Consider the following 144179-nt stretch of genomic DNA (forward strand, 5'->3'; position numbering starts at 1 on the left):
CCGGAAGTTTGGGACCACTGTTATAATTGACTTCTCACTACATTCATGCGAGGAAAATATGCGCTGTGTGTTTAATATTAAATTCGTTAGATAAACCCCTTCAGAAATGAAATTGAGTGTATTGGCCACTTACAAGTGACATAGTTAACTTATCATCTATATTCCGGTCGCATTTAGCTCCACCCCCCCCAACCCCGCCGGGCTGGCCGGTCCTCAATAATATTGTCAATATTAAACCGGTCCGCGGTGCAAGAAAGGTTGGGGACCCCTGGTTTAAACCAGCTGGCTAGCTGCCAAGGAGCTACTATTGATGTCCTACGTGGTGAGGCCAAACTCCCTGTAGACTTGCTTAAAGTTGTAATAGAATAAACATGATAATATAAGTAGCAATTTTAATGTCACATTTGCTGCATATACCCAATTTGGTTAACAGATTAGACAAAATCACTAAACAAAGTATTACATACACCCTTGGAGGGTGACGGGGTGGGAGGATATGGGGCTGCGGGGGGCGGAGGTGCTACATCCCTGAAATGAGTTTTTGCAGGGTGGGATGTCTGAGAATCTCTTTTGTCTATGTATGAGATTAAAGTCGGATCGCACATGAGATTAAATCCAGATAATCGCATATTAGGGAGATTCCTGAATGGCATTGATTTTCAGTGGCTCTTCATTCTGAATGATCAACAAATGCCGGGCCGAGTAGGAAGGGGTGCGATAATTTAGGCGCCAACTTCGACAGAGAGATGTTCCCAGTTACCAGCGCAGGAAAATGGGCCGATCAAAGTAATGATTAAAGCAAAAACTTTGCATATAGTTTTAAACGTCCCCTCCCCACCCCCCCCCTTCGCCAGCGCGTTTACCGTGAGAAAAATCACGGCAGCGGAAGTCAGCGCGCATGCGCACCCGGCCCGCCACCGGCCGCAAGATCGCGGCAACGCGCATGCGCATTCCGCCCGCCGCCGGTTTCTCCCGCTCGTTCCCGTGGTGCACCGGGGCTTTCAAACTGCGAGCGGTGGCTGCGCGCTCGAAAGCGACGGCGAGCGATCACCGGGAGAGTCTGCGGCTGAGGGTGGGGAAACGGGTCAGGTGGTCGGGGTCGGGGTCGGGGTCGGGGACGGGGAGCGGAATTATCGGGGGCAGGGGCGGTGCGGGACTTGAGGGGGGAGGGAGTCACCATTGCCAAAATCCTTGCGTGTAACTTCTCTAAGCTATTGTTGCTGTCTTCCCTCTCAGAATCTTGTCTGGCCGAGTCTGGAATCGCAAGTATGGATAAAGATAACCTTTTCAAATCTCCTTGCCAGCAGGAACGTAAGAAGTACAAGGCAGGTATGAATTAGCAGGTTATTGGATGGTTTTTTAATTAGACAAGGGGCAGTGTAATGTCAGTCCTGACGAAGGGTCTCGACCCGAAATGTCAACTGTACCTCTTCCTATATAGATGCTGCCTGGCCTGCTGCGTTCACCAGCATTCTTTGTGTGTGTTGCTTGGATTTCCAGCATCTGCAGATTTCCTCGTGTCAGTGTTTTCCTTCTGCGTTTAAGTGAATTATCTTTGAGCTCCAACTGAAGTCTTGATCACAAAATGCAGGAAGTTGTTCTTTGACACTACAGTGAATAAATCTGGTGAATAGAGAATTACTGCTTTTAATCCCAGTTTTCATCTGGAATTATCAGCTGGTAAATCATGGCTTTCAAGAACGCTGTCCTGACGTGCGAGTGGATTCCCTTTTATAGATGCTCATTAGTTCATGTTTGGGAAATTGCACAAGACTTGCTGGTTATGGTAACCATAACTCCACAGTTATCCTAACAAGCTGCATCAGTGGTACAGAAACAAACTGCAGTGTGGCAGACAGGAAAACTCTACGACCAGTAGTCATAACTGACTAACACGTCGCTGGCACCAGACTACCTACTGTCAAGGACATTAATACAGAAAGGTGCTGGAAAGGGCCAGTGACATGAAGGATCCCACCCACCCTGCTCGTGGACTGGTTGTCGCACTCCCATCGGGGAGGAGGTTACATTGCATCCACACCAGACTCAAAAGCAGTTACTTTCCCAAAACAGTAAGGCTGATTAATACCTCTACTCTACTCTTATTATTTCCTGTTGGTTACTTTATGTACAGCTTCGTGTCACTTTATGGACATGTGGTCGGTCTATGTAAGCTATTTGTATTGTGTTTTTGTTTAATTATTATTATTATTATTATTATTGTGTTTATCCTTTGTGGGTTTTTCTTTTGTGCTGTACCAGGTCCAGAGTAACAATTATTTCATTCTTACACTTGTGAACAAGAAATGACATTGAACAATCTCAATGTAAATTTATTATTGAAGTACATACATGTTACCATATTCAACTCTGAGATTCATTGTCTTGTGGGCATAGCCAATAACCATAATAGAATCAAAGAAAGACTGCACCAACAAACAGGGCAGACAACCAGTGTGTGAAGGACAGCGAAATGTACAAATAAAGGTGGGGGGGGGAGAAATAATAATAAATAAGCAATAAATATTAACATGAGCTGAAAAGTCCTTGAAAGTGAGTCCATAGATTGTGGGAATAGTTCAGTACTGAAGGAAGTGAAGTTGAGTGAAATTATCACTTCTGGTTTAAGAGCATCACAATTGAGGGGTAATAACTTTCTGAACCTGGTAGTGTGAGATCTAAGGTTCATATACCTTCCAGAAGAGAGCATGACCTAGGTGGAGTGGGTCTCTGATAATAGATGCTTCTTTGCTGTGACGGTGCTCCTTGTCGATGTGCTCAGTGGTGGAGAGAACTGTATCTGTGATGGACTTAGCATATTCACTACATTTTGTGGGATTTTCTCTTCAAGGGCATTGGCGTTTCCATACCAGGTTGTGATGCAGCCTGTCAATACACTCTCCACCATGTATCTATAGAAGCTTGTCAAAGTCTTGGATGTCATGCTGAATCTTCACAAGCTCTTAATGCTGTGCTTTCTTCATAATTGCACGTGCATGCTGGGCCCAGGACAACCCTCTGAAATAATAACACATTGTAATGATGAAAAACACACAAAATTGATTTTTTAAAAATCACTAAATGTGGAGAGAGAGGTGAAATTAGTTTCTATCATTCATAAAAGGAGGCATTTGTAACGTGGGTACAACTTGTACAGTTGCCTTTTCATCGTCATCATTAGTTGCTGTGTACTATGCCGTTGGCTATCATGGTCTTATCCTTGACCATGATTGAAACCGGCAAATTTTTCTACATAAGTGGTTTGCCATTGCTTTCTTCTGGATGGTGCCCTTACAGGACAGATGACCCCAGCCATTATCAATACTTGTCGGGGCTTATCTGCCTGGTGTCAGTGATCGCATAACCAGGACTTTTAAAATGCACCAGCTTTAGACTGTCCACCTCTAATTCGTAAATTGAAATCATACAACAATTAGTTATAAAATCAGTAATGTTGACAAAATAAGTAGCTTTTGCTAATCTCATTCAATTACTGAAATTTAATTGAGTCCTGGACCTCTGCTTGAACTATGAAATGCAGAAGCATTGGGACTTGCAGACTGAAGGCCAAATTCGTCAGTTTGCTCCACCATTGGACTCCCATTTAGTGCATCCATGCAAACTCCACATGACACACTAATAATTAATGCAGTATTGGTTTCAGCAGTTACGTATGAGAAGTTAAGCTGACAGTTGAGTATAATGTTATATTCCTGAAAAAAGTGTGCTATTTTGTTTAACTTTGGTCTATTTACAGATCCTAGTAATGAGAATCGCACTTCTCTGGTCATTCCTGCTTCTCCCTTCATGAAGAAGCTGGGCTACGGTACTGGAGTTAATGTGTATCTTATGAAAAGGTCAGTAAATGAAAAAGTTGAAAGATAGTTTGGGGAAGTACACAATGAAAACCCCCTAAAAGAAATAATACAGGATTCAAATCTAATTGTTCTTCTTGTGTTCAGTTTATTTTTGTAGAAATTAAGACCATAAGAGATAGGAGCAGAATCACCATTCCATCATTCTAGCTGACTCGTATCTAACAGAGTCAGCCAATCATGGGATAGTCTCCAACAGAATAAAGATGTGAAGGATTTTATGACATCTTTATCCTAGTTTTACATGAGACTTCCTTGTCTGTGCTCTCCAACTGCTCGTTATTTATTCAGGTCATTACTGTAAATAACTAACCTTTGTTACATGTTTCACTTTAATCATTGTCTTGAGGTAAATAAGATGAGCACCTTGAGTCTTTTCCTAACTGAATTGTATGTGTATGATTTTCAATAAATATTGATTATTAATGGAAATATATTATTACTTTGCTGGAATGTCTTTGAGGAAGATGACAGTTCTCGATGTTTCTCACTACCAGTCATTGTGGGTTACTGCCAGTACATAAATAAAATCATTCAGAAATCCAGACTATACAATAGAAAATAACAAACTGTATATAATCTATTGAGTATGATTCTGATACAGATTTGAGCAAACATAAATGTTGGTCAGTTTTTCTAATTAAAATAACTTGGGTGATGCTTAAAAAGAGGTTATGGTTTAGAAAGGGATAATAAATCACAGATTAGTAAACACTTGTGGAAATTTGGTTTTAATTTGTACTTTATTTGGAAACAGGTTAGTTGGCATTGCAGGAGACTGGGATGGAATGATCTAGCTGATCGGGTTGTACTTACTTTATTGTATAAGATTAAGTTATTTTTGGAAGTTTGCCTGATGCAGTTTGATGCTCACAAAGATCACTCCAGTACAGAGTAGTGGCAAATGGAATGCATGTACGCAGTGCTTATGATGGGAATGCACAGAAGGCCATTCCCAAACAGTAGACTATAACATGTAGGAGCAGAAGTAGGCCAGTAGAGGGAGCATACAACATCCCAAACAACTAATTTCAGTGAGATCCTTTCATTTTCACACCTAATTAAAGGGCCGCAACAGTTGGGAGTTGCTGCTTCATTGCTCCAGTGACTCGCGTTCAGTCCTATTCTTGAGTGGCATTTGGAATTTGCATGCTTTCCTTGTGACCACATTGGCTTTCCCGGGGTGCTCCAGTTCTCCCCTTTCCCGAAAATGCAGAGATTAATAAGTTTAATTAATCTTTGTAAATACGTAGGTGAATGGTAAAATAGAAACCATAGAAACTACAGCACAGAAACAGGCCTTTTGGCCCTTCTTGGCTGTGCCGAACCATTTTCTGCATAGTCCCACTGACTTGCACACGGACCATATCCCTCCATACACCTCCCATCCATGTATCTGTCCAATTTATTCTTAAATGTTAAAAAAGAACCCGCATTTACCACCTCATCTGGCAGCTCATTCCGTACTCCCATCACTCTCTGTGTGAAGAAGCCCCCCCTAATATTCCCTTTAAACTTTTCCCCTCTTACCCTTAACCCATGTCCTTGGGTTTTGTGGGGAGAGTTGATGGTAATCTGGAAAGAATAAAATAGGTTAGAGTAGGATTAATATAACTGAATATTTGATGGTTGGCATGGACTCAAGCCAATGAGACTAGGTAGAAAAACAGTTCAACATGTCGACTAAATGGGCCACAGGGTCTGTGCTGTAGTACTCTGACTATGACTGATTTCAGGGTTTAACTGATCAAATACTGTATAAGAAATCTTAAAAGCTTCTATTTAGTCATAGTCATACTTTATTGATCCCAGGGGAAATTGGTTAAGTGTGCTTCTGCATTGCACTTTATACTTACAAGTCCAATTCTCTAATACATCTTAATGTCTATTAAGTCTTCAAATTGTGCCAAGGGAATCCATGATGCACTGCTCAATGCATCTGCAATAGAGCATATCGATATGTTTGTTATTATTTCATCGAAAATGCTTCATAACAGGAGATTGTCTTTGAATAATGACTGAAAGAATAACTTTGTCACAAATAAAATAAATTGCTTGCACTTTTATCATAGTTGATTCTGTCCATGCAAATTTGCCCATTCAGGAATGTGTGCTATTGCCTAATTCTACAACTTTTTTTTGATGTATTGTGTTAGGACCCTGAAATATACGTTTGCATTTGTCAGTACTTTTGTAGTTGAATAGTACATATCAATGAGTATATCGGATTTAAAACTACTAAAACTATTTTAGTCTTGTAAATCTCCTAAAGAAATATTACAATACTATCCATGTACCATTGTTAATATTTCTGGTGAATAATCAGTAATAGTAATCCTGTTTCATTTTTTTCAACTTGATTACCAGTTTAGTTAAAATATGACCCATCAGTTGCCTAGGTGACAATGTTGTTCATTCGCCTTCTGTTGGTCACTATCCAAAAGCTGTGAATTTTATATTTGTCAATATTATTGATCATGGATCTCATTCCTCAAAGAATGTAATTTGTCCATTGCCATCCTACTTGTGGATCACGTGTTCTAAATTTAATATATAGGTTTTTATTAATTACTTTAATAACCGGTAATGAAATCCCAGCTCAGAATTTTTTGTAAGTGACAAATTGCCTGCAATCATTGTTCCTCTCATGCTGTGTTTGTGCTCAGCCTGCACTGGATCCTAACCATCAACCTGACCAGTGAAGGCAAAGTCTGGCAGTTTTGACAGCCCATATTTCTGGAGGTGTGGCTTAACTGGCTGCGAAAGCATTTATGGATGGGGCATTCCACTGGAAGGTTTTAAGCTCCACAGAGCATTTTCAATCAAGTAGAACTGTTAGAGAAAATCAGAAATGTTCAAAACTTATCTAAAGTTTTGTTCAAAAGTTATCTAAAAATAAAATCTAAGAAAACAACAATATTTAAGTTAATTCAGCTTGTTTCCAGTTATCTGAGACTTGTATCTTGCCTTTGCAATCACTTTTTCTAAAACTGAATGAAGTATGATTCTGCCTGATTGCAGGTTCTGAGACACATTTTACAACAAAATGATTGTATGGGAGTCCCAAGTTTCTTGATGTCCTTGAGTGATTTTCAGATCTATTCAGGCTCTTAATTCAGAAGGTTTACAGCACGTGACGTGTTGAATTTGTACAACTCTATTCCTGTGAAGGATCTTTGGTGCATTAACTGCTTCTCTTTGCACTGATGCTGCCTGACCAGCTGAGTATTTCCAATATTTTATTTTAATGTAAGAACAATTCAGTTCCCACTTTTTTTCCCTTTTATCTAAATACCTTCATATTGATTCTTGACTCCTCCACAAATGGGAATAATTTCTTTTTATCTTTACTGCTTACACCCTTTGTGATTTTTAATGTCTGTTAAGATGCTTTTTCAGTGTATAAACATAACTAAGCTTTTATTAATTTCATGACAATATTTGGCCACATTACATAAAATTCAGCCTGTAAATACTATCAATTTCATTAATTTCAATACTGCTTTAACAAAATTAATTAATTCTCCCCCAACATTTTTAATGTATGTAAGAACTCCCAAGGCTTGAGTTTAGTGATAACAGTAAGCTGCCCTTTAGAACTTTCATAAATTTGGTGTCTATGAAAATATATGGGATTCCTAACACTGAAAATTACATGAGTTTGGACATTTTCAATATTATTGGAGATGGAATATAAAGCTGTGGTGTTGAGATATTGTTTTCATCAAGTGTTTTGCACTTAGATCCCCCACAGGTACATCAAATTCTCCATGGGCTGTGAAAAAGATTAATACCCAGTGTAATGTGAAGCAGCAAGGTATTTACCTGAAGAGACTTCAGGATGAAGCGAAGCGTCTGAAACATCTTGAGCATCCTAATATTGTTGGTAGGTTTATATGTATATCCTGGAAGTATAGAATATACTTGACCAAACATTATTCAAAAAAAAATAGAAAAATGAAATGCCTCCGGTAGCAACACGTAACGGGTGGGTTCATTGGAAATTGTAAATTGTCCTGTGATTGGGTCAGGGTTAAATCAGGGTTTGCTGGGCGGTGTGACTTGAAGGGCCAGAATGGCCTAATCCACACTGTATCTCTAAATCTAAAAAAAAATTATCTTCCAGGAATACAAAATATAATGTGTTTTTTGGCCTTTTAGATGGAACATGAGCAGGTAAACTAGTCAGCTGAGTTAAGAGTATGTAAAAGGTTGAATTCCACAGACAGAACTAAATAATGCTTCAGTTTTCTTGCCAGAATTTTGCCAATACAAGTAGCTTAACTTGTTATCTGTCGGCAGGACATTGATAGTGCTGTGTTTGTGTAAGTTACAGGGACTACATCTGTAAGGTATCTTTAGGTGTCCTTTGATATTAGTTATTGTTTAATAAATGTGCTCACAATGTTCCCATTTACTTATGCTATTATTTATCAAGTTTAGGTAATTCTTCAGTTTCAGATTGACTTTTCTTAAAATTATAGGAATTGCTATGTATTCGGGTTTTATAGATTTATACTTTCACTCAAATTTTGTTTGCAGGTTATCGAGCTTTTACTGAAGCAAATGATGGAACACCATGTCTGGCTATGGAGTATGGAGGAGAGAAGTCTTTGAATGATCTGATAGAAGAAAGGAGTGAAAGTGGCAAAGGGCCTTTTCCTGCCTCGACCATCTTCAAAGTGGCCTTGCATGTGGCCTATGGATTGAAGGTACAGCGTTGTAGTAGCTATGGGACTGGGTTAATTAATTGAATCGAAATCTTACTGTGGTACTGAATCAAAGTGATGAGGTACAGGAAATCATTCAGCCCATCTCCACTCTCCATTTCTTTTCCAAGGAAAATATTTATCCAATTCCCTTTGGGAGTTTTTATGCAATCTGCAGCCATCATCATTATGAGGCATTAAGACCATAAGATGTAGGGGCAGAATTAGGCCATTTGGCTCATCGAGTCTGTTCCACCATTTCATCTTGGCTGATCCAATTTTCCTCTCACCCCCAATCTCCTGCCTTCTCCCCATATCCCGTCATGCCCTGACCAATCAAGAATCTGTCTTAAATATACATAAAGACTTGGCCTCCACAGCTGCCTGTGGCAAAGAATTCCATAGATTCACCACTCTCTGGCTAATGAAGTTCTTCCTCATCTCCATTTTAAAAGGATGCCCCTCTATTCTGAGGCTCTGTCCTCTGGTGTCAGACTCTCCCACCATGTTCATCTGTCGTCGTCGATGAAGACCTCGACACCATTGGTGTCGAGACTAGCGCTTGACTTGGATTTAAGTGAGGGAGAGTTGCGCAGCATCAGCCTCACTCTCTCTTCCCAATTCCCGTCTGGATCCAGTGGCAAGACAGAGTCGAGACGGCTGGAGATGGGACTAGGCGCAGTGGATGACCAGGACGTCTTCTATGTCTTGTCCTGCTCAACACCTTCTACGACGCTTGCAGAGACCGCCTTTTTGACCATTGGACCTTCCATTGGTCTCATATGCTCAATCCACCGGAGTCTATCTTCATGTGCTGGGATAGACATCTCCCTATCAACGGTTTGAGACCTGTTGGCTACCCTCACCTGGTGTAGCTGGCTTGTCGAAGCCGTTGCCCGGGGTGTGGCTGCTGTCGCATGCAAACAGTTATGGGGAGCCACAGGTGAGAGCTGAGTGCAAGGTGGGGACCAAAGGTGGACTAACCGCCCTGAAAAGGACGCAACATAGGAAACATCCTCTCCATATCCGTTCTATAAAGACCTTTCACCATTTGATAGGTTTCAATGAGGTCAACCCTCATTCTTCTGAATTCGAGTGAATACAGCCCAGAGCCATCAAACAGACACATGATAAGTGGCCCAAACCTGCTCACAATACTCCCAACAGTGCCCTATAAAATTTCAACATTACATCCTTGCTTTTATATTCTAGTCCAATGTGCTAACATTACATTTCCCTTCCTCACCACAGTCTCAACCTGCAATTTAACCTTTAGGGAATCCTGCAGAAAGACTCCCAAGTCCCTTTGCACCTCAGTTTTTTGTATTTTCTCTCCATTTAGGAAATAGTCAACACTTTCATTTTTTTGTCCATTCTCCTAATCTAAGTCCTTCTCTAACCACTCAAAGCTACCTGCCCCTCCATCTATTTTCATACCATCTACAAACTGCAACAAAGCCATCAATTCCATCATCCAAATCATTGACGCATAGCGTAAAAGGAATCAGTCCCAACACAGACCCCTGTGGATCCCACTAGTTATGGAAGCCAGTTAGAAAAGAATCCCTTTATTCCCTCTCTTTGCTTCCTGCCAATCAGCCACTGCTTTATGCTTGCTAGAACCTTTCCTGTAGTACCATGGGCTCGCAGCCTCATGTGTGGTACCTTGTTAAAGGCCTGAAAATCCAAGTACACGAGGTCAACAGATTCTCCTTTGTCTATCCTGCTTGCTCCTTCTTCAAAGAGTCCCCTTGAAACCATGGTGACTACGGCCTATTTTATCATGTGCCTCAAATATCTTGAGACCTCGTCCTTAATAATTAACTCCAACATCCTCCCAACCACTGAGGTCAGACTAACTGGGCTATAGTTTCTTTTCTTCTGCCTCTCTCCCTTCTTGAAGGGTGGAGTGACATTTGCAATTTTCCAATCTTCTGGAACCATTCCAGAACCTGGTGATTCTTGAAATATCATTACTAATGCCTCCACGATCACTTCAGCCTCCTCTTTCAGAACCCTGGGGTGTACACCAGATAGTATGCCACTTGGGACAGGAGACTTGACAAACAGGATCATTCATGTGAACTTGTGTGGCTGTTAGGCACTACGTCATGCTTAGAGCAAGCAGTTTTTAAATAGCATCACTTGTTTGTATTCAAGAAGCAGTGATTTCTGTCACTCATAGTTGGCGGGAAATAAGCAGCAAGACAATTTAGAATTGTTTTGCTTACTGCAGATTCAAGTATTCAGTCTTGGAGGTGCCAGAAATAGCGGGACTGAAAACAAAACAATTTCATTATTTCAAGTAGTTTGGAACTACGAAGAGTTTGAAGGTGCAGTATCAACAGTCATCTTGACTGTTACAATAAAAATGAAGATTTGGAAAATGCAATCGTCAAATGTATTGTATGAAGGCAGTCCATTTCTGCACAAGGTGTCTGAGCTCATTTTGTTCATTTACAGTCAATCGAAGGAACACAACAGTCTGTTGGTTGTCTGCTGTATCCAAGAAAGACAGTGAAACCTGTGTGGGAGAGTTTTTAAAGTGGAAAAGGTGTTGCACTGGGATAGTTCCACTCTCTCGACCTTGGAAGTCTGGGTTCAATGGTACAAGTAGTCGTCACAAACTGGGGTCTTTGGTTGAAGTGGGTAACCATCACTACTTCTTTTCCCTTATCATGCCTTTTGCACTGCAAAACTACCTTCTTGGCCATTTGATCTACTGTTGGTCTCATGCGCCCAGTCTGCCAGAGCTGACTTCACATGGTAGGACAGGCCTGTCCCAGTGTCACCGGGGTATGAGGCTGTCACTACCCTCACCTGGTTTAGCCCGCCATTTGATGTGGTGTACTGGGGTCTGGCTGCTATCACAAGCATGTGGCTACTTGGAGCCAGAGGTGAAAACTGAGTGCCCAGTGGGAACCAAAGGTGAGTGAACTCCCCCTGTGGACACCACAAGCCCCTTCACCGGAGGTGCTACCCTTCCCTGGATACCCTATATGACAGTGTACACTGGATGAATAATGATTAGGAACTAATACACAGTTTTATGGTATTGTAGTAGCATTGATTGGGCTGGCTGGTGCTGTAGTGGCATCACCACCTGACTTTGAGGCGGATGGTCTTGAGTTTGAATCCGGTCGGGTCCCAACCTGGGCAGCAGCGGTATCTGCATGGAAGAAAGGGCTGGCAATCTACTTCCGTGTCCTGCCACAAAAATTGATGGATAGATACGCTATCCATTAGGTCGCCATGACTCGACGGCATTCCACAACAGCAACAACATTAAGTAGCATTGAGACTGTTCTATATTTCATTTAAATGCATAATTTGTTACTCAGTTAAATGGTAGTTTGTCGTTTATATATCTTTCCAACTATCTTCATGAAGCTTTGGCTAATTGGGACAGCCACTTAATTGGGCCAAAATGTTCTGGTCTCAATGTGTCCCAATTAACTGGAATCCACTGTCTAATGTTATTTCTGATATTGATTATATGTCAACATTTTGATCTCCTAATTCATCTCTGCAATGTGAATCTACAAGAGGAAAATTTGATCCTCTTTCCTAGTTGTTGTCAGTGCAATATGAGATTGTTGTTGTATGGCATCAGTCCCAGCTGGTCAGCTTTGTTGTGCAGTCTGCCTCTACTCTCCCATTCTCCTTAACCATGACATCCCTTACCAGTAGTAGCACATTCTGTATCCCGAGGTAAAAATCCAGTTTCCTAAATTTCAGAAGTTCTGATGGCTTGATATCTGGTTCATCTATTAGGAGACTAGGTCCTGTTATCTGTGGACTTACATCTTTGCAAGACATGCCATGGTCAGGATTATGAGTCAGTCTGGAGCCAGATCTGGGGTGTGAAGTGTACTTGGGCTGAGTCTAAGGCCAGAACTGAAACTGAGCTTGTTTGATGAGCTGAAACTTGCAAACTGAATCTCATTGTGTGCTTTTAAAATCCGAGTTCACTCAATTATTATAATACCGTCTAACATAGTTTTTTAAAGATGAAATAGAACCGTATGAGAGTAATAGAAATAAAATCAGGTAGTCCAGAAAATTTGCAGATTCAACGCAACCAAAGTCCTGATGGTGCTGGATTATTAGAATATTGATTTGTGGTAATGTCATGGCTCCTGTTAATTTCAGATTGATTTAATGGATAGATTCTGTTTTGCAATCATAACAATTGGCCAATAGGTGTATTTTATTTTGCCATAATTTGCTTTTGTTCAATTACAAGCATCTGGCATTCCTCAAAATGTGATCATCTATCTTTGCTGCTTTGAACAACTTGATATGGTTCAGGTGGCAAATATGGACTTTTATCCTGACATCAAGATTAGGAAATTTTCATGCTTACTCATTTTTGACTTGAAACAAATTACAATAGCGTTTTTACTTCAAACATTTCACATTTAGAGCTGCCTACATGTGGGATGGAAATGAAACAGAATAAAATGTGCTTTTTTTAAAACTAGTTTTTAATTCACCCAAGAACATTATGTAGAAAGACTGGATTCAAAGATCAATATGTAAATTGTTTTTTATATAGAATTCTAACATTCAAACATTTAATAACTTGATTTTTAAAATTTTTAGTACCTACACAATGAGAAGAAATTATTGCATGGAGATATCAAATCTTCCAATATAGTCATTAAAGGAAACTTTGAGACGATTAAGATCTGCGATGTAGGTGTTTCACTTGATTTGGACGAGAACATGCAAGGTATGTGACAATGGTATACTTGTAGATTTGTTTCATTAGGAATGTCTTGACAGGGTTGGAATTTTTCAGTTTCTCTTTTTGATTTCACTTGGGGACATTTCTTTGGTTTTAGACTTCTCAAAATATTGTCATTTTGTTATTTTAAAAAAATTAGTCAAAACATGCAGTCTGTTTACTAGTCAATTAGTAATTACAATACCTGCAAATTCAAAGTCATGTTAACATTAAAATTTTGTAATTCATTCTTTGTGCCACAGTGTCATTTATTACAAAAAGTACTCCTGAGATATTTGTATAATTAGTGCATATTAATCTGCAGAGTAAACTGGAAAAGTAGATCGGAATCGGGTTTAATATCACCAGTATATGTCATGAAATTTGTTGAATTTACAGCAGCAATACATAATAACAATAAAAACATGAACTGCAGTAAGTTGTGTATATATACATTTATTAAATTGTTAAATTAAGTAAGTCGTACAAAAATAGAAATAAAAAGGTAGTGAGGTAGTGTTCATTCAGAAATCAGATGGAAGGGGGTTAGAAGCTGTTCCTGAATCGTTGAGTTTGTGCACCTTTAGGCTTCTGTACCTCCTTCCTGGTGGTAGCAATGAGAACAAGGCATGACCTGGGCGATGGGGTTTTACAACTCTCTGTAGCTTATTTCGATCCTTTGCAGTAGCTCCTCTCCTCCCCCACCTCCCACCCCCATACCAGGCAATGATGCAGGCAGTTAGAATGCTCTCTGTAGTTCATCTGTAGAAATATGCACGTGTTTCTGGTGACATACCAAATCTCCGCAAACTCCTAATGAAATATAGCTGCTGTCGTGCTGCCTTTGTAGCTGCATTGATCTTTTGGGTCCAGGATATATCCTCAGGGATATTAACACACAGGAACTTGAAATTCTGATCCCTCTGAGGACTGGTGTATGTTCCCTCGCCTTGCCCTTTCTGAAGTCCACTATCGGTTCTTCGATCCTACTGAAGTTGAGTGTAAAGTTCTTGCTGCGACGCCACTCAACCAGCTGATAAATCTCTCTCCTGTATGCCTTTTTGTGACCATCTGAATATCTGCCAACAATCGTTTCATCAGCAACTTTATAGGTGTCATTTGACATTTAAAATTGAGAAAATCGTAACACATATTTTAGTTTGCATATGCTGTGCTATTTTAGCAGCTGTGACTTCAGAATATGATACTGACACTGCAAAGAGTATCACCAAATATTGGCTGACTCTGGCCACTGCATATTGCATTCAGTACACTGGTGCTAGATTTGTAGGGACTGTTCTGAAGAGGGTAGAATCTGGTAAAGAAGATCCTTTTGAGCTAGATAAAATCAGATTTAATATTATCGGCGTATGTCATGAAATTTGTTAACTTTACGGCAGCAGTACGATGAACTATATGATAAATATTTATAGAAAAAGGTTACATTAAATATATATGTGTTAAATAGTTGAGTTAAAATAAGTAGTACAAAATACAAGAAATAAAAAAGTAGTGAGGTAGTGTTCATGGGTTCAATGTCCATTTAGAAATCAGGTGGCAGAGGGGAAGAAGCTGTTCCTGAATTGCTGTATGTAATCCTCCAGTCTTTTCAGACTTTTGTACCACCTTCCCAACAGTAACAATGTGAAGAGGGCATGGGTAGTACGGGATCCTTAATGATGGATGCTGCCTTCCTAAGGCACCACTCCTTGAAGATATTTTGGATACTACAGAGGCTGCTATCTATAATGGAGCTGACTAGTTTTATAAGTTTCTGCAACTTGTTTCGATCTTGTTCAGTAGCCCCACCCTCCCCCGCTCCCATATCAGATGGTGATGTAGTCAGTAAGAATGCTCTCCAGAGCACACTTGCAGAAGTTTGAGTGTTCTAGCTGACAAACCAAATCTTCTCCAACTCTTAATGAAACGTAGCCGCTCTCTTGCCTTCTTTGTAGCTGCATCAGTGTGTTGCGTACAGGTTAGGTCCTCAGAGAACTGCAGGTTAGATCCTCAGCTATTGCCAACTACAAGCCAACTGGTTGGACTGCCACTTGGCCCTCCAATGTAAAACAACTAGCGATCAGACTAACCTTTGAAAGTTTGACATTTGTCCCAAAAACTTAATCATTACCTAAGATGTGATACATGGTCAAAATTATTGCCTGCGCATAGTTTTGGCTAAAGAGAGAGATATGAAAAAACAATTTTCCAATTTTTGGTTATTAAAATCAAATAGTTCAAGCTTTAGGTATTGTTCTAAATTAACAAACACATTTTAAGATTTGAAATGCTTCATTTTACATAAGTGATTGTACTTGCATATATTTTATTCTCAATATAATGATACCTTATGAAACCACTATATGTTCCTCTATTCCCCATTCTGACCTTTCAACATTCCTCGCTTCGTATTACTTACCCTGGGTCTTCTCCCCTTTCTCCTCTCCTATCAGATTCTTTCTTGTCCAGCCCTTTACCTTTCCCACCTACCTGGCTTCACCTATCTCCTTTTAGCTAGCCACTTTCCCCTTTACCACCTTTTTATTCAGGCATCTCCTCCCTGGAGAAGGGTGTCAGCCTAAAACATCGACTGCTTATTAATTTCCATAGAACCTGCTGAGTTCGTACAGCATTTTGTGTGCATTGCTCTGGATTTCCAGCATCAGCAAACTTTCTTGTGCTTATGTTTTCAGTAAAACCAATTTGAATGTATCATAGTTGCAAGGATTAGTGCAAAGATGCATCAGTTAGATTTTTAAATTGCTGTCACTGAACTGTGAAGCTGTTAGTATTTCCTTAGTGGACAGTAATAAAGACCAAGGTATGAACTAAATGGCAAAATAAAAGATTGTAATTTTCCTAAGGAACAGTCCTGAGGGTTTCATGGTTAGCACTGTCAATTTTTTTTGGTGGGGGACAGCAGAAATATAGTATATGACCTTATTAAAAAAATTCTTATTCTTTAAAAAGTAAAACACTAGGGGCAACACCATTTGTAAGTGTTAGTCGTCAGTGGTGTTCATAATTCTGATTTGTTTCAAAAGAAATGTGTTCTTGTGTTACCACTGATTCCAAAGTATATTGCCATCAAAATGAAAGGAATGTTCAGACATCTGCTATTGCTTTATTTCTGTGGGGTGTTTATTTTAATAACAGGCTCAAAGACAAATTCAAAGTTTACTGTTCATCTAAAGTGGCTATGTACTAAAATGTTGAAGTTACTCCTGGTTTAGCATAAGAATGTACAAATAAATCAGATCTCATTCATCTTGTGAAAAATCTCCATCTGGAAAAGAGATGCTAAACTTTTCTTTTGATCAACATTGTGAGCAATTCCAAGGGCCACTTATAAGGAACTTTATTTAGCTATGATGATCAGAATTAATATCCTTAGCCGCAAGTAGTTTACTCTCAGCAATCTGATATCCATTGGAATTCAGTTTTGGTCACCTGTACCATACAATGAAAAGCTTTCGTTTGTGCGAAATCTGGACAGATCATGCTACAGTATATGGAAGTAAATGAGAGTATGAAACGGCACAAACCTTTAAAATAGCCAAACTATATATTATTGCATTGCTCATTCAAACAATGTTTTACACTGCAATGTTGTATTTTGAGGCTAAATAGTGCTAATGTAAAAAACAACAAAAAAAAATCAATAACTACTAGCCCTCACACTAAGTCCTGGATCTTCAAATAAGATGCAGCTAATCACTGTGCAACTACACTACCCTTATGTATCAACATAAATAAACTTGGAAAGATCTTTTCACCTCATTTTGCGTAAACCAAAATAAAATTCAAATTTGTTTTTGAAAGAATTTAATAATTTATTAGATTTCTTTTCTGATTGAATGAGAATGCTGAATTCATAAATAATAGATAAATGGAAGTTTACAGTAGGTGAAGATAAAAATGCCAGTGTGCTAATAGCTAGTTCCTATTCAGATTCCTTCAAAACAACAGTAATTTAACAATAATTTCTTAACTTGGTGTTGAAATCATCAGTCTTTGAAAGTCTATAATTTGCATCTTTATCATTTATTAATTTTATTCTATTTGCTGCTTTACAAATTTTAATTAGTGAATCAAAAATTTACTAATGGATGATTTCTGAGGATCATATTAGTAATATAATATAACAGGCTTTCTTTTTGACAGTGGCCAATTAACTATCAGCTTGTACATTTTTTTGTACATACGGAGGAACCTGGAATTCACAGTCGGTCATGGAGAGTTTGTGCAGTCTGTATAAAATTGAACTGGGGTTGGTAGAGCTGAAAAGCATTAGTTCTTCTGGCTGTTTCCCTGTGCTGCACCATTTTTTCAGCAGAGGGGGCACAAAATGGGTTTTCAAATGATTGTAATTCCCAAAAGAAAAGGAGTAAATTCCATGATTCCTGTAGTTTTAAAATCAAGATGGCTGTACAGAGAAAACTTCCTTTGCAATACTTAGTGCAAAATGTGGAGGTAATGAAAGTTTAAAAATTGTAAGTTGAATACTCTTGGGTCAACTGAAAACAGTGAATAACTTCAGTTATTCCCCAAGGTCCTTGATGATTTGAGCAGAGGTTCCCAAACTAATACTGGGACAATCCACAATTTTGTGACTCCTTAGAAGGTGTCTGCTTACATATAGGAAAATTAATGAGGTGATATCAGCCCATTTGTGTGTAGAAGTCTTGAGCTACATAGAAAGATGTTGCTTGCCTTGTGAGACAGACTAGGTAGCGAGGTATCCTATATGTTGGTTATTTAAGTTCATTCATTTGACTTCATTGCAATGTACATATTTAGCTTTGTAAATGAAAGCAGCCTTGTATATTAATCTTAAATCTTATTTCAAATCCCAAATTTTATCCAAAGATGTCCACAACCATTCAATGCCCCCAATTGCACTAACTGTTTTGACAGCCTGTGTTTGGTGTAATTTATTTGTTATCTAGTCTGTACTGTGAGTACCCAACCCCTATGCTACACTGGGCCATTGAGTTACAAGGGGTCAGGCTCCCTGCATCAAAACAAACAGCATGGCATGGGTATTGGAAAATCTGCAGTAACATTCTTTCCTGAGGCTGGCTGATCTATATCTTTGTAAGCATGACAGTAAGCTTTAAAAAAAATAATAATTTGGTACTTTAGATTACCAGCTTTGTCCTTGTATTTTGAATGCTCACTCTGTCAAGTTTGATCATTGCATTGTCAATTTATTTTTTAGTGAGTGATCCAACTGCGACATACATTGGCACTGAGCCATGGAAGCCAAGAGAGGCTCTGGAAGAAAGTGATCCAATTACAGACAAATCGGACATCTTTGCCTATGGCCTTACCGTGTGGGAAATGATGACTCTTTCTATGCCTCATATAAATTTTTCTGAAGGTAAGCTTTCAATTCTGCATTCTTTTAACTAGGCGGGATAATTCGGCCTTTTCAATGAATTGATTGTCAATTAGTGACAAGGTCTTGTTTCCTTTTTTTTAGGGGGAATTAAATGGAGGGAAATTTTCTATATCAATAGTTTAATGTAGTCATTTTGGCTCATTTGCTAATGCCTCTGAATTAGGAAATTATAAATTCATATTCTACTCCAAACAAAGCAAGCACAGGCCCTGTTCTAATACTGAAGAAATGAAGCATACAGAACACTTTTTACCTGACTGGAAATAGTAGATATTAATCACAGCATTGAAGTAACAGCGTCTTCCAGATGAGGATTCCACCTTCAATTAATATCAGCATCTTAATGATCTTTATTGCTTTTTTTAATCTTGTGTTACATGTTTCAATAAAGCCAAAGGCAATTCCTTCAATTAGAGCCGAGAGACAGGAACAAGTATAGGCCATACGTTCATTTTGAGCCTGCTACACTATTTATGAAGATCATGACCCAAATCTTTTTCCTCAAATCTTTTTTTCTAATATTAATTCAATAATGCCGAACAATCTGTCAATCAGCTTTGAAAGAACACCATGAACAAGCCTCCATGGCTTTGCAAGGCAGATTTCCAAGGATTTATCACCCATAAAGTGAAAATTTCTCGCCTCTATCTTAAATGACTAACTTCCATTCTCAAACCTTGCCCTTAGTCGTGGACTCTTCAGTCAGGGGCAATGTCCTCCTAGCATCTACTTTGTCAAATCCATTAATTTTGCAAGTTTCAATGAAATCAGTCCCTAAATGTTCAAGAAAATAGTTTGTCTGCATTTCTCTTCATTTGGCCAATCCAACATTCCTGGAACCAGTCAAAAGAATCTTCACAGCACTCTTTCAATGACAGATGTATCTATTCTTTGATAACACAATCAGAATCATACACAGTATTGCAGGTGCAGACTCTAAAGTGCACTGTACAATTGCAGAAGCTTACATTACTCCTGTAATCAAACCCTCAATAAAGGCTAACGTGTCATGTTTCTTCACAATTACTTTTTGGCCTTTAGTTACTTGTGTCCCTTTAAACAATCAAATGTGCTTAATTTCATCATTAAACAAGTGCTGCTTTTCTGTTATGCATGTCAAAATAGACTCTCATTTTCCCACGTTATTTTCCATCTGCAATGTTCTCATCTACTGACGTAGTTTATTCCTGTTCCATCTAAGCCTTTTATCCTTTGTTATTGCAATAGTATTGTTGGAGAACTTGTAGCTATTTTCGATGTAATTTTTGCTATAGATTTTGAATAGCTGGAGACTAAACAGCTAATCTGGGTTATCCTACCATCATAGCCAGCTAATCTGAAATCTGTGTATTCATTTCCAATCTTTGGTTTGTCTATTAATTGATTTCAATGCATTACCACCAATTCCCTGTGCTCTTGCCTTGCTACTGTGCAGGACCTTATCAAAAGCCTTCTAGAAATACAAATACACCCCATCCACATGTTTCTTCTTGTCCTCCAATAGTTACATCCTCAAGCAACTCTAAAAGATTTGGCAAGCGTGATTTTCTCTTTATAAATCCACGCCACCCTGCTCAGCCCTCTTATTGTGTACAAGATCTGCATTTTTAGATACGAAAGACAACGGGGTGACCTGCTGGGGCACCCTTTGAGAGAAGGGTAATGCAGTCTGATGTGACCAGAATGAACATTAAATTTTCCTGAATGCTATTGGTATCACTTTGCTTTGGAAACTGAAGTAGAAAACCTCAGTTTAATAAAGAAGAACGACACGTAGCAAAGCAAATATAGCTCCTCCTCATTTAACGAAGTACACTTTTGATGGCATCATTTCTGGTTTATCTGCCACCCTCATGCCTCTTGTTGTCTTTCCGGAGACGTGCAGTCCTTTCATCGCCTGTCTCTTCATCTCTTCTGCTGTTTGTTCTTTGTCTCTGATCCTGGAGATGTGAATTTCTCAGCTCCTTTGTCTCTTCCTCTCTCCTCCTCCTGTGCCTGCTTTTGTCATTCTGAGACGTGCAGCCCTTTCATCCACCGTCTGTTCAGCTCTTCTGCTGTTTGTTGTTTGTCTCTCCTCTATAGTGTCTTCTTCTCTCATCTGTTTTTGTCCTGACTCTTTGATCTTGGAGTCATGCAGCCCTAGCCTCATCTGATTCTTGTTGTCTCCCTCTCCTTGCCGTTTTCCAACAACGTTTGGCTTCATCTCTTGACCATAATGTCCCCCTTCCCTTTCCATGCAGCATAATTAGGCTGACCATTTTTTTTTTTACCCTAATGCTGGATAGAAGATACGAAGCACTAATACCAAAGGGTGCTGATTATTCTTGATGTGGTTGGCGCTCTCCTAAATGGACATGATATAGTTACTGCTGCCCTTTGACTGCAGCAAAGGATTTTATGGGTGTTTCGAAGTACGTCATTATAATAAGATTTAATTATCTCTTATTGATGGGTGGCAGTTTGATCTGTCCCAATCCTGCACATGCTGATGGTGATTAGCAGAATGTGACCCATCAAAATAGAGCTGCCCTGCCCTTTTGCTCCGGTAGGTGTCGCTGCTGAGGCTGGCTGTGCACGTGCGTTGGGTTGTCGCGTCCCGATTTCCATGATGGCCAATCAGGTCCCAGGTGAAAGCGAACCTGTTGATTTTTGGCGAATGAGCAGTTTTATAGGAATCTATAACCCTGAACTTTCCCTTTATTCTGTAAGTTAGCGCATTTTAATTCGATTTAGCCAAAAAAAGTGCCACTGTAATGCACCGTTTGCGCTAATTGGAGGTCACAAACAGAGCATGAGAGTTTCAGTAGTATATAGATTGCAGATACATAATCTTACTATGTCATCTGTTAAGAAAAATACTTCAGTAAAGTATTTTAACTGTTGGGAATTAATTCATTACTGAAAATAGTTTGCTCGTTAAAAGTTAATTTCAGATTTTTGTAAACTTAAAAGGCCATTTGCCATTTTGAATCATGTATAATGGTGTGTTTCTCATTTTAATGATGAATAATGGAGATTTTATTGGTGTTCATTTGGTTTATTTGAATTTGCTGTCTTGAAGTTCTTTTTATTAAAAAAAACTTCCTGTGCTCTGTGTAGCAACGGTTTTAACTAATTCTCAAGTCTGCAGCAATGGCAATCAAAATTAAATATTAGAATAACTATTGCATTTAAACAATGCAAATATCAAAATGGAAATTGTACTGTGCAATTAAATAGCTTTGGAAAGTAATGTATCTAATGTACAAAGCAAAACACTAATTATAACTGCCATTACGGGGGAGAGGGTTCTTGGGAAACTGAAAGGTCTGAAGGTACATAAGTCACCTGGACCAGATGGTGTATACCCCAGAGTTCTGAAAGAGGTGCCTGAAGAGATTCTTGAAAAATCATTACTAATGCCTCCAGAATCAATTGATTCTGGCATGGTTGGGAAGATGTTGAATGAGGTCTCGGGGTACTTGGAGGCACATGATAAAATAGGCCCTAATAAGCATGATTTCTTCAAGGGAAAATGTGGCCTGACAAATCTGTTGAAATAACAAGCAGGATAGACAAAGGAGAATCAGTTGATGTTATGTACTTGGATTTTCAGAAGGCCTTCAACAAGGTGCCACACCACATGAGGATGCTTAACAAGTTGAGTCCATGGTATTACAGGAAAAATAATAGCATGGATGGAGCAGTGACTGATTGGTAGGAGGCAAAGAGTGTGAATAAAACAAGCCTTTTCTGGTTGGCTGCCCGTGACTAGTGTTCCACAAGTTTCTGTGTTGGGACTGCTTTTTGCATTGTATGTCAATGATTTGGATGACAGAATTGATGGCTTTGTGGCCAAATTTGCGGACAATACAAAGGCAGGTAGTTTAGAGGAAGCAGGAAGGCTACAGCAGAACTTAGACAAATAGTAGAATGGGCAAAGAAGTGGCAGATTGAATACAGTGTTGGGAAGTGAATGGTCATGCAGTTTGGTAGAAGTAGTAAAAGCATAGACTATAGTCTAAGTGGAGAGAATATTCAAAAATCTGAGGTGCAAAGGGGCTTTGGAGTCCTTGTGCAGGATTCTCTAAAGGTTAATTTGCAGGTCGAGTCAGTGGTGAGGAAGGCAAATGCAATGTTAGCATTCATTTCAAGGGGAATAGAATATAAAAGCAAGGATGTAATATTGAAGCTTTATATAAAGCACTTGTGAGGCCAACTTGGAGAATTGAATAGTTTAGGGCCCCTTATCCAAGAAAGGATGTGCTGACATTGCAGAGGGTTCAAAGGAGGTTCACAAAAATGATTCAGGGATTGAAAGGTTTATCATATAGAAACATAGAAAACCTGCAGCACAATACAGGCCCTTCGGCCCACAATGTTGTGCTGAACATGTACTTGCTCTAGAAATTACCTAGATGTTTTTGATTCAATTTTAGTTTGCCTTCATTTTTACATGGAACTGACATAGAGATGACATAGTTTATATGAAAGAGGATGTGCTGGACCTTTTGGAAAGCATCCAGTTGGATAAGTCACTGGGACCCTCCAATCCTCTGGAACCTCTCCTGTCCTTATTGATGGTGTGATGGTGCAAAGATCATCGCCAGAGGCTCAGCAATCTCCTTCCTTGTCTCCCACAGTAGCCTGGGGTACATCTCATCCAGTCCTGGTGACTTATTCAACTGGATGCTTTCCAAAAGGTCCAGCACATCCTCTTTCATAATACCTACATGCTCAAGCTTCTCAGTCTGCTGTAAACCATCCCTACAATCGCCAAGATCCATTTCTGTAGTGAATACTGAAGCAAAGTATTAATTAAGTATCTCTGCTATCCCCTCCAGTTCCATACACACTTTTCTACTGTCACACTTGTTTGGTCCTATTCTCTCACGTCTTATCCTCTTGCTCTTCGCATACTTGTAGAATGCCTTAATCCTGCCTGCCAAAGCCTTCTCGTGGCCCCTTCTGGCTCTCCTAATTTCATTCTTCAGCTCCTTCCTGCTAGCCTTATAATCTTCTAGATCTCTATCATTACCTAGATTTTTTGAACCTTTTCTTCTTGACTGGATTTTTAACAGCCTTTGTACACTAGTTCCTGTACCCTACCATCCTTTCCCTGTCTCATTGGAACATACCTATGCAGAAGTCCACACAAATAGCCCCTGAACATTTGCCACATTTCTGCTGTACATTTCTGAGAATATCTGATTTCAATTTATGCTTCCACGTTCCTGCCTGATTGCCTCATATTTCCCCTTACCCCAATTAAACACTTTCCTAACTTGTATGTTCCTATCCCTCTCCAATGCTATAGTAAAGGAGATAGAATTGTGATCACTATCTCCAAAATGCTCTCCCACTGAGAGATCTGACACCTGACCAGGTTCATTTCCCAATACCAAATCAAGTACAGCCTCTCCTCTTAAAGGCTTATCTACATATTGTGTCAGGAAACCTTCCAGAACACACCTGACAAACTCCACCCCATCTAATCCCCTCACTCACGGGAGATGCCAATCAATATTTGGGAAATTAATATCTCCCATCATGACAGCCCTGTTATTATTACACCTTTCCAGAACCTGTCTCCCTATCTGCTCCTTGATGTCCCTGTTACTATTGGGTAGTCTATAAAAAAAACACCTTTCTGTTCCTAACTTCCATCCACAAATCCCTCCATGACTTCCTCCTTCTGCAGCCGTGACACTATCTCTGATCAGCAGTGCCACGCCCCACCTTTTTTGCCTTCCTTTTGGAAACATCTGTAGCCTGGCACTCTTAAGTAACCATTCCTGCCCCCTGAGGCATCCAAGTCTCTGTAATGGCCACAACATCATAACTCCAAGTACTGATATTGATATGAGGAGCGTTTGATTGCTCTGGGTCTCTACACACTAGCATTCAGAATGAGGGGTGATCTCATTGAAACCTATCGATTGAAATGCCTTGATACAGTGTATGTGAAGAGGATGTTTCCTATGGTGGGAGAGTCATAAGACTAGAGAACACAACCTCAGAGTAGAAGGATGTCCTTTCAGAATGGAGATGAGGGGGACTTTCTTTAGCCAGAGGGTGGTGAATCTGGGATTTGGTGGATTCATTGGGTATATTTAAAGCAGAGGCTGATAGATTCTTGATTAGTCAGAACATGAAGGAATACGGAGGGGAAGGCAGGAGATTGGGGCTGAGAGGGAAAATGGATGTCATGATGAAATACTGGAGCAGACACGAATAGGCCAAATAGTGTAATTCTGCTTCTGTATCTTATAGTTGTATTTAATATCGTGTACTGATCTAAACTCTACATTCTTATTATGAGTTCTGCTGTTGATTGAAATCTTTCACATCATCTTTGGGAACGCTGCTTGAAATGTCTGCTTTGTTGCAACCATACCTTCACACTTGCACTCCTGAAATTTAGTCTCAAATTTTAGATACTTCCACCTGCACTTCAAACACCATTCAATTGCTGAGAATTTGTACTTAGTTTTTCTATTCATTCCTTTTCCCCAAAATTATCTGCTTCATCTCATGTTTTTACTTTATGAAAAATTAAGGAAGAAACCATAGATGCTGTCTATCTGGGAAAAGTTCATCTGTTTATGCTTAAGGTTCTATACTTTCCACTTCTTGGTGTTGATCTTGTTGCCCTGATCGTGTAATATTGACAGTTCAGGAGCACTTTGTTGAATCTGCACCTCTGTAAGTGTTTTATTTCCTCTTCTGTGAAGTGATCTGTATTGTGACTTGATCTGCAAATTTTCTACATTTTCCTGAATAGTAAATAAACATCGCAGCCTGTTTATTTTTCCTCCTTCATGGGTGGTTCATGTAATGTAGTGAAGGAAAAAAAATCAAGTTTCTTCCTAGTGACCCCTGAAGTAATAAATACCAATTTCTCTAAGTATTTAATACCTTTACCTTAGTAGATAATGTTAATAACCTTGGTGCTCATGCAAGAGTATAATAGCTGTATTTGAGAGATAATTATGCCTATGGCTACCTGGTTTATTTCACTTTCATCGTGGGGTTGTCCTGGACAGTTGTTCAATAATAAAGATGCAAAGTATTCTCGGGTAGTATCTGTGTGACAGAGAGCGCTCAGTAAATGCACTCCACACATGCATGCACACACTTCCATTTTAGTAATGGGGACATGTATGTTTGTATACTGTATTTAAGGTAGATACTTGTTTATTTTGTAATATGATTGTAATTACATTGTGGTGAATCTGATTCACGTGTAGTCTTAAGTTAACTTTGTGGATAATTAAAGAAGGTAGCTGTCAGAAATTCACACTAGACAAAAATAGTATGAAGCTATTGTGATTTCTGATAAATATCTAGTAAATATCGGCAGTTTTCTTCATTAATTTTTGTAAGGTTGCTTTTTGACGCACCTAATAAACACCCTTGTACAAAAGTGCTAAACGACTCTAGCCATTTTTCCTTTGATCAAAACTCCCATATCTAACAATTTGAAGAAATATTTATTATTTTATCATTTTTTTTCATCAGGTGCTATTAAGGTGGAGTTCCCTACTGATTATAAAGTATTTATTGGCTCATGTTCATAGTGTGCTCATAGTTTTTGAGATGACAATTTGGTTTTCCTCCACTGTAGATTCTTTCAGCGAGGATAGCTTCGATGAAGATGCTTATTATGCAGCTTTGGGAACACGACCTGCACTCAACATGGAGGAACTAGATAATTCATACAAGGAAGTTATTGAACTGTTCCTGGTCTGCACGAATGAAGATCCTCAAAAACGTCCCTCTGCTGCACAGATAGTAGCAGAATTAGAGGCAATAAAAAAGGAATGATTTATTTTTGAGGTTTTCTCATTCTCCAGCCTTGAAATCTAACCTTATTCTCATTTGCACTCTTTAATACTGTTTTGTTTGGTATAATAGACTTGTGTACATTGTTTTTAAACACTAACTTGTTTAATAACCGTAATAATAAATCTTAATTATACATTTATACGTGCAGAATTTACTATAATTTTCTTTAGATTTAAATCTGGCCCACTGAAGAAGAAAATGCTACAGAGCAGCTACTCTCCCAGTCTACAGCAGAACGTCAGTGATGCAAAACTCATTACATTGTTTAAATGTTTGCAGATGTATTTTCTCAAGGTAGAAAATGGAGTTCTGATGTTGCAAAAACCTTGCTAAAGCGTGTATTATGATTGCTTATTAAACTCTCCATCTGCTATTGCTTGGTTGTACTTGCTCAGTTGATCAAGATTTGTTGTAATCTTAGATAACTTCCTAAATTGCTCACTATACCTTGATATTTGTGTCATCCATAAATTACTAACATTCTCTTCCAACTTGTTAACTGCTTCCAATCACTCACCTGTTCCCAATAATGCATATACAAACATCAATTTCAGTTCAGTAAACTTCAAAAGGCATTGTGTTGCAAGTTTATAAAATATTTGACTTGCAAAAAAAATGCATGGTGCACGTTCTGGAATGGAACAAAACTTATCTTAATTTACTGCCGTTTTCCATAAGGCTAATTTTTCTTTAGAAAGTCTTGAAATAAAAAGAGGACTTAAGGTATAATAGGACATAAGTTAATTTAGAGCTTGCGTGTTTCTTAGCAAAACTGGATTAAATAGCTGAAGATCAAGATGTAGTCAATCACAAATGTTTAAATACTTTTAATGAAATGTATTTGAACTATAATTCTATGTAGATCAAATTCAGACATTTGACAAACTTGTTCATACTTTTATTTATCAATTAAAATTTTTAAAATCAATATGGATATCATCTCATGACTGTTAACTGCAATGGACAAAATTACAAGACAGACATTTCTAGTATTGAACACAAATTGATTTACACGTTGTGATTTTAATAGTTATTCTGTTGCAAAATCTTTGCTAATACTTCAAATGATTACCAAAATAAACAATTATTCATGCTAATAAGTTATAAACAAGAAAGTTTGGAGTTTGACTATACTTGGTTGCAAAGAGCTTGCCAGATGGTGTTGGGTCTGAGAAGGCAATTTCATTCTTACTCAGGTATGTGCCATATATGAAAGTGTTTCTGAAAAAGATTCAAGTAGGTTAAGTGCTAGTTAAAATTATAAATATTGCAAATGATTAGAAAAAATGTATTCTCTGGGGACGTTTCAGAGAGGGGGAACAGGAAGGACCAATTTTCTTCACCAGAGATTAATAATAAAAGGGACACTTGAGATAGTAAAACTACTTACCTGCTCTCTAATATTTGAGGGCAGTGTGGAACCAACTGCCTCTGTCATGCAGGAAGCATCCCTTACTGCACAAGACAGTACTGGGGTGATCAGCTGAACTGAGGTAATGGTTGAGAGGTGGGATGTGTGATTAATGTAAAGAAAAAATGATGTAACTATCATGCATTGCCTCAAGATGGTGCTATTACAGTCTGTAAATGTCTTCCTAGATTTCTTTACAGGGTGATTGCAAGTTAGCAATCTGAGGATTGACTAGATACAGGTAAGTTACCAAAGGGCAACATGCATCCAGTATTTTGTTACAAGTGAATAATGGATAACCAGCACACAAAGTTTGTGGAAAAAGTTGGAAAGTGCTTTCAAAGTTTTATTAATAAACCATCTTCCAGAATTATGTAGCAACTCATACAAGGGAGGAAAAGCAAAAAGATTAATTAAAAAATGCACACACATTACACTTTACTGTATCTACTCTTATGTTTCCCTGGTGAGAGGATTAAAAGGTAGTTGATTGAGATTTACGGTTAAGTCTGTCAAATCCTTGGTATGAAGGAGGCTGTTCTCACAGTTTCATTCCACTAAATGTTGGAAATATCTTAATGACTCAACAATAACTTGCAACTATATAGCTCTCATAGCATTCCAAAGTTCTGCACCATGACCATTTTTTGGTAAGGCTTGATGCTAAGACATGAAGAAGTTTTTATATTACTGACAGCTTTTCTAAAGGAGTTTGGGGGACATTGAAGGAAAAAAAAAAATTTACTGATAGACATGCCTTATTGACACGTCAAAGTAACATTACTACTTACCGGACAGCATCTAACATTCTGCTGGCAATTTTCTTTCTTCTCATCATGCAAAACACCCAGATTCTGCTCACACCACAAACAGCTTCTTCAGGCTTTGTAGCACATTGCCAGGCACGACGATATTCAAATACCACTTGGTTCTCAGTTATCTTCTGATTTGCAGGCTCAGAAAGCACCCTGAAAGCCTGTGAATGTACCACATACAAATTGGAGAGTGAAGACTCACAGGTAACTCAATGAACTTAATCAAATAGTATAAGTCTACAGAAGGATGGGAGATAAACAAGTTATTTGTGTAATCTTTATCTAGTACGATGGAAATTTTAAGTCAGGTTGCAACCAGCTAATTAACGTACTCTGATCAATGAGTATGGGTGGATGGAAGGATAAGTTATCTCTAATCTTGATTAAATTTAAACAGTGACACCACGTGTATTATCTCAGTACAGGGTAGGAAGTAGATTATTTGGTACTTGTGTCCAGTTTCCACCTCAGCATTGCTTCACTCCTCCTTTAAACACCATGATCACATTCAGATAGTGGATTCTGGTTAATTGGGGCACATCGGGACCCAGTTAGTCAAAGTTTCATGGAAATAGTTAAAAAGTTATTTTAAAAATGAACTAGTGTTTAACTGAGTAACCAATTATGTATTTAAATGAATTACAGAATAAATTAGGACACTGTCAATACTACTACAGTACTATAAAAGTAGTATTTGCTAATAGTCATCAATGGCAGAAATCATTGATTGATTGGAAATAAATAAAATCAGCGCTGACACGTTGATTTCAGTAGCGAGTGTCACATTAATTGAATCTGACTACTTAATTGGTTAACTGTTCTCTGTTGGAATTTTCTGTTACAAGAAGTCCTGTATACAATAAAACCGCACCACCTTTAACGGCTTTTCTCTTTCTCTGGTCTTGTTCTTTTGTCTCTTGCTATGCTTCTTCCTTTCTATCCTTTGCTCTTGTGACACTTAATAAAATTATTGTAAACAACATGTTTTATGCCTCATTCTTAACTTTCAAAATACCTCTGGATCATGAAAGAGTCACAATCCAACTTGGGTTAGAGATTCACATGGATGTAATGGGTGGTGCGGGCTTGTTTGGCTGGAAGAACCTGTTACTCTGCTGTCATCGTCATTGTGCCGTGTTGTATGACATAGGTGATCATGGTCTCATAACCATGATTGTTTTTGGCAAATTTTTCTATCAAAGTGGTTTGCCATAGCCTTCTGGGTAGCGTCTTTAAAAGACGGGTGACCCCAGCCATTCAGAGATGGTCTGCCTGGCGTTAGTGTTCGCATAACCAGGATTTGTGATATGTACCAGCTGCTCCCATGGCTTCACGTGACCCTGACCAGGGGACTAAGCAGGTGCTACACCTTGCCCAAGGGTGACCTGCAGGTTAGCAGAGGGAAGGAGTGCCTTACACCTCCTTTGGTATTTCCACCCTGCCACCCAACTTAATATACACTACAGAATAATTGAGTTAAAAATGTTAACATGCTAAGGATGAAATCTTTTTGGAGAGCAGCTAAAGTACAGTAGTAGAAACCTCACCTGCTTTATATGTTCTGCAATAAGGCAGCCAACAATCTTCTTTTCATTAGAGACAAACATGTAGGTTTTGCTTTGACCTGGGGAGCTTAACGTGGTCTGTTGAAACCCCAATTCATAATCTACCAACTCTCTCACTTCTTCCACCTGTACAAAAACACATACGTGCTGTTATGTGACAATACATGTACATAATAGATTTATTTTCTATTATTAATGTCCATTCCTTCCGACCATTAATCCTAACTGACTCGAAAGCATTTGTTCCTTCAGTGGAATTAAGAAATAGAAGTAAGTGGCTTTGAGAAATCACTGAAAATTAGCACACAGGTAGAGCATGGCAAGATAATTTGAGCAGAAGAGAAAGAAATTACCCTAGGTAATTTCTAAAGTACGTACATTTTCGGCACAGCATTATGGGCCGAAGGGCCTGTATTGTGCTGTAGGGTTTCTATGTTCTAGTTAATAATTTTAACTCAGTTTCAATATATTAAAGTACTTAAAATAAATCCTCAGCTGATTTGAAATAAATTACAGATTAAAGGGAATAAATTACACAACCTAAATTTGTTCAGGTATAACCAGGACACACCAGCCAGTAATGGCCAATTTACTTAAAGTTCTGAAAAATAATTAATTGTTACTGTGCCTTTTTTTTTTTTTTACCTTTTTGAGAGAATATTTAGGATCATCTGGGAGAATCATTATAATCTTTCCATCTAGATACTCTGCCACAACACGCTCATTTTTCCATCCCTGCAATGTTAAAGAGAAATATTTTTTAACATTGCATTTTCTTCAGGTTTCAAAAATTCGAGATAAACAAAAAAATCAGCTGTGGTTAAGTGATGAAGTGGGTTCCTCATTTAAATTTTTCATCTTATTCTGATATGTTTCAACAAAACTTGATGCAAATTTGAGATACAGTATGTGATCTTCAGATGAGGCACGTAAGAACCGTTTAGACCATAACACATAGGAGCAGAATTAGACCATTCTGCCTAATGAGTCTACTCCGCCATTTCATCATGGCGGGCTTATAGTGCCTCTCAACACCATTCTCCTGCCTTCACCCCGTAACCTCTGTGCAACTAGTTTAGGCATTCCAGTCCTATACTTCACACATATAAGATTTATTCCCCTTTCCTTTCATAAAGACTATGCATTGTCTTGACCCAATATGCAACATCCTAGTAAATCAATAGTTTAAAGGTCAAGGGTGAAAGGTGAAATATTTAAGTACCACCCAAGCAAGAACTTCTTCACTCAGGCAAGTGTGGATCGAGCTGCCAGCAGAAGTGATGCTTATAGGCTTGATTACAACATTTAAGAGAAATCTGGATAAGTACGTGGCTGAGAGGATATGGAGTGCAGGTATGGGTTGATGGTAGAAGGCAGAATAACAGTTTGACATGGACTAGATGGCTGAAGGGCCTGTTTCTGTGCTGTATACTCTATGACTATAGTATAGACACACTCTCAAGTAATCTGTAGCTGAGATTAAATATAACCATTCATACCACAAAGCGAAGCCTTTCCAGGAACCTTTGATGATATTGTAAATGCTGCAATTCATCCTCAGGGTTAGCGGCTGTATAAACCATCCCACAGTACTTGCACATGATAGGTCCAAAGTGTTTCTGACCCGCATCCTGCAAAATGACCGTATTCAAGAAAATATTTAGTCAGGCTCTTAAATTTTGAAGGTACCGTCCCAAGGCAGAGATATCCATGAACGCTTACCTGTTATTGCGAGAGCAAGTAGACACCTATGATGCTATTATACTCCAGTTTATTGGCCAGTTTCTAACTTACAAAGACTATCTGATTACATTTTCTACAATTTAAATCCGTGTTTAAATTTTCTGAGTTTCCAATAGTGGAAAGGAAATTGTCCATACTAATTGAGTTACAATATGCCTTGACCCATCTCTAGGACCATTTATACCCACCTTTGCAAATCTCTTCTCCTACCTTAATTCATCCAACGCTGAAACACTCTTTCCTCTGGAATTGACTGTCCTACTGTACAGCTGTCTGAAATTTCATTTTTGATCCTCCACATATTAGAAGGCCATTCAAATCCACTTCCCGTTTTGTGCCCTACTTACCCATTTGTGCTATTGATCTGCATCAGCTTCTAATTAAGCAAACACATGACTTTTGAATTGTCCAGCTTAGTTTTAATTTTGCACCCAATTTCTAGTTCCAGGCATACTATCCTGAGATCTCAGCATTCTGGCAGTTCTAACATCCTGAACAAAAAATAATATTTCAACCACAGGCTTGCCTTGAGCCACAAACCCTTAACCTCATAAGAACATAAGAAATAGGAGCAAGAGTAGGCCATCTGGCCCGTCGAGCATACTCCGCCATTCAATAAGATCATGGCTGATCTGGCCATGGACTCATCTCCACCTTCCTGCCTTTTCCCCATAGCTCTTAATTCCCCTACTATGCAAAAATCTATCCAACATTGTCTTAAATATATTTACTGGGGTAACCTCCACTGCTTCATTGTGCAGAGGATTCCACAGATTCACCACCCTCTGGGAAAAGCAGTTCCTCATCTCCATCCTAAATCTACGCCCCCGAATCTTGAGGCTCTGTCCCCTAGTTCTAGTCTCACCTATTAGTGGAAACAACTTTTGTCTCTATCTTATCTGTCCCCTTCATAATTTTATATGTTTTTAGACCATAAGACAAAGGAGCAGAAGTCGGCCATTGGGCCCATCGAGTCTGCTCCACCACTTTATCATGAGCTGAAATTTTTATAAGATCTCCTCTCTTTTTTCTGAATTCCAACACATATAGTCCCAGGCAATTCAATCTCTCATCATAGTTTAACCCCCTCATCTCTGGAATCAGCCTGGTGAACCTCCTCTGCACTGCCTCCAAAGCCAGTATATCCTTCCTCAGGTAAGGAGACCAGAACTGCACACAGTACTCCAGGTGCAGCCTCACCAGTACCCTGTATAGTTACTGCATAACACCTGTTCTTAAATTCAATCCCTCTAGCAATGAAGGCCAACATTCCATTTCCCTTCTTGATAGCCTGAATCTCTGGCAATTCATCAGTAAAATTACACCTCCCTTTCTCCCTCTCAGTAAGGTTGCTCCTCAACGTCATCTTTTCCATTAATCATTTGTTCAGTTCCCCCTATATTTTCTTACTGGACTCAGAGTCAACATCTGTTTGATGATATTCTCCTCTACCTCACTCCAAATGGGCCCTCTAATCATTCTGTCTGAACAATGGTTCAGATCAGCTCAGTAAATAAAATGTTTTACTGTACCCTCATGTTACCCACCGATAACTATCTGAAACTTCACTTTACCCTAGGTTTTGCCAAGTGGTCTTGAATGAAATAATTTAAAGGAAAGTCCTACATTTCTTTATTGGACCTCAAATGCTTATAGTAAAATAGTACCGGATATCCAGAAATTATGTCATCACTTCACAATTCGAAGACAAAAAAGTACCTAACTTCCTAACACAAGTCAAAGAAGTTTCTTTGGTTCTACTTTTTTTGATAGGTACTTCTCCAAATCTTCATTACTAACACAGTCCTGTTTTCGGTTAGACAAAAACACTATTCTGAAAATCTAAATGAGGTTGTCTTGAGAGGAAGAAATTGGTAAATCAGCCACAAACTCTCCTCCATGTGCTCACAGCTCCCTGTGTATTGTCTTGAATACATGCTTAATGTATTTTATAGATTTTATCTTTAATATCTTAACACATTTAAAAAGAGGATCCAGTGCTTTCTCGGCATATATGACGAATGAACTCTTCTCGGGCTTCCAGCAAGGTACAGGTATAGATTATAACTGCATTTTTGATGACAAGCTCTGTTATCTGCATCACTAAAGAAGATGGCAGAGTTTGTTATTGAAGTGTCAGTTATAATTGATACCTGTACTCAGCTGGAAGAACGAGAAGAGTTTATTCATCTTAACATGCTATTCGACAGTTGTCAAAAAGTTATTTTAGTGAACAGGGTTCAAAAACTTACAAGGGGCAACTGATAAGTTTGTGCCCTAAGGTAGGAGGAGTCAATTTTAGAAAACCTAGCACATTTATTTTTCCTACATTCACACACTTAGTCCAGCGGTCGAGGAGCATACGGATCCCTTCTTTGTAGAAGTGGTCCACAGCAGGGGTGATTGATAAGTCCGTGGCCTAAGGTAGAAGGAGATGAGTCATTAACCTCAAACTTTCTGCATTTTCACTCAAAGAGTTGAGCTGCACGTGCACGTAAAGAGGGCTGTATAACTCATGTCCTTCTACCTTAGGCCACAAACTTATCAATCACCCCTACTGTGGACCACCTGGATGTTGAGAGAAAGACAAAGGTTCTGAAAAGCATGGGTAGCTGAAGCTGATCCAATGAGTTTGACCCAAGATTACAAAGATCAACATAATCTTCAGGACAAATGATAATTGGGATAGATATTAAACCCAAACTCAAACTACTAATTGTCTATTCATTAACATCACCCACATCTCAGATCATGAGCACTGAAAAATAAAAGACAAAGATAAACTGTATGTGGCCTATCTGGTCCTATCCAATTATACTTTCATTCCTATATTCTTTTGGATTTGGAGACAAGGAATTCTGCAAATGCTGTATATCTTGAGCAACACACAACACAACATTTTAGCAAGACATTTGACAAGGTCCCACATGGGAGTCTGGTCAAGAAGGTTCAGTCGCTCGGCATTCAAGATAGGTAGTAAATTGGATTAGACATTGGCTTTGTGGGAGAAGCCAGAGAGTGGTAGGAGAGGGCTACCTCGCTGACTGGAGGCCTGTAACTAGTGGTGTGCCTCAGGGGATCAGTACTGGGTCGTTTGCTTGTCATCTATAACAATGATCGAGATGATAATGTGGTTCACTGGATCAGCAAATTTGTGGATGACACCAAGGCTGGGGGTTTAGTAGACAGTGAGGAAGGCTGTTATGGCTTGCAGAGGTATCTGCATCAGCTGGAAAAATGGGCCAAAGGAAAAAAAAAAGGCAGACGGAATTTAATGCAGACAAGTGCGAGGTTTTGCACTTTGGGAGGACCAACCAGGGTAGGTCTTACACAGTAAACAATAGCTCACTGAGGTATGTGGTAGAACAAAGGGATGTGGGAACAAGTTGGAAGAGGTGCCACATTTAGATAGAGTTGTAAAGAAAAATTTTGGCACATTGGCCTTCATAAATAAATGTATTGAATACAGAAAATGGGATGGTATGTTGAAGTAGTTGGGGCCTAATTTGAAGTATTGTGTGCCGTTTTGGGTACCTACCTACAGGAAAGATGTAAACAAGCTTGGAAGAGTACAGAGAAAATTCACAAGGATGTTACCGGGTCTGGAGGACCTGAGTTATAAGCAAAGATTGAATAGGTTAGGACTATATTCTTTAGAACATAGAAGATTGAGAGGAGATATAATAAATGTATACAAATTTATAGGAGTATGGATAGGGTAAATGCAAGCAGACTTTTTCCATTGAGGTTGGGTGGGAATATAACCAAAAGTCATGGGTTAGGGGTGGAAGGTGAGGTTTAGAACATACATAGAACATAGAATAGTACAGCACAGTACAGGCCCTTCAGCCCACAATGTTGTGCCGACCCTCAAACCGTGCCTCACATATAAGCTCCCACCTTAGATTCCTCCATATACCTGTCTAGTAGTCTCTTAAACTTCACTAGTGTATCTGCCTTCACCACTGACTCAGGCAGTGCATTCCACGCACCAACCACCCTCTGAGTAAAAAACCTTCCTCTAATATCCCCCTTGAACTTCCCACCCCTTACCTTAAAGCCATGTCCTCTTGTATTGAGCAGTGGTGCCCTGGGGAAGAGGCACTGGCTATCCACTCTATCTATTCCTCTTATTATCTTGTACACCTCTATCATGTCTCCTCTCATCCTCCTCCTCTCCAAAGAGTAAAGCCCTAGCTCCCTTAATTTCTGATCATAATGCATACTTTCTAAACCAGGCAGCAACCTGGTAAATCTCCTCTGTACCCTTTCCAATGCTTCCACATCCTTCCTATAGTGAGGTGACCAGAACTGGACACAGTACTCCAAGTGTGGCCTAACCAGAGTTTTATAGAGCTGCATCATTACATCGCGACTCTTAAACTCTATCCCTCGACTTATGAAAGCTAACACCCCATAAGCTTTCTTAACTACCCTATCCACCTGTGAGGCAACTTTCAGGGATCTGTGGACATGTACCCCCAGATCCCTCTGCTCCTCCACACTACCAAGTATCCTGCCATTTACTTTGTACTCTGCCTTGGAGTTTGTCCTTTCAAAGTGTACCACCTCACACTTCTCCGGGTTGAACTCCATCTGCCACTTCTCAGCCCACTTCTGCATCCTATCAATGTCTCTCTGCAATCTTTGACAATCCTCTACACTATCTACAACACCACCAACCTTTGTGTCGTCTGCAAACTTGCCAACCCACCCTTCTACCCCCACATCCAGGTCATTAATAAAAATCACGAAAAGTAGAGGTCCCAGAACAGATGCTTGTGGGACACCACTAGTCACAATCCTCCAATCTGAATGTACTCCCTCCACCACCACCCTCTGCCTTCTGCAGGCAAGCCAATTCTGAATCCACCTGGCCAAACTTCCCTGGATCCCATGCCTTCTAACTTTCTGAATAAGCCTACCATGTGGAACCTTGTCAAATGCCTTACTAAAATCCATATAGGTCACATCCACTGCACTACCCTCATCTATATGCCTGGTCACCTCCTCAAAGAACTCTATCAGGCTTGTTAGACACGATCTGCCCTTCACAAAACCATGCTGACTGTCCCTGATCAGACCATGATTCTCTAAATGCCTATAGATCCCATCTCTAAGAATCTTTCCCAACAGCTTTCCCACACAGACGTAAGGCTCACTGGTCTATAATTACCTGGACTATTCCTACTACCTTTTTTGAACAAGGGAACAACATTCGCCTCCCTCCAATCCTCTGGTACCATTCCTGTGGACAATGAGGACATAAAGATCCTAGCCAGAGACTCAGCAATCTCTTTTCTCGCCTCGTGGAGCAGCCTGGGGAATATTCCGTCAGGCCCCGGGGACTTATCTGTCCTAATGTATTTTAACAACTCCAACACCTCCTCTCCCTTAATATCAACATGCTCCAGAACATCAACCTCACTCATATTGTCCTCACCATCATCAAGTTCCCTCTCATTGGTGAATACTGAAGAGAAGTATTCATTGAGGACCTCACTCACTTCCACAGCCTCCAGGCACATCTTCCCACCTTTATCTCTAATTGGTCCTACCTTCACTCCTGTCATCCTTTTTTTCTTCACATAATTGAAGAATGCCTTGGGGTTTTCCTTTACCCTACTCGCCAAGGCCTTCTCATGCCCCCTTCTTGCTCTTCTCAGCCCCTTCTTAAGCTCCTTTCTTGCTTCCCTATATTCCTCAATAGACCCATCTGATCCTTGCTTCCTAAACCTCATGTATGCTGCCTTCTTCCACCTGACTAGATTTTCCACCTCACTTGTCACCCATGGTTCCTTCACCCTACCATTCTTTATCTACCTCACCGGGACAAATTTATCTCTTACATCCCGCAAGAGATCTCTAAACATCGATCACATGTCCATAGTACATTTCCCTGCAAAAACATCATCCCAGTTCACACCCGCAACTTCTAGCCTTATAGCCTCATAATTTAAAGGGAACATGAGGAAAAATTTCTTCACTCAGAGGGTCATGACAATGCGGAATGAGGTACAAGCACAAGTGGCTCACGGGAGCTCGATTTGAAGAGAAGTTTGGGTAGGTACATGGATAGTAGGGATATGAAGGGCAATGGTCCCAGTGCAGATCAATGGAAGTAGACATCTTAAATAGTTTCAGCATGAACTACATGGGCCAAAGGGCCTGTTTCTGTATTGTACTCTAACTATGAAATGCTGGAGGAATTTAGCAGATCAGGCAGTCTCTCTACAAAGGAAAATAATGAATTGACATTTCACAATGGGACAGTCTGCTTCATTATGATTTTATAATTGATTTCCCACTCCAATTTGTACTTTGTCTTGGAACCTGAGTTTGCACTCTTAATATTAACCAGCAGGAAAAAAATGGTATTAGAAGGATATCGTTTGACAAACTTCTCCCAGTTTCTCAGGAAAAAAAAACAATCTCAAATAAATTGGAGACACAAGAGACTGCAGAGGCTGGAAAGTAGAGCAAAAAACTAATTGCTGCAAGAACTCAGTAGGGTAAGCAGTATAATAGTTCTCAAACTCAGCAAAGCTTTGAATGTTTCTAGGAAACTTAACTTGTGTCATAGTTCTGTTCATTGGCAGAATAATTTTACTTGATCTCTGTAATAGCTGTATTGCAAAAACGTACACCCAGCAGGCTAAAAGGAAATAAACATGAAGAATAAAAAGCAGCTTCTAGTTTTTGTTTTAAGCAAGATGTGACAAAACTGGGTATTAAATCTCAGGCCGCTCACCTAGGTCAGATGTGTAGGGCAAATATTGCAAAGTCTTAAGGATGAACCGTGAAATGTCCTGGCAGCCTTTGGCAGAAGACAAAGCTGGGGAAAGACCTTTATTCTCTCTCAGATATTCTGAGATATTTATGAGCTACTGAAAGTTATGTAATTAAGGATGATTAAAGCATTAAGATGTTGCAAAAATAGTATTAATCTCAACTGACATAAGTAGCTTTAACAACTTATTCTATGATAGCATAGCAGTTAACACAACGTTTTATAGAGCCAGTGATTCAGGTTCAATTCCCACTGCTGTCTGTAGGATTATACATTCTTCCCATTACTGTGTTGGCTTCCTCCCACATAGTTAGGGTTAGTGAGTAGTGCATGTTACGTCGGTGCCAGAAACATAGCAACACCTATATTTGCCACCCACACATCCTCAAACTGTGTTGATAATTGACACAATCAAACATATTTCACTGTATATTTCAACATACATGTGACAAATAAAGGTAATCTGTTTCACCCATCCATTTAGGCCAAGAATCAAACGAACAACATGCCTGAACCTTTCTAGGTTTAACCTCGTAGAAAATCAGGACAGTTCCTTGGTATAATACTGGGCAATCCCAACAAGATTGGGATCTGCCTTTGGCCTCAATGTGAAGTTCAGGAATAGAGTAGAGCTACTGATATAGCAGTCTGTCACTCAGCAAGCCCTGAAGCTGCAATATATCTAGGCATGTACAGGAGTAACTTACATGGAAAGAAGCAAGCACAAACAGTTCACTAAATTGTTGGCTGACCTATTTTCCCCAAAAGGATTTTTTTTTTTAAAGTTCAAAGTAAATTTCAATTTCAATCCTATCTGGAGAGAGATTAATTTTCAGAGAACCTCCTTTTGCAGGAAGCTTTTTTTCCAATTTATGCTTTTTTTTTTAGGTAAAAATCATTCATTAGCCCTTTGTTCTAGAAAATCAAGCAAATTCGAACTTACTATTATTAGCTGATCACTATGTACTTTATCATAATCTTTCCTCTTGTTTTTCAGTATAGGTGCATGGTAAGGCATCTTGGGAAGAGGAACAAAATTACCGGACCCAGCAATTACATTTTCTTCTTTTTGCAGTTCACACCTACATAGAAAGAAATTACATTGAGGGTCTTAGAAATTAAATACTGAATTAAATTCAAAAATCACTGACATCATCTTCATTCACATTCCAGACTGGAAGACTCCTATGTAGGCCAGCTGAACTAGAATAAATGGAATGACTCGTGTGCTTCTGAAACACTACAGAAAATTCAATCTGAATACAAATATACAAGACACATGCACACATGGGATCTTGAGACAGGAACAACAATAAATTAGTTCTATGGCTATAGAAAAATTCTGCAAATGCTTTCGTTAGTGATGCTAATCATATGAATAATTTAGGGTCTGAATTTCAGCTACTCAGCAGATTCTTCACCTCCCTTTACAAAGGTGACACCCAAATGTGAAGATGGTTATTATTTATATAATACATGTGAAACCAAAATTCAGTAATCTGAACTAACAATTCACAGCTTTACATACAAAAAGCTCACACAATTCAATGGTACAAACTTGCTTCTACTGCAGCAGTGTGCCTACATGCAGCGAGTGAGAGGAATTAATAATGGAAAAGGAAAGGGAGAATTAAGCAGATAATTTTGCTTGTTTACGATATGGACGATACAAAACAAATCCTCGATGTAGATACACATTAGAAAGATGAAGAAACAGGAAAAGCACAATCATCGGGGCAGTGGCACTGAGCACATTGTTAGCAATGGGTTAACAAAGTCTCTGGGTCCTGACAGCTTTTGGTGCACCATAAAACAGTCCAGCACAGGAACAATTACACATTGTAAAAGAAGTGGCTTATGTAACCATAGATGCATTGGTTTTATTTTCTTAAATTCTATATTTTTTGGGGACAAGGAAAAGGGAAGAGGTGAGGAAAAGAGAATAATGCGAGAAACTAGAAGGTGATAGGTGGGGAAGGCAGACCTGAAGGAGGAGGGATCTGATTCGAGGACAGTAGATAATGGAATAAAGGGAAGGAGGCGAAGAACCAGAGGACAGAAGGTGAAGGTGATGGGAAGCCGTGAAACATAGGGGGGGGGGGGGGGGGAGAGGAACAGGACAGTGGTTGCTGGAAGTTAGAGAAATCGATGCTCATGCCATCAGTTGGAGACTACCAGGACAAAATGAGGTGTTGCTCCTCCATTCTGCATCTGGCTCCAACGTGGCAGAAGAGGAGGCAGATTCTGCCTGACTACGAGTTCCTCCAGAATTTTCTGTGTGTTAATCCAAATTTCCAGCATCTGCAGTCTCCAGTGTGCCCACCTAACCTACTCCATTTCCCCACATTTGTTCCATATCCCTCATTTTGCTATTGGGTGTTTTTGACTAGTGGTGTATCACAAAGATCAGTGCTGGAACCCTTGTTCTTTGCAATATACATAAATGATTTGGAAGAGGATGGCATGATCAGCAAGTTCACAGGTGGCATCAGGACTGATAAGAGTTGTTGATAGTGTGAAAGGTAGTCTTAGGCTGGAATAGGCAGATTGAGTTTAATCTGTATTACTCTCCAGTTATCAATGCATTTTGAGAGCACTAACGAGACTAGGACTTACACCATGAACAGTAAAGGCTTAGGGAGAATTGAGAAACAGACAAACTTTGGAATACAAATCCATAGATTCTAGATGGTCAATAACATGGCTTATTGGATATTGGCTTTCACTAGTTGGGGCACATAATACAGAAATTGGAGGTTATGTTGCAATGGTGAGGCCAGATGAACACTGAGTTTTCCATTTTCAGGAAAATATTCTCCATTTCTATATCCCTCAATTTTGTATACCACATCTTGCCCTATCTTTTTCTCATCTGCTCTAGGGAGAATATACCTAGCTTTTCTAAACTCTCCTTATAAATTAATTGCTTCATCCCAGGCAATATTGCATGCGCAGATCTCCGGTGAAAAATGATGTCGTATCTGTTAAATAGGGGCCGTGGACAATTCTGATTTGATGGAGACAGATGTGAAATCACAGAGGAACATCTGGAGAAATTTCTGAAACGCCCGTCCGCTGCTGTCGGTACTGTGTGGTCGGGAATCTTTCGGAGGATAGGCCTCAAAATCTCCGGCCTTGCCTGCTTTTGGCGACTGAGAAAGAGGTTGAATCGCTCGGACAGAGATGGCGCTCAGTACACGGTGTCGGAGAGCTGATCAGAGCTCGAAGTTTTCGGGTGACTCAGATTTGGATTGTGGTCGGCATGGCAGGGAGAGTTCTTCCTTCTTCCGTCCGCGTGAGATGTGGGACATTTGAGGAACTTTGAACTTTACTGTGCTCACGGACTTTCTTCATCAAGTTATGGTATTGTGCACTCTTGTAACTATATGTATAATTATATGGTTCTGTCAGTTTTTTCAGTCTTGGTTTGTCCTGTGTTTTGTGATATCACACCGGAGGAAATAATGTATCATTTCTTAATGCATGCATTACTAAATGACAATAAAAAGGGATTATGTGTCTTCATAATCTAATATTGTTACTATAGCATGGTGACCATCGTTTACTTGAGCGATGGACAGAGTCTATAGAAGTGAGGCAAAACAGCAGCGAGGTCATGGAGTCTACATTAAATACAGAGGAGGAGGTTCTTGCTGTCTTGCGGCAAATTAGGGTGGACAAATTCCCAAGGCCTGACAAGGTGTTCCCTCGGACCCTGTGGGAGGCAAGTACAGAATTTGCAGGAGCCCTAGCAGAGATATTTAAATCATCCTTAGTGACAGGAGAGATACCAAAGGATTAGCGGACAGCCTATGTTGTTACACTGTTTAAGAAAGGCTTTAAGAATAAACCTGGAAAATACAGGCTGATGAACCTGACATCAGTAGTGGGAAAGTTATTGGATGTATTCTAGGGGACTTGACACGAGTATTTAGATAGACAGAGACTGCTTAGGGATAGCCAGCGTAGCTTTGTGTGTGGCAAGTCATGTCTAACCAATATGGAAGAAACACTAACCGTAACCCTAATGCAAGCTTCTGGATCCAAGTCATTTTATCTCTCCATCGTACCACCATTTACTTCATCTTCTCATCCCTTCCACCTGGCTGGTGCAATCTGGCCTTCATTCCCTCCCTATCTGGCTCCCACATCACCCACCAGTCTCTGTCCTATCCCCACCCCCTCGTTCTGCATTATATCGGCAATCTTTCCTGGTCCCTCTCAGTACCAATGCAGGGACTTAATCCAAAATGTCAATTTGCAATGTTTGTCTCCATAGGTGCTGTCTGACTTGCTGAATTCTTCCAAGCGTTGTTTTTTTCATTGTTTTCAAAGGTTCAAAGGTTAATTTTATTATCAAGGTATGTATGCAGAATACAACTAGAATTGTCTTCTCCAGATAGCCACAATACAGAAAACCATAGTAGTTGAAAGAAAGACATCAACATCCCCCACTGCACAAAAAGAAAAAGAAGCAAAACTTGCAAACCCCAACCATAACTCATCATGTCCTGAGTAATCAAGAATCTATCAACCTCTGCCTTAAATATACCCAAAAACATGGCCTCTACAGCCACCTGTGGCAATGAATTCTAGATTCTAGCTAAAGAAATTCCTCCATTCTAAATGAACGTTCCTCTATTCTGAGGCTGTGCCATCTGGTCTTAGACTCCCCTATCATGGGAAACATCCTCTCCACATTCACTCTATTGAGGCCTTTCAACAGTTGATAGTCAATGCATTTTGGAAAAGCATACAAGGGTAGGGCAGACACATAAAGAGAGGACCCCAGAGAGTGCCGATGAACATAGGGACCTTGGGTTACATGTCCACAAATTCCTCAAAAGTGCCAGTCTAGGAGGATAAACTGATGAAGAAGGCATATGTAATGGTTGTCCTCATTAGACATTGCATACAGAAGTTGGGACATCATATTACAGCTTTATTAAACATTAAGACAGGAGTGTTGTGTGTAGATCTGGTCACCATCCGTGAGGGAAAGAAAATGTGCTGAAAAGCATGTAGAGGAGATTTGTCAGTATGCTGCCTGGATTTGAGCATTAAGATTATAAGGAGATATTACATTAGGGTGATAGAATTATGAGGGGGATAGATAGTATTTTTAAAACCCTTGAGTGGGTGGACTAAAAGAGTACATAGGTTTACAAGGCAGAGAATTTAGAGGAGTTTAGGGAGGAAATCCCCCTATAGGTGGAATGTACTGCCTGAGGAGATGTGGAAGGCAACATTTTAAGAGGCTTCCAGATAAGTACTTGAATTTTCTAGATGGTATCAAACACTACAAAACTTAACGCAAGAAAATGAGATTAGCATAGATTGGTGCAAGAGGCGACATAGACACGAGGACCAAATGGCCAGTTTTGGTGCTTTATAACTTCAAGACTTTATGACTATAAAGCAAAAAAAATGTACTATTATCGATTTTGCCAGGAAAATTGAAATAAAAAATCTCACCAGTGAGAGACTGCAGAGCTTCTAAATTGAAAAGCTTCGAGTACTCCAGTGCACGATTTGCATAAGACCAGAATGCAGATTGATAATATGTCAGGTAATTAGGAAAGCTAACAGAATATTATGGTTTATTGCTCAGGATAGTACAAAACACATAGGGATTATATAGACAACATCTGAAGTATGATGCACAGTAAAGGTGCTAATATCTCAAAGGCGTTGTAGCAGAAGAAGCTTGCTGCCAAGAGTACATACTTAGGCCTGTTGTTAACCATACCTTTTACTGCCAGGACGAGTACTGAAAATGGGGTAGACAGCTGCACTTGACAATAAACCTAAAAGTCAAAAATATGCATTTACAAAGGTGCTTAACTAAGGAATAGCGTAATAACAAAACCTAACACTGCGACTTCAGTAATGACAATTGCAAGAAATGTATCCTCATATAAGAGGATTTTCAATTAAATATAAAAACTCAGCTTGAGTTTCAATAGAACTAGAATTTTTCCAACCCACAAAATAGATTTTATTTAAATTATAATTGATCTAGTATGAATCCATTCTGATTGAATATTGGGACCCTAGATACCTTGTTCATTTAATATTGCTTCATTGCTATCATCTGACATCATTCAACAGTTCTGCACTTAACAGTCCCCAGCCTTCAGCTACTTGGTTATCTTAGTTTCAATTCTGAAATAACAATGTCATTTCTCTTTGTGTCCGACTTCCTCAGGCTTCATGCAACTGTTTACTTGCAGCCATCCCTACAGCTTGACAAAAAATTAGAAATTATATCTTACAATTGTGAAATCTACACTTAGTTGGGATTACTCTATACATTGAGTCCATACTACCTCTAATAGGTTCTCATCCATGATATTCATAAGAACATAAGAAATAGGAGCAGGAGTAGGCCACCTGGCCTGTTGAGCCTGTTCCGCCATTCAGTAAGATCATGGCTGATCTGGCCATGGGCTCATCTCCATCTACCTGCCTTTTCCCCATAATCCTTAATTCCCCTACTATGCAAAAATCCATCCAACCTTGTCTTAAATATCTTTACTGAGCAAGCCTCCACTGCTTCATTGGACAGAGAATTCCAAACGCATAAGCAGTTCCTCCTCAGCACCATACTAAATCTACTCCCCAAATTTGTGCCCTAGTTCTAGTCTCGCCCACCAGTGGAATCAACTTTCCTGCCTCTATCTATCCCTTTCATAATTTTATATGTTTCTATAAGATCTCCTCTCATTCTTCTGAATTCCAGCGAGTACAGTCCCAGGCGACTCAATCTCTCCTCATAGTCTAACCCCCTCATCTCTGGAATCAATCTGGTGAACCTTCTCTGCACCACCTCCAAAGCCAGTATATCCTTCTTCAAGTAAGGAGACCAGAACTGCACACAGTACTCCAGGTGCAGCCTCACCAATACCCTGTACAGTTATAGCATAACCTCCTTGCCCTTAAATACAATCCCTCTAGCAATGAAGGCCAACATCCCATTTGCCTTCTTGATAGACTGCTGCACCTGCAAACCAACCTTTTGTGATTCATGCACAAGTACTCCCAAGTCCCTCAGAATAGCAGCATGCTGCAATTTTTTTTTTTACCGTTTAAGTAATAATCTGCTTTTTCATTTTTCCTCCCAAAGTGGATAACCCCGTATTTACTAACATTGTATTCCATCTGCTAGACCCTTGCCCACTCACTTAACCCATCTATATCTCTGCAGGCTCTCTGCATCACTTAATGCATCCCTTTCTCGAGTGAAAAATGAAAAATCATATTTCACCCGAGACCAAGGCAAGAATTATTGCAGAGCAACTTTTTGTCCCATTTTATAATTATTGCTGAAAGCTAACACAACAAGGCGCATAGCAGCTAGTGCAACACTATTACAGCTCAGGATATTGGAGTTCAAATCTGGCACCATCTCTAAGAAGTTTGTTCATTCTCCCCATGACAGTTTCCTCTGACAGTCCATAGACATACCGGTTAGTAGGTTAATTGGTCATTGTAAATTGTCCTGTGATTATGCTACAGTTAAGTAAGTGGGTTGCTGGGCAGTGCGCCTCGCTGAGCCAGAAGGAACTGTTCCTCACTGTATCACTAAATAGACAAAACATTTAACTCCACACTGAGCTCATGAACAAAAAAAATTACCTTCATGTTTTTCAATATTTCTATTCAGGGCTGTTGGCTCTTCTTTCTGCTCCAAAACACCAGTATTTTCACTCTTTTAACATACGAGATAAAATAGATGTAAACAAAGCAATTTTCATTTATAAAAAATATGTACTTGAGCACTCTCGGGTGTAGAATTTATGATTCGATCAGGATATAAGGTGGCCAAAGATGCATTGCAAGAATAAATTCAAATTCTAATACATTCCCATCGCTATCTGTAAGGAGTTTGTACGTTCTCCCTGTGATGGCGTGGGTTTCCTCCCACATTTCAAAGACATACCAGCTGGTAAGTTAATTGGTCATTGTAAATTGTCCTGTGATTAGGCTAGGATTAAATCGGGGCATTGCTGGGCAGTGTGGCTCGAAGGTGTGGACAGGTCTATTCCGCACTGTATGTCAATAAATAATCGCTTTGACAGAACAGAACCAAATGGAAAGCTATGGTAATTAGCATCTGTCCAAATGCAAGCATAAATTCTGGCCCACGAACATGGAGCTGTCAGCTTTCATTTCACTTTTCTGTACTTATGACTCAATACAAGTAGAAAAGCATCACCTTTTCCAGCGCCACAGTAGAGCAGTGGTTAGCACGATGCTATTGCAGCCTGGGGCGCTCCAGAGTTCAATTCCGGCTCCGCTCTGTAATGAGTCTCTGTATGTCCTCCCAGTGGAATGAATGCGAGAGATTTCTCTGGGTGCCCCAGTTTTACTTCCACAGTCCGAAGGTGTACTGTGTAGATTAACTGGTCTTTGTAAATTGCCCCGTGATCACGGTTACTTGGGTTTGTCAGGGGTTGCTGGTGCAGTGGGGCTAAAAGAGCCAGAAGGGCCTACTCCGTGCTTTATTGCTAAACAAATACAAAACACTGCCCATTCAGCAAGTTGCTGTAATTACACAAGAAAATCCCCAACGTGTCATACATCCCTCGTGAGCCACATAAGAACTGTAGGTAAAGACTTACTAAATACAGTACAAGTTTATAAAAGCCAAAATGTTACAGAAAATGTTAGCCTTACTTCTGTTGTCGAACCTTTCTGTTGCAGTGCTTTTTCCATGGTTACCAAAACTGGACAACTGGATTGTTTCAATTCTACTTTCTGAACTACCACCCTCAACTCTGTGGTAGGCAAAGCTCCGAGTAAACCGGCAGGTAGTTGTGCAGATGTTTCGACTCTTTTTTGCTCATTTGGTTCAGTTTTCATTTTAAAAGTGTTGCCATTAACCTCATCATTCAATTTATTGCTGTACTCGCCCAGAGGAAGTCCTTTCTGGTCAGACACTTCAGCATTGCTCTTACTTTGTTGGATTCTGCAATCAGATGAAATTGCTTTGTTGTCTGGAAGACTCTTTTTGAACAAAGGCTGACTTTTCCTGCCGGTAGAAAAGAAAGCTGCTCCTTTCTGTATTTTAGGTCTTTGCTGTACCTTCAAACCATTTATTTTTGAATTAAAAGTCAGTATTTTGGTCTTAGATCCATAAAACACACTTTCCTTCAGATGGGTCTGTTTTGAAGTGGCATCAGATTCAACTTCGTTTTTATTCATCTGTGATTTCTTTGAATCAAATGGAATTTTAGAAATTGGAACCTTAGACAGGTTTTCTTTTATTTTCAAGTGTTTCTTTGCTTGAGATTTTTTACTTTCTATTTCAGATTGTTGAGTTGCAGTGACAGACTTGGAAAGGCTATTCCGACTGATCAGTTTTCTTTCAAGGGGGATGAGATACAGCTGCTTTTCCTTCTTGTAAAAAGTCTTTGGAGATACACCAGAATTATGTGCAGTGTCCTTTCCATTGGAGATCAGTCGAGAGATTTCCTGGGAATTATCTTGTTGTTCATCACTAGACATATGTAGCAAGGCACAGTTTTCAAAATGATTTTCTTTACCATGACAATCATTTTTAGAATATAGTAACTTTGATGAGGTTCTTAACTTAGGTGATGATATTTTTAATGAACAATCAACATCATCAAAATTAAGTATTCTTTTTCTTGCTGGCATTCCCGTTACTGCAGAGTTGATGGGAGTATAATCGTGACTGTAAATACAGATAAACATAAATTAGCATTTTACTGCAAATCTTTACAACATTAAATTCAATCAGTGATTTCATTTTACAATAAAGCAATTTAGACCACAAGATATAGGTGTAGAATTAAGCCATTTGGCCCATCAAGTCTGCTCCACCATCATGGCTGATCCATTTTCCCTCTCAGCCCCAATCTCCTGCCTTCTCCCCGTATCCTTTGATGCCCTGACTAATCAAGAATCTACCTCTGCCTTAAATATACCCAATGACTTGAACTCTACAGCCGCCAGTGGCAACAAATTCCACAGATTCACCATTCTCTGGCTAAAGAAATTCCTACTCGTCTTTGTTCTAGATGGACATCCTCTATTTTGAGGCTGTGGCCTCTTGTCAGAGACTCCCCCACCATAGGGTACATCCCTTCCTGCATTTCCATCATTTACTTCCAGCAGCAACTTACCTTAGTAACAGCTGAACTGTAAGCAGTAATAGCAGAGCAGTGCTGTACTGTTTTATGACCCGTGAATAGTAGGGTCATAGAAAAGCACAGCATAGAAACAGGCCCTTCTAGTCTATGCCAAACTATTTAAATGGTGCAAGATGAACTGTATATGGATATCTCATCAGGAGAAACAACCAAATCTACTTAAAATGTAAAATGAATTTACACTTCTACATGTACGTCTCTACATCACTGTGATGTAGCACTAATATATAATCTCCATTCTTTTGGCAAAAGTCTTTCAGCCATCCAACTCATCTAACCTAGACACTAACTTAAATAAATCTTTCCAAGCCAAACTTTAAAAAAATAGCTGAATACAAGGACCTAAAAAGCATCGCATAAACAATCCAAGTTATTTCTCTTCAACCAGTCAGTGCAACCTTGATACTACAGTTTTGCAACACCAGATTGATCACTTTGCACCAAAACTATCTTTTTTTGTTCTAATTATGTTCTTGTAAAAAGAAAAGTTTAATTATTTTAGTGAATCCTGCCATTATGGTGCTGTGCCTGTGCAGTTTTTCATTGTACCTGTGCATACATGTACTTGTGCATTGAATTGACTTCATTACTTACATCCTTCATATACACGAGGAGTAAAAATCTTTACGTTACATCTCCATCTAAATGTGCAATTATAGTAATTTATAATAAATAGCACATACAACAGTACAGTCAATATAACATAGAAATACTGTTGTATCAGCATGAATTAATCAGTCCGATGGCCTGGTGGAAGAAGTTGTCCCGGAGCCTGTCGGTCCGGAGCCTGTCGGTCCTGGCATGTGACAATAAACTCAACCGTGACTATGATGTGCCTCTTTGAGGCAGAGCCTCCTGTAGGTACGTGGGCTGTGCCTCTAACGTACTTGGTGGAATCTACTACTACCTGCAGCTTCTTGCATTCAAATCGCTCACCATACCACGATCCAACCAGTCAGGATAATTTCAACAGTACGACTGTAGAAGTTTATTAGTGTTCTGTTAACCTCCTCAGAAAGCAAAGGTGCTGGCACAGCTTCTTTGAATAGAATAGATAAAACCACCCTTTTCTAATACATTTGAGCACATCGTTCAATCTTTTCTCATCAATTGGGTAGCAGAGTTCATTGGAAATAATTCACACAAAGTTAATAATAACAGATCAAATACTTAATTTTATATTAGATTAAAGACTAAAAGATTTTACATTTTTGGCAATGAGCGAGATCAATAAAGATGCAGCAAATTCCATTTAGCCTAGAACAGATATACGGTATAGTGCAAATGTCTTCAGAGACTTTAACACCTTTGCACAGTACTGTTGTAATTTTATGCATTGCACTGTACTGCTGCAAAAAAAAAGTGATGACATATGTGAGTGATAATAAAGCCTGTTAGAAACAATATAGCTTCCCTACATCCAATTTCAGGTACTTCAAATGTTAACTCCACCGAAGAATTTCTCTTGTTGTGATGTGTTACTTTTGAAGGGGGCTCATAATCACAAATTCTGATTATTCAGCTTTCTCTTCATCAAGCAATCAGGTAAAGGCGTGACCATATTAGCATGAACTGCTCCACTGCAGTGATTAAAAAAAAGAGCCAAGGAAGCACTGGGAAAATGACAGAGATATACTCAGTGGCCACTTTATTAGGTACACCTGTACACATGCTCGTTAATGCAAATATCTAATCAGCCAATCAAGTGGCAGCAAATTAATGCATAAAAGCATACAGACATTGTCAAGATCAGTAGTCCCCAAACTCGGGGCCGCGGACCAATACATTGCCGCGAAGAATGCAGTGGTGCAGCGGTAGTCGGAACGCACCCAGCACATCTTTAAGATAAAAGCAGAAATAAACAAGCTAATTAATTAGGTTTTTAAACGCAAACAACAGGAATTCTGTAGATGCTGGAAATTCAAGCAACACACATCAAAGTTGCTGGTGAACGCAGCAGGCCAGGCAGCATCTGTAGGAAGAGGTGCAGTCGACGTTTCAGGATGAAGGGTCTCGGCCTGAAACATCGACTGCGCCTCTTCCTACAGATGCTGCCTGGCCTGCTGCATTCACCAGCAACTTTGATGTGTGTTGCTGTTAATTAATTAGGTGCCGGGCGGCATTAAAGATGTGCTGGGTGCGTTCCTGCTACCGCTGCACCACTGCATTCTTCTCGACAATGTATCAGTCGGCGGCCCGGAGGTTGGGGACTGCTGGTCAAGAGGTTCAGTTGTCTTTGAAATTATTTTGACTGTTGGTGCCAGATGGGATGGTTTGAGTATCTCAAAAACTGCTGATCTCCTGGGATTTTCATGCACAGTCTCTAGAGTTTAGAGAATGATGGGAAAAAAAAAAACAGCAGAATATCCAATGACCGACAGTTCTGTAGACAAAAATGCCTTATTAATGAGAGTGGTCAGACTGGTTCAAGCTGACAGACAGGCATCAGTAACTCATAACTATGCCTTACAACCATGGCGTGCAGAAGAGCTTCTGTGCACGCAGGACATACTGAAACTTGAAGTCAACGGGCTATAGTAACAGAAGACCACAAACATACAGAAACACATTCAGAGAGCACTTTACTCGGGACCTCCTGAACCCAGGAGTGGCCTCTGAATGTATATAAGAACAACTTCAGAAATGTAAATTATTTCTACAAGGACTAAAAAAAAGGCAGCTTTTGTTTCTTTATTGAAATGTATAACAGCAGACTTTGAAAAATAGAATACGTTGAATTTTTCCAGATGTGGAAAGGAACAAAATTAAAGGCAATAATGTTTGATGGTTACTAATAAATTAAGCAAAGCAACCAATCAGAGGGCAATGATGACATTGATTCCAGAAAACAACATGAGGAGAGTCCAATGTCAGATTAAATAACTGAGAAAAAAGATACAAGTATATTTACAGATATCATTGGATAATATTGATAAAATAAAAGGAAAAGAGGTGAGGCTTGAATAGCTCTCACCTCTTGAAATGCTAAGTAGCTTCTCTATTTGCAGAATATTCAATGTATAAATAAACTTCAGAAAAAAAAACCAGCTTACCCATCATCTGTAAAAGAACTACATTTCCTCTTTCTTGGTGTGAGTTCAGACATTTTTTTCTTGAAAACTGAAAAAAATTAAAACTAAAGATTATATTACTGCTTACTTACATAATCAGAAGCAGTTGGGAAGAAGCAGTGAAGATAACTTTATTATGTATACTAACCCATTCAGTTCCACTGTGTACCGTCTATATTTTAAATATTAACAAATCTTTGTTGGCTTCTTTTATTTCCAGTTAAATATATCTGTTAGAGAAAAAAATATACAAAAAGTCAATAATTTGCATAATTACTTAACAAGGTACAATAGTTGCCAAACCAGAGAGTAATTACGAAAGGCATGAAAAAAATTGCAGAATATTAAAAAAAAATCAATAAATAAGCAACGCACATCAAAGTTGCTGGTGAACGCAGCAGGCCAGGTGCATCTCTAGGAAGAGGTACAGTCGACGTTTCAGGCCGAGACCCTTCGTCAGGACTGGCGAATCAATAAATAAAATAGGTGAGTTACATGGGGTAAAGGTGGCCAATGCAACTCCCTTGAAAGCAACTAAAGATGATAAAGAGAAAGATTGGGGGGAGGGGAAGGGAGAGAACTGGTTGAATCATGAAGAGGAGGGGGGTGGGTGTGTTTTTCTTGGCCCCACGATGTCAGTGCTTACTTTTTCCTCATGGATGCTGCCTGACCTGCTGAGTACCTCCAGCATCTGCAGATATTCTCGTGTTTGTGGTTGAATCATTGATTTTCATTAGTATTTGCAATAGGGAACATGCTGGAAAAATTAATACGAAATACTATTAATAGTAGTAATACTATTACTACCGTATTAATATTAATACTATGGGTCTCATATTGCAAAATTATGGTAATAAAGGAACTAATGTTGACAGAATGACAAATCTCAAGGACTGGATGGATTCAGTCACAGGATTTTATGAGAGGTATCTGGGAAAATGCATCATGATCTAACTACAACTTTGAAAGATCTCAATTCACTTAAGACATAAAACAGTACAGCACAATACAGGTGCGTGTGTCAATCATCTTGTGCCAACCTTTTAATAAACTCCAAGATTAAACTAACCCTTTTCTTTAATATAGTCTGCCATTTTTCTTTCACCCATGTTTATTTGTCTCTCAAATGTCCCTGATGTATCTGCCTCTACCACCACGTCTGGCAACCCATTTCACACACACACCACTCCATAAAAAACCTACCTCAGTCCAGGAACGGCCCTACACAATATGTGTGAGAGTTTTCCATACAAGGAAAAAGATTTGCGAAATGTTGAATGCAGCGCTGAATAAGAAATTGGGGAACAAAATGTGGCCACTAGGGGGAACGTGGGATATTACCTCGTGAACAAGCAGTAAATGGGATATGGAAAGAGAACTGTGAAAAGAAGTGCAAATTGCTGATAGAGGAATGGACGGATAAGACAGATGTAAAGTGGAACAGTACATTATTAGCGAGTTGGAGGAATAATGCTTGTGACAAAGGGATGTACGGCAGAAGGAACACCAAAAAGTCGGGAGACGCTAAAAGTGGAGTGTGAATGGGTGCCGAAAACGAGAGCAGGGAAAACGATATAAGCAAACCAAGACCGGCCTAGATAGGAAAGAAGGGCAGGATCATCAGTCTAAAGTTCAAACTAATAGGGAAACAAGGGATCCCGAACCCATATCTGGCATACCAACCCCGTTTGAGGACCGTGACTGCGATAAGGAATGGGCACCCACCATACACCCCACCTCCCACCTTATCAGGGTCCAAGTGCACCCAGTGCTCCCGAACCCCAATCCTCCCGGTATTCAGGTATGGTGGCCGCCCAGGTAAAACAGCGGCAGCAGGGAAGGGGATGCTCTCTTTACCCTGAGATCCGGAAAAGGAATAACGAGGATTATTCTGAGACAGGGAGGGAAGAATCCAATAAATCCCCAGAGTTAATGGCTCCACAAAGACAATTGCCCACCCGAATGCTGCCCAATCCACGAGCAGCGGAGGGGGGACAGCCCTCAGTAATTCCTGTGTATGCACCCTGGAAACCTCAAGAAATGATAATGATCATGAATCAGGCCCCAGATAGAAAAGAAGAACCAGCACAGTTTGCTCAGTATGTTCGCAGTACTATGCAAATGTATAATGTGACCCAGCAAGATTTATTCAGTCTCTCTGCATGATTCCCTCAGTTGATGAGGGGCAGAAATGGAAGGCAGAATTAAGACATCAAACCTATCAGGAGTTACAGGCGGGAATTCATAATGAGAATGAACAGATCATTCAAGTCTTGGAGAGGGCTCTCCAACAACCTGTAAACATCACTAAAGTACATGAATGCAAACCTAATTACTTTGGTTCTGTCTTCACTAAGGAGGACATGAATAATCTTCCAGAAATAGTAGGGGACAGAGGGTCCAGTGAGATGGAGGAACTGAGCGAAATACATGTTAGTAGGGAAATGGTGTTAGGTAAATTGAAGGGATTGAAGGCAGATAAATCCCCAGGGCCAGATGGTCTGCGTCCCAGAGTGCTTAAGGAAGTAGCCCAAGAAATAGTGGATGCATTCGTGATAATTTTTCAAAACTCGTTAGATTCTGGACTAGTTCCTGAGGATTGGAGGGTGGCTAATGTAACTCCACTTTTTAAAAAAGGAGGGAGAGAGAAACCGGGGAATTATAGACCGGTTAGCCTAACGTCGGTGGTGGGGAAACTGCTGGAGTCAGTTATCAAGGATGTGATAACAGCACATTTGGAAAGCGGTGAAATGATCGGACAAAGTCAGCATGGATTTGTGAAAGGAAAATCATGTCTGACGAATCTCATAGAATTTTTTGAGGATGTAACTAGTAGAGTGGATAGGGGAGAACCTGTGGATGTGGTATATTTGGATTTTCAGAAGGCTTTTGACAAGGTCCCACACAGGAGATTAGTGTGCAAACTTAAAGCACACGGTATTGGGGGTAAGGTATTGGTGTGGGTGGAGAGTTGTTTAGCAGACAGGAAGCAAAGAGTGGGAATAAACGGGACCTTTTCAGAATGGCAGGCGGTGACTAGTGGGGTACCGCAAGGCTCAGTGCTGGGACCCCAGTTGTTTACAATATATATTAATGACTTGGATGAGGGAATTAAATGCAGCATCTCCAAGTTTGCGGATGACACGAAGCTGGGGGGCAGTGTTAGCTGTGAGGAGGATGCTAAGAGGATGCAGGGTGACTTGGATAGGTTGGGTGAGTGGGCAAATTCATGGCAGATGCAATTTAATGTGGATAAATGTGAAGTTATCCACTTTGGTGGCAAAAATAGGAAAACAGATTATTATCTGAATGGTGGCCGATTAGGAAAAGGGGAGGTGCAACAAGACCTGGGTGTCATTATACACCAGTCATTGAAAGTGGGCATGCAGGTACAGCAGGCGGTGAAAAAGGCAAATGGTATGCTGGCATTTATAGCGAGAGGATTCGAGTACAGGAGCAGGGAGGTACTACTGCAGTTGTACAAGGTCTTGGTGAGACCACACCTGGAGTATTGTGTGCAGTTTTGGTCCCCTAATCTGAGGAAAGACATCCTTGTCATAGAGGGAGTACAAAGAAGGTTCACCAGATTGATTCCTGGGTTGGCAGGACTTTCATATGAAGAAAGACTGGATGAACTGGGCTTGTACTCGTTGGAATTTAGAAGATTGAGGGGGGATCTGATTGAAACGTATAAGATCCTAAAGGGATTGGACAGGCTAGATGCAGGAAGATTGTTCCCGATGTTGGGGAAGTCCAGAACGAAGGGTCACAGTTTGAGGATAGAGGGGAAGCCTTTTAGGACCGAGATTAGGAAAAACTTCTTCACACAGAGAGTGGTGAATCTGTGGAATTCTCTGCCACAGAAAGCAGTTGAGGCCAGTTCATTGGCTATATTTAAGAGGGAGTTAGATATGGCCCTTGTGGCTATGGGGGTCAGGGGGTATGGAGGGAAGGCTGGGGCGGGATTCTGAGTTGGATGATCAGCCATGATCATAATAAATGGCGGTGCAGGTTCAAAGGACCGAATGGCCTACTCCTGCACCTATTTTCTATGTTTCTAAGCCTGGAGAATCGGGACCTGACTATTGGGAGTGATTTGTGGCCTGCTACGACACTTTTGCAGGAGACCAAGCCTTTAATAATGGGAATCCATCCCCCCAGTTTAATGCCTTACTGCTCCAATGTTAACCAAGTTAGCCAACATGATTAAAACAAATAATATGGATTAGCCTGACAATGACCAAAATCGAATGCGACGAGCTTTGACATATTAGGACCCAGTTTTCGAATCCCGATCAACCCCTAAGGGAACTAATATTAAAGGTGAATATGTTTAGCGGGAAGTGAAGGATGCAAGCGGGCTATCTCTGGGGATCAGAAATGGGAACAAAAACCTACCAAGGGACAGGTGGGGACAACCTGTCTAGAAAGTAACAGGCAAGGACGCTTCCTGCCATGAGTACCACCCCTCAGGAAGAGCCCAATATAATATCATAAGTTGCTGGAATTCCAATTCCGTTTATGATTGGGATGGGGGCAACCACATCCACACTCGATCGGGAAATAGCATTGGAAAAGGGATTCCAGCTATCAGACGCTACAATCACTCTGTCTGGGTTCGATGGTACGGAACGTACCCAGCCATTGCAGGTAGAATTCCAGGGGGACCCAGTGTGAGGTTTCATTTACAGCCACCACCCGTCTGGGATGTAATCTAGCAGGGAGTGGCTTGCTCTGTCTGTTGGAAGTCGAGATTCTATGCACAGACAAGGGTATCACCCTGGGACTTGTGAACAACCGACGGCTTCTCCAGTTACCGACCCTTCCAGTGGTGGGCACTTAACCCGGACTCCACTTCATTTGGACCCCCTCTGCCAGTGGTCAACCCCATGTGACCCTGTGCTATGACCCTACGGGGTGCACCACTGAGGAAAGTCAATATTATGCACTGCTCGAAGGACAGAAGTTCCCAGTCACAGTGATTGGAGAGATTAAAGGAAGAGAGGGCAGTGCATTACTGGCTGAAGTTCCGGATTTCCTTTGGCGACAGACAGGACTGCTGGTTCCCCATTCCACCATTAGGGTTTGCCCTGGGTTCAAGCCAAAGAGCCTAGGGTTTCTTGCCTACACCCTGACGAAATAAGCCTCCAGCACCAAGGGAGACTGGCAAGATTTGCCCGCAGGCCAACTCCGATACTGGAAGGAGTCTGAGGTGAAGATGAGACATCTGGTAAGACACTCTTTTAATATTGACTGAACCCAAGACATTGTACCCCATCTCTGGGCAATTTCAGGCCACGAAGTCGGCCGCACCAACTGCGCCCCCCCCCCCCATCCGGATCACTGTGAAAGGAGGACAGACTCTCCCATCCATTCCGCAATACCCCCTCAAGCCCGAGGCAACGTTTTATGAGGATGGAAGCTCTTTTGTGGATCCAGCAGGAAAACAATAGTGATGGACAATGAAGTAAGCCTCTTTTGAAGCAGCTGTCTCCGCCCAGAAAGCCGAGTTGTTTGCTCTGACTTGTGCCTGTACCCTAGCCACAGACAAAAGTGCCAACGTTTACACAGACTCCCGTTATGCATTTGGAATTGTACATGACTATGCGGCTCTCTGGGAACATGGGGATTCCAGACTTCCTCTGGCCACCCCATTAGTAATGCCACCTTTGTACTCACCGCTGTACAGCTACCTGTGCTCATTATTAAATGTGCGGCCCACATCCGCTTGCCCGACCAGGTCACTAAAAGCAATGTTAGCAGATTAGACAGTGAAAAGTGCGGCACAATCCTCGGTAGTTGTAGTCCCCTCGGGTTCCAAGACTTAAGCAGAATGGGTTTGCCAGACATGCAGGAGGTACATATTTTTCAGGGGGACGCCTCTGAGGAGGAGTGCAAACTGTGGTCCCAGTTGGGGTGCCAGAAAGACCCTGACCTAGGTTTTTGGATCACCCCAGCGGGACAGGTTTGTGCTCCTACACAGTTTTTAACCAGTATTGGTTGAGTATGTACATAATTGTACACATTTGGAAAAGGAGGGAATGGTTGGTAACCTGTATCCTGCACACCGGGTACGACTCCCTTGCCAGGTGGACCTTTTTCGTGTCTACAAGTTGAATTTATTGAATTACCTAGAGTACATTGCTATAGATACTGCTTAGTTATTATAGATGTGTTTAATAGATGGACTGAAGCTATTCCAACTCCAATAATATTGCTATGAGTTGTGAAGGTATTATTATGGGAAACAATTCCCAGGTACGGCCTGCCAGAGACGCTGAGCTCTGTCAATGGCTCACACTTTGTGGTGAAAGTAAACTAAGGGGTATGTAACGAACTAGCTATCAAGCAACAACTCCACTGTGTACACCACCCACGGGCCGCTGGCATAGTGGAGAAAGCCAATGGCACTCTGAAGCGTAAAGGGGAAGAGATGGGAAAATATATATATGCCAACTAACCAAAATTTTCCAAGCATTACATTCACAGGTACGACAGACTACAAGGAAGAGAGCTACCCCGCAGAGAGGAGTGACTATCCCACCATAGAACCTGGGAATTTTATCCTGGTCAAGAACTGGGATCGAGGGAAACTTAGACCTCAGTGGAGAGGACCATATCAGGTGTAACTGACCACTCCCACGGCTGTGAAACTGAAGGGGCAATCTCGGTGGATACATCGAACAGACTGCAACCGTGTTACTGCAGGAACTGAGAAGAAGGACTCTTGGACTAAAGGAAAATGTATTGGTTGATAGTGGTGCTTGTGCTTATGCCTTGAGAGGACTCACCCCAGCATCCGGGGACCCCCATGACAACACCGTTCTCTCTGTCACACCTATGCCAAACAGGTAGAACCAGGGGCCTGCTGGGTTTGTTCCGAAATTCCGCAGCATGGTAAAACTATGATCCCAATGTTGGTATCCCACTCAACCAGTGAGGAATTTTCAACCTGGGCTTTCTCAAATAACACCCGGGAAAGTGAGGTGAGGAACCGTGGTCCAGTCAGAGATGACTGTGGCTGTCAGTGTTTTGAGGGATGGTATCTCAGGCCCCCACCAAACGGAACTTCCTATACTGGGAAACATGCATCCTGGCCATACTTGCAGGTGCCCAGCAGCGGAGCAGTAAATGCCACCTGTTACTTTAATTTCCAGGGAGGGGAAGATGCAAGTTTTTCTGGGAAATAGCAGCTGTACCACCGATACCACTGCAGACCCTTCCCAACCAGTAAATAGCACCCACTGGGCATGTGGAAATCGGCCCTATGTATGGCTCCCAAGGGAAACTGCCAGCAGATGGGATCCACAAAGTCCCAGCAAAGGTTGTTGTTATTTAGTACCCTACCTGATAGTTATAACTGAGACTGAACGATTTCCAATGATCATTTTTCCCTCCTATGGAGTAGCCAGGAATTCACGAGAGATAATCAGTTTGGCAGTAGCACTTGAGGAGCTGGCCAATAAAACTGCAGTGGCCCTGACAGAAACACAGGCCCAAGTAACAGAAATATCCTCTGAAATGATTGCAATCCAGCAAACAGTCCTACAGAACCGGATGGCCTTTGATCTCATTCTGGCAGAAAAAGGAGGAACATGCGCCTTTGGGCCCGGAGATTTATCATGAAATGATAAAAAGGAGGGAATGAGGAATTGAGGATATATTAAAAAAAATCATTTTGAATATAAGTAACCTCTAGCTAAAAGAATAATTGGGACTGAACAGGAAATTTTGAACTGAAGTAAACTCTGTCTTCAGCAGTTAGAAAAAAACCAGGTTATACGACTTTTCTCTTAATTAGCAGAGAGACATTCAGAATTGATAAGTGATATTGTACCCTCGTTTGTCTAGGGGAAGGGAGAACTCACTGATAAGGACAGGAATGAACATCTGTCTGTAATTAAGTCAGAACCTTGAAAAGGGAATAATTGATAAGGACTGGACAGTACATCCATCTGTAATCAAACCTTGATTTAGCAGACTCTCTTATCTAAGTAATTCAGTTTTGCACCAGCAGACTTGGTGGGCATACCAGTTCAAATAACATCTTGCAATAGTAATGTATGGGGCTTACTATGTATAAATATATGGCTGTAACCTAACTTGACAGTCCACTTGTCAGATGATTGGCAGCACTGACATGCCTTCCCTTTGACAATTGGGTCTCAAACTCCTGCTGGAGAATGTGCAATACACTATGGTGACGATAAGAACGCAAACACGAGAAAATCTGCAGATGCTGGAAATTCAAGCAATACACACAAAATGCTGGTGGAAAGCAGCAGGCCTGGCCACCAGCATTTTGTGTGTGCTGCGTGTTGATGAGAAGCTGGTCTCCCGAGTTTTATTCAGATTCGACTTTAACACCCGCTGCCCTCGGCTCTCCCCCCGGGCTCCCGCTGCCCTCGGCTCTCCCCCCGGGCTCCCGCTGCCCTCGGCTCTCCCCCCGGGCTCCCGCTGCCCTCGGCTCTCCCCCCGGGCTCCCGCTGCCCTCGGCTCTCTCCCCGGGCTCCCGCTGCACTCGGCTCTCTCCCCGGGCTCCCGCTGCCCTGCCCTGTCCCCGGGCTCCCGCTGCCCTCGGCTCTCCCCCCGGGCTCCCGCTGCCCTCGGCTCTCCCCCCGGGCTCCCGCTGCCCTCGGCTCTCCCCCCGGGCTCCCGCTGCCCTGCCCTGTCCCCGGGCTCCCGCTGCCCTCGGCTCTCTCCCCGGGCTCCCGCTGCACTCGGCTCTCTCCCCGGGCTCCCGCTGCCCTCGGCTCTCTCCCCGGGCTCCCGCTGCCCTCGGCTCTCTCCCCGGGCTCCCGCTGCCCTCGGCTCTCTCCCCGGGCTCCCGTTGCCTTCGGCTCTCTCCCCGGGCTCTCGCTGCCCTCCCCTGTCCCCGGGCTCCCGCTGCACTCGGCTCTCCCCCCGGGCTCCCGCTGCCCTCGGCTCTCCCCCCGGGCTCCCGCTGCACTCGGCTCTCCCCCCGGGCTCCCGCTGCCCTCGGCTCTCTCCCCGGGCTCCCGCTGCCCTCGGCTCTCTCCCCGGGCTCCCGCTGCCCTCGGCTCTCTCCCCGGGCTCCCGCTGCCCTCGGCTCTCTCCCCGGGCTCTCGCTGCCCTCCCCTGTCCCCGGGCTCCCGCTGCCCTCGGCTCTCTCCCCGGGCTCCCGCTGCACTCGGCTCTCCCCCCGGGCTCCCGCTGCCCTCGGCTCTTCCCCCGGGCTCCCGCTGCCCTCCCCTGTCCCCGGGCTCCCGCTGCCTTCGGCTCTCCCTCCGGGCTCCCGCTGCACTCGGCTCTCTCCGCGGGCTCCCGTTGCCCTCGGCTCTCCCTCCGTGCTCCCGCTGCCCTCCCCTGTCCCCGGGCTCCCGCTGCCCTCGGCTCTCTCCCCGGGCTCTCGCTACCCTCCCCTGTCCCCGGGCTCCCGCTGCCCTCGGCTCTCTCCCCGGGCTCCCGCTGCCCTCGGCTCTCCCTCCGGGCTCCCGCTGCACTCGGCTCTCCCTCCGGGCTCCCGTTGCCTTCGGCTCTCTCCCCGGGCTCCCGCTGCCCTCGGCTCTCTCCCCGGGCTCCCGTTGCCCTCGGCTCTCTCCCCGGGCTCCCGCTGCCCTCGGCTCTCCCCCCGGGCTCCCGCTGCCCTCGGCTCTCTCCCCGGGCTCCCGCTGCCCTCGGCTCTCTCCCCGGGCTCCCGCTGCCCTCCCCTGTCCCCGGGCTCCCGCTGCACTCGGCTCTCCCCCCGGGCTCCCGCTGCCCTCGGCTCTCTCTCCGGGCTCCCGCTGCCCTCGGCTCTCTCCCCGGGCTCCCGCTGCCCTCGGCTGTCCCCGAGCTCCCGCTGCCCTCGGCTCTCCCCCCGGGCTCTCGCTGCACTCGGCTCTCTCCCCGGGCTCCCGCTGCACTCGGCTCTCTCCCCGGGCTCCCGCTGCACTCGGCTCTCTCCCCGGGCTCCCGTTGCCCTCGGCTCTCTCCCCGGGCTCCCGCTGCCCTCGGCTCTCTCCCCGGGCTCCCGCTGCCCTCGGCTCTCTCCCCGGGCTCCCGCTGCCCTCGGCTCTCTCCCCGGGCTCCCGCTGCCCTCGGCTCTCTCCCCGGGCTCCCGCTGCCCTCGGCTCTCTCCCCGGGCTCCCGCTGCCCTCGGCTCTCTCCCCGGGCTCCCGCTGCCCTCGGCTCTCTCCCCGGGCTCCCGCTGCCCTCGGCTCTCTCCCCGGGCTCCCGCTGCCCTCGGCTCTCTCCCCGGGCTCCCGCTGCCCTCGGCTCTCTCCCCGGGCTCCCGCTGCCCTCGGCTCTCTCCCCGGGCTCCCGCTGCACTCGGCTCTCTCCCCGGGCTCCCGCTGCCCTCGGCTCTCTCCCCGGGCTCCCGCTGCCCTCCCCTGTCCCCGAGCTCCCGCTGCCCTCCCCTGTCCCCGAGCTCCCGCTGCCCTCGGCGCCCCTCAGCCACCCACCCTCCCGCTGCCCCTGAGGTATTTTCGCCCCCGGCCCACTCACCGCTTCAAACTGCGCCCCGGCTGCGAATTCGCGCGTTCAAGCTGCGCGCCTTCTGCATCGATCTGCCTCCGGGCCTCGCTCATTGGACGCGCCTGACGGCTCTCCCTCACCAATTGGTCTGCCGAAGTGTCAGTCAGAAGTCCAGGTCCCGCCCCTGGTGTGCCGCCAGTGCCGCCGCCGCCGCGCCGAGTTGATCTGACAAAGTCTGAGGTTGGAGTGAAAATTGCGGAATCCACGTTGACTTTAAAGCAGAAATCAAATGAGAAAATAAGTGTCATTTTTAGGAGCAAAATTACCTCTTAATTGTTTTAATTTCCCTCTCCCTTTCTAGTCCTTATGAAACAGCTCATCCCTCTCTGCCATCCGATTTCAGAACGGACATTACCCATAAACGCCACCTTTTTATTTCTATTTTTGTACTACTTATTTAATTTAATTATTTAAAACATATAAACTTACTGTAATTCGTGTTTTTTTTCCTATTATTGCATATTCTACTCCTGCCGCAAAGACAACAAATTTCACGACATATGCTGGTGATCTCGAACCAGATTCTGATTTAGATTGGTATTAAAGCAAGGAAGCGAAAAGTAACTGCAGAGATTAAACCAGCAGGATTGCGCAGGGGAAAACGAGAGGTTACGTGACGAGCATTGTAAACACTATTCACATAAGGCGCATCAGTGTAAATTCATTAACATATCTTGGTATTCCTACAAGTCCCAGGGCGCCCCGCGGTGATCACGTGGGTCTCCCTCACCGTCCCGGACTCTCGGCGTCTGGAATCACCGCTGCTGTTGTCTGCTGTGGAAATGGTTTATTATTTCACCAGTAATGGTGAGTACTCGATGGTGTCGGCACGGCCAGCACCCGCCCGCAACCTCACTCATTACTTGACAGAAACGTTTCAGACGTTGATTAGCCCCAATGGCAAGTAGGAGCTCGGGGGGCTAATCACGGCCTAGTGCTGGTTGTCGTTGCAGTAAATGGAATAGAGTCTTCATTTCCTTGCACAATATCGTTTTATTGCCTTTAATTTCTCATTTCTGTGTGTGTGCGGAGTCAAATGATTAGACTCGGAGTAAAGACGTAGGACTGGGTACGTTTTAACTTTTGAATATATTTACTACTTCAAACATCGCAAATATTCAAATAAGAAACAGCTGGTTAATCAATAAATACTGTAACCCTGGCCATGGTAACTAAGAGGCCTGGTGTTGTAGTTACTGAAATTGAATGTTAATCTTGCGCAAAGTCGTTTCAGTTGTGTACGTGGGAAGTCAAATGATTAGACTCGGAGTAAAGTGGTAGGACGTGGTACATTTAAATCTTTGCAAACAGTTGAATACTTGTTACTGGTTAATCAATAAATTTTGTCATTTAAACTGTGGGCCTAGTATTGGCTGTAGTTATAGTAACTGGAAACGATTCTTCCTTCATCTTGCGTTTGAGGAGTGGTTCTACTGATTCTCTTATTCTTGTAATGGAGTTATAGAAAAGTAGAGGATAGAAATAAGCACTTTGGCCCATTAAGTCTATGCCGAAACATTTAAACTGCCTACTCCCATCAACCTGCACTTGGATCATTACTATCCATACCCCTTCCATCCATGTACCTATCCAAATTTCTCTTATATGTTGAAATTGAGTTTGCATGCACCACTAGCACTGGCAGCTCATTCCACACTCTCACAGCCCCGAGTGAAGAAGTTTCTCCTCATATTCCCCTTAAACTTTTCATCATTTCTCTTTGATCCATGACCTCTAGTTGTAGTCCCATCCAACTTCTGGAAAAAGCCTGCTTGCTTTTACTATCTATACCCCTCATAATTTTATTTACCTGTTTCAAATTTCCTCTCCATCTTCTGCGCTCCAAGCTTCAGGCATGCTGAGAGCCACACTCACGTCTCCATCTACATCAACGGAGCTGTAGTGGAGCGTGTATCAAGCTTCAAGTTCCTTGGTGTCCACATTTTCAAGGATCTCACCTGGTCCCTGAACTCCTCCATCCTGATCCAAATGGCGCAACAGCGCCTTTATTTCCTGCGGATCATCAAGAAAGCTCACCTCTGTCCCAGGATACTGACGGACTTTTACCGCTGTACCATTGAGAGCATACTCACCAACTGCATCTCAGTGTGGTATGGCAATTGTCTCGTATTGGACCACAAAGCTCTCCAGCGTGTGGTGAAAACTGCCCAGCGGATTATCGGCATCCAGTTGCCCACCATTGAGAACATCTACCATAAATGCTGCCTGGGCAGGGCGAAAAGCATTATCAAGGATGCATTTCACCCTAACCATGGACTTTTTACTCTCCTCCCATCGGTAGACGCTACAGGAGCCTCCACTCCTGCACCAGCAGCCACGGGAAGAGCTTCTTCCCTGAGGCTGTGACACTGCTGAACCTCTCATCACAGCGCTAAGCAATATTGCACCCATATTGTACTGTCTCAGTACTTTTATATTTGTGTGCTGTAGCACGCACTTTATATTTGCAGTTATTTTGTAAATTACACTATTCTTTGCATTTCTGGTTAGATGCTAACTGCATTTCATTGGTTTTGTATCTGTACTCGGCACAATGACAATAAAGTTGAATCTAATCTAATAAAGTCCTGACCTATTTAACCTTTCCTCATAACTCAGGTCCTCTAGACCTGGTAACATCCTTGTAAATTTTCTTTGCACTCTTTCAGCCTTGTTTACATCTTTCCTGAAGGTAGGTGACCAAAACTGCACACAATACTCCCAAGTTAGCCCTCACCAAACTTTTGAATACTTGTAAATGGTTAATCAATAAAACTTTACCTAAACCATTGTAAGTAATGGGCCTAATTCTGGTTGTAGTTACAGTAACTGGAATTGAATCTTTCTTCATCTCCTTGCATTTGGGCAAAGTGGTTTTATTGTTTTTAATTTGTGTATATAGGAAGTCAAATATTAATCATAGTCATACTTTATTGATCCCGAGGGAAATTTGGGAAGTTAGATTTGAAGTGAACTGGTAATATTTGGTACTTTATAATTTTTATAAGTTTTTGAATACTTCAAATAGTTATTACTGGTTAGTCAATAAATGTTGTAACCTAGACCCTGGTGGCTAATTGTTACCAAGTGCTACTTCACTTCAAAGCTGCCAGGCATTTATTTATTTATTGAGATACAACGCAGAACTGGCCCAGCAATCCCTTGATATTAATCCTAGTCTAATCACCGGGCGATATACAAGGATCAATGAACATACCAACTAGTGCGTCTTTGGACTGTTGGTGGGGGTGGTGGCTGGAGCACCTGGAGGAATCTCATGCGGTGGAGAATGCACTGTAAAGCATTGTGCTAACCAGTACGCTGCTATACTTTATAAGTGCCCCGAAAAATCCTGGTCCCTCCTTTTGAAGCCAGTTTTTCCTTGCCTGTTATCAAAATTGGACAATGATACTAAGCCAGGAGAAACTCACTGGGTCCTGCAGCATCTGTGGAGGGAACAGATATATGGAGCTTAGAAAAATACAGGGCTATGTGCTAGGGATATTCTAGGCAGTTTCTAGAGTAGGTTACATGGTTGGCATAACATTGTGGGCCAAAGGGCCTGTAATGTGCTGTAAATTTCTATGTTCTAAGTTCTGTGCTACATCAAATGCATTAGACGAGGTTCATGTGAATCCTTGCCTCATTTCAACTTCTAACGGAAGTTTGGATAGGTACATGTATGGTAGGGCTATGGTCCCAGTGCAGTTTGATGGCGTAGACAGTTTAAATAGTTCCACATGTACCTGATGGGCTAAAGGACTTGTTACAGTGCTGTATTTTTCTGTGATTATTCTGTGTGTATTTTTAAGGCCCTGGATGGCAGTTAGGTATAGGAACTTCCTATGTGCCATGGCTGGGTGTGGGTAAGAAGTAGTTGGGAAGGGATAAGCAAACCAGGGATTAAAGTTTCACCTGTCACCTACTGAGCCCTGTCTCAACCCTCCTCATGTCATTATACCACTTGCCTTCAGTCCTGCTACAGGGTCTTGACCAAAACCAGCTGACAATTCTTTCTGTCCACAACTGTAGCTCGATCTACTGAGCTTCTCCAGCGATTTATTTCTTGCTTCAGAACGCAGCGTTTGCAGTCTCTTGAGTTTGAAAAATAGGAAAGCTGAGTACGTTAAATGTTGAAAGCTATTGGTATCCCTGTACACAATGCACTGAAAGTAAGCAAACAATCAGGAATACAAGTTGTTTTATAGGAGCCATGTATCTGTTTTCTATCTGTATTGTCTTTGGTGTTGTGCTTTTATTATGGTTGGGGGTGTGGTAGAAGCAAAGAGTTTAGTTACATATTCATGCTTTGACTTTAGTTCATTCTAGTTTAGGTAGAGATGGGGAGTGGGCCAGGAGTGGTATCTTCTGTGCTGAGCACTTAAATACCCTCAAACACGTTTATGAACTCTTGGTTTAAGCATGTTCAAATAGGTTGACTGGTTATATTGTTTTAGTTTCATTAGTTTTTGTCATTACAAGATTGTTTTCCTGGTTTCTTGATAAAGGATGGAATGTATTCTTTGACTTTACAACTTTATTGGATAGATAGCAGATCCTACAATATCAACCCCCCCCCCCCCCGCCTACGTTTAGTTTCTGAGTGGTTCTGGTTTGATTTTGAGTGATTGCTACATGTTTGTTGGCTTTTATTTCAGTAGGCATAGAGAACAAGAGTGGAGTTGTCACATACCATTTGTAGAGACTCATGGTGCTACTCTGTACCTGTCATTAACAGGAGTCACAAAGGTTCACCAGTTGATTGCTGAAATGGTGGGCTCATTATATGAGGCTGTTAATAGACTAGGCCTCCTACTGTTGGGTTGAGGAAAGGGTGTATGTGTGTGGGTTGATTGAATTGAAATGTACAAGTTTCTTACGGGGCACGATAGGGTAGATGCAAAGCTGATATCTCTCCTGGCTTAATTGTCTAATACCTTAGATTACAGTCTCCAATCATGACCAGACAGTCCCTGAGTTAAAGTGTTTTTTTAAGAAGTCTTCACTCAGTGAGTAATGAATCTTTGGTATTCTCTACTAGGAAAGTTATGGAAGCTGTAAGTCATGATAACAAGGAATAGTGGGTTACAGCCAGAAGGTGATACTGAGTTGAAGATGATCCATATCTTATTGATGTCAGATCAAGGATGAGGGATTGAATCTGTCATAAATGTCCAATTAAACAGTACTGAGGAGTAGTTAAAATATTTTAAGGCAATGAACTGCTGTTTTTGTGCTCAATTGAGTTGTATCTCTCAGAACCTCTCATGGTCCCAGAACAGATTATATGCAATCAGGAAAGCTCACCAATGACTTTACTTTCTGAGGCTGAAGACAGCTGGACTTTGCACATATATACATATTTATACCATTCTGCAGATACACAGTAGAGGGCATCCTGACGAGCTGCATTACTGCTTGGTACAGAGACCAAACTCTGGCAGACAGGAGGGCTCTGCAATGGGTAGTCAGAACTGCCCAGCGCTCCACCGGCACCAGCCTGCCCACCATCGAGGACATGTATATTGAAAGGTGTCGGAAAAGAGCCAGTAGCATCATTGAAGGATCCTCCCCACCCGACTTGGGTGTCAATACCTCAGGATCTGTCCTGGGCCCACATATTGATGCAGCTTCAAACTTCATTAGGAGTTTGAGGAGACTAGGTATGTCACTAAAGACACTCAGAAGTTTCCATGGAGAGCATTCTAATTGACCGCCTCACTATCTGGTATGGAGTTGCTTCTTCACAGGTTCGGAAAAAGCTGCAGAAAGAAGAAACATAGAAAACCTAAGGCATAATACAGGCCCTTCGACGCACAAAGCTGTTTTGCATCCTGTCAATGTCCCATGTTACCTCTGACAGCCCTCCACACTATCCACAACACCTCCATCCTTTGTGTCATCAGCAAACTTACTAACTCATCCCTCCATTTCCTTATCCAGGTCGTTTATAAAAAAAAAATCACAAAGAGTAAGGGTCCCAGAACAGATCCCTGAGACACACCGCTGGTGACTGACCTCCATGCAGAATATGACCCGGTTAGAACCACTTTTTGCCTTCTGTGGGCAAGCCAGTTCTGGATCCACAAAGCAATGTCCCCTTGGATCCCATGCCTCCTTACTTTCTCAATAAGCCTTGCATGGGGTACCTTATCTGTGAGGATACAATAATCAGAGGCTACATGTATTTCTTCAGATTGAATTAAAAGAACTTAACTCTACCCAAAATATGTCTGGGCCTCAATTTGCTATTTCTAATCTATAAGTCACATTGGTTAGTGGGCAACTGTGCATGAGATACTGGAAAACACAGACTACGTGCCTGTGATGCTGCTGCAAGAAAGTTTTCATTGCACCTGTACAATGGTGTACTTGTGCATTTGGCAATAAACTGGACTTTGGCTTCTACTTATTAAATACACAATATCAGTATCTTCTGTAATTGGTATGGCCTTTTTCCTTTTATTGCAAAATATCTACTTTTCAACTATTACTCTGTAAATTGACAAATTTAAATATTTCTAATTTGTTGCAGTTGCTTCTTCACCTTACACGATATATATGGGAAAAGATAAATATGAAAGTAAGTGGCTACTTTCTTCCCCCTTAACGGTTAAAGAGTACTAACTTTATCACACTATCTTAGAGAGTATATTTTTAAGTTGGAGTACAATCAAAGATTGCAGAGTAAAGGAACATTGATTAGAGTGTAAGAAAATATTACATTACACAGAAGCTGGTAGGTTTTAATGTTTGATGTAGGATTAAGATAAGCCAGTAGCTCAGATTTGTCATAGAGCCATAGAAAAGTAGATTGTGGTCAAGTTGAATAAGTACTTTAGAGAGGTATCTCATTGGTTAGAACTGTTACGTGTAGAAAGTCTGTCTTGAATTTGAAATTTTCTGTGTTTATATCTGCTGCCCTTTTTGGGCAGCCCATCTGTGCTTGCCTTCCTTCTTGTTTAGTTTGACATCATTACGCTCCTCGTAGAGTCATAGAACACGACAGCACAGAAATAGGCCCTTTGGCCCATCTAGGCTGCCAAACCATTAATCTGCCTAATCCTCCTGTTATGGTACTGTGCTGCTTATGTCAAAACAATGTCTAAGTGATATATCGAGCATTGACATTCAGTTTCATTTAAGTATTGTGCTGGTGGTTATTTTCTACTGACATTTAGACATAATTTGATACTTGATACAATAATGCCGATTTTATACATGAAAACTGAAGACCCTTCATACAGACATTTTTTTATTTGCTTATATAAATCATCAGCTGCATTTTGAGAAGCTTTGTGGACTTTTGTCTCAGATTAAGTGAGGACTAAACATCGTTGTCTATTGACAAGGTGTGTGATGAATTATTTTAGAATTTAGAGATTCACCTGGAGAGGTTGGAGAAACTTGCGTTGTTTTCTCTGCAGTGTTGGAGGCTGAGAGAAACCTAATAGAAGTTTATAAGATTGTGAGGCAAAAACTACTGGACATCTGTATATGGAAGGAATGTAGCAATACGAATCATATACATGCAGAAGATCAGTTTAATTTGGGATTGTGTTTGGCACAAGGAGCTTGTTTCTGTGTGCACTTCTGTGTCCAGCAGTGACTGGCAACTCTCAAAATATTTATCCATAACATTTAAAGAATATTTAAGAAATTAGATTGAATCAACTAGATGCTCAACAAGTGACTGTTTTAAATATTTCATTTCTACAACTTGTGTGATTCTGTTTTTTTAATTTAGATGAGGATCTAATCAAGTATGGATGGCCAGAAGATGTTTGGTATAGTACAGTGACTTTGGTTTTGTTGTAGCTTTGCTTATTTCCATTTAGATTTCACATGTTTTAAACATCCCTCCCATTACAATACTTTGCTACTGCTGATTCAATCCTTCGATTTTCATTTTTTGTCTTTTTTCCTTGCTCTCTTGTTGCACTATTTATTTAATAAGAACTATAAATTAAATATATTATGTATTGCAATATACTGCTACTGCAAAACAAACTTCATAACATGCCATTATATAACATGTTATATAAATTATCTAAACCTATTGCAATCATATAAACCTGATGCTGATTTTCATATTTGTGACTCAAATCTGCAAATGTACTTGTTTTAATTATTACTGTATATCCTGAATTTCTTGTCTCTTTTTAGGTTCCATGTAGATAAATTATCTTCAGCTCATGTATATCTTCGATTATACAAGGTATAGTCAGAACAGAATACTACTTTATAGTAACTTTTAATAGGTTTTAAAATTATTTGGCAGAATATTTTAGGGGTGTTCTGATATTCAGATTTGATTGTTCACTTATCACATGATCAGTATCATTGTGGTGTATGAATTTCAGCTTTAGGGTCTGAATTTTATTTTGTTTTATATTTTTAGAAACTAACTCAGTGTGAAAGATGGACTGCATAGATAGAAAATCAGAAAGTTCAAGTTCAAGTTTCTTTGACATTCAGCCAAACGAAACAGCATTACTCCAGGGTGCACAAAGCACATTTAAGATAGCAAGCACATATAAAATCAGTAAAATGCAGTCACATAAAAAAACATAGTCCAAGACCCTGAATTAATGAAAGTTGCAGAAATCTGCAGTTGAACACTATGGCTTGTATTCTGCTGAGTGAGCACTAGGGGGCAGCACCGACGCCATTCTCCTGGACAGCTGTAAACAGGCAACACTGCAGCTTGAGATTTGGTTTCAGGTCTATAATTACGTGGTTGATTTTGCAACGTGGGGAGGTGGAATTGATTTTAATTCTAGAGTCATAAAGAGATCCAATACAAAAATAACCTTCACTCACTGAATCGATGCTAAACATTAAACACTCCTTTTATCAGAATACATATATATGTCACCATATACTACCCGAGCTTCATTTAGTAGCGGACATTCAGTAAATACAAAGAAACAATACAATCAGTGTAAAACTGCACAAGCTGGGCAAACAACTAATGTGCAAGACAATAATTTGTGTCAATATAAAAAGAAAAACAATATAATAGATAAGTAATACATAATATGGATTACATGACTTGTAAAAGTCCGTGAAAGTGAGTCCATAGTTTGTGGAATCAGTTCAGTGATAAGGTTAGTGAAGTTATCCTCACTGGTTCAGGAGCCTAATGGTTGTGGGGTAGTAACTGTTCCTGAACCTGGTGGGGTGAGTCCTGAGACTCCTGTACCTTCCTGATGGCAGCTGTGTGTAGAGAACATGACCTCATACACGTTATCTAGTATGATCATAATTGTGGCTGACTTGTCTACTTAAACTCCTTGTGTGCTGATTCCCTCAAATTCCTGATCTTTCAAAAATATATCTGCCCCCTATTTAAATAATTCCACAGCCTGAGCCTTCACAACCTGGGATAGATAATTTACCAGCCTCTTCTAATATATCTTAATTGCCCACTCCCACCCCTTATCAGTATGATCGTTAACAATTTTAATATCTGTTGACATTTGCTTTCAAAGCAGGGGTTCCCAACCTTTATTATGCCATCGACTCCCTCCTATTAACTGAGGGGTCTGTGTACCCCAGGTTGGGAGCTCCTGTTTCAAAGCTTGTAGTCAAACAAACGGCTTCTTACTATCCAAGAATGGTTAAAATATATGGAGCAATCTCCAGCTGGAGTTGTTCTGTAGCAAGAAGGGTAGATTTAGAAAGTAAGAACGTAGAATGCCTATTACATAAATTCAGTGTTTCTATAATATATAGATTATGCATTATTAAAAACTTTTTAAAGTAATCATTTTAACTGCTTTGTTCATTCTGGTAAATACTGTATATAATGTGTTTGTCTTTGATATTCATCTAAAGGCTCAACCCATCAGAAGATAATTTTATTCAATGCTGACTTAGTAATGTTACAGTAAATATTTTGAGCAATGAAAAACAAAATGCTAAAATATTTTATTTTTGTGTCTTAGGGTCAAGTAATTGATTCCATTCCAAAGGAAGTACTAATTGATTGTGCTCAGCTAGTTAAAGCCAATAGCATTCAAGGTAATGATTAAATGGGTTGCTTTCTTGACAAAGCAAAAAAATCTTTCACATTTTGGAATGGGTGTCGTAGCATGGACAGGTTTGTTGGCAGTGTGTGTGTGTGCTCGGTGAAGCAGTCTCCCTGTCTCCATCGGGTCTCACCGATATACAGGAGACCACATTGGGAGCACCAGACACAGTAGACGACCCTAAGAGACTCACAGGTGAAGTGTTGCCTCACCTGGAAGGATTGTTTGGGACCCTGAATGATAGTGAGGGAGGAGGTGTAAGGACAGGTGTAGCACTTGATCCACTTGTAAGAATAAGGCACACAAGCCTGCAAACCACAATAAGGTTGTGGTTTGCTTGGAGAAATTAATCTGTACGTACAGTAATAGCAGCTGCAAGGAAGTGAACCTCTTGATCAAAGACTAACTTGTTCTGAATCACTGACCTGATTAAGCTGATCACAGAGATTTCAACATAATACATAAAAAATGAAGCATTATTTCTCCATATTTTGCATGTATCAATCATAATTTTGTTTTACTAGGATGCAAAATGAATAATATAAATGTTGTGTACACTCCATGGTCCAATCTAAAGAAGACTGGTGACATGGACGTGGGACAAATAGGATTTCACAAGCAAAAGGATGTAAGTATGACACTGAATCGATAGGAACTAATGCAGAAGCCCTGCTTGACTGCTTAATTATTTAAATTATTGTTGATTATTTTTAAAAAAGAAGTAAACTGAGTGTCAAAGTTTGAAGTAAATTTATTATCACAGTACATATATCACCATATACAGCCCAGAGATTCATTTGGGTATACTCAAAATCTATAGAATAGTAACTAACAGAATCAATGAAAGACCACACAACTAGTGCAATCAACCAAAATGCAGAAGACAACAAAATGTACAATACAAAAAGAAATGATAATATAAATAAGCACTAAATATCAAACATTAGATGAAACTGTCCTTGAAATTGAGTCCATTACATGTGGGACATTTTGGTGATGGGGCAAGTGGAGTGAAGGTATCCCCTCTGTTCAAGAACCTGATGGCTGAGGGGTAGTAACTGTTCCTAAACCTAGTGCTGTGAGTTCTGAGGCTCTTGTACCTTCTTCCTGATGGCAGCATGGGTGGCGAGAGTCCCTGCTGATGGATGCCACTTTCTTGCGACAGCATTTCGTGTGGATGTGCTCATGGAGGGGGAGGACTTTACCCGTGTTACACTGGACCGTATCCACTACTTTCTGTAGAAATTTCCATTCGAGAGCATCGGTGTTTCCATACCAGGCTATGATGCAGCTAGTCAGTGCTTCACTGCATATCTATCAAAGTTTTAGATGTCATGGGGAATCGCTACAAGCTCCTAAAGAAGTAGAGGTGCTGCCATGTTTTCTTCATAATTGCACTTACATGCTGGGCCCAGGAAAGGTTCTCCAAAATAATAACATCAAGGAATTTATATTTTCTGATCCTCTCCACCAATTATCCTCAAATGGGGACTGGCTTATTGACTAAGTATGATTGCTGTTTTAAAGTGATTTGAGTATATTTAAGATATTAAGTTTTTATGGGTGCTAAGGAATCATGGGATATGTTCAGGAAAATGATGTTTAAAAAAATCAATTGAATGGTGGAGTTGAATGTCTTGTTCCTATGTTCAAGTGAGTACTTATTTTTAATCATTTGTGCAACTCATTTTTATTATATCTAGGTGAAGGTAATTGCAGTGGAGAAAAAGATAAATGAAATTTTAAACCGGTTGGAGAAAACCAGAAGTGAACGATTTCCAGATTTGGCAGCTGAGAAGGAATCCAGAGATCGTGAAGAGCAGAATGAGAGAAAAGCGCAAATTCAAGAAATGAAACGAAAGGAAAAAGAAGAAATAAAGAGAAGAAAAGAAATGGAAGAACTTAGGTTTGTATAGGCATAGTGGGCAAGAGCTTGTATTGTCTTTATGTAACTGTATTTGAGAGATTCAGCCATTACATTCATCAAATTAGCATTGGTTTGGGATAACTTATTGGCTGAGGCAGTGAAATTACCTGGGAAATAGTGGGTCTAGTATTGTAGCTAGGAAATGATTGGTGGAAGATTTAAACCAATATAAAGAAAAGAAAACAAGGTGGGGAAAAGAGAAGTTATACAGAAAGAATGATGCAGAATTTTTTAATATTGTAAACTTTAAAGTGCCATTATTATGAGGTGTGTATGGGAATGCAGCCATCATTCAGTAAAATTGAAAATGTATTGGAAACTGTAATATGGCAGATTATTAAGGCATCCGTTAGTCTTGCGAGACCATGGATCTGTACTTGGAAAGTCTTCACTCTCCAGGGCGCAGGCCTGGGCAAGGGTGTATGGAAGACCGGCAGTTGCCCATGCTGCAAGTCTCCCCTCTCCACGACACCGATGTTGTCCAAGGGAAGGGCAAGGGCTGATACAGCTTGGCACTGGTGTCATTGCAGAGCACTGTGTAGTTAAGTGCCTTGCTCCAGGACAAAACGCGGTGCCTCGGCTGGGGCTTGAACTCACGACCTTCGGGTCGCTAGTCGAATGCCTTAACCACTTGGCCACGTGCCCACACAATATGGCAGATACAACAATAGAAAAGTGGCTACATTTTGAATAAACAACACAAAATGCTAGAGGACTTCAGAAGGCCAGGTAGCATCTATGGAAATCAATAAACAATCAATGTTTCAGGTCAAGACCCTTCATCAGGACTGGAAAGGAAGGAGAGAAGTCAGGGTAAGAAAGTGGGGAGGGGAGGAAAAAAGTACAATGAAACTGAGAAGGGGGGAGGGTGAAGTAAAGAGCTAGGAAGTAGATTTATGAAAGAGATAAAGGGCTGAAGGAGGGAGAATCTGATAGGAGAGGGTAAAGACCAAGGAAGAAAGGGAGGAGCACCAGAGGGAGATAAAGGGTAGGTAAGGAGATGAGGTGAGAAAGGGAAATGGAGAATGGAATGGTGAAGTGGGGAGTGAGTAATTACTGGAAGTTCGAGAAATCAAGTGGTCATAACATCAGGTTGGAGGCTACCCAGATGAAATGTAAGGTGTTGCCCCTCCAACCTGAATGTGGCCTCATCGTGGCAGTAGAGGAAGCCATCTACTGAGAGGTCGGAATGGGAAATAGAATTGAAATGGGTGGCTGCTTGGGAGATCCTGCTTTCTCTTGCGAACAGAGTGTAGGTTCTCGTGTTTGACATTTTGAACAAGTTTGTATCTTTTTCAAGAAAGAATCAAAATGGACATGATTGTTTAGAGCTAGAATAGTGCTGAAACTAGAATCTGCATGAATAATGTTAAGAAGCGCAAGAAAATAATTCAGAATTATGGATATATTGCAGACCATCCAAATAGCTGTGATAGGATTTTTAAAGAGTAGATCAATAATTAGTTTGAACTAACTGGAAATGAAAGTATTAGTGTATCATCACAATTAAGATCACATGGGGAAAATAACACTTTATTTCTATTGGATTCAATAAATACAGAACAATATATTAAAGTTATAAAACAAGGATATTTGACAGGAGAATTATAAGTAAATTTTGTGATGCTTGATTTCTTCCTAACTTAAAACAGAAAAAATAATATGTTTGTATTAACTCCTTAGGTGCTATTCTAGTCTTATGAAATCTGAAAACATGAGTAGCAATCAGGTAAGTAAAAGTAATTAGATGTTAAAGGTTACGGTGTCAAATGACAGCCCAAAAATAATTTTATTTAGTCAAATTGAATGAATTTCCTATAAAAATTCATTTATAAAGTTGTTCGCTAAGCTGGATCCTGAGAAGCCCCTGCAGTAAAAGATGTTTTCTGTTGTCCCTAGTCAGAGATACCCAAAAGTATTGAAAATGTTGAAGTAATTTTAAAATATTAAATTTGTAAAACATCTTTATTCTAAAACTTATTCAAAACTTTAAAGATAAGTAAAATGGCAGAAATACCTACACAAGTTAATGAGATTTCAGTATATTTAAAATTGAAGGGCCAGATTCGAAATGCATCGGTCCTAGTTCACTACATCTCTGTTGAACCACTGGACCTGATGCTGAGTCCAGTGGTGGAAATGGAAGCTCAGATGCAGATCAAACTCCTCCCTGATTTCTGCATTGCTGTGCACTGGAATGAAAGTTGGGAATGAGGTGACTCACACATTACCACCAGTCAGCTATTCCACAGAGAACTAATTGTTGGAATGATTTGAAACATAGAAATCTACAGCATAATATAGGCCCTTTGGCCCACAATGTTGTGCCGACCATGTAACCTACTCTAGAAACTACCTAGAATTTCTCTTACCGCATAGCCCTCTATTTCTCTACTTGTCTAAGAGTCTCTTAAAAGACCCTATTGTATCCGTCTCTACCACCATTGCTGACAGTGCATTCTGCACACCCACTGTTCTCTGTATAAAAAACTTACTTCTGACATCTCCCTTGTACCCACTTCCATGCACCTTAAAACTATACCCCCTTGAGTTAGCCATTTCAGCCCTGGGGAAAAGCCTCTGGCTATCCACATGATCAATGTCTCTCATCATCGTAAACAGCTCTATCAGCCCCCTTTCATTCTCTGCCGCTCCAAGGAGAAAAGGCAAAGTTCACTCAATCTATTTGGTCCAGTATTTTTTTCATGACCTCAGAAAATCAGATTTGCAGCAGATAAAATAGCCTTTTTTTAAATAGTATGTGGCAGCCTGTGTGTATTTTTTTTAAAGCAAGTGAACGCTCTGTAGCGTCCCTAATAACGTGTATTTGGAGTACGGCCCTACAAACAGCAATGCAAATAATCAGAAAATCATATGAGTCAGAGATAAGTGTTATTGAGGCTGGCAGGGTGGAGATACATCTCTACCAAAGGAGATGTAAGGCACTTCTTCCCTCTGCTAGACTGCAGGTCACCCTTGGGCAAGGAATAGCACCTGCTTAGTCCCCCCCCCCCCCCCCACTCCCGATCAGGGTCACATGAAGCCATGGGTGTAGGTGGATGGTCGTATCAGCAGCTGGTGTATATCACAAGTCCTGGTTATGTGACCACTGACACCAGGGAGACAATCTCTGAAGAGTATTGACAATGTCTGGTGTCACCCATCGGGTAAAGACACTGCCCAGAAGGCAATGGCAAACCACTTCTGTAGAAAAGTTTGCCAAGAGCAATCATGGTCATAGATCACGCATGTCGTAGGACATGGCACTTCATGAACGAGTGGCGTGTTGTTAGGGTTGCAATGGGGAGTTCAATTTTTTTTAAATTACCTAATGGGATCTTTTGGGTCCATTTAAAGGTCAGACTGACTTTGCAGTCTCACCTGAAAATACCTCCACTCAAATGCAGTCAGTCTTGAAAAAAACAGCCTAGAGTTTGCACAAGAATCTCTTGAGTAGAATGATTTGGAAAGAATCATGAAGATGCTTAAAATTTTATAGGTAGTGAGATGTGATTGCAGTCTTTGACGATTAAAAATTGTTTAGGATTTCTCCTTTTGTTATTAAGTCGTTTTGCCTTTCCCATTGCCATTCCTGAATTATTTAATGAGCATTTGTCCTTTTAACTATTAATGCTGAAATGGTGCTGCAATTACAAATTCCAGATACATATGTAGGTTTCAGCATTTCTCTGTATATAAGGTATAGGAGCAAAATTAAGCCATTTGCCCATCGAGTCTGCGCTGCCATTTATTTCATCATGGTGTCATGGCTGATCCATTTACCCTCTTGGCCCCAATCTCCTGCCTTCTTCCCATATCCCTTCATGGCCTGACTAATCACAAATCTATCAACCTCTCCCTTAAACATACTCAATGACTTGGCAAAGAAATCCCCAGGTTCACCACTTTCTGACTGGAGAAATTCCTCCTCATCTCTGTTCTAAAAGCCTCTATTCTGAGGCTTTGTCCTCTGGTCTTGGATCCCCCACTATCATTCCAGTGAATAGATGCCCAGGGCCATCAAACGCTCCTAATATGACAAGCCTTTCAATCCCAGAATCATTTTCATGAATCTCTTTTCAGCCCTCTCCAATGTCAGCATACCCTTTCCTAGATAAGAGTAAGTGTCATTACATCCTATTATTCAAATAATGGGCTTAAAATCCACTTGCCACCAACATGATCCAGATTTTGATGCCAGGAACCGGTTGTATTTCCTTGTCATCTTCTTCTCCAAGTATTTCTTCCTCCCATTTCTCCCACATGAGCTTGTGAAACTGGCATTGAAAATAACCTCAGTAAACAAAATAATTTCTGATTTTCCTTTTTCTGTAGGATTGTGGTTATGACTCTGACGATTTCATGTAAAGTCTGCTCAAAGCTATCACATAGACATTTTAAATTGGAAGATTTTTGGCCTGCCGCAAAACCCCTTTTGCTTTTGACAGTTTCCTGAGGGGACCAGTACCTTTTTGAGTTTGAAGATGTTTATTTTTTCCTTTGATCTACTAAGTGGAAAATTAAACTTGTAAGTGCTTTTTCCGTTTGAAAAAAAATTCATTTGTGAATTCATAGTTTTGACATGCTTGGTGTGGATGCTCATTTAAAAGAACGGCTTATTGCCAGAAATACTTCAGCTGGAGTTTTTCTTTAAACTGCCTAGTAAATGAACTATTAAAATAATTAAATCTCATGCAAGAGAAGTTTGATTCTTATTTTGAGCAATGTTCACAACAGTGGTCACAAATTATGTTGCACCTAATGAGAAGTTAAAGCAGTGTGGAAATATTTTACTTGAAATCACTTGCTCTTCAACTTAATTATGCTTAATCAAATCAATATTACAATAATTTATTGAAATGACATTGCATTTATGTAAAAATGGATTAAAATTATACAATTTGGAAACTGAAAAAAGAATGAGTCTTGCAGCTAAAATGTTAGTCTGTTTTGACTAATCAATGCTGGTTGACCTGATATCTTTTAAGTATTTTCTTTAAATATATGGTAGGTTATTGAGAATTGAAAATTCTCTAGACTGCCACATGTTATGGAACCAGTACAGGTGATGCATGGTCTCTTCCTCTTTGAAGTAGAAGATTTTTGTTGCAAGGCTACACCAGATCTTCTTTGTATGGTATAACCTTTGTTACATCTTATTGTAATGTTTGTTCTGTTCAGCCCAACCCAGGGCGAAAGGTGACAAGAATGAACTCTGAAAATAAAAGTATTTTGTAATTAATTGTTATCTAATTATTGTCTTTCTTCCATAACATATTCTCAAATGTTGACAAAATTCCAACTGTGTCTAACGGTCATGTTAATTCATAGTTAGTAGTTACTACCCTTTACACTGGTGTCCTCCATCTCTGTCCTTGGCCATTTTCTCTGTTGTGCCTCAGGTGTAGTTCAGAGTCCTCAGTTTTGCCTCTAAGGTACGTTGCCAAGTTGTCTTTGGTCTTTCGCGTGTCCTCCACCCTTTGGGGGTCCGATGAAATTCTGTCTTGATGATGGAGTTGGTCTCTCTTCTTATCTTGTGCCCAGTCCATCTCTATCCTGATGATGATTGTGGCTATGTTCCCTTGAAGGAGTAGGGTGCATTGGAGATCTTTCCTGGCCGGAAAATACAGTGGATCTTCCGGATGCACACGGTGTGGAATGACAACAGCTTGGCGAGGGGATTCTCTGTCATCCACCAGCATTCTGACCCATACAAGAGTGTGGACAGAGCGCAGCTGTAGTGTGGACACCACTTGGTTGACCCTCACATGTTGCTCATTGATCTGAAGACATTTCTAGCTTCGCTGAGTCTACACTGGATGTCGTCCTTAGTCCTACAATCCTGCCGAATGATGCTTCCAAAATTCAGTTAGAGTGCATGATAAATACTTTCAGCAGTCAGCTGCAATGTCAAATAAGCCATAAATTTGAAAACATTTGATATTTTGGGAAATCTAATAATTATTTGTTTTCCACGGACGAGCAAGTGACAAGATGTTTATGTGCCTACTCGAAAGAAAAACAAAGTTGTATATAAATCCATCTTTTATATAAATGTAAAAAAATGTTTCAAATTATATAACATTTAAAACCAGAATTGTCACAAGTCAGTGCAAATATTTTGTATATAAAGGTGATTGCTTTCCAAGGTTGTTCTTCCACCTGTAAATATGGAATTTACATTTGCCTTTAAGCCTCCATACCTTGCCCCTGCTCTGATCTTCACCACATTAAGTATTTCCCTCCCTATAGCTTTCTATTGCCATTTCTTCATAATATCATTTCACACTCTGAAAAACATTCAGATGCATTCCTTCATCCACCTTGCAGTCCATATCCATATTTCATACACCTTGCAATCCAACTCCAGATATTTAACAAGACTTTCTTAACTGTTTAGTCTTGAGCCCCCTTTTGGACTGTATATTACTATTGCTTTTGATCTCAGTTATCCTCCTTCACTTTTGATGATTTTGACTCTTAGTTGCCCGTTCTCTCAGCGATTTCATTTGTCAATTCATAACATGTCTAGTGCACTGGTTTTGTTGGATCCCATCAAATATGCAGTAGGAGTCCAAGTTTACCAAATCACCCACTCATGGGATCACTCTAGAGTTCAAAGGTATTCAGCTAAAATTTCTTCGGAGCAAATTCTTTCTAAATCTCTATTTTTCTTCATCGCCTGTTTCACCTCAATGTTGCAGCCAGAAGGATGCCTGACTTTTGCATTCATTGCGGTAGCCTCTTGAAAGGGGATATTGAAGGCATTCTTTTATTCTTCCAAGTTTCCTGGCCATGATCCATAAGGGTCTATACCTTGAGGCCTCCATTATTCAAGATCAAGCACGGGTGAAGCCAGGTCAGTATGATATGGAGAGTAAGCTATTGCCCACATAGCAGGCTCCATCTCTCTGTGCATCTGATGAAACCAAAGGAACAGATTGGCACCAGCAACAGCACAGGAGTTGCCAGTCAGCATTGAACTCAACTTCCTTAGGGACTCCAACTCTTTTTTTTTCTCCCCCCTCTGGTTTTCCTGCTGAAGCCTTCCCTATGAATGGGGATGACCACAAAGCAGCAGAGGGGGTTTGAGATCAGAGTTTTCCTTCTAGATGAGCTGACAAACACTGTCTGCCCAAAGCAACTGGTTTTAAGGAGCCGGTGACCCTTCTGTCAGTAGAAACTGTTCTGCTAGTCTTGGTAGCTAAGCCACATGTGAAGGGCCAGGAGCTGGAATTGGTTGTCAGAGTCTATTTGAGGTGCACACCATTGGGAGCATTTAACAGGGAGCTTATCCCACTTGCCACCCCTGGCCATAACAACCTTAAGGAACCAATAGTCTATATACTGTAGTTAAAATCTGAGGGTTTTTTTTTAAAGATTCTATATGAAAAAAAGATTTTTTTAAGGTGTAATTAGAATGCCACCCCACTTGCCACCCCTGGCTATAACAACCTTAAGGAACCAATAGTCTATATACTGTAGTTAAAATCTGATGGTTTGTTTTTTAAAGATTCTATATGAAATAAAGATTTTTTTAAGGTGTAATTAGAATGCTTGTTTACTAGATAGTTAATTTGTTACTGTACTTGGTACAAGCCTATTACTCTTCAATTTGCCTGTTTGACCAGTGAATGCTCATTTTTGGAATCATTCCTGTAAATAACCATAGGATTATTGCAATAGAGTTTATGGGCAGTTTCCCAACAAATGCTGGGACTAAGCTTTTGAGATTTTTACCTAACTAAAATACTTTTTCTTTTCATGTGCTTTGTTTGAGATCTTAGAGTAATGAAATCAATAATTTTCAATTGGAAAAATAACTTCAGCAAACATCAAAGTAACTTTAAATCTGATTAGACAATGCAATGGAAAATGGTGATCAAACTGTTCAGTTTGCTCTCAGGTGAGATTGTAAGCCATATGATCAGTCTAGGATTGCCTGCCCCGAGTACGCCAGGTAACTTTAATAAGTGTTCTTCTGTAAATGAGTTATGACTATGGGTTTAAACGCAAACAACCTGACGAAGGGTCCCGGCCTGAAACGTCGACTGCACCTCTTCCTACAGATGCTGCTTGGCCTGCTGCGTTTACCAGCAACTTTGATGTGTGTTGTTATGACTATGGGTGCTAGTTAGGTATACATCACTCTGGTTTATGCAGCCTTATCTACCACAATTTGTTCTGCTGTCTCTGCAGGATGTATATTATACTTTATTTAAAAAGCACAGATTTTGAGTGTTGCTTTTGTGGACGTTGTTTCCTTCGTGAGTTATGTTCAGATTAGAGACAGTGTCAAGATGGTGCCAGCAAACAACGCAACCAATGGCAACGTCCTGGTGACTTCACAAGCTACTTCTTTTACTACTTTCAACTAAGTTGCGTGTGATTAGAACCTGTGATTTATACTTTGGCGGTGTGCTTTCAGGCCAATTGAGCAATCTGGCACTTCCTGTGCCTACTCGAAAGAAAAACAAAGTTGTATATAAATCCACCTTTTATATAAATGTAAAAAGATGTTTCAAATTATATAACATTTAAAACCAGAATTGTCACAAGACAGTGCAAATATTTTGTACATATAGGTGATTGCTTTCCAAGGTTGTTCTTCCACCTGTAATTTTTGGAAGAAAACTCCCTCTCCAAGGGGGTTTGGTGTAGAGTGTGCAACCTGGAAACGGGGCATGAGCCTATGATTGACTCCATTTCTTCTCTCCAATTGAGGCATCGAGCAAGGTTGAAGCCGACAAGAACAAGAGCAGAGGATGGGTGGATGTTCAGCGCAGTCTACCTGCATTTGACTGGTCTTCCTCTCCTTGCTGGCTGCTGTTGGAGGAAAATGCAAGGGCTGTGGTAACCATGTTGCTAGGATTGATTGGCGAGGCTGTGGACTCATCTTGGGGGACCTTTGAGGTTCATGTTGCACATGTTCCTGGATTCTGGTTGCACTTTTTTTTTTGCTGTTTTTGAGTGGTTTGATATGGGTGATCGATGTAAACTGGGGCGCTTCGGCAAAGAATGACCCCACGGTCTGCATCGGCTAGCGGCGTGACACTGAACGGAACTGAACTAACTACTACTGGACCCCTGCTTTGATGTTTGATATTCTATGCTTTGGCACAGTTTTGCTGTTTACGCAATTTGTTCTTTTTTTTTGTGCATTAGGGGTTTAATGTTTTCTTGAACGGGTTCCATGCTTCCTGTGGAAAGACGAATCTCAGTTGTATTCTGTGTACATACTTTGATAATAAATGTACATTGATTCTTTGAATTTTAAATTATTACTGGAGATTTTGTTGAAACTACAGAAGGATCCAATTAAAGTTCATATTCAAGATGCTCTATGTACATCAGATGATTGTCACAAGATCAATAAAATGATCTGACATCTATGGATGTATTTTTATGAAAGTGATTAAGTATCTTTGATTTCTAAACTTTCTAAAGCAACCAGCAAATTCTATTGAATTGGAATCGGGTTTATTATCACCGGCATGTGTCATGAAATTTATTAACTTATCAGCAACAGTTCAACGCAATGCATAATATAGAAGAAGAAGAAAAATAAATAAGTAAATCAATTATAGTATATGTATATTAAATAGATTAAAAATCATGCAACTTCTTAATTGTTCAGTGAGAATAGGAGCAATTTCATCCTCTCTCAGTAACAAAGTAAAGCTCTATCATTAACTCAGACTTCATTGTGCTCAAACTAAAGAGAATTGTGTAATTTAAAATAAATCTAATAAACTTTCATATTTTGTGGTTCTATTCCAAGTCATTTGTTTATCTTCAAGCATTTTGCTTTAAATGGTATTTTCAATGGCTTTTAAGTTCAGGAGAGTTACTGATTTTACCAAGTGGCAATCATATGTATAAATCACCATAAAGTAATTTGGTGAAAACAATGATAGTGTGATGCAAATACTCCACTGAAATAAGTGGTTACACATCTTGTACGTATATGTACTGGGGAAACATCCCAATGCTATTCTCTGTGAAGCGCAATGTCCGCAAATCCATGGATCTGTTGGAGGCCAAAGCAGGCTTTTCCCCACTGAGGTTGGGTAGGACTACAACCAGAGGTCATGGGTTAAGGGTGAAAGGTGAAATGTTTAAGGGGAACATGAGGGGAAGCTTCTTCACTCGGTGGTGAGAGTGTTGTATAAGCTGCCAGCACAAGTGGTGCATGCAAGCTTAATTTCAACATTTAAGGTCCATGGTCCTGGTACAGGTCAATAGGAATAAGCAGTTTAAATGGTTCGGCATAGGCCAAAGGGCTGTTTCTATGCTGTACTTTTTAATGACTATGACTGTGTATGTGGGTGGATGGGAGAAAGGAACAGGGCTTGTTTTGCTGCTGCTGTTTGAAATGCTTTATTATGTTCTGTGTTTTCTACTGAGCATTGTCATGCTGTGTTGGTGTCAGAATGTGTAGTGACATTTGCAGGCTGCCCAATCGCATCCTTAGGTTGTATTAGTTGACACAAACTATACTTCATTGCATATTTTGATTTATGTGTGATAAATATGAATCTGTTTCATAACCAGAGTGTGCATAACACCAGATTCTGTAGATGCTAGGAATCCAGAGTAACACACACAAGATGTTGTAGGAACTTGGCAGGTCAGACAGCGTCTATGGAAAGGAATAAATATGTCCTACTGAAGGGTCTTGTCTCTTCATTCCATAGCTGCTACCTGACCTGCTGAGTTCCTCCAGCATTTTGTGTGTGTCACCACAGCATCAAGGCTGCAGTTGCATTAATTTTCTACTGGTGGTAGTCTTGAGTTTGCAGAAATGTGGCATTAAGCATTTTCACTGTACCAGAATAGGAAATTCCATTACAGATTACTGTTTTTGGCAAGCTTTTCAAATATATATGAATAAGTTCTTTAATTTTTTTTTGTTTTGCTTGACTTTCCAAGATTTTTCCAACTGTGAAAATAGTAGTTCAAATGAAAATTAGGATGAAAGGTTCAGAAGAATTTTTGAGTGTGAAAAATTCAATATTGTGAAAATATCTGAAGTGAATCTTAGTGAAGTTTCATTTTGTTCTTAGTCAGTGATAATGACATGGTATTGGCCTCATTTCACCAATCTTAATGATTAATAAGCAAGTGACAGGTAGCTGTAGTTTACCGTTTTGCAGATGGTTTTTTGCAGGAAGGAAAGGAACCCATTCTACATGAACTAGGAGCAGGAGTATCTTCTCAAACCTGCTCCGTCTTTTCATATGGTCTTAGCTGATCTGATTGCAGCCTCAACTCTACATTCTTGCCTACTCTTAGTAACCTTTCATTTCCTTGTTTCTCAAAAATCATCTATTTCTATCCTATAAATATTTAAGATCTCCAGTCATAAATTATTCTTTATTTATTTATTGAGATACAGTACGGAATAAGCCCTTTCGATCCTTTGAGCTGTACTGCCCAGCAATCCCCCAATTTAATCCTAGCCTAATCACAGGACGAATTACAATGACCAATTAACCTACCAACCGGTATGCGTTTGGACTGTGGGAGGAAACTGGAGCACCTGGAGGAAAACCACATGGTCACAGGGAGAACGTACAAACTCCTTTTAGGCAGTGGCAGGAATTGAACCTGGGTCAACTGTCATGCAAAGCATTGTGCTAACTCTACACTACCATGCCTCCCATGTATTGTAGAGCTTCTGTAGGTCATGGCATGACTTAATGTAACATTAAAATTTGGAACCAGTTTAACCACATGGCTTGTAAGTTATTTTAAGTACTTTTGTAAGATTTTTGATTGTACTCTTAATATCTCAGCGCTTTTCATTTCTTTATTAAATGTTCAATCCTTAGATAGGAACACAATGAAACTCAGGATAATTATCCATTTATCTTGTTTAAGTCCGCTTCTTTTGCAAAGCTTTGGAATTCACAGATCTGATTTATTTCATGTCTTACTGAAAGATTTTGCAGGGTTTCTCCTTATGTTCATGTAAAATAAATGAAGTTAAAATATTAATATTTCCAACCTTAATATTCAATCACAATTGAATTACCTACATTGGTGTGGATAGGTTTGTCTTCCTCGACTTGAAGGATTCAGTTGCTTTTAGCAATTGTGGATTCTTGTTAAGTGAACGTAGAATTCAGTAAGGAAAAAGCTTGGGTAGAATCAAAAACACAAAATAATTGCAGATGCTGGGGTCAAAGCAACACTCACCACATGCTGGAGGAACTCAGCAGGTCGGGCAGCATCCGTGGAAAAGATCAGTTGATGTTTCGGGCCAGAACCTTTCATCACGAAGGGTTCCGGCCTGAAACGTCGACTGATCTTTTCCACGGATGCTGCCTGATCTGCTGAGCTCCTCAGCGTGTTGTGTGTGTTGGGTAGAATCAACTCTTATATTGGAATATTATTTTTGAGGAGATGGAATAGGTGTAGGAGATAAAAATAGAAGGCTTAAAGATTATTTTCTTAAGGCAAGATTCCAGAAGAATTGCTGCACAGTTCTTGAAGCATCAGTCTTCTCTGACCAGCTCCAAACCAAACGTGGATTATTAAGTCCATCTACATGAAGCGCTACTACAAGAAAGCAGCATCCATAGTTAAAGACCCCCTCCATCCAGGCTATGCTCTCTTCTTGCTGCTACCATCGAGAAGAAGGTACAGAAGGTCCCACACCACCAGGTTCAGCTACAATCATCTAGCTCCTGATTCAGTGTAGATAATTTATCTACTTTAAACTGATTCTATGACTACAGATTCATTTTCAAAGACCTTTTACAACTCATGTCCTCAGTATAAAGTTTTTATTTGCATGGTTTATCTTTTGAATATTGGTTGTTAGTCAATCTTTGTTTATAGTTTTTGCAAAGTTCTATGATGTTTCTATATTCCTGTAAATGCCTGCAAGAAAATTATTTTCAAGGTAGTATATGGTATCATAATGCATACTTAGATAATAAATTAACTTTGAACCATTGGGAAATCACCAGAATCTTAACTGAAGTGGTCCACCAAAATATTCAGTCAATAAGAGGTATTCAGAATGCTGGGTAACCTTCCAATATTCCATATCCTTTCTTCTATTTATGTAAGAGAAGGTGCCATTTACTTCAATGAATATTGTCCCATCAAGGGTAAATAGCTTGACATTTAATTGAAGCAGCATATTAACACAAAATTTTGGAAAAACTCAGCAGGTCGGGCAGCATTCATGGAATTGAATAAACAGTTGATGTTTCGGACCAATACCCTTCTTCAGGATCGAAAAGAAAGGGGGAAGGTGCCAGAATAAAAAAGGTAGGGAAAGAGAAGGAGGATAGCTGGAAGGTGAACTAAAATAAGAGTTTTGTCCAGCGGCCAGTCCAGACATCGGAAGTTTCGAGAGGAGGGGACTGTCTGGAATCTAAAAGGCAGCAGCAGGTTGCTGCAGCGAAAAAGAGCTTTGACCAGTGACCAATTGCCGTTTGGGATTGATTAGCAAGAGCAAATTAAAGGAAGGTAGTGGCAAGCGCAGCAGCCATCATCTGCGTGGACAGAGTCAGAGTGGTGATCTTGAGGTTTCAGTCAGAGATAGCAAATGAAAAGAACAGCTCAAGGTTAAATGTTTTATTGCCTTCACTTCTTAATATCTGCTCAGCTAGGACAGTAGAGATGACAGGTAGGATAGTGGAATGTTCCTCTTGCCGGATGTGGGAAGGCAGGGACAGTGTCCTTGATGACTACAAGTGCAAGAGTGCATCCAACTGCAGCTTCTAATAATCTACATTAAGGAGTGTCACGTGACCGGCAACAATGAATACAGAATTGAGTCATTTATTAAACTTAAAAATAGCGAAATGTATTTAAACGACTAACTTAACCGGAAATTAACTGCTATTCGGCAACTCTGGAACAGTTCTTAAAAGGGTAAATGCAAAAACAGTTCTTAAAGTGGTAAATTCGAACACAGTTCTTAGAATGATAAGTTCGCAAGTCCAAGAGATTTATACAGTCAAGGAGACACTTTCCTGAAGTAAAGAATTCCTCGAAGACACGACGTTACTGCTGATCCTTGCCGGAACTTGCCTTGTCCACAGGATTCACAACGACGGAAATAAAACGGTTTAAAGGAACTGACCTTTTCCTCTGGAGCATAGACATTGTGCAATCCTTCCTGCTTTAGCAGAGGATATCTCATGCAGGTCACTTTTTCTTAAAAAAAGATTCAATAAAGGTCGATCCTCTCCAAAACTGCCAAACGATATCAGCTTTACTCGACTCAGCAAATTCCTGTACTTTGGTAAGGCCTTCACTCTCCACCACTACTTACAATAGAAAGTAGAACTTTAAAAAGAAACTGTGTCATAGGACAAATAGGCAGCATAACAGTATCTGACGAATTAAATAATGAACTAAACTTAAAACTCAACTGGAAAAACTAACTGCGTCACACCAGGGTATACCCGTGGTGAACATGTCATCATGTGACCTCACACTGGTGGGAAAATTACATCATCCCACCATCACATGACCATTACCTCATGCTCATAAGATACTCAATTACATCATGGCCATAAGACAGTCACAAGATGTAACAGGAGTTGGAGCTGCAACAAGATGAACTCCAGAACTCGGGAGGCTGTAGCAGTGATAGGACATATAGAGAAGTAGTTACACCCAAGGTGTAGGACACAGGAAACCAGGTGAGAGTCAGGAAGGGGAAAGGGGTAGAGTACCCCTATGACCATCCACCTCAACAACAGGTATATCACTTTGGATACCATTGGCAAGGATGACCTAACAGAGGACAGTTACAATGGTCGGGTCTCTGGCACCGACCCTGACTCAGTGACTCGGAAGAGAAGGAGGGGAAGAGGCATGCCGTGGTGATAGTGGAATGGATAGAAGGTTCTGTAGGTGAAAACGAGATTCCTGAATAGTATGCTGCCTCCTAGGTACCAGGATCAGAGATATCTTGGATCGAGTCCTCAGCGTCCTTAACAGCCAGAAGGCATGGTCCATGTAGGTACCAATGTCAGGGGTAGGACAAGTGACAAGGATCTGCATAGGGAGTTCAGTGTAGTAGTTGCCAAGTTAAAGGACAGGATCTCCAGGGTTGTGATCTCAGGATTGCTACCCTTGCCAGGTGCTAGTGAGGTCAGAACTAGGAAGATTATACAGTTTAATACATGGCAAAGGAGTTGGTGTAGGAGGGAAGGGTATAAGATTTTTGGATCATTGGGCTCTCTTCCAGGGGAAATGAGCCCTGTAAAGAAGGGACAATTTGCACTTGAACTGCAGGGGGACTATATCCTAGTGAAGGTTTGTTAATGCTGCGTGGTAGGGTTTAAACTAGGGTTGCAGGGACATGGAAACCAGAGTGCCAGAACATTTCATGGAGAGGTTGTGGAGGCAGATGTTGGCAAGACATCAGATGGATAATCTCTCAACCTCTGCCTTAAATATGCTGTACATAAAGACTTGGCCTCCACCCACTCTCTGGCTAAAGAAATTCCTCCTCATCTCCATTCTAAAAGGACGTCCCTCTATTCTGAGGCAGTATCTTCTGGACGTAGAGTCTCCCACTATAGGAAACATCTTTTCCACATCATTCTATCACGGCCTTTCACCATGCAATAGGTTTCAATGAGGTCACCCCTCATTCTTCTGAATTTAGTGAACACAGGCCCAGAGACATCAAACACTCTTCATATGACAAGCCATTCAATCCTGGAATCATTTTCATGAACCTCCTTTGAACCGTCTCCAGTTTCAGCACAACCTTTCTAAGATGAGGGGCCCAGACCTGCTCACAATACTCCAAGTGAGGCCACACCAGTGCTTTAGAGAGCTTCAACATTACCTCCTTGCTTTTATATTCTCGTCCTCTTGAAATGAATGCAAACAATGCATTTGCCTTCCTCACCACAGACTCAACCTGCAAATTAACCTTTAGGGAATCCTGCACAAGGGCTCCCAAGTTTTTGGTATTTACTCTCTATTCAGAAAATAGTCATCTATCATTTCATCTACCAAAGTGCATGACCACACACTTCCAACACTATTCCACCTGCCATTTCTTTGCCCATTCTCCTAATTTGTCCAAGCCCTCCTGTAGCCTCTCTATTTCCTCAAAACTACCTGCCCCTCCAGCTATCTTCATATAGTCTAACTTTGCAACAAAGCCATCAATTCCATCATCCAAATCATTGACATATTATATAAAAAGAATGGGTTCCAACACAGAAATGTGTGGAACACCACTAGTCACAGGCAGCCATTCAGCAAAGGCTCTCTTTATTCCCACTCTTTGCCTCCTGCCCATCAGCTATTGCTGTACCATGCTAGAATCTTTCCTGTAATACCATTAGATTAGATTAGATGATGAGGACACTCAGTCCTCGTTTATTGTCATTTAGAAATGCATGCATTAAGAAATGATACAATGTTCCTCCGGAGTGATATTGCAAAACAAAAAACAGGACAAACCAAAGACTAACACTGACAAGACCACATAATTATAACATATAGTTACAGCAGTGCAAAGCAATACCATAATTTGATAAAGAGCAGACCATGGGCACGGTAAAAAAAAAAGTCTCAAAGTTCCAATTGACTCCTGATAGTCCCGATAGCAGGCAGCAAAAGGGAGAAACTCTCCCTGCCATAAACCTCCAGGCGCCGACAACTGTCGATGCATTGGAAGCACCCGACCACAGCCGACTCTGAGTCCGTCCGAAACTCCGAGCCTCCGACCAGCCCCTCCAATGCAGCCTCCCGAGCACCATCCTCTGCCGAGCGCTTTGACCCCATCCCGGCCGCTGAACAACAAGCAAAGCCGAGGACTCGGGGCCTTCTCCGGGGATTCTGGATCACACAGTAGCAGCGGCAGTGAAGAAGGCATTTCAGAAGTTTCTCCAGATGTTCCTTTGTGCTCTCACGTCTGTCTCCATTAAATCAGGATTGTGCACGGCACCCTACTTGACAGATTACAAATATCATTCACCGGAGTGGCGCTGCGCGCTGCATCGCACCACCATCTTCTCCTCCTCCAGACACAGACTCATAGCTTGTTAAGCAGCCTTATGTATGGCACCTTTTCCAAAGCCACCTGAAAATCCAAATACACAATATCAACCAATTCTTCTTTGTCTATCCTTCTTGTTATTTCTTCAAAGAATTCCAACAGCTTTGCCAGGCAAAATTTTCCCCTAAGGAAACCTTGCTGACTATGGTCTATTTTATCACATGCTTCCAAGTAACCTGAGACCTCATCCTTAATAATTAACTCCACCATCTTCCCAACCACTCAGATATGACTAACTTGCCTATAGGTTCCTTCTTCTGCCTCTTTCCCTTCTTGAAAAACAGAATGACATTTTCAAATTTCCAGTCTTCCAGAACCATTTCAGAAGTTAGTGATTCTTGAAAGATCATTACTAATGTCCCCTTGATCTCTTCAGTCACCTCTTTAAGAACTCTGGGGTGTACACTATCTGGTCCAGGTGACTTATGTACCTTCAGACCTTTCAGTTTCCCAAGAAACATCTCTCTATTAATGATAGCTTCTCACACTTCATGCCCCCAACACCTGGAGCTTCCACCATACTGCTAGTGTCTTCCACAGTGAAGACTGATGCAAAATACTTATTCAGTTCATCTGTTATTTCGTTGTCCCCCATTACTATGCTTCTAGCATTGTTTTCCAGCGATTCCACTCTTGCCTCTCTTTTACACATCATGTATCTGAAGAAACTTCTCCTCGAATTTCAAGGTGAATTCAATCATCACAAACAAAAAGCTGGAGGAACTCAGCAGGCCAGGCAGCATCTATGGAAGAAAGTACGGTCCCAGATTTTTGTGAATTGAATCATATTATTATCACTTGCTCCTAAGGATTCTTTTACCTTAAGATCTCTAATCAGCTCTGGTTCATTGTACAACACCCAATCCAGAATAGCCGATCCTCCAGTAGGCTCAACCATGAGCTGCTCTTAAAAAGCCATCTCGTAAGCACTCTAGAAATTTCCCCTCCTGGAATCCAGCACCAACCTGATTTTCCCAATCTACTTGTATATTCCAAGTCCCCCATGACTACTGGTAAAATTGCTTTTTGGCATGCATTTTCTATGTCATGTTGTAATTTGTAGGCCACATTCTTAGTGCTATTTGGGGCGGGGGGTCTGTATACAACCCCATCAGGGTGTTTTTACCCTTGCAGTTCCTTAGCTCTATCCACAATGATTCAATGCCTTCTGACCCTATGTCACCTCTTTCTAATGATTTGGTTTCATTTTTTAGCAACAGAGGAAAGCTGCCCCCTCTGCCTTTCGATACAATATGTATCCTTGGACATTATAATTCTTCAGCCATGAATCAGTGATGAATAAGGCAGATGAACTTGCAGCACAGTTGCTGATTGGCACTATGATGTTGTAGGCATCAAAGGAGGGTCCTTCAGTCCTTAAGAAGGTATCAGCCCCAAATGTCAACTTTTATTCATTTCTGTAGATGCTGCCTGACCTGCTGAGTTCCTCCAGCACTTAGTGGGTGTTTCTCCGGATTTCCAGCATCTGCAGAATCTCTTGTGTTTGTGACATTTATTTGAAAGCAGTTTGATTGGGACCACATGGTGGCAGTAGTGTGCAGGATCACAGTACTGGCTCAGACTGCCAAGCTGTTTGACAACCCCTCTTAAAGTCGCTCTTCTGAGTGAAACTTTTGCAAGTGTGGAGGTCACAGGTCACATCACCACTGCAAGTTTTTCTATAAATCAAACACCATGTTGAGTTGGAAATATGTTGCCATTTCTTCATTGTGAGTTGGCATGGTCCTGAAAATCTGTCCACCGATACCGAACGGCTACCTTTACCAAAGGACTGCAGCATTTCAAGATGGCGGCTTACCACTACAGATATGGAATAGACTTTAACGGCATTTCATGCCTTCATCTCCCACATATTAATGGTCCAAGTAAAAGTGAATTATCACAGCTGCAGGGGAGGAAATTCACCTATTCTGCCATTTTAAAAATTTAATGTACACACATCACAGGACCCTCTGCTTCTGCATGTAACTTAGAACAGCGGTACTTATTCTATTTTGTCTCTCATTCTTTCTGCCAACATTAATTAATTCACACATAACTGTGTTAAATTTCATGTGTGATTTTTTTTCAGTCTATTCTGCCTGCATATTTATTTACTGTTTTTTGAGAAACAGCACAATAACAGGCCCCTCCAGCCCAATGAGCCTGCACGGCCCAGTTCCATCTATGTGACTGACTATGCTCTTAATCCATATGGCTTTGGAATGTGGGAGGAAACTGGAAATCGTGCTGATATTTCTATATTTCTCAAACAGCAGAGGTCGCAGTACAGATCCTTGTGGAACACCAGTGGTCACAGACTGGTCTGTGACCAGCGAGAATAAGTCCCATAGACCACGATCCTCAGTCTTCTGTGGCCAAGTCACTGTGGATCCAATGCAGTGTAATTTCCTGGGTTATCTTCCGACGAGATGCCCTATCTAGCTCCTTACGAAACCCCATGTAGACAACACAGTAGAGTAGCAGTTAATGGGATGCTATTACAGCTCAGGGCATTGGAGTTCAGAGTTCAATTCCAGCTTCCTCTGTAAGCAAGTTGTATTTTTTTCCCCAGTGCAGGTGGGTTTCCTCCTGGTGCTCGGGTTTCCTCCCACAGTCAAAAGGTGTACCGGTTAGAAGGTTAATTGGTCATTATGAATTGTCCTGTGATGAGGCTAAGGTTAGGTCAGTAGGTTGCTGGGTGGCGTGGCTCGTTGGACCAGATTCAACACACAGGCTTCGCAGCTTGTGAAAGGAGTGGGGGAAATTTCCTTATGACACTGTTACCACAGCACAGCTCAGACATGACTGTTTTCTTGTACTTTTGTGTGGTCACCTACATTGATCATCACATCTATTAACTAAAATATCGGAAGAGTAGAAGCAACGTGGATAAGGAAAACAAGAAGCAAGAGAAAATATGCAGACACTGGGAATCTGAGCAACACACTCAAAATGCTGGAGGAACTCAGCAGGCCAGGCAGCATCTATGGAAAAGGGTACGGTCAACGTTTCGGGCCAAAGGCTTTCGGCAGGACAACAAGGAAAACAGGAGATTGTTAAATATAGTAACATGTGATGTGCCAACTCTCCATTCCCATCAGTCCTCTTGAAGTTAATTATCTCATCAGGTTAGCTCACAGTCATCACAATATAATTGACTATCACTATCATTCATATAGCTGTGATATTAATTTTTGACAATGGCCTAATATTTACTTACAGAATGACATTCATGTACTTAATTACTTCACACTGAGCATTAATTGAATGTTTTGATACGTGGACTACTTCAAATAAATGTCTTTGACTTCCTGTAGTACATGCACACGTGCTGAAGCCTCACTACCTCTCTGGAATATTTAGGATGTGAGAACAAAAATAACCATTAAATAAACCAGTCTTGACCTTTCATTCCTCAGAGGACAGACCATGTCATCATAGGAAAGATCATGGATGAAGGATTTCAGCTCTAAGGTTAGACTAGAGAAGAGATAATTAACCCACACAAAATGCTGAAGGAACTCAGCAAGTCAGGCAGCATCTATGGAAAGGAATAAACGGTTGATGTTTTGGGCCAAGACTGTCCTTTGAATCCTGATGAAGGGCTTCAAGCCCAAAACGTCAGATGTTTATTCATTCCCATAGATGCTGCCTGACCTGCCGAGTTCCTCCAGCATCTTGTGTGTGTGTGTGTTACTCTGCATTTCCATCATCTGCAAATTCTCTTGTGTTTAAGGAGAAGATGGTTGTTCTACACAGTAGATTAGGGGTTAGTGTAACACTATTACTGTGTTTAAGAAGAAAATGATTGTTTGCACAGTAGCATAGGCAATAGGGTAACACTATTACTGTGTTTAAGAAGACGGTGGTTGTTCTGCACGGTAGATTAGGGGTTAGTGTGACACTATTACTGCACCAGCAACCCGGATTCAATTCCGCCACGGTCACCTGTCATCGTCGGGTATGACGGACAACCACCACAAGGTCATAACTACTTTGGAGAAAGGCAAGCTTTTCCCATGCATGGACAGTTGAAGGACAGGAGACAGATGCAGGTTTAAAATTTGCCATGAAAGGAAATCAGAGCTAGACGGAAAATCTCTTTCTATAAAAACACAAGCACCACAGAACCAGCATGAGTTTTTCTTAAAGGAATTACTGGAGACAATAATCGGCAAAACTACAGCCAACTCGGACATAGCTGATAGAGCCAATAGGCTCCTCTTGTTCCACAACAATTCTTGATGCTATGTAAATATCAGCTGGTGAAATTTGCGGCTTATTTGGATCTCATTATCTTGACCAGAGAATAATTCAGTTTGGAATGTTCATGGAGTCATAGCAAAGAACAGCACAGAACCAGGTCCTCTGGCCCACCTAGTCAATGCTAAAACTATTTAAGCTGCCCACTCCCATCGACCTGAACTGGGACCATATTCCTCCATATCCAAATTTCCCTGTAACATTAAATCCAATCTCACTTGCACTGGCAGCTCATTCCGCACTCTCACCACCCTCTGAGTGAAGAAATTTCCCCTCATGTTCCCCGTAAACCTCACCTTTCACCCTCAACCCCTGAACTCTAGTGGAAAAAGCCTGTTTGCATTTACCCTGTCTATAGCCTTCATAATGTTCAGCAGTTATAATGGGTGACTTCAATCTACATGTAGATTGGGTGAACCAAATTGGTAAAGGTGCTGAGGAAGAGGATTTCTTGGAATGTATGCGGGATGGTTTTTTGAACCAACATGTTGAGGAACCAACTAGAGAGCAGGCTATTCTGGACTGGGTTTTGAGCAATGAGGAAGGGTTAATTAGCAATCTTGTCGTGAGAGGTCCCTTGGGTAAGAGTGACCATAATATGGTGGAATTCTTCATTAAGATGGAGAGTGACGTAGTTAATTCAGAAACAAAGGTTCTGAACTTAAAGAGGGGTAACGTTGAAGGTATGAGACATGAATTAGCTAAGATAGACTGGCAAATGACACTTAAAGGATTGACGGTGGATATGCAATGGCAAGCATTTAAAGGTTGCATGGATGAACTACAACAATTGTTCATCCCAGTTTGGCAAAAGAATAAATCAAGGAAGGTAGTGCACCCATGGCTGACAAGAGAAATTAGGGATAGTATCAATTCCAAAGAAGCAGCATACAAATTAGCCAGAGAAAGTGGCTCACCTGAGGACTGGGAGAAATTCAGAGTTCAGCAGAGGAGGACAAAGGGCTTAATTAGGAAGGGGAAAAAAGATTATGAGAGAAAACTGGCAGGGAACATAAAAACAGACTGTAAAAGCTTTTATAGATATGTAAAAAGGAAAAGACTGGTAAAGACAAATGTAGGTCCCCTGCAGACAGAAACAGGTGAATTGATTATGGAGAGCAAGGACATGGCAGACCAATTGAATAATTACTTTGGTTCTGTCTTCACTAAGGAGGACATAAATAATCTTCCAGAAATAGTAGGGGACAGAGGGTCCAGTGAGATGGAGGAACTGAGCGAAATACATGTTAGTAGGGAAGTGGTGTTAGGTAAATTGAAGGGATTGAAGGCAGATAAATCCCCAGGCCCAGATGGTCTGCATCCTAGAGTGCTTAAGGAAGTAGCCCAAGAAATAGTGGATGCATTAGTGATAATTTTTCAAAACTCGTTAGATTCTGGACTAGTTCCTGAGGATTGGAGGGTGGCTAATGTAACTCCACTTTTTAAAAAAGGAGGGAGAGAGAAACCGGGGAATTATAGACCGGTTAGCCTAACGTCGGTGGTGGGGAAACTGCTGGAGTCAGTTATCAAGGATGTGATAACAGCACATTTGGAAAGCGGTGAAATGATCAGACAAAGTCAGCATGGATTTGTGAAAGGAAAATCATGTCTGACGAATCTCATAGAATTTTTTGAGGATATAACTAGTAGAGTGGATAGGGGAGAACCTGTGGATGTGGTATATTTGGATTTTCAAAAGGCTTTTGACAAGGTCCCACACAGGAGATTAGTGTGCAAACTTAAAGCACACGGTATTGGGGGTAAGGTATTGGTGTGGGTGGAGAATTGGTTAGCAGACAGGAAGCAAAGAGTGGGAATAAACGGGACCTTTTCAGAATGGCAGGCGGTGACTAGTGGGGTACCGCAAGGCTCAGTGCTGGGACCCCAGTTGTTTACAATATATATTAATGACTTGGATGAGGGAATTAAATGCAGCATCTCCAAGTTTGCGGATGACACGAAGCTGGGTGGCAGTGTTAGCTGTGAGGAGGATGCTAAGAGGATGCAGGGTGACTTGGATAGGTTGGGTGAGTGGGCAAATTCATGGCAGATGCAATTTAATGTGGATAAATGTGAAGTTGTCCACTTTGGTGGCAAAAATAGGAAAACAGATTATTATCTGAATGGTGGCCGATTAGGAAAAAGGGAGGTGCAACGAGACCTGGGTGTCATTATACACCAGTCATTGAAAGTGGGCATGCAGGTACAGCAGGCGGTGAAAAAGGCGAATGGTATGCTGGCATTTATAGCGAGAGGATTTGAGTACAGGAGCAGGGAGGTACTACTGCAGTTGTACAAGGCCTTGGTGAGACCACACCTGGAGTATTGTGTGCAGTTTTGGTCCCCTAATCTGAGGAAAGACATCCTTGCCATAGAGGGAGTACAAAGAAGATTCACCAGATTGATTCCTGGGATGGCAGGACTTTCATATGAAGAAAGACTGGATGAACTGGGCTTGTACTCGTTGGAATTTAGAAGATTGAGGGGGGATCTGATTGAAACGTATAAGATCCTAAAGGGATTGGACAAGCTAGATGCAGGAAGATTGTTCCCGATGTTAGGGAAGTCCAGAATGAGGGGCCACAGTTTGAGGATAGAGGGGAAGCCTTTTAGGACCGAGATTAGGAAAAACTTCTTCACACGGAGAGTGGTGAATCTGTGGAATTCCCTGCCACAGGAAACAGTTGAGGCCAGTTCATTGGCTATATTTAAGAGGGAGTTAGATATGGCCCTTGTGGCTACGGGGATCAGGGGGTATGGAGGGAAGGCTGGGGCGGGGTTCTGAGTTGGATGATCAGCCATGATCATAATAAATGGCGGTGCAGGCTCGAAGGGCCGAATGGCCTACTCCTGCACCTATTTTCTATGCTTCTATGTTTCTATAATTTTACATACCGCATATTGTTGCCACATGAACAGTTACTACTAAAGCTGTCTCTCAGTATATGTTCTGACCCGAAACATATTAATCACAAGCGTTACACTGCAGATTGGATCATTCTAGAGTAGAAGTAATTTTTTTCTGCAGCATAGGTCTATGGTCAAGTTTCTTGTAACTTTGTACATCAGGAGATTAGTACTGAAAGTCAGTCGTGAGCTCAAGACAGGAAGAATGAAATGCTGTATCATTACAGTTAAGCTCATGCCCTTCCTGCTGATTAAAGAAAAAACTATCTATTTTCAGGAAAGTACAATGAGTTCCTTTCATGCCTGACCAACCACCATCAAAACAATTTGTTTGCATTTTCTCCTGATGAATTCCAATGGTGACAATGATTTACTCTTTTTATACACAGTAAGTGTGGGAAGCATCTGCATGCGTGAATGTGGAATTCACAAGCTTCTTGAGAGGTGCTCACTGGGGATAAGACCTTAAGACGTAGGAGCAGAATTAGCCATTCAACCCATCGAGTCTGCTCTGCTAGTCCATCATGGCTGATTTATGATCCCTCTCGACACCATTTTTTCCTGCCTTCTCTCCCTAATATTTGACACACTTACTAATTACTACATATCAACCTCCACTTTATTCAGACCCAATGACTTGGCCTCCACAGATGTCTGTGACAATGAATTCCACAGATTCACCACCTTTTGCTAAAGAAATTCCTTTCCATTGTTGTCTAAATGATGACCTCCTACTCTGAGAATGTGCCACCTGGTCCGAGACTCACCCACTATTGGAAACATCCTCTCTTTGTTCACTCTTTGTAGGCCTTTCAGTCCTCACTGTGGAAGACACAAGCAGTATGGTGTCGGGGCCATGAAGTCAGTGAGGTTACTACAACTAGAGAGAAGGTTCTTGGGAAACTGAAAGGTCTGAAGGTAGATAAGTCACCTGGACCAGATGGTGTACATCCCAGAGTTCTGAAAGAGGAGGCTGAAGAGATTATGGAGGCATTAGTGATGATCTTTCAAGAATCACTGGATTCTAGAATGGTTCCGGAAAACTGGAAATTTACAAACGTCACTCCACTCTTCAAGAAGGGAGAGAGGCAGAAGAAAGGAAATTTTAGGCCTGTTAGTCGAAACTCAGTGTTTTTGGAAAATGTTGGAGCTGATTATTAAGGATGAGGTCTCAGGGCAATGAAGTGGCAAATGGAATACAGTGTCAGGAATTGTATGGTCATGCACTTTGAATACATATTTTCTAAATGGAGAGAAAATACAAAAAAAAATCTGAGGCACAATAGGACTTTGGAATTCTTGTACAGCATTCCCTAAAAGTTAATTTGCAAGCCAAAGGAGGCAAATACAATGTTAGCATTCATTTCAAGGGGTCTAGAATATAAAGCAAGGATGTAATGTTGAAAGTTTATAATGCACTGGCAAGGCCTCACTTGGAGTATTGTGAGCAGTTTTGGGCACTTAATTTTTAGAAAGGATATGCTGAAACTGGAGAGATTCAAAGGAGGCTCACGAAAATGATTGCAGATTTGAATGGCTTCTCATATGAAGAGCTTTTGATGGCTCTGGGCCTGTATTCACTAGAATTCAGAAGAATGAGAGGTGACCTCATTGAAACCTAATGAATGGTGAAAGGCCTTGATACAGTGGATGTGTAGAGAATGTTTCCTTCAGTGGAAGAGTCTAACACTAGAGGACACGGCCTCAGAATAGAGGGGCATCCTTTTAGAATGGATATTAGGAGGAATGTCTTTAGCCAGAGAGTGATGAATCTACTGAAGTTTACCAATCCTCTAACTTCCCACTAATTTTTGCTCTGTTATATGCCTTCTGTTTGGCTTTTAATTTGGTTTTGATTTCTCTTGTCAGCCATGGTTGCATCATCCTGTCTTTAGTATACTTCCTCTTTAGGATGTATCCATCCTGTGCCTTCCAAATTGCTCCCAGAAATTGCAGCCATTGCTGCTCTGTTGTCATCCCTGCTAGTGTTCCCTTCCAATCAATTTTGGCCAGTTTCTCTTTCATGCCTCTGTCATTCCCTTTACTCCACTGTCCTACTGATACATTAGACTTTAGCTTCTCCTCAAATTGCAAGGTGAATTCTAAGAGCCCCCAAGGAATCCTTTGCCCTAAGCTCTCTATTCAATTCCAGTTCAGTTCACAACACCCATTCAAGAATAGTTGATTCTATAGTGGGCTCAACCACGAGCTGCTCTAAAAAAACATTTTAGAAATTCATCCTCTTGGGATCCAGCACCAAAATGATCTTCCCATTCTACCTGCAGATTGAAATCTCCCATGATATTGTAACTTTGCTCTTTTGACATATATTTTCTACCTCCCATAGAAACCATAGAAACCATAGAAACTACAGCACAGAAACAGGCCTTTTGGCCCTTCTTGGCTGTGCCGAACCATTTTCTGCCTAGTCCCACTGACCTGCACACGGACCATATCCCTCCATACACCTCCCATCCATGTATCTGTCCAATTTATTCTTAAATGTTAATAAAGAACCCGCATTTACCACCTCATCTGGCAGCTCATTCCATACTCCCACCACTCTCTGTGTGAAGAAGCCCCCCCTAATGTTCCCTTTAAACTTTTCCCCCCTCACCCTTAACCCATGTCCTCTGGTTTTTTTCTCCCCTTGCCTCAGTGGAAAAAGCCTGCTTGCATTCACTCTATCTATACCCATCATAATTTTATATACCTCTATCAAATCTCCCCTCATTCTTCTACGCTCCAGGGAATAAAGTCCTAACCTATTCAACCTTTCTCTGTAACTGAGTTTCTCAAGTCCTGGCAACATCCTTGTAAACCTTCTCTGCACTCTTTCAACCTTATTTATATCCTTCCTGTAATTTGGTGACCAAAACTGAACACAATACTCCAGATTCGGCCTCACCAATGCCTTATACAACCTCATCATAACATTCCAGCTCTTATACTTTATTACTTTGATTAATAAAGGCCAATGTACCAAAAGCTCTCTTTACGACCCTATCTACTTGTGACGCCAGTTTTAGGGAATTTTGTATCTGTTTTCCCAGATCCCTCTGTTGTACTGCACTCCTCAGTGCCTTACCATTAACCCTGTATGTTCTACCTTGGTTTGTGCAATACCTCACACTTGTCTGTATTAAACTCCATCTGCCATTTTTTAGCCCATTTTTCCAGCTGGTCCAAGTCCCTCTGCAGGCTCTGAAAACCTTCCTCACTGTCCACTACACCTCCAATCTTTGTATCCTCAGCAAATTTGCTGATCTAATTTACCACATTATCATCCAGATCATTGATATAGATGACAAATAACAATGGACCCAGCACTGATCCCTGTGGCACACCACTAGTCACAGGCCTCCACTCAGAGAAGCAATTCTCTACCACCACTCTTTGGCTTCTTCCATTGAGCCAATGTCTAATCCAATTTACCACCTCTCCATGCATACCTAGCGACTGAATTTTCCTAACTAACCTCCCATGTGGGACCTTGTCAAAGGCCTTACTGAAATCCATGTAGACAATATCCACTGCCTTCCCTTCATCCACTTTCCTGGTAACCTCCTCGAAAAACTCCAATAGATTGGTCAAACATGACCTACCACGCACAAAGCCATGTTGACTCTCCCTAATAAGTCCCTGTCTATCCAAATGCTTGTAGATTCTGTCTCTTAGTACTCCCTCCAATAACTTATCTACTACCGATGTTAAACTCACCGGCCTATAATTTCCCGGATTACTTTTCAATCCTTTTTTAGACAACGGAACAACATGAGCCACACTCCAATCCTCCGGCACCTCACCCGTAGACAGCGACATTTTAAATATTTCTGCCAGGGCCCCCGCAATTTCAACACTAGTCTCCTTTCAGGTCCGAGGGAACACTCTGTCAGGTCCCGGGGATTTATCCACTTTAATTTTCCTCAAGACAGCAAGCACCTCCTCCTTTTCAATCTGTACAGTTTCCATGATCTCACTACTTGATTCCCTCAATTCCATAGACTTCATGTCAGTTTCCTTAGTAAATACAGACGCAAAAAACCTAATTAAGATCTCCCCCATTTCCTTTGGTTCCGTACATAGCCGACCACTCTGATCTTCAAGAGGACAAATTTTATCCCTTACAATCCTTTTGCTCTTAATATACCTGTAAAAGCTCTTTGGATTATCCTTCACTTTGACTGCCAAGGCAACCTCATGTCTTCTTTTAGCCCTCCTGATTACTTTCTTAAGTATGTTCTTGCACTTCTTATACTCCTCAAGCACCTGATTTACTCCCTGTTTCCTATACCTTTCATACAACTCCCTCTTCTTCTTTATCAGAGTTGCAATATCCCTTGAGAACCAAGGTTCTTTATTCCTATTCAATTTGCCTTTAATCCTGACAGGAACATACAAACTCTGCACTCTCAAAATTTCCCTTTTGAAGGCTTCCCACCCACCAATCACATCTTTGCCAGTGAACAACCTGTCCCAATCCACGCTTTTTAGATCCTTTCTCATATCTTCAAATTTTTGTAATTAGTAGACCACATTTTTACTACCATTTCAGGGTCTATGTATATACGTATATCTCCCATCAGGGTCTTTTTACCATTGCAGTTCCTTAGCTCTACCCACATCAAATCTACACCTTCCGATACTATGTCGTCATTTTCTAATGATTTGATTTCAGTTTTTTACTAACAGAGCCACACCACCCCCTCTGCCTACCTGCCTGTTTTTTCGATGCAATGTGTATCCTGGACATTAAGCTCCCAGCTATAATCTTCATTCAGCCATGATTCAGGAATGCCCATATCGTCATACCTGCCAATCTGTAACTGTCCTACAGTTCATCTACCTTATTCCGTATACTGTGTGCATTCAAATATAACACCTTCAGTCCTGTGTTCACCCTTTTCAATTTTATCCGCCTTTTACCTTGCAACACATCCTGTTGACTGCAGTTTTGCCCTATCAACAGGCTGCCTTTGCTAGCAGTCTCACGACACTCTACCTCTGTAAACCTACTGCCTCATCCTCAGCACTATCACTCCAGTTCCCATACCCCTCTGCTCTGGGAAATCTGCCTGCAAGGATATTGGTGTCTCTCGGGTTCAGGTGTAACCTGTTCCTTTTGCACAGGGCATACCTTCCCCAGAAAAGACTCCAGTGATCCATAAATCTGAAACTCTGCCCCCTGCACCAGTTCCTCTGCCAAATCATCCCATTCTTGCCCTCACTGGGTAGTGATCTCTGGTCTTGTTTTGGCAGCTTTCTACCTAGCTCACTACAATCTCTCTTCACAACCTCCTCACCATTCCTACCTATGTCAGAGGTGCCAATAAGTAGCAAGACTTCTGGTTGCTCACCCTTCCCCTTTAGAATGCCATGGACCCGATGCGAGACATCCCTGACCCTGGCACCTGGGAGGCAACATACCATCCAGGTGTCTCTATCATCCCCACAGAATCTTGCCTCTGCTCCTCTGACTAGAAAATCTCCTATCACTACTATAGTCCTCTTCATCTGGTCACTGCGACCCCCCCCCCCCAGTAAGATGCCCCCTTCCACAGTATCCAAAATGGTATAGAGGGGAACAGCCACAGGGCTGCCCATTTCCCTTCCTTCTCCTGACAGTCACCCAGTTACCTGCCTCCTGCAACTGAGGGGTGACCACCCCACTATCACTTCCTCGGTCTTCCGGATGAGCTCCAGTCCCTTAACACATTCCCTGTGGTTATCCAGGAGGCTGGAAGTCTCCCAGGATTCCCACATCTCACATGCAGAGCAAAGCATGGCCCCTGGAGCCATGTTTGCTGCATTAACTGCGCCCTAACAGGACAAGGAATAAAGAGGAAGAAGAAACTTACTGGATACTTACCTCGCTAAAGCCTGATGAGGCAAAGCCACTCCAACACTGGCTCACTCACACAATGGCCGCTCTGACAATGGCCACTCCACTTGTGCTTGCCTTATTTTTGTTTTCCCTTTCTAATGAATTCCGTTCACTGGTCGGGCCCAGTCCAATACAAATAAGAGTTGCTGTTTTCTGAATGAGGATGTTAGCAAAAGAATGAAACAGCAGATTATATTTGAAAAACAACCTTTACATCCCTTCTAGGATATCTCAAAACACTTTACACATCAATGCTGAAATTAGAGCAAGCAACAACCAATTTGCATACTGTTCAAAATTCAAAGTTCAAGATAAACTTTTATATCATCATATACAACCCTGAGATTCATTTACTTACAGGCATTCACAGTAGAACAGAGAAATATGTACAATAGGATCAATGAAAAACTGCACACAAAGACTGACAAACAGCCAATATGCAAAAGAAGACAAACTATGCAAATAAAAAGAAATAATACTGAGAAGATGAGTTGAGCGTGAATCCATAAGTTGTGGAATTGGTTCAGGGTTGAGGTGAGTGAGATTATCCACGCTTTTTCAGGAGCCTGGTGGTAGAAGAGTAATAACTGTTCCCGAGCCTGGTTGGTGTGGGATCTAAGGTACCTGTACCTCCTTCCTGATGGTTACTTGGTCATTGTAAATTGTCCTGTGATTAGGCTAGAGTTAAATAGATGTGTTGCTAGGCAGCGTGGCTCGCTGGGGTGGAAGGGCTGTATCTCCACTGTATCGCAAAATAAATAAAAATAAATATTTAATATCCTTAAGTTAGTGAGAATTCACTTTGATTACTCCTCCCCAAGAACTTAATAAAGAGAAGGTAGACAGGAAGAAATAGATGGACCTATTGCACTCAATTTAAATGTGAAACGTGGCAAACAGCTTCTGCTGAATTGCCTCATTACATTCAAGCGAGGGTTTGTGAATCATTATTGATGCTACACTGGGCTTTTATGATATTTTCTACTTAGGATCTGACAATCTGGCAGTGAACAATTTAGACAGGATATTCGGTGAACAATTTGTTGTCTAAGCTGCTCGAACATTATTGCCATTTGGATTTTATGTGCAGCTTCAACAAAATGGTAATAATGAAGAAGCAAGCACTTCCTATTTCAACTGACAATTATGCATTCATGGGATGGCATGATACTAACTCCTTGCTCGGACTACCAGCTCAATACAAAGACCAAGCAACTGATTGGTGCTGGAGTGAGGGTTATAATTCCCTCAATCACAAAGGTTTTTTGTTGCAATTGTTGGAATACTTACCGCCTGTTCCTCCATTGTGTCATTAGCTCGCAAGTGCAATTATGAAGAAAGCAAGGCAGTGCCTCTAATTCCTCAGGAGTCTGTGAAGATTTGGCGTATCATCAAAACTTCGACAGACTTCTTTTGATGTGCAGTGAAGTGCACTGGCTGCATCATGACCTGGGATGGAAACACCAATGCCGTTGAATGGAAATTCCTACAAAAGGTAGTGGGTTCCGCCCAGTATGTCACAGGTAAAGCCCTGCCAATCAGTAAGCACATCTACATGAAAAACTGTCATAGGAAAGCAGCAGCCATCATCAGGGACCCCCACCACCCAGACCATGCTCTCTTCACGCTGCTGCCTTCAGGTAGAAGGCACAGGAGCCTCAGGACATGCACCACAGATTCAGGAACAGTTACTACTCCTCAACCATTAGGCTCTTAAACAAGCCCATCCATTGAGAAGTTCCCACAACCAATGATCTCGCTTTAATGACCCTTTATCTTGTTATTCCATGTTCTTGTTATTTATTGGTATTTAATTATATTTGGATTTGCTCAGTTTGTTGTCTTCTGGTCGATCTTTTATTAATCCTGTTATAGTTACTATTTTATAGATTTGCTGAGTATGCCCTCAAAAAAAAATCTCAGGGCTGTTTATAGCGACAGATATGTACTTTGATAATAAAATTTACTTTGACTTTGACTTAGCTTCCTCTTGGTTTTCACTACTGTCAGCCATGCAAGTCCCGGGTAGAGTCTCAGGGATACCGTCACACTCAGATGTAGAAGGATTCTTCATTACTGTTTCCATAACAGTTTAGTTTTACCAGTGAGGATTGTTAGTCATGAGCTGAACCCCTGAACCTGGAGGACCAGTGGACCATTCTTAGTCTGGCCTCTACCCTTTGACCTGTTTGGCCAAGAGCCAAAGCATGAAGCCCTGACTCTAACCAACACTGAGCCAGGCAAACCTCCAAACCACAACAGGTTGTGGTCCGCTTGGAAGAATTACCTAATCACTCAATCTCAGTTTTAAAGATGTAACATTGTGACCATGAGCAGAATGAACAGCCCACTCCTGAACAGAAATAGCCCCAACTTCACATCTTTTGCATCTGTGGATGAATGGCTGGATGTCATTAAAATGGGACGTTATAAAGACAACTTTGCAGCTGCAGGTTATTTATCACTGGGTCTGGTAATGAGAATGAACATGGAGTAAGTACCAAGAAAATGCAATGATTAATACACTGAATTAATATGATGGATTAAAATGCTCATTTTTGCAGTGAAATGTACTATTAAATGAAACTTGACATCCACTTCTCCCCTGCCAATAAATCATGCTGTGTGTGGGATTCTGAAATCACTGATAATTTCCTCTATTTGGAAAAAAATTAAATTTAAGACTTTTGATTCATTTTCAAATGGGAGAGCTGTTAGTGGAACTTCTGAAGATGTTGGGGACAGCAGTTCACTGACTTTGCTGGTGTTGGCAGATGCGAGTGGAGTAAGGAGGGCTGGAATCATCAAGTGGGTCCACTCTCCCTCACGCAGATACTGTCCTCTTGACCATTCACATCCAGCACCAGGTGATCACAGCCTCCCACTCCGGCCACCGCTGGAACCTCAGCTCCCAGAGGGTTTATCTGTGAGAAAAGCTGGGGGATATCGGCCACAGATGACAGGGCAGTTGGGATTGGTAAGGTCAGTGACTGACCGTGAAGCAGTCGTCTCGACACAAGAGAAAGGAAGTTGGTCAGGGGACATAGGGTATGGCTATAGCATGATGAGGCTGGGAGGAAGGAGATTCTGAAATGGAAATACGGCAACAGGATGGAGGTTGCAGTGCTTGTAGGTATAGTCTGAGAAAAGAGGCAGGGAACCACAGAGCAGTGAGGAGAGTGGGAAATGGGAGCAGAGACTATAGGTAGGAAAATAGACAAAAAAGCAAGAGTATGTTGCTGAGGACAAGAGTGTGCATGTGCCATTCATGTGTGTGTGTGTGTGTGTGTGTGTGTGTGTGTGCGTGTGTGTGTGTGTGTGTGTGTGTGTTTGTGTGTGTGTGTGGCGTGTGTGTGCGTGCGTGCGTGTGTGTGTGTGTGTGAGTGTGTTTGTGTGTGTGTGTGGTGTGTGTGTGTGTGCGTGCGTGTGTGCGTGCGTGTGTGTGTGTGTGTGAGTGTGTTTGTGTGTGTGTGGCGTGTGTGTGTGTGTGTGTGGTGTGTGTGTGTGTGTGTGTGTGTGAGTGTGTTTGTGTGTGTGTGTGTGTACAGGCAGAGGAAAAGGCAAGTTACTTGGATCAGAGGGCTGGGAAACACGGTGTGCATCAGCATGCGGGTGCACCAGTACTATGTCCAGAAACCAATATTTTCTTTGTTTAGTATTTGTTTTTTCCATGTGTTTACTTCTATGTTTTCTGTTGATAACATGTTGCTATGTAATCAATCCAAATCCACAAGTTTTTATCTAGACAAAAATGTACATTCTAACTGGAAATATCTCCAATGGTTAAAGTGCTGAAGGGTGCTAAAATACTGAACAATTCATCACGTTATTCATTCATACTAATTCAGTCATACTGCTATGGGGATCGGGGGTATGGAGGGAAGGCTGGGGCGGGGTTCTGAGTTGGATGATCAGCCATGATCATAATAAATGGCGGTGCAGGCTCGAAGGGCCGAATGGCCTACTCCTGCACCTATTTTCTATGTTTCTATATTGTCACGGCTCTTGCAGAGAAACATTTTGGTTATCATCAGAGTTCAATTCACAATACATCTTTTACTAACATATTTATGTTTATAACACAATAATTTTTATGTCTTGCACTGTTCTGCTGCTGCAAAACAATAAATTTCACATTCCTACCATCGAGGAGGAGGTACAAGAGCCTAAAGACACACAGACAATGTTTTAGGAATAGATTCTTCCCCTCCACCACCAGGTTTCCGAACAGTCCATGAGCCCATGAACACCACCTCACTGATTTGTTCTCTTTTTGCACTACTTAATTATTGTCTTTATATTCCTCATTGTGACCTAGTTCATAAGACAGCCATCTGACATTCAAACATCTTTTATTACATATCCTGCAAAGTAAATTTGAGTTACCCTGAGATTCCTTTTCTTGTGGGCATTTACAGTAGATCTTCTCCATCGATTGTCACCTTGTCATGGTGGAGAAGCTTGTGTGGTCCTGTGATCCCCAGAGCGATGCCGTCTGGAGCTATGCTCCTGGTAGGGTCACCCATGGCGGTAAGGTCGAGGGTGAGGTTCCTGACAAAGAACAATCCAAACAAGACCTCAATGGTGGAACAGGCGGATGAAGTTACTTCGAACTCAACGGCTGTGAAGGCGGATGAAGGCTGCAACAAATCCATCAGCTCCAATCGTTGTGGTTTCCATTCCACTGGAATCAGTTGGTTGATTTGTGAAGTATCGTGTGCTTCTTGGAGTGCAACATCACGTACACGTTAAACAAATACACGCACAGGCGTCCTCACTCTGTGGGCCACTTCTTCAGTACGAAGACCATCATCCTCGACCTCGAGGGATAGCTACGACGATGACAGTAGATGCAAAGAAACACGATAGAATCAAGGAAAACCACACATGACAAAGAGAAACAAACAACCAATGTGCAAAAGACAATAAAGTGTGCAAATTATAAAAGGAATAAAAAAATAAGCAATAGGCATTGAGAACACGAGCTGTAGAGTCCCTAAGAGTAAGTCCATAGATTGTGGAATCATCTCAGTGTTGGGGTGAGTGAGGTTATCTGCACTGGTTTAAGAGCCTAATGATTGAGCAGTAGTAACTGTTCTTCAGCCTGGTGGGATAGGACCTGATGCTCCTGTACTTCCTTCTGGGGGCAGACTTCCAAGTGCAGTGGAGGGAAAAAGACACACAAGAGTGTTGAAGAGAGAAATTTACCCTTGGCAAGATAATTTAGAATCATTTGCTTTATCTCCCCACAATGTAGAAGTGAATACCCAGTGTATTTGCCAGAGGATATTATTCACATGCAAGTTAATAAAATTTCTCATAACAATAAAGATTGAGGTCAGGTTTAATTTTAGGTACCAGTGCTGTGTGCGGCTGCTATTACTAAGAGTTGCAGTAGTATATTATACAGGATAATATCTCAATCACAACCAAAACTTTCAGCCAGGAAATAATTCTCTGCTACACTGTTAGCTCTCTAAACATAAAAAAATACTATAAAGCTATTTTTATGTACTGCACTGAAGCCAATGCTAATACAAGACCTTCCATTTAAGTTTTCATTTTGAAACCTTGTCTTCATGAATGGATAACTTCAACCTCAGAGAAAAAAGATGAATTATATTTTGAATGAGTATTCATAAACAGACGTTTTGTTTCACTCATGTTTTAAGCAAATTTAGATGTGTGAGTTCCCAAGATTTTTCAAAAAGCCAATCAAATGAAGCCTAGTTTTAATCAATGACAGGAGTGTGTGGCTTGACAATGATTCACAGGCAGTTTTTAGGACAGAGAACACTTGCAATGATTGTCCTAATCCTATTGGCTAAAGTAAGTAAAACAAAAGCCAATTTGATCCTAATTTTTTTTTGTATACAATGGACTGATAACTGTGTGGCCAAGCACTGCTCCATTGCCATATTTAAGTCAAATCAGCTCCTATATCGTGTGGTCTTATGGTCTTTTTATGTACTTCGATAATAAATTTACTTTGAACTTTGAACTTTGAACTTTAGTAAGTGTGAACATAGAACAGTAAAGCACAGTACAGGCCCCTAGGTCATGATGATCTACCGACCTTTTAATCTACACCATGATCAAGCTAACCTTTCCCTCCCAAATAGCTGTCCATTTTCTTTCATCCGTGTTCCTATCTAAGAGATTCTTAAATGACTCTTGTGTATCTGCATAAACCACAACCCATGGCAGTGTGTTCTACAGTAATGAAAATTAGTTGTCAGATAGTGCGCACAATACAAAGAACTTAAAACTATTATTCATGCATCAGAAGCACAAGAGATTCTGTAGGTGTTGGAAATCCAGAGGAGCACACACACAGAATGCTGGAGGAATTAAGCAGGTCAGACAGCATCTATGGAAATAAATGAACAGTCAATGTTTCAGGCCGAGACTCTTCATCGGGCCTGGAAAGGAAGGGAAAGGTGCCAGAATAAGAAGATGGGGCAAGAGGAAGGCCTGCAAGCTGGAAGGTGATAGGTAAAGTCAGGTGGGTGGGGGAGGGGGATGTAGTAAGAAGCTGGGAGTTGATAGGTGGAAAAGGTAAAGGCTAGAGAAGAAGGAACTGTTAGGAGAGGAGAAAGGGAAGGAGAAGGGGCATCAGTGGGAGGTGAAGAGAAAAGAGGGGGGCCAATTGAAGAAGAGGGAATGAAGTATCGCGGCCCAAGAAGTCTATTATTTGTTCATTTATACATCATGTCTTTATTAGTAACATTTCCTACTGTTTCAGCTTGTTCTTCCTTCTCCTTCGCATTATCAGGAGTCCTTCCCAGTGCCCTCTGCGTGTATATTCTTGCACCAATATACAAATGATTGTGTTAATGTGATGTTGCTGGTCCTTTTCGCATCTTGAGGCCTTGTTTACCATTTCATTAGCATTTGTCTGTTTTTTTAATGAGGCCAAGTTGCTAGTTTAACACTCAACCCAATACGGATGGAAAGTGAGCAAAGAGCTGGCCAGATTCGAACCTGGGCCCATTCAAAGTCCAATGCTGAATCCACTACACCACCCGCTGACATTCAAATAATTGTGTTAATGTCTGCTTCTGTTTAAATGCTCATTGGACCAAGTACATCTGATGAATATCTGAGTCCGCAATCCAGCCATCTACCCAAGATGGCCAAAAACAACTCCAGTACCTGCAAGTTCCTGCTGTGCTGTTCAAGGAGGACAGGACTGAACCCAAATGCTGGAGCTGAGAGGTGATAATTCTAAACACTATGCCAATGTGCCACCCTGACCTAATGGATTGTTCTTCAGAGCAAGAAGTGTAAAACAACTGTACTTGCACGAGATCAGCAACTGCTGTGAGCTTGTTTTTGCAGAAACATGGCCAGAGGACAACGTCCCAAATACCATCGCTTAGGGAATTGGGCTATATTTTCTAATTGTGTGTTTTTCTGCTCTCATAATGATATGTGTGGTGTGCTGTATGTAGTTGTTAGTACTGTGTTTGGCACCTTGGCTCAGGAGGAGCACTTTCGTTTGGCTGTGTTCAATGGTTCCATCTAATATCAAAGAATGTATACAATGGAGGAGGAGAAGATGGCGACGCAATGGCAACGCGCGCGGCCACTTCGGTGGTGAATATTTGTTATCTGTCAAGTAGGGGACCGTGCACAATTCTGATTTGATGGAGACAGATGAGAGAGTACGAAGGAACATCTGGAAAACTTCTGAAATGCCCGCTTCGCTGCCGCTGCTACTGTGTGGTAACCAGAATCTCCAGAGCAGAAGGCCCCGAAATCCTCGGCTTTGCGTGTTTCAGCGGCCGGGGCGAGGTCAAAGGCGCTCAGCAGAGGATGGCACTCGGGAGGCTGTATCGGAGGGGCTGATCGGAAGCTCGAAATTTTCGGACGGATGGACTCAGTGTCGGTTGTGGTCGGCTGCTTCCAAGGTATCGGCAAGTTGATGGTGCCTGGAGGTTTATGGTAGGGAGTTTCTCCCTTTTGCCACCTGCTATCGGGGACTCGGGAGTCAATCGACTCGGGGGCTTTTGAGATTTTATTTACCATGCCCATGGTTTGTTCTTCATCAAATTATGGTATTGCTTTGCACTGCTGTAACTATATGTTATAATTATGTGGTTCTATCTTTGGTTTGTCCTGTTTTCTGTGATATCACTCCGGAGAAACATTGTATCATTCCTTAATGCATGTATGCACTTCTAAATGACAGTAAAAGAGGACTGAGTGCTCTCATAATCTAAAAAAAGTATACAATCTGAAATTCTTACTTTTCAGAGAGACATCCACAAAACAGAAAAAAAACCTCAAAGAATGAATGACAAAAACATCAGAACCCAAAGTTCTCCTCCCCGTCCCATGCACAAGTAACAGCAAAAGATTCGACCCTCTCCACTCCCCTCCCCCCCACTCGCACCATCAGAAGCGCCGACACCCTCCACACACCAGGCAAACCATGGCAAAGCCCCCAGAGAGACCTTGATCTCGAGTCCATCAAGAACTACAGTCCATCCTAATACTAAGGTATCTCAGACAGGCTCTCTGTCAATAGCAAGGGAGAGAGAGATTGCTCCTGCAATAGCGAGAGTGGGAGACCAGCAGCTCACTGTTTTGATGTTACAGTCTTCCACGTCACTTCTCTGACCCCGCTACTCGATGATTGAAAGGCTCTCGCAGTCCTCTTCTATTGTCATTTAGTAATGCATGCATTAAGAAATGATATATTATTTCCTCCGGTGTGATATCACAAAACACAGGACAGACCAAGACTGAAAAAACTGACAAAACCACATAATTATAACATATAGTTACAACAGTGCAACAATCCCATAACTTGATGAAGAAGTCCATGAGCACAGTAAAGTTCAAAGTTTCTCAAATGTCCCATATCTCATGCAGATGGGAGAAGGAAGAAAAACTCTCCCTGCCATGCTGACCACAATCCGACTCTGAGTCATTCGAAAAAACCTCGAGCTCTGATCAGCTCTCCGACATCGAGTACTGAGCGCCATCTCTGTCCGAACGATTCGACCTCCTACTCGGTCGCCAAAAGCAGGCAAGGCCGGGGATTTTGAGGCCTACCCTCCGAAAGATTCCCGACCACACAGTAACAACAGCAGCGGACGGACGTTTCAGAAATTTCTCCAGATGTTCCTCTGTGGTTTCACGTCCATCTCCATCAAATCAGAACTGTCCACGGCCCCTATTTAACAGATACGATATCATTTTTCACCGGAGGGCTGTGCACACGCAGACACGCCGCCATCTTCTCCTCCCGCCTTCTTCCAAAAGCGGTGAACACCACCTATTGTCCCAAGATGCTTTCAGTCTCCCAAGATGCTTCAGTTGGCGACACCGGCGAGGAAGCGGTTCGCCCATAGGGCCGCACCCTGAAGGTGCACGTCTTTCAGGCTGCACCTGGAGATAGTGGAACGTCAGGCTGCATGGCGAGTCCAAGAACAAGGACGCACCACGTACGGAGAACCATAGTTTGAGCTACAGCTGTAGATCACGGACTCTGACAGGATCCCAGCACGCTTGAAAAAGAAAAGAAGGACATGAGAATAGAAGAATAAGGTATTTCACGGATGAACTGGAAGAAGTTCAGCAAATGTCTCTGGTGCCATCTTTTCTATCTCCTCCCACTCCCTCCATGTGCAAAGACAATAACCTATCCCTCAACGTCAGCAAGACAAAGGAATTGGTTGTTGACTTCAGATGGAGTAGCAGACTACACGACCCAATTTACATCGGTGGTGCGCAAGTGGAACAGGTCGAAAGCTTTAAGTTCCTCGGGGTCAATATCACAAATGACCTAACTTGGTCCAACCACGCAGAGTTCACTGCCAAGAAGGCCCACCAGCGCCTTTACATCCTGAGGAAACTAAAGAAATTTGGCCTGTCCGCTAAAACCCTCACTAATTTTTATAGATGCACCGTAGAAAGCATTCTTCTAGGGTGCATCACAACCTGGTATGGAAGTTGTCCTGTCCAAGACCGGAAGAATCTGCAGAAGATCATGAACACGGCGCAGCACGTCACAAAAACCAATCTTCCATCCTTGGACTCACTTTTCACCGCATGCTGTCGGAGCAGTGCTGCCAGGATAATCAAGGACACGATCCACCCAGCCAACATACTTTTCGTCCCTCTTCCCTCCGGGAGAAGGCTCAGGGGTGAAACTGGATGAAAGCAAAAGCCTTAAGTAAGTGCAAGAAGATGATCTTATTACTGGATGTACAATCTGTGGCCACTTATTAGGTATAGGAATGGAACCCATTTTGGTCTTCACCTGCTGTAGCCCATCCACTTCAAAATGCAGCATGGTGTGCATTTAGAAATGTTCTTCTGCACACCACTGTTGTAACACATGGTTACTTGAGTTACTGTCGCCTTCCTGTCAGCTTGAACCAGTCTGGCCATTCTATTCTGACCTTTCTCATTAATGAGCATTTTCACCCACAGAACTGCAATTAACTGGATTTTTTTTTGTTTGTTTCATGCACTATTCTCTGTAAACTTCTGGGACCGTTGTGCATAAACATCCCAGGAGATCAGCAGTTCCTGAGATACTCAAACCATCCCATCTGGCACCAACAATCATTCCACAATCAAAGTCACTTTGATCTAATTTCTTCCCCATTCTGATGTTCGGTCTGAACTACAAATGACCATATAAGTGGGAGGCCTTCAAAAGTGAAATCTTGAGAGTACAAAGCTTGCATGGACCTTTTAGAATAAAACTTAAAGATAACAGGTGTAGGGAAACTTTGATTTTCTAGAGATAAAGAAGCCCTGTTTAAGAAAAAGAAAGGATTACAGGTATAGGCAGGTAGGATCAAATGAGGTACTTACAGAGTATATGAAATGCAAGAGAGCTCTTAAGAAAGAGGGCAAAAAGAAGGCATAAGGTCACTGTAGCAGCCAAGGTGAAAGAGAATCTTAAAGGATTCTACAGATACGTTATGAGCAAAAGGATTACAAGAGACAAAATTGGTCTTCTGGATGATCAGAATGGTAATCCATTTGGAAGTTTGGTTGGTTGCCGAGCTTGGCAAACTGTTTGCAGATGCTTCGGCTCCAATCAAGAAGCATCATCAGTGCGCAGTTCAGGGTGTTGTCTCCTCAGAATGCCAGCTTATATACTCCTCCGGGGTCTGAATGGATATTGATTAAACGTCATGATCTGGTTGGCTGGTTCAAACACTGTGAACTGTTTAGCTGTAGAAGATTCTGACTGGCCAGCTTCGAGGGAGGCCTGTTGGAAGTGTTTGCTTCCAGATTACTGGTGATCTGTTAATTGTTGATGTTGTTGTTTCTCTTTTCTCCATTTAGATCCATATACTGGATCTATGTCAATGTGTTTGTTCTTGTTTGAATAATCCATGTGTGGAGCCAAAAGGGATGGGGGAGGTCTTAAATGCATTTTTTGTATTGATATTTACTTAGGAGATGGACACAGAGTCAATAGAAGTGACACAAAGTGGCATCAACTTCATGGAATCTATAAAAATTACAGAGGAGGAGATGTTTGCTGTCTTGAGGCAAATTAGGGTGGATAAATCCTTTACACAAAATAATCTGCAGATGCTGGGATCAAAGCAACACTCACAACACACTGGAGGAACTCAGCAGGTCGGGCAGCATCCGTGGAAACGATGAGTCGACATTTCGGGCCGGAACCCTTCATCAGGACTGTAGAGGGAAGGGGCAGAGGCCCTATAAAAACGGTGGGGGGAGGGTGGGAAGGAGAAAGCTGGTAGGTTCCAGGTGAAAAACCAGTAAGGGGAAAGACAAAGGGGTGATGGAGGGGAAGCAGGGAGGTGATAGGCAGGAAAGGTGAAGAAGGAATAGGGGAAAACACAGTGGGTAGTAGAAGGAGGCAGAACCATGAGGGAGGTGATAGGCAGCTGGGGGAGGGGGCAGAGTGAAACAGGGATAGAGGAAGGGAAGGGGAGGGAATTACCAGAAGTTGGAGAATTCTATGTTCATACCAAGGGGCTGGAGACTACCTAGACGGTATATGAGGTGTTGCTCCTCCAACCTGAGTTTAGCCTCATCATGGCAGTAGATGAGGCCATGTATGGACATATCTAAATGGGAATGGGAAGCAGAGTTGAAGTGGGTGGCTACCAGGAGATCCTGTCTGTTGTAGTCAACGGAGCGGAGGTGATAAATCCAGGTGTTCCCTTAGACCCCACAAGAAGCAAACATAGAAATTGCTGGGGACCAAGCATATAGACATGGACTAATTAAGGATAGTCAGCATGGCTTTGTGCATGGTAGGTTATGTCTAACCAATCTTTCAAGGAAATTACAGGAAAGTTGATGAAGGCAAGGTAGTGAATGTCATCTACATGGACTTCAGCAAGGCATTTGACAAAATCCCTCATGGGAAGTTAGTCAAGAAGGTCCTGTCATTCGGCATTCAAGATGAGGTAGTAAATTGGATTAGACATTGGCTCGATGGAAGAAACCAGAGAGTGGTGGTAGAGAATTGCTTCTCTGAGTGGAGGCCTGTGACTAGTGGTGTGCCACAGGGATCGGTGCTGGGTCTTTTGTTATTTGTCATCTATATCAATGATCTGGATGATCATGTGGTTAACTGGATCAGCAGATTTGCAGACGACACCAGGTATAGTGTAGTGGACAGCAAGGAAGACTATCAAAGTTTGCAGAGGGATCTGGTTTAAATGGAAAAATAAGATGAAAAAAGGCAGATGGAATTTAATGCAGGCAAGGACCAACCAGGGTATGTCTGAATGGTAAGGTTCTGAGGAGTGCAGTAGAACAAAGGGATCTGGGAATACAGGTCCTCTTATATGTTATATAGAAAGATTGAATAGGGTAGGACTTTATTCCTTGGAACGTAGAAGACTGAGAGGAGATTTGATAGAGGTATACAAAATTATAAAGGGTATAGATAGAGTAAATGCAAGCAGGCTTTTTCTACTGAAGTTGTGTGGGACTCCAACTAGAGGTCATGGGTTATGGGGGAAAGGTGAACAGTTTAAGGGGAACATGAGGGGAAACTTCTTTACTCTGTAAGGGGGTTTTGTCTTTTATGTTACTGTGTAGACTAATTAAAATGGCTTCTTTGTTATGTTAAACGCTGAGAAAGTTTTGCGCTAGCAGCTTGTTGTGGGTTAGGGAGTGATAAGAGGATGTTACAAACCAATTGGGATAGTTGTTATGACTTTGGTGTATCTGGATGATTTGTATGCGCGGGGTTTTGAGGCAGAAGGCAGGAGAGAAAGACAGAGGATGGACCAGGTGCTGTGAGTCCGCTAACGGGGTCAGACCCCTAGAAGGGCGTTCGGTGAGGAGAGGAGACGGAGACGGACTCGTGTGGAGCGTCTGGTCCACCACCGTTGTTGGTCCCAGGCGGCTGATTGAGGTGGTCCGAAGGGTCACAGGGTGAAGAAGAAGGGTCCTGAGCTCCAACCGTTTGTGCACGAAGAGATTGAACTTTGATAGGTGTGGCACCTTTTATTTTCCTTTTATATTTTATTCTCTATTAATTATATAGTTCCAGTAATATCTATAAACTGTAAGTTATTTAATCGTATCTGGTGTATTGTCTGTTATTTGGGCGGGGTGGGGTACATCACACAGCATCCACACAAACTAATTACCCAGTTTGGCGGGGCTGAGGGCTGTTTCCCTAGACGACAGCAAGCCAAGCGACCCTGAGGGTGGCCAGGGGGGCTACAACTCAGAGGGTCATGAGAGTGGAATAAGTTGCCAGTGCAAGTGGTGCATGTGAGCTCAATTTCAATGTTTAAAAGAAGTTTGAATAGGGACATGGATGATAGGGTAAGGAGGGCTCTGGTCACGGTGCAGGTCAAAGGGTGTAGGCAGTTCAAATGGCTCAGCACAAACTAGGTGGGCCTGTTTCTGTGCTGTAATTTTCTATGTCTCTAGGACTGTATGTTTGCATGCTTTTATGCATTGAGTTGCTGCCACGTGATCGACTGATTAGATATTTGCATAACGAGTAGACGTACAGGTGTTCTTAATAAAATGGCCACAGAATGTGTATATGCTGCATTGGCCGGCCTCCAAACACCAAAAGTTGATTTAGTCAAATCACCTTAAATGTCGATTGTTTATTCCCCTCCAGAGATGCTACCTGACTTACTGAATTCTTCCAGCATTTTGTGTGTGTTGCTCAAGATTTCTATAATGTGCCGAATCTCTTGTGTAGCTAAGTGACAGCTGACATGCTTTTACAACACTAACCTCATTTTGCTCTAGAATTCCCTGTCCTTACTGATTGATCAAAGAAAGTCAGACAGAAGTTCTATTATGTTAAGCCAAAATACAAAGAAAACATTCATTTCTGTTCCAAGCTGCCAAAATGTTATTCTCCCACATAAAACAAGTTCAAAAAGGGCACTGAAAAGTGAAATTAATGATGAACTCACAGAGGGGACTGTGGTGGCTTAATTGATTTTGTTATGTTTTCAAATGACCTTTATCCTGCTGTACCAGGCATTTCAAGGGAGAGGGAGATGATTAGTCATCATTCCCAGAATTAGAGTCCCTTCCTGTCGCAAGTTCTTATAACATAATCTTAACTGAATCGTAAACATGTAAGCTCCCATTTTCGACTCATTGGGATGCATTTTCCATTGGCTATACAGTACTGTGCAAAAGCCTTAGGTGTATATATACAGTACTTACGGCACCCGTTAGTCTTGAGAGACCATGGATCTGTGCCTGGAAAGTCTTCACTCTCCAGGGAGCAGGCCTGGGCAAGGTTGTATGGGAGACCAGCAGTTGCCCAAGCTGCAAGTCTCCCCTCTCCACGACACTAATATTATCCAAGGGAAGGGCATTAGGACCCATACAGCTTGGCACCAGTGTCATCGCAGAGCAACGTGTGATTAAGTTACTTGCTCAAGGACACAACACGCTGTCTCGGCTGGGGCTCGAACTCACAACCTTTAGATCACTAGTCTAATGCCTTAACCACTTGGCCACGTGCTCACACACACACACACACACACACACACACACACACACACACACACACACACACACACACACACATACACACACATATATATATCTGTATATATAGATAGATAGATATAGATAGGGTGCCTAAGACTCTTGCAGAGCACTGTAGTAATTTTATGGATTGCACTGTACTGCTGCCTCAAATGAAAAAACAAATTTCACGGCACATGTGAGTGATGATAAACCTGATTCTGATATGGGTCTCTATTGTGGACTGAGAGTGGGAAGGGGTCAGGGGAGGGGAATCATGGTTGGGAAAAGGGAAAGGGAGCGGGAGGGACCAGGAAGCACCAGAGAGACATTCTGTAATTGTCAATAAACCTATTGTTTGGAATCAAATGATATTGCCTAGTGTCTGCTCTCGCACCTGTTCTGCCCTTGGCACATCCCTCATCCTTCTCGCAGCACTCCTCCCTCAGCATTCCCTACATCCTTTGCTCCTGCCAGATTTACAAACTCTCTCTCTGATCCAAAATAACAAATGCAGTACTGTGCACAAGTCTTAGGTACCCTAAATATACACCGTATATATGTATCTAAGACTTCTGCACAGAACTGTATGTTACAGATAAACAGGCATTTCTTCCCTTTTCTTGGTTGCAGGCTGCCTGGGAGAAGAAGTACACATTTTAGTCCACAGAAAGATAAAAGTAACTTCCAGAGATTGTGGTAAGGCACAGTTAACTTCGCAGAATCAGAATCAGAATCTGGTTTATTATCACTGACTTGTTGTATGTCATAAAGTTAGTAATCGTGTGACAGCATTACAATGTAGATACATGAAATTACAATAAGTCACAAAAATAAATAATTAAATATATAGAGGGACAGGTAGGTAAATAATAAATAAATGAATAAAGTTCCAAGTTCAAAGTACATTTATTATCAAAGTACTTATATCTCAACAAATAGTACCCTGAGATTCATTTTTTTGTAGGCAATCTCAATAAACTCATTATAGAATAATATATAGGCAACCATTAGTCTCATGAGACCATGGATTTGTGCCTTGGAAGGTTTCCAGGGTGCAGGCCTGGGCAAGGTTGTATGGAAGACCGGCAGTTGCCCATGCTGCAAGTCTCCCCTCTCCATGACACCGATGTTGTCCAAGGGAAAGGGCACTAGGACCCATACAGCTTGGCACTGGTGTCATCGCAGAGCAACGTATGGTTACGTGCCTTGCTCAAGGACATAGAATAATAACCATAATAGAATCAATGAAGGACTGCAGCAACATGGGCGTTCAACCAGTGTCCAAAAAAACAACAAACTGCAAATACAAAAAGAAAGTAAGAATAAACAAGGAATAAATATCAAGAGCATGAGATGAAGAGTCCTTGAAAGTGAGTCCATTAGTTGAGGGAACATTTCAGTGATGGGACAAGTTGAGTGAAGTTATCCCCTTTGGTTCTTGCACAGCATGCTATGAACCTACAAGGGAACACGCTATCTTAGATCTGGTCCTGTGTAATGAGACAGGTAAAATTAGTGATCTTGTAGTTAGGAATCCTCTTGGAAAGAGTGATGACAGTATGATTGAGTTTCTCATACAAATGGCAGGAGCAATAGTTCGATCTTTATCCCTAAACGATGGAGACTACAATGGGATGAGGGAGGATTTGGCTAGTGTAGACTGAAACACAGGCTATATGGTGGGACGGTTGAGGAACAGTGGGAGACTTTCAAAAAGATTTTTCATGGTGCCCAACAAAATTATATTCCAGTTAAAAGCAAGGACAGTAAGGGTGGATAACTAAGGAAATAAAGGAAGGCATCAGACGAAAAGCTTGTGCATACAAAGTCACCGAGAGTAGTGGGAAACTGGAAGATTGGGAAAAATTTAAAAAGCAAGAAGGAACGACTAAGCGAGCAATAAAGAAAGGGAAGATATGTCATGAAATTAGCACAAAGTATATAAAGACAGATATTAAATTTTTGATAATTATATGAAGTGGAAAAGGGTGGCTAAAGTGAATGTCCGTCCCTTGGAGGATGAGAAGGGGGAGTTGATATTGGATAATGAGGAAATGGCCGAGGCTTTGAATGACTAATTTGTGTTAGTCTTCACAGTGTAGGACACGCTAACATGCCAAAGGGAGATGTTATGGATGCGATGGGAGGTGAGGACCTCGATACAATAGCTATCACTAAAGAGTAAATTTGTGAGCCTGAAGATAGGTTAGTCCACTAGACCTGATGGAATGCATTCCAGGGTACTGAAAGAAATGGTAGAAGTTACAGTAGAGGATTTGGTGATAATCTACCAAAATTCTCGAGACTCTGGGCAGGTCCTGGCAGATTGGAAGACGGCGAATGTCGCAGCACTGTTCGATAAAGGATGTAGGCAAAAGGCAGGTAACTATAGGCCAGTTTGTTTAACATCTGTAGTTGGGAAAATTCTTGAAGCTATAATTAAAGAAGAAAAAGCAAGGCATCTGGAAAGAAATGGATCCATCAGGCAAACGCAGAATGGATTTAGCAAAGACAGGACCTGTTTGCTAAACTTACCTGAGTTCTTTGAGGATATAACAAGTGCAGTGGATAGAGGGGATCAGATGGACATTATTTACTTGGATTTCCAGAAGACATTCGATAAGGTGCCACATAAAAGACTTATCCATAAGATAAGGATGCATAAAGTTGGGGGTGATGTATTAACATGGATAGAGGATTGGTTAGCTCATCGAAAGCAGAGAGTTGGGATACATGGGTGTTACTCTGGTTGACAATCAGTGGTGAGCGGTGTGCCGCAAGAGTCTGTGCTGGGCTCACAACTGTTCACAATATACATTAACGATCTGGAAGAGGGGACCAAGTGCAGTTTATCTAAGTTTGCTGATGACACTAAATTGAGTGGAAAAATAAATTGTGAAGAAGGTGCAAAGAGTCTGCAGAGAGATATAGATAGACTAAGTGAGTGGGCAAGGGTCTGGCAGATAGAGTACACCTTGTCCGCATTCTACATTGCAAATTATCCTGTTGACTGCAATTTTGCCCTATCATCAGCCTCTCCTACTACACATTGTCTCTTTTTGTAAACCAACTACCTCAACTTCAGCACTATCACTTCAGTTCCCATCCCCTTGCAAAATTGGCTTAAACCACCCATACAATTCTAGCCAGCCTGCCGACAAGGATATTGGACACCCTCGGGGTCAGGTGTAACCCTTTCCTTTTGCACAGGTCATACCTTCCCCACAAGTTATTGCAATGTTTCATAAATATGAACCCCTTCCCATGCACCAATTCCTCGGCCATGCAGTCACCTGCCAAATCATCCTATTCTTACCCTCTCTGGCATGTGACACAGACAGCAATCCAGAGATTACTACCCTGGACGTCCTGTTTCTCAGCTTTCTACCTAACTGCCTAAAATCTTTCTTCAGAACTTCCTCATCTTGTCTTCTGCTGCTCTTCGTTCCCCTTGAGGATGCCATGGACCCGACCTGAGACATCCCTGACCCTGGCACCAGGGTGGCAACATATCATCCGGGTGCCTATCGTGCCTATAGAACCTTGTCTCTGCTCCTCTGACTATGGAATCTCCTATCAAAACTGCAGCCCTCTTCACCCCTCTGCTCTTCTCAGCCACAGCACCAGACTCAGTGCCAGAGACCAGGTCACCATGGCTCCCCCGTGGAAGGTTGTCCCCCACAACAATATCTGAAGTTGTATACTTATTATTGAGGGGAATGGTCACGGGTGTACTCTGCATTGTCTCCTTCTCCTGACAGTCACCCAGTTAATAAATCAATAAGCAATAAATATCCAGAACATGAGATGAAAAGTCCTTGAAGGTTGAATCTAGTTATTGTGGAAACATTTCAATGATGGGGCAAGTGAAGTTGAGTGAAGTTATCCCCATTGCTTCAAGAGCCTGATGGTTGAGGAGTAGCATTTGTTCTTGAGCCTAGTGGTGTGAGTCCTGAGGCTCTTGTGCCTTCTTCCCAACGTTAGCAGCGAGAAGAGACCATGTCCTGGGTGGTAGGGGTTTCTGATGCTGGATGCTGCTTTTCTGCAACAGTGTTTCATATAGGTGTGCTGAACGCTGGGGAGGGTTTTACCCACAACGGACTAGGCCATATTTTGTAGCATTTAAGATAGTTAATTATATTTAAGCTAACATTTTGTTAATTATTTGCCATAGTTACTAAGGTTTAAAGATATTTTCCCCTCTCTTTAGGCACCATTAACTAAAATAGGTTTCCTGCTGCTTCCTAATGAGAATTAATAGAAGATTCACTCAAAACAAATATTAATGACAGAGGCAAATCCTGCCACTTCATCCAACTATTGTTAGTCAACGTCTGTGCCTGCAGGAATGTCAATTCATTATGTGATGTGTACAACAGCATGGGCTTACGCACAATATTTGCCACGCCAACATCTTCTACCAGTCTAAGGTGGTGGTGAATCAGCATACAGGAGGGAGATTAAAAATCACAACCACAGCCTCTTGCACAAAACCAACTAGCTGATTATTGACTCCTAGAGGAAGAAACCACAGGTCCATGATTCAGTCTTCATTAGGGGATTGGAGCTGGAGAGGTTCAGTAACTTTAAATTCCTTGGTGTTATCATATCAGACAAGATGGCCTGGAGAGCACACTAAAAGAGGAACCCAGCGTGCCAGGCACCTTCTATGGAAAATGGTACACAGTCGACGTTTCAAGCCGAGACCCTTCATCAGGGCTGTTTAGTCTTCGAAGACCCGAAACATTGACTGTTTACCCTCCCATAGATGCTGCCTAGTCTGCTGAGTTCCTCCAGCATCTTGTGTGTGTTGTTTTGTGCACGTTGCCTTGGATTCCCAACGTCTGCAGATTCTCTCCTGTTGCTAAGCATTCCTAGGACCAGCACATAACTGCCATTTCAACGCACCTCTGCTTTCTAAGAAGTTTGTGCAGGTTCAGCATATCATCTAAAACTCTGACAAAGCTCTATCGATGCACAGTGGGAAGTATCCTGACTGGCTGCAATATGGCTTGGTATGGAAACAACAACGGCCTTGAACGGGAAAGCCCACAAAAAGTGGTGGATACAGCCCAGTCCATTATGGGTAAAACCTTCCCCACCATTGAACACATCTACATAAAACGCTATTGCAGGAAAGCAGCCTCCATCATCAAGGAACCCCATGATCCAGGCCATACTCTCCTTTCTCTGCTTTCAGGAAGGAGGTACAGGAGCCTTAGGTCCCACAGAGCCAGGTTCAGGAGTAGTTATTACCGGTCAAACATCAGGCTCCTCAACTAGAGCGGATAACTTCACTCATCTCAACACTGAAATGATTTCACAACCTATGGACTCACTTTCAAGAATTCATGTTCTCAGTATGATCTATTTACATATGAATTTACTATTATTATTATTAATTTTTTATATTTGCACAGTTTGTCTTTTGCACATCGGTTGTTTGTCAATCTTTATGTGTAGTTTTCCATTGATTCTATCACAGTTCTTTATTCTGCAAGAAAATGAATCTCAGAGTAGTGTATGGTAATATATATGTGCTTTGATATTTAATAAATTTACTTTGAACTTTGACTAAGTGCAACATTGCCACTAACTATTGGAGATCTTTTGCCCTGTGCTGTTCAAAGAAAAGAAAGAGCATTCAGAATGGTATTGAAAATTGTAAGGCCATGCAGGAATGGCAGAGGGAACTGGCCGCCTCACAAATTACCCACTTATCTATTGTATTGGTCATCTTCTCCCCCATTTGTTGAATAATCTACAGTTCCCACGATGGCCTCATCAGCACTGCTCCTTCTAAGCTGCGTGGGAGCATGGCCGCGCAGTAACTGAAATGCTGCCATGCACATAGCCTTTGTTGCCGTGCAGCTGGAATGTTCTTTCATATGATGTTTTATTAAAGTGCCATGCAGTTTTCAGGCCATGTAAGAATTTCCTACTCAGACCAATGGTTGTTCTGTGTAGCTTTAAAGAAAAAAAAATCAGAGGGAACTTTGTTCATTAGCCACCTCAGAATCCCCGAAAAGGGAATGGAAACAACTCACTCTCAATCCCAAGGGATGGCCCAAGGGTGGAGCTTTATTTAAGGTAGGCTTTACTCCATTTTTATGACATTACCTACCCATTCTTTGTGACTGTAGCACATTGCAAGGTGCTGGGCATCAGACAGCTCAAATCCAAGTAGTGGTGTGTTAACATTCAAATAGCTGGCTGGCGGTGTGGTGGCATCAGCATTGGACTTCGAGGTGAGTGGTCACGGGTTCAAATCCAGCCGGATCCTTGCATGCTGGATTGAGTGTCGAGCCAGCAACTGGCCTCATAACAAAACAGATAGTTGCTAACAAAACAGTAAGTTTGCCAGCCTATGCACCACAAGGGTGGAGGGGAACATCAAATAACATGCACTCAGTATCCACTTCATTAGGTTCAGGAGTGCAATCTGGTGTGGTCTTCTACTGCTGTAGCCAAATCACCTCAAGGTTCAAAGTGCAGTGTGTTCTGAGACGCTCTTCTGCACACCACTGTCATAACGTGTGCTTATTTGATTTACTGTCACCTTCCTGTTAGCTTGAGCCAGTCTGGTCATTCTCCTCTGACCTCTCTCATTAACAAGGAGTTTTTGCCCACAGAATTGCTGCTTATTGGATTTTCTTGTTTGTCTTTTGCACCATTTTCTGTAAACTCTAGACACTGTTGTGCATGAAAATCCCAGGATATCAGCAGTTTCTGAGATATCAGACCACCTCGTCTGGTACTGATAGAGTGGAGGGATAGGTAAATATGGGTATAAACTAAGCACAATGATTAGCTAATGATTAATACTGTCGCTGGGCAAGTCAGAAAGAAACCCTACCCAGCAACAGGTGACGTACTAGACATTATTCTCTGAAAATGCTAGAACATCTTAAGGTATAACTAAATATGGGAAGGATAGCATAGGGGACAGAACGTTCGAGAGAAAGGGGAAGGTGTCAATATAAGGAACTGATGTTGTATCCATGCTAGCTTTGGCAGAAATTAATTATAACTAACCAATGATGATTTTACATCTAATAGTATATTAGCATATGATCGAAACTATTAACATGTGATTGAAGCTATTCTAAAACTGCCTTAACTCGCGTAATTGTAAGATTTCCTGCATACGTGATGATCAATGTTATAAATTGTGAAGAACTGTGATTCGGGGGAGGGTAGTGTCCGGATCAGTCTGTAACTTCCCCCGTAGCAAGCTATGAATAAAGAGTAAAGTTTGATAAAGTATTGCTTGTTTTATTGTGTTCGTGGTACCTGTGCTCCTGCACCAGGTCGATCCGCCTTGACAGTACTAACAATCATTCCGCAGTCAAAGACATTTAGATCACATTAATTTATTTCGTGATACAGCACGGATTGGGCCCTTTCATCCTCTTGAGCCTCCCTGGCCCAACAACCCTCCAACAGACCCAATTAACCCTAACCTAATTCAAAATGACCAGTTAACCTAGCCGGTCTGCCTTTGGACTGTGGGAGGAAACCAGAGGACCAGGAAGAAACCCACCTGTTCCACGGGGAGAACGCGCAGAGACTACTAACAGAACTCCTAACTCCAGAATGCCCTGAGCCGTAATAGCATCATGCTAGCCTGAACAACTGAACCTCTGGACCATGTACTTTAATGCATTGAACTGCTGCCACATGACTGGCTGGTGAGATATTTACATTACTCCCAATACTCCCAATTTACATTTGGAGACATGGCTCCAGGGTGACCAAGGATGGGAGCTCAACGTTCAGGGATATTCAATATTCAGGAGGGATAGACATGAAGGAAGGGGAGGTGGGGTGGCGTTGCTGGTTAAAGAAGAGATTAACGCAATAGAAAGGAAGGACATAAACCGGGAGTATGTGGAATCGATATGGGTAGAGCTGCGTAACACTAAGGGGCAGAAGACGCTGGTGGGAGTTGTGTACAGGCCACCTATCAGTAGTAGTGAGGTCGGAGATGGTATTAAACAGGAAATTAGAAATGTGTGCAATAAAGGAACAGCAGTTATAATGGGTGACTTCAATCTACATGTAGATTGGGTGAACCAAATTGGTAAAGGTGCTGAGGAAGAGGATTTCTTGGAATGTATGCAGGGTGGTTTTTTGAACCAACATGTCGAGGAACCAACTAGAGAGCAGGCTATTCTGGACTGGGTTTTGAGCAATGAGGAAAGGTTAATTAGCAATCTTGTCGTGAGAGGCCCTTTGGGTAAGAGTGACCATAATATGGTGGAATTCTTCATTAAGATGGAGAGTGACATAGTTAATTCAGAAACAAAGGTTCTGAACTTAAAGAGGGGTAACTTTGAAGGTATGAGACGTGAATTAGCTAAGATAGACTGGCAAATGACACTTAAAGGATTGACGGTGGATATGCAATGGCAAGCATTTAAAGGTTGCATGGATGAACTACAACAATTGTTCATCCCAGTTTGGCAAAAGAATAAATCAAGGAAGGTAGTGCACCCGTGGCTGACAAGAGAAATTAAGGATAGTATCAATTCCAAAGAAGCAGCATACAAATTAGCCAGAGAAAGTGGCTCACCTGAGGACTGGGAGACATTCAGAGTTCAGCAGAGGAGGACAAAGGGCTTAATTAGGAAGGGGAAAAAAGATTATGAGAGAAAACTGGCAGGGAACATAAAAACTGACTGTAAAAGCTTTTATAGGTATGTAAAAAGGAAAAGACTGGTAAAGACAAATGTAGGTCCCCTACAGACAGAAACAGGTGAATTGATTATGGAGAGCAAGGACATGGCAGACTAATTGAATAATTACTTTGGTTCTGTCTTCACTAAGGAGGACATAAATAATCTTCCAGAAATAGTAGGGGACAGAGGGTCCAGTGAGATGGAGGAACTGAGCGAAATACATGTTAGTAGGGAAGTGGTGTTAGCTAAATTGAAGGGATTGAAGGCAGATAAATCCCCAGGGCCAGATGGTCTGCATCCTAGAGTGCTTAAGGAAGTAGCCCAAGAAATAGTGGATGCATTAGTGATAATTTTTCAAAACTCGTTAGATTCTGGACTAGTTCCTGAGGATTGGAGGGTGGCTAATGTAACCCCACTTTTTAAAAAAGGAGGGAGAGAGAAACCGGGGAATTATAGACCGGTTAGCCCAACGTCGGTGGTGGGGAAACTGCTGGAGTCAGTTATCAAAGATGTGATAACAGCACATTTGGAAAGCGGTGAAATCATCGGACAAAGTCAACATGGATTTGTGAAGGGAAAATCATGTCTGACGAATCTCATAGAATTTTTTGAGGATGTAACTAGTAGAGTGGATAGGGGAGAACCAGTGGATGTGGTATATTTGGATTTTCAAAAGGCTTTTGACAAGGTCCCACACAGGAGATTAGTGTGCAAACTTAAAGCACATGGTATTGGGGGTAAGGTATTGATGTGGATGGAGAATTGGTTAGCAGACAGGAAGCAAAGAGTGGGAATAAACGGGACCTTTTCAGAATGGCAGGCGGTGACTAGTGGGGTACCGCAAGGCTCAGTGCTGGGTCCCCAGTTGTTTACAATATATATTAATGACTTGGATGAGGGAATTAAATGCAGCATCTCCAAGTTTGCGGATGACACGAAGCTGGGTGGCAGTGTTAGCTCTGAGGAGGATGCTAAGAGGATGCAGAGTGACTTGGATAGGTTGGGTGAGTGGGCAAATTCATGGCAGATGCAATTTAATGTGGATAAATGTGAAGTTATCCACTTTGGTGGCAAAAACAGGAAAACAGATTATTATCTGAATGGTGGCCAATTAGGAAAAGGGGAGGTGCAACGAGACCTGAGTGTCATTATACACCAGTCATTGAAAGTGGGCATGCAGGTACAGCAGGCGGTGAAAAAGGCGAATGGTATGCTGGCATTTATAGTGAGAGGATTTGAGTACAGGAGTAGGGAGGTACTACTGCAGTTGTACAAGGCCTTGGTGAGACCACACCTGGAGTATTGTGTGCAGTTTTAGTCCCCTAATCTGAGGAAAGACATCCTTGCCATAGAAGGAGTACAAAGAAGGTTCACCAGATTGATTCCTGGAATGGCAGGACTTTCATATGAAAAAAGACTGGATGAACTGGGCTTGTACTCGTTGGAATTTAGAAGATTGAGGGGGGGATCTGATTGAAACGTATAAAATCCTAAAGGGATTGGACAGGCTAGATGCAGGAAGATTGTTCCCGATGTTGGGGAAGTCCAGAACGAGGGGTCACAGTTTGAGAATAAAGGGGAACCCTTTTAGGACCGAGATTAGGAAAAACTTCTTCACTCAGAGAGTGGTGAATCTGTGGAATTCTCTGCCACAGGAAGCAGTTGAGGCCAGTACATTGGCTATATTTAAGAGGGAGTTAGATATGGCCCTTGTGGCTACGGGGATCAGGGGGTATGGAGGGAAGGCTGGGGCGGGGTTCTGAGTTGGATGATCAGCCATGATCATAATAAATGGTGGTGCAGGCTCGAAGGGCCGAATGGCCTACTCCTGCACCTATTTTCTATGTTTCTATGTTTCTATTAGCGAGCCGGTGTACAGGTGTAGCTAATAAAGTGGCCACTGAGCGTAATTGTGCATCACTGTACAGCGTCCAGCCACATTCTTAAATACTTCCTACATTGATGTGTGCACTTGAAGGGTTAAAAGCTGATGGTAGCTGTCAAACTGGACTTAACATAACCGATGAAGACAACATTGCGTAAAATTTCTCAAATGGAAAAGCACACTGAGTCATAGCCAGCTGGGAAAACAAGTTTCCAAAACTGCTTATGAGTCCGACATTGAAGTGTATCCACAAGTCTTGTGTTATTATAATAGAAGGAATGTTATTGGACAGAATAATTCAAAACACTCCATTCTGCAGTTACAGTACAAAATACTGACAATAAAGTGTCTATATGTGTGCTGACAGAGTCGATTACTCGTTTAAATTCAGTCTGTGGTGTAACCCAAATAATAGGAAATGTTTTGGATTCATTTTTAATTTGCCCTCATTCTTACGAAGGACTGACATGGAGATGATGGGCATTTAGTTTGCATGGTCAAAATACCCATCTGATAGGAATTACATTTGCAGATCAGCAAAGTATTTCAAGTTTTAAGTAAAACTATAAGAAACTTTGATCATAGGCATCACAGTATTTTTTGTAAAAGCCAGAGAAATTTTAATTCAATCCAATCACAAGAGGCTGTTTACCCCTGCTAGGGAACAAGCTGACACAAGTTGTATCCCAATTCTCAAGGATTTTCCACGTTTCATATTTCATGGGAATGATAGAAACATAGAAACATAGAAAACCTACAGCACAATTCAGGCCCTTCGGCCCACAATGCTGTGCTGAACATGTACTTATTTTAGAAATTACCTAGAAATTACCCGTAGCCCTCTATTTTTCTAAGCTCCATGTACCTATCCAGCAGTCTCTTAAAAGACTTCATCATATCCTGATGTTCTGCTTTTGATTTAACGGTAGGAATTTCAGCTTCTGGTAACATGTCACGGAGGTTGATAGGTTCTTGATTAATGAGGGTGTCAAAGGTTACAGGGAGAAGGCAGGAGAAAAGCTCTATCTCTGCTGCACACACTTCTAAAAGGATTCTTCATTGCTGTTTCCATAACAATTTTATTTTACCACTGAGCCCCTGAACCTGGAGGACTGGTGGACCACTCTTAGTAAGGCTTCTAACCTTTGACCTGTTTGGCATGGGTGACCCTATCAAGAGTCAAAGTACAAAGCCCTAATTCCAGCCAACATAGCTCTCCGGATCATTGAGGCATGCAAGCCTCCAAACCAGGACAAGGATTTTGCCCTCTTGGAGAGGATAAGCTCGCGCTACCTTGAATCTGAGGAGGACCAATATTCTTGCAGCAGGTTTACTAGAGCTATTGGGGGTGGTTTGAATTAATATGAAACGAGATGAGAACCAGTATGATAAAGCTTAGGGTGAGCCAACAGTCTTACAAGTGGATGAGGGGTGTAACATGAATGTAAGGACAAGCCAGTGATTGGGTAAAAAATGCAGAGAGAGAGTTAAATTGTACCACAGAGGCAAAATTCAAAAGGGCAAAGAATGAAGAACTGGTGGTTCTATATTTAAATGCATGAAGCATTCAGAATAAGATGTACAAACGTATGGTACAATTAGAGATTGGTCGGTATGACGTTGTGCACGTCACTGAGTTGTAGTTGAAAGAAGGCCATAGTTGGGTGCTTAACGTCAAAGAATATACTTTGTATTGAAAGGACAGGCAGAAAGGGATAGACAGTGGTGTGACTCTATTGGTAAGAGATGGAATTACATCTTTAGAAAGAGGTGACATAGGGTCAGAGAATGTTGAATCTTTGTGGGTGGAGTTAAGAAACTGCAAGGGTAAAAAAAAACATTATAGGAATCATATATAGGCCTCTAAATAGTAGCCATGATGTGGGGTTGAGATTGTATAGGGAACTGGAAAAGGCATGTAATAAGGGTAATGTCACAATTGTAATAGGAGACTTCAATATTGCAAGGGAATTGGGAAAATCAGGTTGGTGTTGGATTGCTAGAGAGGGAATTTGTTGAATGCCTGTGAGGTGGCTTTTTAGAACAGCTTGTGCTTGAGCCTACTCGTGGAAAGGCTGTCTCTTAGATTGGGTGTTGTGTAATAACCCAGATCTTATTAGGGGGCTTATTGTAAAAGAACCCTTAGGAGACAGTGATCATAATATGATTGAATTCCTACTTCAGTTTGAGGGGGAGAAGCATAAATCACATGTATCAGTATTGCAATGGAATAAAGGGAATTACAAAGGCATGAGAGAGGAGCTTGCCCAGGTGGATTGGAGGAGGGTACTGGTGGGGATGATGGCAGAGCAAAGCTGGCTGAGATTTCTGCGAATAGTTCACAAGGCACAAGATAGATATGTCCCACAGAAGAAGAAGTTCTCAAATGGCAGATGTCGACAACTGTGGCTGACGAGGAAAGTTAAGGATTGCATAAAAACCAAGGAAAGGGCATATAAATCAGCAAAAGTGAGTGGGAAGCTGGATGGTTGGGAAGCTTTTAAAATATTTTATACTTTATACTTTATCGTCACCAAACAATTGATACTAGAACGTACAATCATCACAGCAATATTTGATTCTGCGCTTCCCGCTCCCTGGATTACAGATCGATAGTAAATGTTAAGAATTTAAATTATAAATCATAAATAGAAAATAGAAAAATGGAAAATAAGGTAGTGCAAAAAAACCGAGAGGCAGGTCTGGATATTTGGAGGGTACGGCCCAGATCCGTGTCAGGATCCGTTCAGTAGTCTTATCACAGATGGAAGGAAGTTGTTCCCAAGTCTGGCCACACGAGTCTTCAAGCTCCCGAGCCTTCTCCCGGAGGGAAGCGGGATGAAAACTGTGTTGGCTGGGTGGGTCGTGTCCTTGATTATCCTGGTAGCACTGCTCTGACAGCATGCGGTGTAAAGTGAGTCCAAGGACGGAAGATTGGTTTGTGTGATGTGCTGCACCATGTTCACGATCTTCTGCAGCTTCTTTTGGTCTTGGACAGGACAACTTCCATACCAGGTTGTGATGCATCCTAGAAGAATGCTTTCTATGGTGCATCTATAAAAATTAGTGAGGGTTTTAGGGGACAGGCCAAATCCAACAAATGGCAACTAAAAAAAACTATAAGAATGGAAAAGATGGAATATGAGGGCAAACTAGCCAATAATATAGAGCAGGAAACTAAAAATTTTTCAGTTATATGAAGAGTTATAGGAAGGTGAGAATTGATATTGGATGCTGGTGAGGTAGCGAGGGGGACAAAGAAATGGCAGATGATCTTAATAAGTGCTTTGCATCTGTCTCCACTATGGAAGACTCGAGCAGTGTGTCAGAGGTATGTGAGTGTCAGGGAGCAGGATTGAGTGCCATTGCTATTGCTAAGGAAACAGTGCTAGGCAAACTGAAAGGTCTTAAGGTGAATAAGTCACCTGGACCAGATGGATTACACCCCGGTCCTGAGAGAGGTTGCTGAAGAGATGACAGATGCATTGGTCATGATCTTTCAATGATCACTTGATTCTGGCATGGTCCCAGATTACTGGAAAATTACAAACGTCACTCCACTACTTAAGAACAGGAGAAGGCAAAATAAAGGAAATTAGGCCAATTAGCCTAACCTCAGTGATTGGGAAAATGTTATTAAGGGTACTTGGAGACTAATGATAAAATGTCAAAGTCAGCATGGTTTCTGTAAAGGGAAATCTCACCTGACAAATCTGTTAGACTTCTTTGTGGAAGTAACCGGCAAGATGGACAAAGGAGAGGCAGTGGATATCATTTACATGGATTTTCAGAAGGTGCCACACATGAGGCTGCTGAAGAAGATTAAATCCTATGATGTTACAGGAAAGATATTGGCATGGATAGAGGAATGACTGAGAGGCAGGAGGCAGCGAGTGGGAATAAATGGGCCTTTTCTGATTGATTGACAGTGACTAGTGATGTTCCTCAGGGGTCAGTATTGGGACTGCTACTTTGCACAATGTTTGTCAATTATTGAGACCATAAGACCATAAGACATAGGAGCAGAATTAGGCCAACTGGCCCATCGAGTTGGCTCTGCCATTCAATCATGGCTGATCCTTTTTTACTCCTCCTCAACCCAGTTCCAGGTCTTCTCCCCATAACCTTTGATCCATGTCCAATCAAGAACCTATCAATCTCTGCCTTAAATATACCTAATGACCTGGCCTTCACAGCTGCATGTGGTAACAAATTCCACAAATTCACCACCCTTTGGCTAAAGAAATTTCTCCACATCTCTGTTTTGAAAGGATGCCCCTCTATCCTGAGGCTGTGTCCTCTTGTCCTAGACTCTTCCACCATGGCATTCAACAAACTCACTCTCTTGAGATCCATTACCAACCTGATTTTCCCAATCGACCTGCATGTTAAAATCTCCCATGACTACCATAACGTTGCCCTTTTGACACGCCTTTTCTATCTCCTGTGGTAATTTGTGGTCCACCTCCCAGCTGCTGTTGGGAGGCCTGTATATAACTGCCATCAACGTCCTTTTACACTTTAAGTTTCTTAACTCAACCACAACGATTCAACATCTTCCGATCCTATGTCACATCTTTCTACTGATTTGATGCCATTCTTTACCAGTAGAGCCACATCACTCCCTCTGTCTACCTTCCTATCCTTCCGATATAACATGTAACCTTAGACATTCAGCTCCGAACTACAACCATCCTTCAGCCACAATTCAGTGATGGCTACAATATCAAACCTGACAATCTGTAATAGTGCAAAAAGATCATCCAGCATGTTTCTTACACTACGCGCATTTAGATACAACACCTTGAGTACCGTATTTGCTATCCTTCCTGATTCTGCATCCCTAATGTTTTGATACTCAGCCTGTTGGCTGCAGCTGAGTCCCATCAACTGCCTGCCCTTCCTGACAAAATGACTGCATGCCATCTTTAAATTTTTACCATCCGTCCTATCCTGAGTCTCTTCACTCCGGTTCCCACCCCCTGCCAAATTAGTTTAAACCTTCCCCAACAGCTCTAACAAATCTGCCTGTAGGGAGTGCTGAGGAAGCAATGTGATTGCAGAAGGACTTTGACAAATTGGAAGGATGAGCAAAAATATGGTAGATGAAATACTGCGTTGGAAAAAGTATGACAATGCATTTTGGTAAAAGGAACATTAGTGAAGACTATTATCTAAATGGGGAGAAGATTCAAACACCAGAGGTGCTGAGGGACTTAGGAGTTCTTGTGCAAGACTCCCAGAAGGTTAATGTACAGGTTGAGTCTGTGGAAAAAAATGCAATGCAATGTTGGCATTTATTTAAAGGCGAATAGAATATAAAAGAAAGGAGATATTGCTGAGATTTTGTAAGACACTAGTTGGGCTGCACTTGGAGTTCTGTCAACAGTTTTAGAAACATAGGAAACCTACAGCACAGTACAGGCCCTTCGGGCCACTAAGCTGTGTCGAACATGTCCTTAGCTTCGAAATTACCTAGGGTTACCCATAGCCCTCTATTTTTCTCAGCTCCATATACCTCTCCAGGGGTCTCTTAAAAGATCCCATCGTATCTTCCTCCACCACTGTCGCCGGCAGCCCATTCCACGCACTCACCACTCTCTGCGTAAAAGCTCCAAAAGCTCCAGCACAAACTCTTTCTTAATATCTACATGCTCAAGCTTTTCAGTCTGCTGTAAGCCATCCCTAGAATCGCCAAGCTCCTTTTCTGTAGTGAATACTGGAGGAAAGTACTCATTAAGTACTTCTGCTTTCTCCTCTGGTTCCACTGTCACACTTGATTGGTCCTATTCTCTCTCGTCTTATCCTCTTGCTCTTCACATACTTGTGGAATGCCTTGGGATTTTCCTCAATCCTGTCCGCCAAGGCCTTCTCATGGTCCTTCTGGCTCTCCTAATTTCTTTCTTAAGCTCCTTCCTGCTATCCTCATAATCTTCTAGATCTCTATCATTACCTAATTTTTTTGAACCTTTCGTAAGCTCTTCTTTGCTCCTTGACTAGATTTACAACCGCCTTTGTACACCATCATTCCTGTACCCTACCATTCTTTCCGTCTCATTGGAATGTACCTATGCAGAACTCCACGCAAATATCCCCTGAACATTTGCCACATTTCTTCCGTACTTTTCCCTGAGAACATCTGTTCCCAATTTATGCTTCCAACATCTTGCCTGATAGCCTCATATTTCCCCTTACTCCAATTAAATGCTTTCCTAATTTGTCTGTTCCAAATCCCTTTCCAATGCTATGGTAAAGGAGATAGAACTGTGATCACTATCTCCAAAATGCTCTCCCACTGAGAGATCTGAAACCTGTCCAGGTTCATTTCCCAATACCATGTCAAGTACAGCCTCTCCTCTTGTAGGCTTATCTACATAATGCGTCCAGAAACCTTCCTGAACACACCTAACAAACTCCACCCTATCTAAACCCCTCGCTCTAGGGACATGCCAATCGATATTTAGGAAATTAAAATCTCCCACCACAACAACCTTGTTATTCTTTAACCTTTCCAGAATCTGTCTCCCTAGCTGCTCCTTGATGTCCCTGTTACTATTGGGTGGTCTACAAAAAACACCCAGTAGAGTTATTGACCCCTTCCTGTTCCTAACCTCTACCCACAGAGACTCCGTAGACAACCCCTCCATGTCTTCCTCCTTTTCTGCAGCCGTGACACTATCTCTGATCAACAGTGCCACACCCCCACCTCTTTTTCCTCCCTCCCTGTCCTTTCTGAAACACCTAAAGCCTGGCACTTGAGTTCCATATCTCAGAAAGGATGTGTTGTCATTGGACAGAGCCCAGAGGAGGTTCATGAGGATGATTCTGGGAATGAAGGGGTTAATGTATGAGTAGTGTTTGGCAGGTTTGGGCCTGTACTGGTTGGAATTTAGAAGAATGGTGGGAGGTGGATCTCATTGAAACCTGCCGAATGTTGAAAGGACTGGATAAGGTGAATGTGGAGAGGATGTTTCCTATGGTGGGGAAACCAGGCTGCATAGCCTCAAAATTGAGGCATGCATGTGTGGCTTAGATACTAAGCCCGGCGGAACCGTTTCTACTGATAGGAGAAGGGCTTAAGGTGGGTTACTAATGTCTTAAAACCAGTTGCTTCAGACAGATGGGGATCATCAGCCATGGTTGGCAGCTCATTGGGGAGAAGGAAAACTCTGCTCTCAAACCTTCGCTGTCTTACAGCTATACCCACTAATGGGGAAGGCTTCAGGAGTAAACCCCAAGGAAAATTCCAGAGCTGGAGTCCCTAAGGCAGTCCCACATTGAGTTCAACTCTGACTGGCAACTCCTGTAATGTCGCTGGTGCTAACCTGTATCAGTCTCTGTCATTCCTTTGCATTCATCCGCCCCGTGGAGAGGGGGAGCTTGCTGCATGGGCAACAGCTTGCTCTCTATATTGAACTACCCTGGCTTGCATATCACATAATACACACAAAATTCTGGAGGAACTCAGCAGGCCAGACAGCATCTATGGAAAAGGGAAAATAGTCAATGTTTCAGGCCAAGACCCTTCATCAGTTCTCCAGCATTCTGTGTGCATTACTTTGATTCTAGCATCTGTAGATTTTCTCTTGTTTGTGTATCACATCGACAGCCGGGAAGCGACATCCATGGTCAACCTCGAGCACCAGAGCGCCTCAAACAATCTCAGTTGTATGACGTAAAATAAGGAACTCAAGCTTCGTGGAGCTTCTGCAAGGGATGAAATGGGTGGCCAAAGAAGGAAGACTTGAAACATGAAAAGGGTAAAGTTGTTTCAGAGATTAATAGAGTTCCTTTCAGTAGTATCTTTAAGAAGTAAAGAAAAGATTTTCACTGATCATTGAAAGATACAGTATGGTAACATGCAGTACAAATTCAAAGTTCAAAGTAAATTTATTATCAAAGTATGTAAGTAAAGCCCCGAGATTCATTCTCAACAAATCTATAGAACAGTAACTATAACAGAATCAATGAACGACTGCCAACTAGGTCTTTCAACTAGAGTGCAGAAGACAACAAACTCTGCAAATGCAAAAGGAAGAAACAATAACATAAATAAATAAGCAATAAATGTCAAGAACATGAGATGAAGAATCCCTGAAGGTGAGTCCATTGGTTGTGACAACATTTCAGTGATGGGCAAGTGAAGTTGAGTGAAGACTTTTTTTTATATTAAGTGCAATCATGAACAATAGCCAGATCAGAAATGCTGATCAAGTCAACTAGTTCCCAAAGAGAACTCTGATAGGCCAATCAGATGGTTCACTGCTGCTCAGCAATAGAACATAAATAAAATCATATGTACAAATAAATTCTCCCCTTTGTTCAAGAGCCTGATGGTTGAGGGGTAATAACTGGTTTTGAACCTGGTGGCGTGAGTCCTGAGGCTCCTGCACATTCTTCCTGATGGCAGCAGTGGGAGGAGAGCATGGGCTGGGTGGTGAGGATCTCTGATGACGGATACTGCTTTCCTGCAAGTGTTTCATGCAGATGAGATCAATGGTTGGGAGGGCTTTACCCGTGATGTACTGGGCTGTGTCCACCACTCTTTCTAGGATTTTCCATTCAAGGCACTGGCGTTTCCATACCAGACTCTGATACAGCTGATCAATATACTCTCCAACACATCTATAGAAGCTTGTCAAAGTTTTAAATATCATGCTGAATCTCTGCAAACTTCATAATTGCACTAACATGTTGGGCCTAGGACAGGTCCTCTGAGATATGAATACTTCACGGTTAGAACAATTACTTAACAGCACCAGTAATCACGGATTAGGATTCAATTCTCACCGCTGTCTGTAAGGAGCTTTGGTTTACTCCCACGTCCCAAAGTTGTATGAGTTAGGGTTAGTAAGTTACAGGCATGCAATGTTGGTGCTGAAAGCCTGGTGACACTTGTTGTCTGACCTCAGCACCATCATGAGACAAACGGCACATTTCACTGTATATTTCAATGTTTTGATGTACAAACAATGGCAACTGATTGAAATATTCAAAACATGTGCCTAGTGCTGTTGGTACTGTGTTTTGCAACTTGGCCCTGGAGCAACACTGTTTCATTTGGCTGTATTCATATGTATTCATAGAAACATAGACAATAGGTGCAGGAGTAGGCCATTCGGCCCTTCGAGCCTGCACCGCCATCCAGTATGATCATGGCTGATCATCCACCTCAGAACCCTGTACCAGCCTTCCCCCCATACCCCCTGATCCCTTTAGCCACAAGGGCCATATCTAACTCCCTCTATGGTTCATGTGTGGTTGAATGACAATTAAGCTTGAACCTGAACTTTGTGACAAAATAAAGCTAATCTAGGAGGGAGGAGAAGATGGTGGTGTGATGCAGCGCGCGCGGCCGTTCCGAATGATATCGATTATGTGTAACTAGGAGCCGTGCACAATCCTGATTTGATGGAGACAGACGTGAGAAGCACAGAGGAACACCTGGAGAAACTTCTGAAATGCCCGCTTCGCTGCCGCTGCTACTGCGTGATCGAGAATCTTCAGAGACGAAGGCCCCAAATCCTCGGCTTTGCCTATTGCCTGTTGCCGGGGCTGGGGTCGAAGCGTTCGGCAGAGATGGCGCTCGGTGCTCGGTGTCGGAGAGCTGGTCGGAGGCTCGGAGTTTCCGGACGGACTTGGAGTTGGACTGTAGCCGGATTCTTCCAGGATGCTGCATCGGCAAGTTTGCGGTGCTGGAGGTTCACTGTCTGCATGAGATGATGGGACTTTCGAGAGACTTTGAGACTTTTACCATGCCATGGTCTGTTCTTACGGTATTGTTTTGCAATATGTTATAATTATGTGGTTTTTGTTGGTTTTTAAGTCGGTTTGTCATGTGTTTTTGTGATATCATTCTGGGAAAACATTGTATCATTTCTTAATGCATACATTACTAAATGGCAATAAAAGGGGACTGCGAGTCCTCATAATCTAATCTAATCTTTATCTTTTCAAAACTTTACTATTAAATAATGTGTTTAATTATGTTTAATGACTCAACGATTCAAGAATAGCATCTTCCCCTTTGCCATTCGATTTCTGAATGGACATTGAACACGTGAACACTACCTCACTACTTCTTTATTCCTATTTTTTTCATTATTTATTCAATTTAACTGTTTCATATATACATACGTACTGTAATTCACTGTTTTTTTCACTCTATTATTATGTATGGCATCGTATTGCCGCTGCTAAGTTAACAAATTTCACAACATATGCTGGTGATTTTAAACCTGATTCTGACTACACACTATGACAATGTTTAGACTGGTGAGTGGGGCCTCTAACCCTTTCATCCAAAGAATCAAAGGAATTACTCCCAACCAAAGCTTAGCAAATTTAAATCTGGTGCTATCCCACATCAGAAAAGAATGCAGACCCACTTGGCAAATGAAATAGATCTTATATTCCTATGCAGATATTCCTTCATTGCAAAATTCCGCTTTGAAACTTGAATGAAGGTCCTGGTTTTCTTGACAAATGGCCAGGCTAATCATGGGTGAGCATGATCAGTTACAATGAGAAATGAAAGCAAAGAACATAACATTATCTCAGTTTTCTGTTTCTCCAGAGTTGATGTTGTTCTATTTCCAGAATTATTCTTTATTTCTGACATTGAACAACTGTTGTGTTCTGCATCTCTCAATTCCTACCTGCCCTTGTCTTTCTTTTCTTAACTGTCCTCATTCACCTATTAACCAAATAGCACTGAAATCAAATACGTCATCTGGATAAACTTTGTATTCACCACATTACTATCATCCCCTTTGTTCTCTACACTCCTCTCTCCCGTTGCAATTTAAAAGGTGTTTATTTTCTCAGTTCTGCTGAAGGTTCATCAGCCTGAAACGTTGGCTTGGTTGTCCTTTCTCTGATGACCTACTTCCCATTTCCATTCTGACATGCCAGTCCCTGGCTTCCTCTACTGCCGCGATGAGGCCACACTGAAGTAAGAGGAGCAACACCTATTGTTCCATCCGGGTAACCTTCAACAGCAATTTCTCGAACTTCAGGTAATTGCACCCCCCCACTTCACAATTACCCCAATCCCATTTCCCTCTTTCACCTTTATCTCTGTGACTGGGTCCTGAATTACCCCTCTGAACTGAGTTCAATTACCCCTATGAACTGTGCTTTTGAAAAGAGAGAGAGAGAGGTGCCCAACACAAACACCTTGTTAAAATGAGAGAGTTATTTAACACCAACATCTTGTTTTTAAGAGAGAGAGAGGCGAAGACAGCTCACAGTTTGTTTATACTTTCCCAAGGACATTGCCTGCTTGTACATTCTTACAGAAAGAGAAGGGAGGAGTTATTTGAGAGACAGTTGGTATTCAGCACGGGGAGATAAATAGAAGGTCAGATGATAGACCTACAGACACATGGTTCTGGACACTGAATGAGCTTTGTTGTGCCCACAAAAAAAAAGTAGGTTTTGGAGGATCGATCAGGCAGATCGATCAGTGGCTCTTGCAGTGTGAACAGGGTGTGACCGATGGGGAGTTATTTGTGTTGCCAACCCTCACCTGGGTTGATAGCTCCACCACAAAAGAACGGTACCCTTTTGTTGTGGTCACAGTTGGTGACTTCTAAAGGATTTCGGAGGACAACAGGAAGATTGACAGCGTCAGCTCACCTGAAAGCTCAAATCTCTCCCTCTCTCTCCATCACTACTCAACTCAATACCACGAACTGAACTGAACTTTACTCATCATCGTAAGACTGTATCTATTTACCCCTAGACTTGAAGAAGCTTGGTTTTCATATATATTTCCACACTTACTGATATACTTACTTATATATAATCCTTGCTAATCTGTTTGATTTATCTGTATTTATATTACTGTACTGCATAGTTACTAATAAATACCATTAGTTAATAGCAATACTGGACTCCAAAGTGTTTTCCATCTCTGCTGGTTCTTTAACCTGTCACGGGGTACGTGACATCTCTTTACCTGCCCATCACCCCCCCCTCCCCCCGGTGGTGCTCCTCCCACTTCCCTTTCTTCCTATCAGATTTCCCCTTCCCCAGCCCATTATCTCTTTCACCAATCAATTTCCCAGCTCTTTGCTTCACACCTCACTCCCAGTTTCACCCATCACCTACCACCTTGTACTTCTTTCTCCTCTCCCCCACCCTCTTGGCCTACCTTCTCACCTTTTCTTCCAGTCCTGATGAACGTCTACTGTACTCTTTTTTATAGATGCTGCCTGGCCTGTTGAATTCATCCAGCATTTTGTGTGCATTGTTTGCTTGACCTGCTAGATCTATTTGGGACATTTGAACCTTGATCACAGGCTCTGAGAAAAGGCATTTTTTACAGGTGCTTGTGGCTTGACTTCTGACACTGAACACCTCGGCTACCTCCACCTCACAGTGTGAGCAAAGAGTTTCCTAGACAAACTTCTCCTGAGGAAAATAGAACCCTCCCCACTTGCTTATGGTCAAAACATCTTTCCACTTCTGCCTTGGCTATATTTAATGTCTCAATGCCATAGTCTGCCATTTAGAGAAATACAAAACTTTAAGACGAAGACATTTCTCATCTCCCTGTTAGCTGGCCAGTTGCTGAACCTGAAGCTTTCCCCTTTGGTTCCAGGTTCCCTCACAAGGGGAAATATCCTTTCATTATCCTACTTTTCTGCGCTGGCATTGGAGAGGATCCAGAAGAGTTTCACGAGAACAATCCCGGGAATGAAATGGTTAATGCATGAGGAGCTTTTGATGGCTTTGGGCCTGTACTCACTGAATTTTAAAAGAAAAAGGGGGCACTTCTTTGAGAACTATTGAATATTGAAAGTCCTAGATCAAGTAGATATGGAGAAGATGCTTCCAATAGGCCAGAGAAGAAAGCCTTAGAATACAAGAATGTCCCTTGAAAACAGAGATAGGAGGAATTTCTTTAGTCAGAGGTGGTAAACCTGAGTCATTCATTGTCACAGACGGCTGTGGAGGCCAAATCATTGGGTAAATTTAAAGCAGTGGTTTATAGGTTCTTGATTATAATGGGCATAAAAATGTTATGGCAAGAAGGCAGGAGAATAGTCATAGTCATAGTCATACTTTATTGATCTCGGGGGAAATTGGTTTTCATTACAGTTACGGAATAGGGTTGAGAGGGATAATAAATCAGCCATGATGGAATGGAAAAGCAGATTCAATCGGCTGAATGGCTCCTATGTCTTATGGTCTTGTGGTATGTGAAGTATGATTCAAGTTTTTGAAAATGGAGCAAAACATTTCAAATTTGGAGTTGGGATGTAAGTGAAAGTGAGTGGGGTGCAATGGACAACGTTCATCAACAAGCTCATCTCTGACCATTAGGAAGTAAAACTCCTCCGCTCGTCTCTGATCATTAGGAAGTAAGCTTTGAGTTGTTTTCTTTCTCTCTGTAACACACATCTGGTGTGTGTTATACTGGCCGCTGCTCTCTGAGGCTGTGGTCTGATCCACACTATTTTTTCTTCGTTTTCCACATATGGGTGAGGTCAGCATAATCTCATACTGCATGCTGGGGATGTTTTACACTCTGTGCCAAGTGGTGATTATTTTGGACAGATTTCAAAAACCTTTGTTCAATTTTAAAAAGCCACAAAGACACGAGGGCACAAACTGTTAGATTTCATAAATAAAAACAACGATCAAACGGGATTCAACTTGAGTAATAATGAGGCTTACCAACAGGGGAACAAGAGAGGCTCACTGGTGTTATCAAATCAAAGCTATATTGAAATTCTACCTAACTATCAACAGGACAGTGTTACAGGGCACAAAATAAACCAGTGGAGAAAGCCATTGGCTGCCAGCACTGAACACGTGAAAATGTATCGGCTCCCAGCTGGGTTTATTTTTCCCTGAAGTGAATGAAGCCAAGGAGAGACGATACTTATTTATTTTATTTATCTTTTTTTTATTTAGAGATACAGCATGATAACAGGCCCCTCTGGCCGAATTACACC

The 144179-nt window shown here is 41.7% G+C and overlaps 3 protein-coding genes across 4 annotated transcripts; 2 read left to right on the forward strand and 1 right to left on the reverse strand.

The window, feature by feature from the left end:
* The first annotated feature begins 989 nt into the window (after positions 1 to 989).
* pbk (PDZ binding kinase) lies at positions 990 to 27626 on the forward strand. The gene is made up of 8 exons (XM_072251640.1): positions 990 to 1072; positions 1237 to 1329; positions 3758 to 3857; positions 7619 to 7761; positions 8418 to 8587; positions 13190 to 13319; positions 18535 to 18696; positions 26324 to 27626. Exons 2-8 carry the CDS (start codon positions 1269 to 1271, stop codon positions 26521 to 26523), a joined length of 966 nt encoding a protein of 321 aa, XP_072107741.1. The 5' UTR covers positions 990 to 1072; positions 1237 to 1268; the 3' UTR covers positions 26524 to 27626.
* esco2 (establishment of sister chromatid cohesion N-acetyltransferase 2) lies at positions 27438 to 63113 on the reverse strand. The gene is made up of 13 exons (XM_072251639.1): positions 63026 to 63113; positions 62567 to 62807; positions 52266 to 52347; positions 52100 to 52166; positions 47548 to 48568; positions 46507 to 46579; positions 44618 to 44675; positions 39812 to 39950; positions 31835 to 31966; positions 30981 to 31070; positions 30318 to 30461; positions 28747 to 28931; positions 27438 to 27765 (listed from the first exon to the last, which is right to left on the reverse strand). Exons 3-13 carry the CDS (start codon positions 52267 to 52269, stop codon positions 27633 to 27635), a joined length of 2046 nt encoding a protein of 681 aa, XP_072107740.1. The 5' UTR covers positions 52270 to 52347; positions 62567 to 62807; positions 63026 to 63113; the 3' UTR covers positions 27438 to 27632.
* A 184-nt stretch (positions 63114 to 63297) lies between these two features.
* Positions 63298 to 79799, forward strand: ccdc25 (coiled-coil domain containing 25). Of its 2 annotated transcripts, XM_072251641.1 has the most exons (9): positions 63298 to 63403; positions 69132 to 69179; positions 70344 to 70383; positions 70763 to 70814; positions 72547 to 72622; positions 73155 to 73258; positions 74334 to 74536; positions 76241 to 76286; positions 78893 to 79799. In XM_072251641.1, exons 1-9 carry the CDS (start codon positions 63379 to 63381, stop codon positions 78923 to 78925), a joined length of 627 nt encoding a protein of 208 aa, XP_072107742.1. In that variant the 5' UTR covers positions 63298 to 63378; the 3' UTR covers positions 78926 to 79799. The 2 variants fall into 2 exon arrangements, with proteins under 2 accessions (XP_072107742.1, XP_072107743.1); XM_072251642.1 differs by lacking the exon at positions 69132 to 69179 and having other exon boundaries at positions 63299 to 63403.
* The last annotated feature ends 64380 nt before the right edge of the window (positions 79800 to 144179 follow it).

Source organism: Mobula birostris, chromosome 2 (assembly GCF_030028105.1).
Source record: "Mobula birostris isolate sMobBir1 chromosome 2, sMobBir1.hap1, whole genome shotgun sequence".
Taxonomy (NCBI): Eukaryota; Metazoa; Chordata; class Chondrichthyes; order Myliobatiformes; family Myliobatidae; genus Mobula; species Mobula birostris.

Bases quoted from the DNA above. Each gene is read 5' to 3' on its own strand.
- pbk (XM_072251640.1), top strand. From the start codon at position 1,269: ATGGATAAAGATAACCTTTTCAAATCTCCTTGCCAGCAGGAACGTAAG. The intron at 1,330-3,757 runs GTATGAATTAGC...GTCTATTTACAG, and splicing joins ACGTAAGAAGTACAAGGCAG to ATCCTAGTAATGAGAATCGC. The intron at 18,697-26,323 runs GTAAGCTTTCAA...CCTCCACTGTAG, and splicing joins TCATATAAATTTTTCTGAAG to ATTCTTTCAGCGAGGATAGC.
- ccdc25 (XM_072251641.1), top strand. From the start codon at position 63,379: ATGGTTTATTATTTCACCAGTAATG. The intron at 69,180-70,343 runs GTAAGTGGCTAC...TTTTTAATTTAG, and splicing joins GGGAAAAGATAAATATGAAA to ATGAGGATCTAATCAAGTAT. The intron at 74,537-76,240 runs GTTTGTATAGGC...TTAACTCCTTAG, and splicing joins AAAGAAATGGAAGAACTTAG to GTGCTATTCTAGTCTTATGA.
- esco2 (XM_072251639.1), bottom strand. The intron at 48,569-52,099 runs GTAAGCTGGTTT...CTGTATTTACAG, and splicing joins AGTTCTTTTACAGATGATGG to TCACGATTATACTCCCATCA. The intron at 27,766-28,746 runs GTAAGTAGTAAT...AATCTTTTTCAG, and splicing joins AGAATGTTAGATGCTGTCCG to AAACACTTTCATATATGGCA.